This window comes from Melospiza georgiana, chromosome 1 (assembly GCF_028018845.1).
Source record: "Melospiza georgiana isolate bMelGeo1 chromosome 1, bMelGeo1.pri, whole genome shotgun sequence".
Taxonomy (NCBI): domain Eukaryota; kingdom Metazoa; phylum Chordata; class Aves; order Passeriformes; family Passerellidae; genus Melospiza; species Melospiza georgiana.
The window spans coordinates 109,515,014-109,659,192 of record NC_080430.1 but is presented as its reverse complement, the minus strand read 5'-3'; the positions used below and the strand labels follow the sequence as shown (position 1 = coordinate 109,659,192).

At 39.2% G+C, this 144,179-nt stretch overlaps 1 protein-coding gene across 1 annotated transcript; it reads left to right on the top strand.

The window, feature by feature from the left end:
* Positions 1–55,252: 55,252 nt before the first annotated feature.
* On the top strand, positions 55,253–140,790 carry CHST9 (carbohydrate sulfotransferase 9). Its single transcript, XM_058035468.1, has 4 exons — positions 55,253–55,310; positions 61,415–61,627; positions 124,176–124,213; positions 139,534–140,790. Exons 2-4 carry the CDS (start codon positions 61,528–61,530, stop codon positions 140,629–140,631), a joined length of 1,236 nt encoding a protein of 411 aa, XP_057891451.1. The 5' UTR covers positions 55,253–55,310; positions 61,415–61,527; the 3' UTR covers positions 140,632–140,790.
* Positions 140,791–144,179: the final 3,389 nt, after the last annotated feature.

Sequence of the window (144,179 nt, the reverse complement as noted above, 5' to 3'; positions counted from 1 at the left end):
GGTGGCTCACAGATGTATCTTTAAAGCAGACAAACCAAAAGGCTCAGGCACAGTGCTCAGAGAACAAACCATGTAAATGGATGTGTCATGATTTATAGCAGCTAGGGAACTTGGCTCAGGAAGGCAAGCAGTCTGATGGCATTGTAGAGCTGAAAATGCAGACAGTGAAGCCCGCCATGTTTATTATGCACAATCCTGGGATGCAAGAGCTGTTCTCCACGGAGGGAAGCGTCCTGCTCGGGCAGGTGCAAGTGCTGTCTGGAATTCATCAGTATGTGAGTGCTCACAGCCCCCTGCTATGGTGCTGTAAATCAAAGGGATGCACACTAATGTAGAGGAACATCGCGTGCATCAATTCATTAGTCAATGGAGTGGGAAAGATTGGCGTATCAGTCATGAAGATATATGAAGTCTGCCTCTTAATGATGTTAGCTTGTAGGCAGTTTGTGATGGAACCTTTGTGGCCTGATGACTGTGTTTAATATGTGCAATCCATACCCCAATAAATCTGTGACTTGCAAGAGAGCACAGACACGTTGTTAGGTTTATGGAACAAAACACACCAAGTATTGTGGGCAGCATTAACATTTAACAGTGTTAAGCCAGAATACAGAGAAGCTCATTATTGGATCCAGATTAAAAAATAATAATTACATAATGAAAGCAGTTGGTGTGGGCTGTAATACTTTTCGGGGCAGGATAGAGACCCATCAGATTCTGTTGCTGTCGCAGTCACGCCGGTGTCCGTAGGAACTGGATGTTCTGTGGAGTGTGTGCAGCATTAATCAGTCTAGAATTTGTCACTGCTCAAGGTGCAGCAGCTCCAAGTGCAGGCAGGAACTGACTTGCATCAAAAATGTCATACTGACACATTGCTGAACAGAAGAACAAACCAACAAGCAAACAGAGAAAAAAGTACCACATAATACGGATTTTAAAAGCTGTTCCTTCTTGGTGTCTATACTAGTAAAATAATCCTCATCAAAAGGAAAAAATCTCACAGAAAATCTACTTATTTATAAGCAATTATTTTTCAAATCTTTAAAGACCCAGAGCTTCAGGTGAAGTGAATGGACTCTTCCAAAGTAAATTAAGCAGAATAAATGTATACCGACCGAAGAACTGGCCCTACTTAGTGCTCCAGTTTCTTTCTGCTATGATTTGCCATTGTAATAATATGTGAAGTTGTCATCTACCTCTGCTTTTTTCTGCTCCCACATGAAAAATGGGGAGTTTCTCCCAGTTCTTGGAAGGCATTAGTCTTCAGGCCTGGCTTTCTGATAAAGCAGCAGGAGCAGGTAGCAGCAGTGCTCCCACCCACACAAAGTCCCTTCAGTGACTGGAGAGCAAAAGTAATTGCACCACAGCTAGGACAGGAGCAGCATGTACAGGAGTAAGGCTGGATGCAGGGGTGAATTGCAAGTGTTCCTTTAATCACTGTATCATAAATGGTGAACCCTGGTTGTGCTTTGCAAACAAACAGCAGCGAGGTAACCAGAAGAGCTGCACCTCAGAATGGTTTACTGAGATCAATAGATGAGACCATGCACTTTACAGAAGAGGTTTTAATTGCTCGAAGTCCTGGCATTAGGTTCATATTTAGAAAAAGGTTTCTCTCCTAATAATTGTGAGCTGTTTCTTTTTTTTTTTTTTAATACAGCTTAAAGTAATCAGGCCAACAGAAAGACTAATTCAATGCACTACCAAGCACTGGCTTAATCCTGCCCTGGCACACACGTTGATCCTCAAAGATTTTTCTGATTGAACTGCAGAAAATGTTGAAATATTTCTGTGAATATGAGGTAAGCAGTCACTGAACTTTGTAGCATATTAGAACTCCAGATAAAGGTATGGGGACTTAGCTGACAGCACTGAAACAAGCTTATCTTCTTCTTAGCAGTGATTTTAAATACTGCCATTTGAGTGTCAGGTTACATAGAACCATATTTTAAAACCTGGATAAGAAATTCAGTAGGCAAACATGCTTGCAGAAGAGAGCTGTTTAAATTTGTCATGTGTCCTGAATGACTTTCAAATATTGTATTTTTTCATATGCATGTTTATATACCCATGACAAAGAAAAATGAAACCCAGAATTTCTCAAGCATTTAAAAGTACATATGAAAATATAAATCCTATCTGGAAAAAAATACATGGTATTTTTTTGCCTGCTAGTTGTTTGTTTATAACGTTTGTCCTACATTTCCTATTCTAAACAGCAGGACAGGTAATGTAAATCCAGGATTTGGCACGTTTCACCATACAAGTATGTACCTTTATTCACTTGGCATTATTCCTTTAAACCACGTATGGATCAGGGTGAGGAATTAAACTTGCAGCTAATTTTAAGTCTGCTCCTCCTTCATGTTGATCATCCAATCAAGAGGGAAGTGCTGGCAGAAAAAAAGGGTGGCCATGACTGATTTGTGTGTTTCCTTCAGGGTAAGATGGTTGGAAGACAACTGACCACCATTTGGAGGACTTAATTCAGCTACTAGGGATTTGGAGCTGAAGAGGGAGGTTTTCACCCTGACAAAGACTGAGGTGTATCACTCTTTTAACCACCATTTTATGAAGAGAGAGGAAGTTTAAATCAACGAATCCTTTTTCTTTCTCTGCAACAGAGAACACATTTGGTTTCTGTGAAGAAACAAAGGCACTCACTTTCTTAAATGTATTTATAATTTTTTTTGATATTTTAAAATTTGTTACCAGTATTGTTTGAAGCAGAAAAAATGTTTTATATACTTCTCTGCAAAATCCATGCTGGTTTTACCATAAATACACAGATATTTTGAGTCAGAGTGAAAGATGATCTAGCCCAACATCCTGCTTTGACAGATGACAATATTGGCTGCCCAGGAAAAAGTTTTAGAGCACACAGTAACACTTATTTTGCCAATATCCAGGGGTCTGCAACTCAGTGATTTCACTTAATGTCTTCTGCTTGTTTTTAACATGTGTTGGAGGAACTGGCTATTCTTTGGGGTTTGAGGGGACTTTATTGATAGGCATTGCAGTTCTGTTTGGCATCCAGACCACACCATGGCAAGAATTTCCACAGTTTGACTCATTTTGTTTCTTTTGAACCTGATGGGCATTTCTTTCATGTGATGCCTCTGTTATGCTTCCACACTCGCCCCTTCCTGGGCACCCCAAAGAGTCATAAATTTGGGAGGGATGGTGAATGAATTCACAAAAAATCACAATAAAAATACGCAGAAGGTTTGAGGACTGAATCAAGGGAGTGTCATAGGGTAGAGTATTTCCACAAAATAAGGTTTGAGGTTGAAGACCAAGGAGCCTGTGCAGAGTAAAGGGCAGCCAAAACACAAATTCAGAGTCTGCACCAAACATTTAAGTGTAAAGAATGCTGGGGAGGGAGGAGTTTGAAAATGGTGACAGCAATTTGGAAGAGAGACAAAGGAAATGCAAGTTCAGGATTAATACATACTTATATAAGACATACTCCCAGGTCAGGTTTTGGGCAAAACTCTTTTTGCTGCAGGTGCACAGCTAGTGATCAGAAAGTTAATGCAGCAAAGCACCTCTTATTAGTGCTGGCTCTCTTACTCTAACTGGCTGTCATTCAGAGAATAGGAAGCTCAACACTGCGTGGAGAATTGTCCTCTCCACCTGTCAGTGATTAATTTCACACATTCAGCCATCAGGGACTCTCTAGGAGATTCTGGCTATATTTCTTTCTTGTCTCAAAGCAGAATTTACTGTCTGTACTTTGTATTCAGTTGTCAATGAATTTTCATCGTTTGTGGGGGGAAAGGTCTCATAATTCTTTTGATTGCCTTGGAATTAAAAAAATTTGCATTTGTTGCATTTGAACCAAACTATTTATGGACCTAACTTTTCAAATATGTTATTAAGCATATTAACAATTAATTTTCAAGCATGATAAAGAGTTGAGGTTTTTCTCTAAATGAAAAATAACAAATAGATTTTTTTTCCTCCTCTCTCCTCAGTGCTGCAAATGTGGATTCCTTATTATTTTGACTAGTCAAGCAAACAAAGGCCTAAGGCTGAAATTGATGATGTTCCTCTTTTTGCTTACAGTACAAGATGCCCAGAAAAATCTCAGATGGGCAAGGCACCGAGGAGAAAAGCTGCTGACCTTGATGCAACACCTCACACACGCCAGTTCTGAGAAACCATAAGGCCTCCAAACCACTTTGTGTTGCAGGCAAGCAAATCTTTCAGCTACTTCAGCCCCTTCAAAGTTGCTGTTGTTGGCCAGAAGCTTTAGCTAAATTCATTTTCTGAGAGATTGTGCTTCTAACAGGATTAATAAAAGATTAAGTTGTAGGGGAATAACAGAAAGGGGTAACAAGGCAAAAGTGGCTGACATCCAGATGAAAAGGACAATGTTACTGGTGAGAAAGCAGTTGAAGGGGCAGGGCAGGACATAACTCATGCTAAATGAGAGCTTGAGCAGGAGGAGGAAAGAATAGGAATTTGGACGGGGAAATTGATGGGAAAACTGGCATCTAAACAGTGTTTGTGTCCAGCTTGGGGGATGTCCATATTAAGTTTTATCTTGAAACACAAACAGGAATAGATTGTTGGACCAAGTTTTGTGTTAACTTCATAGTAAAGTGATCTGTAACTAGTTAACATTTGTTATGGACAAACAGAATAAAACTCATGCTGCTAATAAACAAAAGCTTTTAGTAAAAGATAAAAGTTAAATTGAAACACACAAAACATTCAGAAAAAACACCCGTGATTATTCTCTGGGAACATTTGAGTTCATTCTACCACTTATAGAAAGCACATGGATCTGTTAACATGGAAGTCAAATATGATGTTTAGAGGGAAGACAAGAAAGTAAAACAATACAACATTGTTTAATTTCTATTTATGCAGTATTATGGACACATCAGAAAATGGGTATTGAGGAAAACAGGTCATGTCCAATGGCAAAATCATAGCAATGGAATGAAGAGGAAATTCCTGTGTAATTCTTCAGAATCTTTGTGACAATGGCATGATTTCTTTACTAGAAGAATTTGATAAAATTTTAACAGTGTGGAAAAGACTAAAAATAATTACATTTTCCCTCATTTGGGAAACCATTCTAATGAAATGCCCATGCAAGAAATTTGATTTGACGCATGAGACTGGTAAATAAATAATTGTCTGGCTGGAGAGTAGTTTTGATTAGCTGGTGGTTTGTCAATGGGACCTCCACTGGTTCCAGTGGTCACTTCCACTGATCACAGAATTTGGAATTCCTTATGAACTAGGAAAAATATCATGCACATCTCAAAGGAGAGCCTAGATTTGTGACAACATGTTAACCCACGCTTTCAAAACTATTCAGGTGAAGAGGAAATTAAGTAAGGAAATAATGTCAAGGGCTTTGTGAATTTCTGCAATTCGAGGGAGAAATTATGTGGAAATTTATTAGAAACCCCATTTTGAAACGTGTTTTTTCGCTTCTGTCCACAGGAAGAGGGCTCTTGGAAAATTTATCTTTCTAATACTTGAAGGCCTTGGGATCCTGGTACTTATATTGAAGTACAAGTGATGCGGATAAAGTGAATGGGAAAAGTTTTGCTATTCGACACAGCACAACCTACAGTAGAAAATTGTATCTGTGTCCAACCAATTGTGCTTTCCACTACTGAAGAATGGTAGAAGGCTCTGAGGGCTATTGAAGTCCTCGAAAACATGACTCACAGCTTAGGGTTCTCAGCTGATTTATTCTAAGGAAAGAGGAACACAGGAAGTGTTCCACTTGAAGGACAGAAGGCTCTTTGCTCTCCAGCAAAAAGAAAAACAAGGTCAAATGGATGAAAGCTGGAAGTAAAACTCTCTCCAAGTTGCAGTGAACCAGTTTACCAGTGTTTGTGGATTCTCTATCAATAGAAAGAATGAAAAAGTAAACTTGGAACTTTTTCTAAAGGATCTGCTCTGAAATAGAAGCATATTTCATTTTTCTCTGATGTAACAGAGGTCACCTTAGGTTTCTGTGGTGGTCCCTTTATTCTTGCAATTGGTGAAATCAATTTCTCAGTAATGGGGGTGCTGTGACTGAAGAAGCAGAAGAGGGAGACATGACCCCTCATTTTCAGGGAATGAATTTTACTCAGCCAAAGGGGTTGGTTGGAAGAATGGAAAAGAGTGGGTTTTGCAGGCTAAGGAATAAGAAACATGCTTTGAAGAAGGCAGACAAGAATAGGAAGTAAGTGCAGGGAGAAGTAACATTAACTTTTGGGGCTCACATGTTTGGTAGCAGTGTGAAGCGTTTAACTGAACACAGAAGAGGAAATCTTGATAAATCAATTTCTGGTTATTGAACCCTAAAACCCAAGTAGTAGATGTGACATTCTGACTGCTCAGAACAGGATGCCAAGCAGTGATCTATGGGCAAGGCAAAGGTTTGGCAGTTTCCATGTTGGGAGGCCAGGGTAGTTTTTAAATGGGTGTGAGTAGAGCTGACTGACCGCCTGAAAGAAGCAGGAGAACTCACTGTCCTGTGAGGGCCAGCAGAGCCAGCAGGGCTGACACTTTTGTGGAGCCCTGGGACCACCTCTAGAGCAGGGAAGCCCCAGAGAATTGGAATTTTGGACACAATGTTGCTCTCTCTGCACTGGATTGAAGGTTCTAAAATGCCAGAGATGAAGGCAAGAGGAAAGATGGATTTATTTACAGCTTGAAAAGTTGTTATTTTTAGAGCAAGTAATGTGAAACGCTGTCTGAGGCTGAGTGGAAACTGCTGGATCACAGAGAGGAGTTGAGAGCAAGTGAAAGTGAGGAAATATGACAAAGAGCAGAGAATCTCAGCTCTCTGAAGGAACATGGGTTGTGGATGTATTTCTCCTAGCTGGAAGTTAATGATGACTTTGAGTTAGAGTTTAAAACTATTACAAGTGACTAAGAAACAACCAAGTTAAGACTTAGAGAGAAATTTGTGTCTCAGGCAGGCAAGTTGCTAGCACATTTTACAAATGACATCTGCTCTGAGCAGGAATGTTCCAGGGAGGGTTACATTTCAGCTCAATCAATTTTTTTATACATAATTTATTTCTATAAAGGGGACAAATTGATCTGATTTAATTAGGCTAATTAGAGGTCTGTGTCAAATACAGGAGTGAAATATATGGAGGTGGGTAGAAGGCGTAGGAGTGGAAAGATAGGGGGAAAAGTCCTTGTAGGGAGAATTAGTTTTCACTTAGAAGAAAGTGACAGGAATCCAGGCAGCATAAAATCTGGAAATCTGGATGCTACAGAAATCCTGCATGGCTGAGTGCTATGGTGCTCCATATTGAAGCCTGAAGTAGACTGAACAATGGAAAAGGATTGGGTTTTTTTTTTTTTTTTTTTTTTGCTGAGCTGCAATAACTGCAGGTATACATGGAAAAGAATGGATTTTCAGACAGCAGGATTTGAATAAAGGAAGTGTAGGAATAAAGACCAAGAAACTGAAAGCCATCTGGAGATGTTAAAGCAGAAATTACTGGTTTATCTGTTGAGTCTAAAGGATCAGACCAGCGCTAGGAACGAGAAGACTGACGGAGGAGAGCTGTCAGGAAGGCAACAAAGCAGAGTTTCTTATTCTCAGTGGCCCCATGCAGGAACACTGTCCTTCATTTCAGAAGGAGCAGGAGACAGTGGAACAAGCTGAGTGTCTCAAGTACATGACAGAAGTGATTTAAGCCAAGTTTCTACCACGACTGAAAATAACAATTGAACTAAATCCAAGATACTGACCTCTGCAAAGGTATTTACTGCATCCTGATGAAGACTGATAATGTAGCCATAAATACAGCAAGTAGCTGGAAATTCACAGTTGTGAAATACCAAGAGCCCTTGAGGCTTTTTTCCCCTTCACAGCAAGTAATGTATTTCAGTGAAATGTGAGAACAAAAAGATGATATCCCAGAAAGATTTATCTCCTTGCTCTGCATTGCATATTGAGCCTGGATTCACTTCAGCCAACATTTTTGTGATCTAGTGTTGCTTTACCAAGGAGCTTCAAATAGAAAGGAGCTGTACCAAGGAGACTCAAATAGAAAATTATGCAATCAATATATATGACTTTAAAAAGCAATAAAATAGTTAACTTGCTTGTAACAAATGTTAATTTGTGGCTGTCCTGGAGCAGGAGGGGGCAGAAAAATCTTTAACATTTGCATTACATAATTTCCAAACTAAAGCAGTGGAGGCTGATAGTCAACATGAGCACTTTACTGTTGTGAGAAAAAAAACATTTTGTCACATTTAATAAATAGGGAAGCTCAGTTACCAAGAAGTCCTGAGAGGCACTGAAAATGGAAAGGGGGTTCAAAGTACAAGACATTTCATGCAGGAAAATACTGTTTGTGCTGCAGGTATCGAAGATTGAAGCTGGGATACAGGATAACTGGGGAAAGGTGTGAGTCCCTGCCTTTTGTTTCTTTGAAGAGTAAACAGTTAAAGAAGATTCTATTGCACCAAAACCTCTTTTTCACTTTTTTGTCAAGTGCCTTTAAGCACTTGGAATTTCCTTGAGAAAACAGTCATCAGAAACAGATTCTTAGCATTAAAAAAAAAAAATTACATCTTAGCAAAAGTATATTTGAATTATATTCTTGCGCTGAAAGGTGTTAATGACCACAGTCAAGTGGGACTTTGATCTGCGGATTATCAACAGATTTGAAGCAGATGGGTGTGTTAATCACACAGGCTGGTGAATCTCACAGATGGGCCTGCTAATAACCCAGGCTTGTAAGGGAGGATGAAAAAAGTTTTGCAGTTTGATAACTGAAAATAAAAAGCTGTGTCTAATAGCTTACGTGGTACGTGGCTAAATCATCTCAGATCCTTATAAATGCCAAGGCTACAAGATTCACTGTGCAGAAGGTGATGGGAAGGACAAAGGAAGCTGCAGCATATTCCAGGGAACCAGCATAGCCCTGAGGTGTGGAAGCAAAGAGGCGCTGCAGGAGTGGGGGCACACGGGGACCGGAGGGTCGGAGCACAGCGGGGAGGAGAAGGCGGCACCCCACCTTTTGCATCCCCACCAGAGCTGCTGCACTCTGCAGATGGTGCTGAGGGATTGATTGTCACAAACACACCACAGATTGCTCTCTGAATTCCTCAGAGCATCCTCAATTGCTGGTATTGCTATTGAATACAGGGTTGGAGCTGTCCAGTGCCAAAAGAGCAAGAATTTATTTGCCTGATAGGTGTGTAGATTAGTTACTTTGTGAATAACACGTTTGGGGTAGGCTTCTCTCCTGAAGAAATCAATGAAAAAGATTGATTACTGAAATTTATTAAAAGAGTAACATCGTCCTCAGTCCACAGAGAGACAGAGATAAAATGATGGCTTTGTTCAAATTAATTGTAGAGTTCCTAGTGATTTCAGTGTCATCAGCATTTCATGGATAATGTTGAAATACATCAAACAAAGGAATGGTTGGTTGTTTTTCAAAATCTGTCATGTTAACTTTCTGAGCAAGTAGATTAAGTTTATATGCAAAATTAAGTGTACCACTGGTCAATCAGCACTTCAGCAGAGATTTAAAAGTTGAAAAATTTGGGAAAAAAAATGAGTATGTGTTTACTGGAGATAATACAATTACAATGATAATAGCTTTTTTATGATTTTGCTATTAGTGAAACTGAACACTTGACAGTTGTTGAAATAAATTTTGAAAAATGTGGAGAGATGGATTAGGAAGGATACTCACACTTTGAAAATTTTTTGCCATTAAGGTTTTAGTGAAAATTTTCTTGATATAGACAGGAGGACATAAATGTTCCTCTGTGTGGCACTGTGCCATGAGGACCAGATATGTTCTTCAAGACAGGTAAACCAGTGGTTTTCTGAAGTATGTGCACATGAACATTATCATCCTTGAAAGCTGAATTAGATTTTCAAATGTGTGACTTTTTACCTATATCAGCATTTGAGAGTCAAAAAAATCATTAATGAGAATCTCCACATTAGGAAGGGGGAACAAAAAGATTGGAAAAATTTTGAATATTTGTGTATTCCCTTTTTTGATCCTAATAACAGGTTAGTTCTGGAAAAAAAACCAAAGCTCAGTTTGCTTTCTAAATGCAACATATTTAAATAAAGATTTATTGAAATTGTAAAAGAAAATTTTATGCTAATCCACTATATAAATTTGTAATGTATTTTAAATATGCATTTTTACTTGGTTGATTTCCACGTAAATAATGCTTTTTGTATGGGACTTTTGCACAATGAAAGGATAAAGGAAGAGTGAACAATTCAGAAATAAAGGTGTATTTGAGATTTCATCCCTCAGTGGCTTTATCTTGAAGAGCATAATTTGTTTTCTACTCATTTTCATTTCATGCCTAGCCAGAATAAGAGAGCTTGGGCTCTGCCTGTTTTGCTTTTACTTCAACATAGAGAGACCTCTATAGGAGTAACCATTGTTTATGTTGGTGCCAGTGGTGGTGGCTCCTTGAAGCACTGTACAAAACCAATTCCTTATCCAGCATTTGAAGTGTGGGAAAGGAAGTGGAGATGAAGGAAACAGGGTGCTTGGGTCTATTTTCATTTTTGGAAGGGAACAATTCCTGAGTTTGTAATGGTTGCAATTCTGCTCCATGTGGCTGATATCTGATGAGACTCTGTATTTGCTCCTTAAGATAAGGGAATGGATGTAATATAAAATTATTTCTTTCCTGCCTTGCATCAGATGCCCCAAATTATTCTGAATGATGAGGACCACTCCAGTGACTGACTTGTGTCAGAATGGAGAGAATCTTCAGGGCCTCTTTCTGGGTAAAAGGAACTTTCAGAGATGGACACAGGGTGTGTCCTGAATAAAAGCTGGGTGTGATCGCCTCTGTATAGGCACAAAGAGCACCTCAGCTCTAACCCTAGAATTTATAATTGTTTTCAGACTTTCTGAGGTCATTAAACAATTTCATTCTTAGCACAGTGTATGATACCTAGCTCACAGTTGGTCAGATGCCTGAGCTCAGATGTTTACATACCAGTTTTTATGCTTTGAAAAACTGGGGACACCCCACCTCTCTGGTCACAAAAGAAAAGGGAGAAAAAGAAAGGAAAAACAAACCCACAAAAAAACTGAACAAAATAGGCAGGGAAAGTCTTCTGCCAGTTCTTAGACACACTTTCATACATGCCAGATCACTTTCAGCTCTCCTTGACTTTTGCACTGAGGGACAGCTGCTGTCCTGCCTGTTGCCAGCCTGCACTTCACTCTGCACATTTCCCAGTGCCTGGCAGCAGGTCCTGAGAAGAGGATGCCTCAGTTCTTTCCAAAGGCCATCATACAAGCTGAAATGTACCTTCCAGTTTGCCACTGGGCACTGCTTTTGTTTACCTTGGCCACGCCAGGGTTCCAGGCTGCTGTGACCAGTCACAGACTCGCTGGAGAGAGAGGACAAGCCTGCACAGAGTTTGAACCTGCATCATGACTCAGGAGTCTGTTGCATAAGCCCTGATACAAAGAAGTTGTTAAAATGTGCCCAAAGGATAGAAAAATAACCAAGATGATTTATTCAAATCTTATTTCATGATCAAGGTAATTTTCTAAAACAAAGCCTCTGGCAATATTTGAATTTGATTACACTGAAGTTAAAGTGTTGTTCTTGTTCATGGCTTTTCCAAAGAAAATCTGCTTTTTTGCGATTCGCAGCATGGGTAAACAGGTATGACCTGATTGCTGTGCTGGACAAACATTCTCCTTCAGAGAAGGGACAGAACCCTGTGGATTAGTTTTTATCCTTAATGGCAGGATAACAGGGTAATAAATTCTTTTCTACCTGGGTAACTTGTACTTTTTTCCTGTACTAACATGTCTGTATGAGACCAATGAGAACACACAAATGCAGCAAAATCCACTGTTCTGAAAACACTTGCACTTGCTGCTTCCCAAGCAAACACATTGTTTGGGCAGTGAGGGCACTGAAAACACCTCCACTCCTGACCTGAGGAAGATTTGGAGGGGTCTCTGCCAGTGAGGTGCAGGCACCCAAAAAGCTTCTGCATTTGGGTGAGGGGCTGAGCAAGCACTGTGCAGTCAATTCCAACAAACTGTGTTAAGAGTATGCCAGTGACATCTAGTGTTTAATATAAAATTCCTATAAAACCCGGTAGGTTTGCTTTGCAAAACCCTTTGCTGCAGCTGGAGTGGTGGGTGCTGTCAGGGTGCCTGATGCAAGGGACAAGGCAGAATGGCCATGACACCTGTGGCAGGGGACAAGGAGACCTGGGCTGTCGTCCTGCAGCCAGGTGATCTCACAGCAAGCAGTGTTTTTGAGAGTTAACACCCTCAGCAGAAAGCAAGTAGCATTGCAGGGATGTTCACAGGATGATGGAAACACTGTGGTCTGCCCTCTGTGTCCTCCACATTTTTCTGTGTAATGTACACCTTCTTATGTAATCAACTGGCAGAATAGTTCATCTTGCTACTGTTTTATAAGTGTTGGAATGAAGTCTGGCCACTGACAAGCTGTCCATGTACATACACATAAAAAAATTGCAGTGGGTGCAGTATGGGAGGTAGTATACTATAGTTTAATTTTAACAAGAGAAGACAATCTCTCAGAACTCAGAGCAGGATTGCAATTAGTTCTGAAATAAAATTCCAGCACAGTAGGGAGCTCAAAACTCTGGGTGACACATCAGCCAGATTCAAGGCAAAAGAGAACAATATTCCAAGGACAATTGATATCACATTCATCACATATAGGTTTGTGAATTCAATGTTTCTACAATTAATACTGACGGTCAAGCAGCTCTTGCAGCTTTTTTTTAATGTTTGGTTTGTTAAAACTCCTGGTTCTAAAAATAAGGATAAAATGGACTGTGTGATCATAAACTGTATAAAAATAGATGTATGCCTAATGTTGTGAAACACAGTTAAAGAAGTTAGCATATGAATGACTAATCATCATTGCAAGTATCTCAAGACATCATTAATGCAAAAATACTATAACATTGACAGTAGAAATAGAATATCAGCTTGAACTATATACAGATTTATGACATTTTTATCCCTTTTGATATTTACTGAATCATAGAATAGTTTTTGTTGAAAGGGACCTTTAAAGGTCATCTAGTCCAGCATCCTCCACAAGGAGCAGGGACATCTTCTATCTCAGCAAGCCCTAATAAAAATCTATCCCCATCTTTCTTATATGCTCCCTTTAAATATTTAAAGGCCACAATAACATCTCCCTGCAGCTTTCTCTCCTCCAGGCTTAAAAACCCCAAGTCTCTCAGCCTTTCCTCACAGGAGAGGTGCTCCATCCCTCTGGTCATCTTTGTGACCACTCCAGCACCCACGTCTTTCCTGAAGTGTGGACCCTGAACTAAGCACAGCACTTCAGGTGGGATCTCACCAGTGCAGAGTAGAGGGGCAGAATCACCTCCCTCTCTCTGCTGGCCACACTGCTTCAGATGCAGCCCGGGACATGGCTGCCTTTCTCTACTGCAAGTGCACATTACTGGCTCATTAAAAAAAAAAAAAAAGTTACTGTAAAAGTAAAAAAATGGACAAGGTCACAGGCTGATTCTCTATGAAGAATCCAGACCAACGTTAAAGACAGTTTTGGCTGCTGCAGACTTGCACACACCCATGCATCCGTACATGATTAGATTACTTCAAGGCTTCAAAGATGCAAAGTACATCTGAATCAGAGGCAAGCTGTAGGTCTGGTGTCTTACATTAGATGAAGCTAATATGTTTAGTGCTTTGAAAGCCATACAAAGTCACTAGAGACGTCTCGAATTACCTTTTGAAATAAATTCAGCATCTGTGTTGTTTGATAAAAAAGTGACACAGATGTCTGAAGCTTCTGAAGGCAGGGAGTCAGTGGAGGTCATTTGGAGAAGATTGTGGGACACAACAGGAAAGGACAAAAGTGATTCAAGAATTATCCTGGGATCAGAGGAGGACTTTGTTGCAGGGCCATAACTTTCACTGTTCTGTTCCTGAAGCAAATTAATGCTGCTGTATAAGTGTGATATTTCAATTTAGACTGCTGCTGAGAGAGTTAAAAAAGAATTCACGTATATGGAGACAGCAGTAAGCCAACATTGTCTGTACTGAATGGGTGAAGGCACTTGGTGGGACTGAGTGCTACACATTGAACTTCAGCCTTAGCATAAGCAAAACTAAAATGCATCTTTAAATATAGGTCATAAACCCAAGTAATAATTAAAATACCCCTTATTTTTAATGACTCTTTTTTCTGTGGATAAGGTTAGGTACTCCCAGGTGAGTGGAACAAGTGAAAGCCTCACACAGACTGTGCTGTGCTTGATAGTTGTAGTGAATTCTTATTCAGTACTCCCTTCTTGGGGTTCAACCAGAGCAGGAGGAAAAAAATGTTGACAGCTGTATACTCATTTTATCTTGGTAGGGTTCATTCATTTTGATTACTGCTGTTGTTACCGTGATGATTTTCTTGGTATCAGAAACAAAACTGCAGTTCTCTACAGTTCAGCTCCCTTTAAGACACCATCAAATTGGTATGACTCTCACAAGCTTTTGTTAAAGTCATGGTGACAGCTATTGAGCTTTAACTAGCACTGTTGTTATGCTTGCTATAAATAATTACTTTCATCAGCCCTTTTTCTTGACCGTAGATCACTGGAGAATGATGAAGCACATTCCAGGTCTCCACACATATTAGCACTGACTTATTGCCTCACCTTCTTCATCTGAATGTAAGAATAGTAGAGGGAGAGAGTTATCCATCCAGGCTTTGATCTCCTTTTATTTTCTGTCTAGTTTTAGAGTTTGACTCTAGTGACTTTGGGGATGGCTTTTGTGTTGTCTTCACGTGACCAACATTTTAGCAAGGGTCTGTTGGGTAGATTCCCTTGTGCAGCGCAGCTTTTTGCACTGCTAAGGCAGCAACAAGAAGCTCTAACAGAGACACAAAGTGCTAGCAGAGTCCCCCAGGACAGGAAAATCTGCACAGCTTGGCTCTACCACTGCATATCTGCCTGCCTCATGAGTAGGGGGCAGAATATTCTTCAATGGCAAGAGAGGATACTCTGGAGATGTGGCAGAGGAGGCTGCTACTCTTGAGGAACTCCACTGGGGCTGATGGAGTGGAACAATTTTCCAGTAAAAGAAATACTATAATTTTTAAGAGTTAGATGGGTGAGAAGGCTTACACTACCTCATGTTGGAGGCCTCCTTGTCCTTGCAGTTATATTGTGTGGATCCACATTCTAAGTTGAGGTTGCAATTCTAGGTAACATACTGTCCTCATTTTCTATACAGTGGGATTGATGGTCATCTGACCAGGCTCAGGGGGAAAAAAATCCAGTAACTATAGTTTATTCACATTACATGAAGATCAAATACATACTTATGCCAGTGCAAGGAAAATGTAGGACAAAGCTGGAGCTGGGGTGGGAAGAGAGAGAAAGACAAGGAAAGCAGAGTACCACCACTGCTGTTAGGTAACTGCCCCACTGAACTTTTTCCTGATTTTTTGTGATAGAGTGTAGAGCCAGTATGGGACAAGGTCCCCTTATATACCAATGTGCCATAATGGCACTACTGTGTCTTTTTGTGTCATATAAAAAGTTGGCATACAGAACTAGGTGGAGTTGCCTGCTCTTGTGGGAGGACTGGAAAACAACCAAAGCAAAGTATAATGAACTAATTTTATTAAATTCATTTGCAAATTCAGTTGTGATTTAATGTATACAGATGGGGTTTTTTGTTTGGTTGTTTTTTGGTTTCTGAATTTATGAAATAGCTTCTGTCTTTCCTTTTTTCACAAAACATGAATGTAAATAGGATTATTGCAATTAAAAATATTTGGGGGATTTATTTTTTTGTGAAGCAGGTAAGAAATTAATTTCTAACATATGCTTTTCTTGACAGTGTCACTTTAATTTTCTCTTAATCAGTTGGTGGAATGGCTGTTTCCATGACAGCACAGCAAATATACAGTCGGGGCACTGATAAACAGTGATGAATAACAGATCATTAGACTTCAGGGAGAATTCTTCACAATTCTGTTGCTGCTTTTTACATTTGTCAGATAGAGACAACACATTTCACCACAGTCCATGACACCAAGATAAAAGTTGTGCAACTTCCAAAGGTCCTGTGTGCTAAAAGACAACAGTTACTGCCTTTGAAGGTAGGTCAAATGCTGGCTTTAAACTATGTTAAAGTACCTCTTCTAAGAGTTAACTTGCTAACTACAATGATGTACAATACTGAATGTCTGATCTAGCCTTGTCAAACTAGTCACAAGCCCCTACCAAGCAACAGAACTTTAAAGACAGAAGCAGCTTCTCCTGACCCACTGTCTCAGTCACGCTCTCCAACAAAAGCAAACTCTTACAGAAAGCAAATTTACCCTCTGGTTCACTGCTCTGGGGTTCACTGTGCAGTGTGTGTGAAAAGGTGTTGGGATAAGTCGTTCTGCTGAAGGCATCAAAGGGGCTGCTCTCAGGGGGAGATGAAAGCGGAGGTGAGGGCTGCCGCACGCAAGGTAACCCCACCGCCACAAACGGTGTTTAACCAAGCCTCACTCTACTTCAGCCTTGAAACATACACACAGCTGTCAGAGGCAAATCTGTAATTGCCTTTGTATGGAGAAATAGCAGCTGAGACATTGCTGCTTGAAGGAGGCTTGGCAGCTCTAGATGCATCCTAGCACAAAATTAAAATAAACTTATGTTTTGCAAGCATGTAGATAAGCACTGGGGGAAAAAACCACATCTCCTTCCTCTTTAAATCAATGATAATTTTGAGAAGAACTTCAGGGGAATCAGAGTTTTATCCTTGTTCTCTTGCTTTTTATGATAATTCCCTGTTCAGATGAAACCAGAAAAGGCACTATTGAATTAAACATTAGAACAATAACAATTATCTGCTTGTTTAGAAAATCTGAAATGCAGAATGAAACAGGAAGGTCATCTGCATGCTCACAAATTTTGTGAAAAGTTTTTCTGAAGTTCCTCATATTCTAACTATATATGATGTATTTAAATTTGCTAAGGAATCAGCTCTCACTGTCAAGACAAATTAGTACCCAACCTGAGGCAGCTGAAGCTTTGCTGTTCTCATAACAGAACAACTGGTCTTAAATGGGTCCTCTGGTTTACCTAGATTGCTATCTATCAGATTTTAAGGGTATAATTTGCCAAACATTTATTTTGGTAACAGTCCAGCATTCACAGCTTTGCACCAGTGACCAACCTCCACTCCTCCTTCTTCTACCTATTCCCCAAAGCACAGATTCTGCTAATTCATAAGACTACGCAGTTAACCAAATCAGAGATTTAAACAGAGTGATTTTTGGCCTCACTTCCATTTAAATACACATAAGTTCTCATCTCATTAATTGCTAGCATGCGCAAATTACGGATATTTCAGAAAATGTCCAGCTAATTTTTTTAATTCTTGCATCCTTCAAAGATAACCAAAGTCGGGCTAAAGGTTACAGAAAGCACTCAAATACTATTCCCTTTTTAGGCTTAGACTACTGCCCAACCCATCAGCTTTAAAGCTCATTGTCAATTCCCCCCCCCCCCAGAAAGAAATATTTTATTAGCAGTAATGATCCATAGGAACTTCTGTTTTGTTTCATATCACTTCAGGGCAATGTGTGACTCTCAGAGAACAAAGATTGTTTCTGTTGTTCTAAGACACTCAGCAGTTGTTATAAATCACAAGGCTTTCCCTCTGCACTTGAAACATAAGTGATAACTTTCATGCTTTGGCATTAGAACTTCTGCATTGGAACACTGTGCAGGCACCCAGGATAATACAGTGTAATAGAAATGTGTGGCATTTTTCAACCATTCCCATTATACCAGACAGAGTGAAGAACCAGCATGGTGAGCCATCTGTGCTAATGCCAATGATGTTATTAAATCATTCATTAAATTTCACCATTTCATATTGGATAATTTAAATTCTTATTTTGGCATAGTGCATAGAATTCTTTCTCTAGAAATATTAAATCAGTATGCAAATGTGTTTTCTCTGCTTTCTAATAAATTTATGTCTGCACTGAACATCCTTACAAGTGCTGTGGCTCATGTAATTATGCCTTCAGATCTTGATAGTAGAAATAGAGTCTTCCTTTATGCCAGATAAATTGATCAGTTTTTAGCACAAGTACATTTGTGTTAAATGATGCATCCATTTCTGCCAACTTCTTCTGCCTACAAAACACATTGCCATCCAGAGGTCTACACTAGCCCAATTCCTGCCTCTCTTTGCCAGCAAGGAAAGGTGTTTTCCTCTCACATTTTATATCATTTAAGAGCAGGAATATTTCCCTAGGATCATATTACAGCAGCAAAGCAACACTGTGGTTTCACTGGTCACCACCCTGGTATGCACCTATCATGCTGGTTGACCTATTTCTTCTAAGTGAGAGCTGAAGATACTGGAAAGTGGACATCCCTCTGGGCACTGTGCACACACACAGCCTGCCCTGGAGACCTCACAGCTCAGGTGAGATGACAGCTCAACAGACAGGGCTGTTAAACAGGTAAGGAAAATCACAAACTCAGAAAATTATTTCACTGAAAATTTTCATTGACTACCTGTTTACACACCTGAGAATTGCCATGGAGACACCAGTGACCTCTGTGTAGCTGTGTTATTATTTTCATTTGAAGAAGAACAAAAAATCCTTTTCCATGTAATTTAGTGATAGTACAGTAAATCACCACAGGATAATCACAATTTTCTTGTTTAGTTTTGAAGATGGAATAACCCTGCAGATGAAGCAGAAAAGCATGCATGTTTCTGTAACTCCCTTATGAATGTATAAAATATTCAACATGAGGTTGTCATGAGCAAGCCAATGCAGAAAATTACCTCACTTCACTGTCACAGGCAATTCACCAGAAGAAATCCTAACTGGAGGTGCTTCACACAACTGCACATTTCATGAAAAAAATGTATATGACCTGCAACTGCACAAGCCCTTATTCCGTTTTGGTGTTGTGCAGTCCCCTTCAGCCTTTTGACTGAAATAAATAACAAACACAGCCATGAAGTAGGAGAGAATCATCACAGGGTAGATTTTGTACTTGCTTTCCAAAACATGCATATGTTTAAGGACAACAGCCTGTAAGATGTCTTAAGTCCTTGGTAATGTTTCACAAATGTTTACCCATGGTCCAGGCTCAGGGAAACAATTGCCTTCCCCAGCAGAGTAGCTTTAAGTCACTTTTTGTGCATCTCTAATGGCACAAAGGAGTTTCTGCAGGGTCCAAGGTCTGTCTATGGCTCCAGCCTAAGTTTGTGAAGTATATATAGTACTGTACTAGAAGAACAGCTCACAAGCACTGTGTTTTTTGTACTTGAAAGGGCTGCAGGATGCAGTGAAATCCTAAGAGAATAATGTTTTCTTCCTCAGTAGGCTGCACTTCAAAACCCGAGTGTACAGCATCTTCTCCCTCTGCAGAGGCTCCCTGGCATGGCAGGGGCTGGTTTGTGAAAGAAGCCTTTCAGAACTGGCTGAGAACATCATGCAGCACAAAAGGCACAATGGGTCATGGTTTAAAGTTGCTGCAGTTATTCCAGAAACTCAAGGTAAGCATGAAAATAAAGCAGAGGATAAAAACATAGTCTTCTTTAAGGTGAGTCTCTGGTGGGTTTCTGATGAATAATAGGTAACAGTCACATTGGAGCAAATATTCAGACATTCTTATATCCAGCCAGAGGACATTTTTTTCCAACCAGTCCATCTTTACACTTTTTATTCTTATTTTATAAATTATCACCTTACGTGTCAGAACCGCAGCCATCTCACAGAGGGTCCAGTTTCAGGCTGAGTGCTTTCTGCTGGGGAAAATGGAAGGAAAGACAGAATGAATGCCAGAATGGAAGGAAAGACAGAATGAATGCCAACAAGACCATCACTGAGATTTGACACAGTGAATTTGTGTGTGATTGTTCTCCAAGCCACGAACCAAACAATGCCGGCTCATGGGGTTTGCCTCTCGCTCCTCAGTGAGAGCAGTAGCACAGCTCTGGCTGACTCCACTTGCTGAGATGAATTCAGCTCTTACATGGTAGCATTTTCTTTGCTAGGAAATCCTCATGAATCTTCTGGGGTCCCCTTTGATTTTAAACACATCCATTCTTAGAGGATCCTGCCGTGCATGCTTGGAGATACAGAAAAGATAGAGAACCATCTGTGAGCATCAGTACAGCTAAGAAAACAATGCTGTATGAAAAGCCTTGTTCTTTTGACCCATTTTCATCCCTATTTTACCAAGCACAGAAAATTCTTCATTCTTACTTTGTCCACTATCATTAACAATGCTTCATGATGTTAATTAATACTGCAAGTTGCCAAACCTCAGGCTGTCTCACGTGTGGGTATTAGTTCTGTGGATTTGCAGAGCAACATCTGCCTGTGAATAGATTTTTTAAAATAATAATTAAATTAAACAAAAGAGAATCTCTAAGCTGAATTTGTGGCTAAATGATTAATATAAATCCACGTTTAAATTTTTTTTCCAGCCTATTTTGTTTAATGATTTTTAAGTATGAATATTACATGTCATTCTGCAGTTAATTATTTATGCTGGTGAAACATGGTATTCTCTGTACCCTTTTTGGATTCTAAATGGAAAGGAACATATTTTCTAGACAGTTCCTTCTGAATAGTGATGCCTCACAAAGGCTTCTTTCATCAGAGACTGAATCATCCTCAAGTCAGTTTAAGAAGGATTGGAGTTCACTGGAGAAACTCTGGTGAGAATAGATTATTCACTGCTGGCCACCAGTGGTGCATGTCAGGCTGCCAGCTCTGGGTGGGCTTCAAAGAGCCTGACCTCAGAAATCCTTTCCTTCCTGGTGGAAAAACCTTTCACATGAAAGATTAATTAATCATCAAGGTCTATATTTCAGAACTTTTGGGGCTTTAGGAACAGTCTTCATCTGCTCAGATGGATTTTGAACTGAGCTTGGAATTCAACGAAGTAGAACTTTGACATTTTGAGCTTTTATTTTAAATCTTCACAAAAGCAGTCATCAAATATTGAAATGCTCCAGGAGTTGGTATTAACTTTTTCCACCGAGGTCCAATGATTGCTGTTTACAGATCACTTTGCAGCCAGATATCCCTCATTCTGTGAGTTCTTCTAGGCAAGAGTTTTGGCTGAAAAAAATCTGCAGATATTACCTCTTTTATTGTTTAATTTCAGTCACATAAAGGTATGGCTCTCCTGCACCATAAATCCCAGTTAATCACCAGATCCCTGGAGTCAGGTCTTGAGAATTAGACTTCATAGTAAAATTATGGCACTTGAAGAGCCTGAACCATAAGAAATTGAATGAGACACAGGTCCCAGAAAAAAATAAGATTGTTTTAACTGGTACGACTACAGGGTCTTGTGGCAACCAGTCCTACTCATAAACTCAATGTACCTCTGCATTCAAGGGAGCAGAGCTAAGTGTTACAAGCTGCTAACTACACATGTATTGCTATTGAGTTAAGGAGGCTTCTTCTCTGGGGACAACAAAGCACTAATACCAGGAGTTAGAGAGCACATCTTTTACTGAAATAAGCAGTGGGATATAAAAACAACAGTTGGTGAGACTTCTCTAATTTAGTATGGCAGGTACATCACCTGAGATTAGTCCTTTCTGGAGATGAATTTGGAGATACTCTTGAGCAGCCACAGACACCAGGTGATGTAAAAACTGTGCTGCTGCTGCTGCTGCTGCTGCTGTTAGGCAAAGACAAAGACAGAAGCAGACTTGGAAGCAGGCTTGGAAGCAGACCTGGATTAGCACCTGGATCTCAAATACTCCCCAGCTCCCCAGATGCAGAGACCCTGGAAAAGGTTCAGTCATAGCAGGGCTCTATCCCAATGGTGCCCCAAGGCTCTTCCACTGATGTCCTGACAAGGACCTCACTGTCATGTCTGTCTCTCTGTCTCCTTGCTTTACTCATCTCACCCACCTCTCATCAAGAGAATCATGACATTGGGCTGATATTTTTTCCAGGAAGTACAGCCTCTCAGTGCTTATGCCCATTGCTGCAAGGTAGAGAATACTCTAGGGGACGGTGAAGGTATTCTCAGCTCTGTTTATGTGGCAACTGGGTTTTCAGGCGCTTGTTCCTCAAACCACTAATTCAGCTCTAAATGGTGTAAGCACAGCCTGTTGGCAAGAGGATCTCAGGTTTCCACATGGGCTGGGCAGAGAACAGCAAGAGACAGGGCCTGGCACTCTACCTGTAGTTCCTTGCATGTATTCATCTTGGACTCCCTGGAAGTCAGCCCAAATTATGCCTTTAAAAGAAACTCCAAAACCTGAGCTGCATGTATGAGCTATTCATAGGGAAGTTTGCTGATGTTTCCAATGATATCCTGAGGAGTTTTTTTATTCCATACAAAAATTTTCATTATTAAATAATTGAAAAGATCGAAACAATAAAAACTCATATAATGGTGTATCCTTTCATCCTCAGATGAAACTTTCAAAGAAAAAAAGAGAGAGAGATTTGAAAGAGTATTTTTGGATACTTTTTAACTCCCCATATTTTAACAGGACTGCTTAGCCTATGTGAAAGTCAGTGCTAACACAAACTGTATCATTGCCTGTACACCAAGCTGGGCCATCCTCAGCTAACTCCAGCAGCTGCTGGTGCCATGTAAACATATTGTCAGCTGTTTTCTCAATTTCCCCGAAGTCCCTTTTGCCTTGAAACCTTCCTCTTCTCAGGATTATCTATGTTTAAATGAAAATATGTTTTCTGACTCCTAACAATGACATCTTAAATAAAATAACTTCCTGTTATTCTGATAGCAGCTACCACCCTTATTTCCATAGCTTTCATCATTCACCTTTAATCCTCTTTCTTTCTTGCTTGTCATTATTTGTCTTTGCCTTTATTCTTTCTGATCACTATTGTTATCCAATTTCCTTTCTTCTTTCATCTTTCCCTAGCTCCCACTGCATTTATGTCCTGTCATTCTATGATTTTGTTTTTACTCCCCACGTAGCTTTCTATGAGATACAGAACTTTGTAACTGACTTTACCTTCATCTTCCTACCTTTTCCCCCTTTTTAAGTCATGCTCTGAGGATTAGACAAAGACCAGCAGTGCAGGCAGTTGCAGACTTTTCTCTCACAAAATCCACAGGGCACAACTGCTCAGTTTCTTTTCCTGACGAATGGAAGAACAGCCTTTGGCTTCGTTTGTTATTCATATTAGGCTGCTATCCCTGGGGGATAACAAATCTCTCTTACACTGGAGCAGGCTCCCTAGGGAAGTGGCCACAGCACCAAGCCTGCCAGAGTTGAAGAAGCTTTTGGGTAATGCTCTTGGGCACACGGTGTGATTCTTGGGGCGTCCTGTGCAGGGCCAGGAGCTGGACTTTGGTGATCCTTGAGGATCCCTTCTAACTGAGATTACTCTATGATTCTATGATTATCTGCAGTGTCCAGTGCCTGGGATGTGGGAGCTCTGATTGTAAATGGAGTAGATGCCATTGTAGTAATAGTATCCAGAATTGGGTTCTGGCCTCATTGTCAGGCTTTGGCTCACTTGAGTGATGTGGGAAGAGCTCGGAGGAGGCATCTGTCCTACATGGGCTTATCAAGCATTTATTTATTCTTTAATTAGACTATTAAAGGCTAGGTGGAACAAGGTAAGAAAATATCCATAACTCTTAAAAATCTTTGCCATGCATTTGAATAGCAGCAAAGCAATGATCAGAAGAGAAAACTTCCACCACCAGTCTAATAAAAACAGAACAAAGGAAACCCAAAATCTCTTAAGAGATTACTCCATTCCAAGAATCATTTAGATCTCTAACATGATGTCCATCACATGACGTTATGATATGTAAGAAAGAAGAGGTCAGAAGCGAATAAGGTTTTTTTCAGTTTCTCCACACAAAATTTCCGTATGTGGGATGTATCTGTCTTACTTCATTGAATTTGGTATTTTAGACCACTTGGCAGTATATGACATACAGCTATTTCTGAAGGGAAGGATTGCTCCCATGCCAGCAATTACACAAAACAGAATAAATCTTCTTCTGAATAAATGAGGGAATTCCCCTTTCTCCTTTTTCTTTCCCTAAGGGGAATGGCCTTCCAAATTCAGAGGTACACTCTGAAACAGATCCGAAATGAATATTTAATACACTTTATTTGGGATTCAAGCTAATGGAAAATGGGTCATCAGCTTTTACTGAAATTCTAAAAATTTCTGTGATACCAAGTTACTTAGCTGAAGTTCTGGGATACAGCTGCTTTTCTCTTAGTTGTCAAACATGGCCATACTGAATGATGTCGTATGCAGTTCCAAGAAAAAGAGATCGTGTCCTTCTCTTGAGAGAAACTTGTCCTGACAGAGGTGTCAGGGACAATCTAGTTCACTCAATTCAGGATTCAGCTCTTTGTCCCTGAAGCCATTTGCTCAGTGGAGACAGACAACTCCAAGATGTTTCTCGAGAAAATTGAGCTCGCAGACTGTGAGACTGGCAACAGACCTGTCCTAAAATACTCACATTTGGCATGAAATCCCACTCGCCTGTACATTAATCATTCCTTGGGCTTAAATAGCTAATGTCAGCAAGGCTCAGACCTAGAAGGTATTGCCCAAACAAAGGGGATGTGCTGGATTGCACCCACTGAGTAAGTTCACTATCCAAACACACAGGACCACAGGCTCCCCAGAACTTGCAATCCTCAGTCTCTCTTCTCTGCCATTTTTGTTCTTGTTCTTGCTACAACTCTCCTCTGTGCCACTGTCTCGAGCAAGGAGTGTTTGATTACAGACAGGTTGGGTTTCAGGGGCTCAGGTTGCAGAATTGTTCACAGACTGAAGAAATTCCCTCTTTGTGCTAGTAAGCACCGACTCTGTAACCCTCGCTGATGTATTTTCAGGAGCTGTAGAAGAACAGAATGACTGTGTGGATCTGCATGTATGGTTGTTTGGGTGTAGAAATCCACCACTCAAATACAGGAACTTATGTACCTCCTGGCTGAGCAGGCAAGCCCTGAAAACTTATGGTTTGATTCTGACCCAATAGCTGTCCTAAAACATTTGTAAGAGTTTTAGGGTGCCAACTTCAAGTACATGAATTAATCAACTGAGTTAGCCAGGTGGTCTCCCTCTGCAGCCAACGAAAATGAGAAGGCACCCCCCTGAGAAACCATCCCAGACCTAAAAGCACTGTCTGCAATAGCCCTGTTGGGGAGAGCTGTGTTTAGAAAGCACTCATGGAGATCAGCTCTGTGGGCTGGTGTTGAAGTAGCACAGTGATTAACCAACCCCTGCAGTGGGGAGAGGCAGCCAGTGCAACACACCCAAGGGCTAAGCACAAGCACACCATGGTCCCCAGAGTCTGTGGGTCAGAGCTGGTGAGCTCTTGCCCTGGAAGAGGGCAGGCTGCAGGTATGGCGAGGATGGGGAGGATGCAAAGTTAAACAGGTGCTCGCCTGTCTTTTGACCTGGAGAGCACAGTTCACTTTAGAGTGCTCATTAGGAGGAACAACAATTTCCTCCTTCAGCTTGGTAAATCTGCTTTCACTCAGACTGCACACTCAATAAAGTTATTTCTCCTGTAATGAGTACCAATTTAAACTTCTCGTGCAAAATTTTGTACTGTAAAGTCGTCCTACTGCATGGGGTGTAAGCATGGAAAGCATCTCTTTGCATTTGTGTTTGTGCAGCACCAAGTGCCAGTGTTTTCAGGCTGGAAGTAGGGTTCTTGGCCCTGCAATAATGAAAACAAAATTGACATTATTTGTTTTGTGGTACTGCCTCTAGGCCTCAATCAAAAATGACACAAGACAACAGATGGAGGCAAGTACACGGGGGAAACACAAGACAAAACATTTATTCATTTAGTAAGCATCGGCCACAGTGCACCAGCTGCTTAGGTATTAAATATTTTGTAGGCATCATTGTAAAGATATAAAAATCATAATAATTGCTGTTATAACCCAGCCTATATGAGAGACAGAAAGGGCTTTTTTAGAGTATTGTATCATGGGAATGGAAAATGTGGCCATTAAAAGCAAACATTTCTGTGAGTGTACGCATTCAGTCATTCTTCAGCTGTAAACATTACATTATCCTAGATTGTGTTGAAGCTGATAGTCGTGTTCTCATTTAAAAGCTGATAAATGTCATATTAGAATTTTCTGACAAGTTTGTCTGCAGTACACAACTGGTTATACGGTCAATGTTGGCCAATTTTACATCTGTTCAGATATTTAAACTGTTTTGAAAAGAAAACTTACCCCTTCCAAAAACATCCCAAAGTGTATTAAAGTGTCACTGGTATATGAAACACATAAGAAGGAAAAGTGGATAACAAATTTCATTGCAGACACTAGAACAATATTTTAAAGATGAACTTATGAAAATGTAGAGCATGTGATTTTAGATTTTATGATTTCAATTAATGTTTTATTGACTGTTTTTGAAGCCTGGCTCAAACAGAAAAATATTAGGTCCCAAACCTATTGCTCATTAACCCCTTGAATGGCTTGGCTGTTTTGCTGAGTCCATGGAACCACAGGGAAATTTCCAATGAATTTTCTTTTTCACTTGAAAAAATCAAAAGTACCATTTTCCAGTGCAGTGTTCCAAGATTGATTAAATTCTGTACAGGGTTATTTTCTCATGCATTTAATTTTATTTCTGCTGCAATCACAGGAGAAGAGTTAGAGGTGTCTGATTTCCACGTTTCTTTTCATGTCAGAGGTCCATGCTCATGCTGTGGGTGGCCCATCAGGTATGACTATTGTGTACTATTCCCATTTCCAAAAGTTAAGCTGAAAGATGCTTCCCTAATATGAGAAGACAAGGATATTTAGTTTAGGCCCAATTCATTTATGTCTATAGCAAATATATTTTCCCAGGTGATTTTGCTGCCCACTTACGTTGTTTGAAGCTTAAAAGCTCCATTTACTTGCTCTCAGATTTTATAACTAACAGTTTCCATCTAAGGTAGTTTTTGTCACCTTCTTTTTCTTTTTAAGGGACAGAAAACATTAATGGAAATTATTCCCCCCAACTTTTCACGGACAACCTAAGGCAATTTTACAGGAAGTACATGAAGCAAGTGAAAACATACGGAGTGAGGAGTTTATGTATATAGTACATGGTATGCTTCACCAACATACATAACATTTATTCATTGTTCCAGCTATTTCTTAATTTTTTTTCTTTTTTTTTTTTTTTTTCCTTAAGAAGGGGAAGAATGACAGCAATACTGAATTCATTGAATTGGTTCCATGTGTGTCAAATAGTCTGGAACATATTTCCAACTAATATAACAAACCACCAACTCCAGAGAAGGCACGCCACATAAGGTAGCAGACTTTTAATCTTTGCAAACACTAGGGAAACATGACATGAAATTTAGAACTGCTTATAGTTACTTTCTCTCATCAGTAAACAGTAACAATCTTTCAAATACTAATTGTGTGTTTTGACAGCTGACAAAATCTGTAAAGTACAATTCCTAGGTATATAGATCATGTGAGATTCAGATGTACTTTTTCTGTATAAAAAATCAAACTGTAAAATTTGCTACTCCCTCCTTAATATTTTCCTTAGTTATGTTTTTCCTCTGAAAGTGATCCTCATTTTAGGACGAATGGAAGTAGCAAGAAACTTGGCTTGTTCCCAAGTGACAGAATGTTTGCATATTGAGTATGCAAGTATAAAGCATTTGCATCTACTTGAAAGTGAACATACATTACAGTAATTTTAATATTTTTTTTCCAAATAGATATTTTTTAAAATTTTTATCTTTCATTGAATTTAATATGTACTTTGGAAAGGCTTAAAGTTGGAATATCTCTAACCACCCCTCTTACAGCTTGTCCTGTCTCTTATTCTGGCTGGCATCTAGACTAAATTACCCAACAGAGGGGCAATTCCCATCTTTGAATAAATTCTCATCTAAGTGCTGAATTTAGGCTTTGGAAAGACATTTATGTAGACAATGGCATTCCCCAGTAGTGCAAAATAAAAGTTGCATACATTTGCCTCTACTTACATGCTGGGATTTTGGTGGATGGAGTTAACTACCTAAATTTCAGTCTCACGTTTACATGGTCAGTACCTGTTCTTTGGAATTGCTGCCTTGTTACACATACCAAGCAGGCCAAAATCTTCCCCCCATGGACTAAGAAAAATTTTTGAATTTTGGCCATCATCTGGGTTCTTGACAACCTAAGAGTTTGTTGCTCTTAAGAGGCCATTGACATGGTCAGAGTCAGCTCCTAAGACTCTTCCTGCCCATGGTAAACGCTTCTACCGTGAGGAAGCCAAAGTCTCCTTCAGCAGGACACGATATGCAGTTTAGGTTGCCACAAGGGGTCAGTAGAAATCAGTGAGAAATATTCCCTCCTTCTCCACCCCAGAAACTATGAAACGCTCACAGGCACTATGTCATTCCCTGTTAATTTCAGGAATCCAGTGAGGGAAAACCAGACGTGATTGTTTTTTCCTTTATAACCAGACAGCCTTTCCCACTAAAATATATGAGTGGTTTTCTAACATTATATAGAAGTTTGCTTTTGATCAAAGCTAGCTGGGGTTCAAAAGCTGGGCTTCAATAATTTTTCCAGGACAATTTTTCTCTGTATTTGTTCATTACATTTGTTAAAATGAGTGCTTCAAACATAGCACAGATTCGTGATCAGGGAGCAAAATTTTTGTTTCTTCCAAACTAGGTTTTGAAGAATTATTCTTTCTTTCTGAGTTAATAAGGTTGAATTTAAAATAAATTTTTAATTTAATTAAATCATATGTTCTAAGCAAGTAGTTGAGACCAGTTGCATACATTTTCTCTCCAGATGTTTATGTAACTCTTTTCTATTTTATTCATGACTGCCCCATGAAAAGTATTCATCAGACTTGCACTCTTCTCTCTATATCACATTCCTTTCATTCCAAAGGATGCTGGGGAAAAGTGGGGGGAAATAAGCTCACCAATTTGAAGTTTGATTCTCTGTCACTTCTGTGACAAAGCTGCATGCCTAGGGAGCATTACAGTCATAAATGACAGCAAATTAAAGACCTGCCTACACCACAGTGGGAACCTGTATCTCATAAACTTTACCAAAGACCATCAGACCATTTTCCTTCAGGCAAGTAGCAGGTCAAGCTGATGTCAGTTAATCTTCTACTGCAGTGGTACACTAGGCAGTGTTCATGGAGTCCTTGAAATTCCTCTCACCTTTTCTTGCTGTAGCCATTCATCCTGAACAAACCAGACATAATGCAGGAAAATAGATTTGGAAATATTCTGATTTTAATTTATTGCAGACATGTACAAAAAGGCTCAAAATACTGTTAAAAAAGAAGTCCAGTGGTTGAAGCTGTCAGGGAATTATGGGATTGTAGAGTCATTTGCTGGAAGTATTATTATATTTCAGTTCATTTATATGATACAGACAGAAAAAGTAATAGAAAATTAAACTAGTTGGGGAATTTTGCCTGCAACAAATCAGAGTTTGGCCAGTCCTGTTGATGCTTCATAAAAAAAAGAATTCCATTGGTATCACTGTGATTTGTGCAGAGCTGGTGGATAATGAATGTTCAGTGTGTTGTGCAAAAAGTGTATGCAGAGTGAAAAAGGCTGATTTTTTATGCATATTGCAAAACCAAAGCAACATTACTCTTTTAACCCAGGCAGTGACATTCCCTAAGCCTCTTGTTGCTAATATGTGCAGCAAGCAGAGGCTCTGAAACACCAATTTTCTTTTGCACCACTTGCAATTCATTATGTCTGTAAAATGCATGCTCATCAAAAACAGTTTAAAAAACCTAATTGGAAGACATAAGAAGCAGTAGATTTCGAGTTGCATTCTGTTTTGTGCATTGAATGTTGTGGGAAATCCTGCTGAAAATGTAGCAGAAACTGGTCCCAATCTATGTTGGAGGGCAAAAAGTGCAAATTCTGCCACTTGCACTGTGAGAGGCTCATTAGTCCATGGCAGATGGAAGTGGGATTGTGCCATTGGGATGTTGGTTCCACACACTGTGTTCAGCAGAAACCTGTAAGAAATTGCTTCCTTCCCTGCACCCAAGAGAACCTGGAGAGTGACCTCTATGGATGGTAGTAAAGGAAAAGTGAAAATAAAATCAGGAGGTCCAGAGCTATTGGTGGGGAAGTGCTGTGTCTGCTCCTTGTCATCAAGAGGGGTGTACAGACAAAGGAAGTTATGTCTTGGATTCAGAAATAATAAAAAGTTGGGTTTTTTTTTTTTTTTTTTTGTTTTTTTTTTTTTTTCAGCATGATAGCCTGGAAAACTCAAACCTAGATTTTTTTGGGCACCAGAACTAACTCTTCCTCCACTGTGCGGAATGTCGTTCTTACTTGTGAAGATCTGTTCAAAGTCATAGGGTTCAAAAAACTTTTTGAGGAACAGTTGTGTCTGGAGGCCCAGAATGAGACTGGACCTTGATGTGCTGCCTGATGTAAGTAAATATTGCAAGTGATAGCTCATCCACTGCAGACTGAGTAACCAGGGTGGAGGTAAACTACAACCATCACCATGCAGACTTGGAATGCCAGGATACAGGTAATGCATACATGACTTGCCTCAAGTCACATCAGAGCTCGAAACTGAACTTCAGCATCCTGAATCTCTTTTCTGCCTCTTAAACATCCTGTCTTTATCTACTGACTCCTGCAGTCATGATCCCGAGTGACACACGTGGCCTGACAGATGCACCTGACTGAGGACAGACATTGTGCCGGTGTCCTCAGGAGGGAATGTGGAAGGGACCTCTGGATTGGAGCTCCAGTGTGCCAAGTGCTCAGAAAAGAGCTCAGGCTGAAAGCTTCAGAGGAGCTGTGAGGTGAGGGAAAAAAAGGAAAAGTTTGTACTCAGTAGGGGGGAAAAAGGAAACTCGCTTGATAAATACAAACTCAAGACATATTTAGAAGCTGGGTATGCAAGCTGAACTTTCCCTGGGGCTAATTGCTGTAATGGCATGTTAAATAAATCCTTTCTAAACTTGGCTCTACCACATGAACTGTTGAAGCTGTTTAAATAATGAAGTGCTTATGGACAAATTATCAAAAGTATTAAGCAGAAACAGGCTTTAATTTAACTGGAATTGAAATACATGGTGGCTTTTGTCCATCTAGTTATTGTGACCATCACAAATCAGTTTGGTTTTTTGTTTGGTTTTTTTTTCTATTAAACTTGAGGCTTCCTCTCCTTTTGCTGTCCTGGTTAACTACAAATACAACACATGCTTTTCTTCTTTGCTGTTTTGTACTGTTCCATGGCAGACACAGGAATGTTCTTTCTCCTTAATGAGCAGTTGGTAACCCATGGGCCTTTCCTTTTCCATTGTGCACACTCAAGACAAGGCCAAGCTGCTGGGAAATGGAAGATATTTATGAAATGGTACCATGGCCAAGCTTCTTGAAGAAGGATACTTTAGCTGATGAGTTAGAACAGCCAATGCCCCAATTAAATCTGAATGATGGCGGTCCATTCTGAGGAAAATATAAAAGAAAAAACTAGAGTAGAGGATATTCCTGCAATCTAAAATTCTTAAATCTGGAAAGTTTCTCTCATTCTGGGTATATGGAAATAACTAGATTTCTAGATAAAAATTTATATGTATAAATTTATAAATAAGCATTAACTCATAATTTTAGATATAATATATATGCAATACATAATTGTATATGATTTTATCTATCACATATGCATGCATATTTATGCATTTTATAGAAATATAGAAATAACTAGATTATCAGTCACAGATTTCCTGTCATGTTTATTATAGTGGACAAATGCCTCTAAAAACCAGCGCAGAGGCTCAAATGGCTGATTGCTTCTGAGAACTAACAGACTGCTAATGTAATTCTATATTAATTTTAAAGGTTTCCCTAGTCAATGAAATTATAGGAATGACCACCCTAGCTGGAGAGCCCTAAGTGTCACTTGCAAAACCACCTAGTAAAACGAGGTGCTTTGTACTGGTTCACCCCTATTTCTTACCTGTTTGGTGGTCAGTTGTGTTGCTATAAAACAGTGGAATCACCATTTAAAACATGCACAGGAGGGGTCCTTGCAAGTGATAAGAAGGAGAATCTCTTCTGCTATTCACCCTTATGATCAGACATCAAGTAATCACAGAATATCTCAAGCTGGAAGGGACCCATAAGGATCAAGTCCAAATCCCTACTCCTCACAGGACTGCCTCACACTAAACCATGAGACTGTGTCCTGCAGACAGCCTTAGTGCTACTTTGCACAGAAGAAATCTTGCAAATTCATGTTTTTAGTGTTCAGAGATGCCTTTTATTTAAGTAAATATAAGGTAAAATTAGGAATGTATACATACACAATGTGAAAATGTAAGTTATATGTTTGGTGGCTTTTTTATCTGGGAACATACACAACATTTCATTTAATTCTTTTGATAAAATATTTTTTCAAGTGTTTTCAGAAGACAGGCGAAATAAAAGTATATGATTCCTCTAAGCCTTAGAATAATGTGTTTACATATCAAGGAACCTCTTTCACAGAAATCAATATCTTTTCATTTCATCTGGGGAAAAATAATATTAGACACTTGTTGGTTCTTGGCATTCCTAACACTCATTTGCAAAGGGAAACAAAAAATTTTACAGCAGCTTCTAAGAAAGCATATTATTAGATCTTAATACTTAACAGCATTTCCTCACAAACATTGATTTACTGTTGTTATTGTTGTGACTGCATCCAGGTGGTCATATAGTTTGAAGGAAATATGCAATTAAATTGATATCACTAAATTGTACTTGGTACATTTGTGCCTGGCTAGGTCTCAGAGTGAAAAGCAAATCATTTGATTTTTCTTCGGAAATGGGAAACTCAATTCCCTCTTATGAACTTCTTGGCAGTTAACAACCATCAGGAGTGATAGAGAGGGAGACTGCTTCTAACTAATTGGCTTCTGGGAGCTACCGTGGGGCCAGCAGAATGGTAGACATCCTCATTTAGATTCCCAGGCACATTCCAGAAAACTGTCATTATCCCAGGCATGGTTTGGGCTGGGCTGGGGGCAAGAAGGCAGTGTGAGGCAGAGGAGCTGGGGCAAGGCAGTGTACAACTTTGAATGTGCCCCTCAAAGTGCTTTCCACTTCCCACTTCCACCAGGAGCCTGGGAACTCTGAACCAGAGGGCCAGGGCCCTGGACAAAATGAGCTATAGAAACAACTTTCTGTTCCTTCTCCCCAGAGGCAGCTGCAGTCAGTGGATAATTGGTTGAACATGTACTTTCACCAGAAATTCTTTCCACGCAGAAACTGTATATAAAGTATTGATGAAAGCTTTCCTTCACAAACCATTTTTTTTCCTGCCTGAAAAATTGCTTCCTCTAAACATGCCCAGCCAACTCCATTGTGTATTTGATAAGATGTGAATGCATATGCATTTTTGTTTTATTATTATTAGACTTTTTTCTCTGTTGACCTTTATTCTGTGTCTGTTCTAATATCAGACTTGCAAAGACCATGTGATGTGAATATTTAAGTACCCTACCTAGAATGCATTAAAAGAGCCTGAATTTCAGAAATCTGGGGCTATGGCTTCCCAACATGAGAGAAGTTTGGCAGTCCATTTGAGCTTTCAGGCAACGAGTTGCTCCATCCATTTTTACAGAGGTTGCAACAAGGACATGAATTTTAATTTTCTCTAAAAATCTCCGTGGATTTTAATTGCAGAGTAATAGGATGTGATATTCTTTCTACTGAAAGGTTTGTTCTTACACATCAACACTGATCACAGTCATCAGAAGTCCTGTCCAAGAAACAATCATTTAAGCCAGGCCTTAGCTCTGTGGTATCTGGATGAAAACCTGCTCAGGTGCGCGCTTATGGCACCTTGTCTTTCATCCGCAGCTGGCAGGGAATCTCTGCCCACACCAAAGGGCAGTGGGAGAGGATCAGCTTTGGCAGAAGAAAGCTCATTGAAAATTCATGTATTTGTTCTTCCTGGGACCATGACCTGCCGATAGAACACGCTCTGCGGTGCCGAGGGCAGGGGTGGGTTACATGGCACAGCTGCCCTGGCGCTACCCTCAGCCATCCACCCTGGCTACAGCTGCACTTTGCCACCTGGGCCATGCACAAACATTCCCTCCTAGGGCAGGGGCAGGTGGCATGGGATGAGGTGTCGCTGGGCAGAAGGGTCAGTCCCTCCTGCCCATGGGTCTGGGCACACAGAGCCCACGTGTGCAGAGAACAGGAGCACGTCGCGCTGCCCGGCGGGGCTGCAGCTCACAGAGTTAACTTTGCTCAAGAGAAAACTGTGCCAGATTCTGGCCTTTGAAGATTTTGGTAAGCTCCTTTTTCAGGGAAAAAGGGTTGCCAAGTGGGATTTTTCGTGAGTTGACTGCTTTTCAAAGATCTTTGTGAAGGGGCTTGGTTAAGGGCATTGCTGGGGGAAACCAATTATAATTTTTAAATATGTTAGACTTAAATAAACATTTAATTAAAATAAGACCAGCTTTTTCAGCCATTGCCTGTCTTCTCCTGTTTGTAGAGTTGGGGATTTCTGGGGAATTCCTGATACTACACATTTTTTGAGAATGTCAGCAAACTTCTCAAACTAACCTTCAATACTTCCCTCCTTTTCTCTTCCCTCCCTCCCAACCCTTTTCCTTAGACACTTCAACCTACTTTTTAGTCTCTCATTTTTCTGTTTTCCCATATTTCTTGCAATAACAAATTTTCTTCTAATCTTTTCCTCCTTGACCATTTCTCCCTGGTCCCTTTTCCGTGCATTTTCTCCTCCAGTTCAACCGAACCTCACCACAACTCAAATTCTCTCCATAATAGCCCCTTCCTAATGATGGAGGAAAATACCCTGGAACATCAGCTTTCAGCAGCTGGGAGCCATGAGGGGATATGTGACATGATTTTTCATTTCCACCTCAACCCATATAATACTTCTTCAAAAGTCTGCCTACATGTGGTGGCACCAAGAGCTGTAGCTGGGCTAGCAAGGGGAAGAATGAAAAAAGAAGATGATTTCATCGCTTGAGCACCTCCAAACCACTGTATTTATTTATGGCATTATCAGCATTGTTACCACAACAGAGAATGCTGCATTAAATGCTGAATGTGAGTCTTTGCACTTATTAAAACCTATAAATATCTTTCATAAAAGCAAAGAGAAAATATTTGCCACACGAGGATTTTCTTTCCAAATCATTCAACTGATATTACTTTGACCCAGGCTGAAAGTTCCCTCACCTGCCAAAATGATTTAATTCCAAATTGTCCTGCCCTTTTTTTTTCCTTTTTTTCCCCCCACTCTTCTTCAGTGACTTCCAGTTCTTGTGTGCCTGCTTGGTAGGACACAATTAAGGAGCACCATACTGCATTGAAATAGACTCTAAACAGTATTTCATCCCTGTTTTGCTGAGAGACAAACATGGTTTTGTGCAGCAGCTTTACACTGGCCGTTACTGGACTGTCCTGGTTTTGTCTAAAATAGAGTTAACTTTCCTCCTAGCGATGTGTTTTGGATTCGGTATGAGAATAACATTGACCAAACACTGATGGTTTAGTTGTTGCTGAGCAGTGCTTGCCCTAAGTCAAGGACTTTTCAGTTCCCCAAACCCTGCCAGTAAGCAGGTGTGCAAGAAGATGGGAGGAGCGTGGGCAGAACAGGTGACCTGAACTGGCCAAGGGGACATTTCACACTACAGGACATTTTGCTCAGTACCTAAACGGGAATAGGGGGTGGCAGAGGGGCTGATTGCTGCTGGGGACAGGCTGGGCATCGGTCAGTGGGTGGGGAGCAGTGTAATGTGTGTCACTTGTTTCTCTCTCCTCACTACAATTGCTGGTTTTGTTCTATTTTACTTTATTTCAATTATTAAACTGTTCTTATCTAAGCCTGTGGGTTTTACCTTTTTCTGAATCTCCTCACCTCACCAGGGTAGGAGTGAATGATTGGCTGCATGATGTTTCACAGTCAAGGGAATTAAACCACAACAAAGACAGACATTAACACAATAAACCATTCTAATTTTTTACACGGCTTCAAAAACACAGTTTAGCAAACATGGGAAGCAAATACATATGATTACCAACTGCAAACAAATAATCAAAGCATAGCTTTAGCCTTTCCCACAATTTATAGTTATGACATTATTTGCAAAATAAAAATTAATGTCTAAACCAGCCCAATGAAAAGCTCCAATTCTGTTGAAAAGAATGAGACTGAATTCTTATACACAACTGCCATGCACATTTCAACTCAAATTTGCCTTTCTTTGCTCCATGCTAAGCATAAAACAAGATTTTTCCCCCTATTTTGAAGTATGCAAAGCATACCAAAAAATCCTGCGTACTTTGCCTGTTGACCTTAACTTCTAGACTTTCCTAACTTTTAAATGTTTGCTCTTATAAATGTAAATTACCACCAATCTCAGCATTCTTATCCTTGTTCTGTAATTAAGGTTTTGGAGACATTTTGTTTTACATCTGTGGGTATTCTGTGAACTATCACTTTTTAACTTGTCAATTCATTTTTAAAAGCAGAAGTTCTTTTTAAATTTTCATAATGTACAAAAGTTACTCCAGGGAGATTCAGCAGGCTGAGGATTCAGTGGCAGTCTAAATTAATCTGGATCAGGTGAGAAAGTGTCACACCATGAATGCCAGCCTGCTTACAAATTCTGTTTCAGCTGTGAGCAGACTGCTCAGACTAGAGGCATTTCAAAAGCGAAGAAAGCATTTAGGTCCTACTAAAGATAAACAATTTCTAGGCATCAAGAAAAAATGTAAAATCACATTCAAAGTGACAGGTTCCTCTGCCAGTTAAAATTCTTGAATAGAGCTGGCAAGATAAGCCTGGGTGGAGATCACATACAATGTTGTTTGTGAAATGGATTTGATAATGGTGCTCTGAATTTTGGAAAGCTTATAGATCCTAGATTGGAGATTTGGCTGCAGGCATTGTTTTCTTCATTTTCACACAAACAGAAAAAATCTGTAAAAAACCCAATACGATGATAATTTTTTAGGAGACCTATATTTAGCTGTAATAAAAAGTCCAAAATATTATACTTACCAATAATCTTCTCCACACCACAAGACAAATATTAACAGTTTCTACATAACTCCTGTCCCTCCGATAAGTATTAAATTGTACCATCTGTTAAAATACAAAATGTAGCATAATTTAAAAACTCATATAGAAAAAGACATGAAGCATAACTCCTGTTTTCCAGTTTCAAAGGTAAATTGATCTGTAATCAATGTGGGAATTTTTAGTCCCATTCAGTCTTTCAATCACTTCAATTTTCTCAGCTTTTCAGACACCATTAAAATACAGATTCATTGTTCTATAAATGGAATGAAATTATTGATTATACCTATTAATACACATATGCATTACCTTGAATTGCACACATTGGTTATTACATAGTTCAGACAAATCACTAAATACTTAGTATATTGTATTACTTTTTTTCACCTATGGAAAATAATCCAATGCATGGCATTTACCAAACTACAGAAATTTGATACACTAAGCATGTCTGAAAGAGTCTGCCCTGTCTGATCAAATCATCAAACTAATGATGCAGCCATGTAAAATGTCTCCTTCTAGTTAAAATTTTCATCATATCTTAATAGGCATTTTATATGTCATGTCCATCATTTAGAGGAGATAATTTCCATACAGGCTATGAAAAAAAAAAAGAAACTCCAAACCATTTCTCTTGTACTTAGTTATACAGGTCTTCATCTCCTATCTACTTCTTGCTACTAAGAATTCATGCATGTGAATAAAGAATAGCATCCTTACACTATTTTTAAGACTCTAAACATTTTCCCCAATGTAAGGAATTAATAGCCAGTGGGATTTGATATATCTTGAAATATTAATAAAGACACAGAGCTTTATCTGAGAAATTAGACCTTGTATGCCATATGTTTTTCAGATTTTTACATCTTTTCATTTTGTTATAAAAGTTTAGAGAATATTATACCCATCTCTGAGGACGTGTTTTATTTAGCTCTTAAGTGTCTGCATTCATATTTCACTTACAACACTTTCCAAAAATACTGCCTTCAGCAACCTGAGAGCCAAAGCAGAGGGGTGGCTTCAAAAATGGGAGCTATGGGAGTTTTCTTTTACTACCAAATAACTGCATTTCAGCTCTCATCAGTCAGGGGATACCCCTCTACCCCACCCCACCCCCAATACTTTTGATGTGTCTTGCAAAGTTGTAAGTGACTGTTTGTGAAACCAGGCTTTTAGATGGTGAACTCGCTGTTGTGAACCACAGAACTGCCCTTATCTATTAAAAGGTCAAGTGGATTGTCAAACCACTAAATTTCTTCTAAATTCTGACTGCTGGCAGAAAGGCACTTCAGTCAATGCTCACATGACTCTAAGATTTTGTCCTTAAAAGAAAAGGTGATGTTGGCTAAGTTTTGTCTTAGGCATATGCAGTAGTGGCAGATGTTCTTGGCAATTTTTAAATGAGCGCCAGATGGTAGCTTAGAAGCTTGACCTTAAACATTTTCTCTCCTTCAACCATAATTTTTAAATGAAGAGATGTGTAGAGCTTGTTAAGTTTTCTCCAGGATTCAGACTGAAGATAAAATGATGAGGCTCATCAAGAAGATGGATGATGATATTATCTTGTCTTGAATGCATCGCAAGTGAAGTTTGACAGAATCATCTGTTCACCATTATCTATAAAAAGATTTTACGGGAAAAGAAATAGTCTGGTAATTTTGTTCTTTTTACACCTCTTAGAAACAAAAGAAAATATATTTTCTGTTTGAATCTTTTATTCATTGTTTGATAAATTTTTATCTATTTATGCAGATTATTTTCTGCTAGGCTGCTCAGGGTAAACCTTAACATGATGTGTTTATCCTAACAGAGAACAAACAGCTCTGCTCTGAGATTTAAAGAACTCATGTAAAACTTCCTTTCTACTTCAAAAGATGATATACATATTTTTAGATCATTTACTACTCTTATCACAGTAATCACCAGATAGTGTGTCAGAGATTGTAAGAAAATTCATCTCCACAGGAAGCTTTATCATTTAGAAAATAACATCTTAAATCATCAAACTCTCCTGCCTGCTGGACTTATTTTCTACATGCAAGGTTAAAGGAGGATAACTCATTGTTCATTTCCTCATTAGAAAAGAAAACAGCATGTCATTGCAGTAAAACTTCTGTTTGCTACTTCTAGAATGGGTACATGTAGTGAAGTGGGTGATATCTGAATGCACAGTGGATGTGTGCTGTAAAATCATCATCTGATTTAATTTTCTCCATTAATTTCTTTTTGCTCTAATGCACCCACAATTCTACCGTTTACACTGAAAATTGTACTCCAGAGTCACATTTCTTTCAGCAGAGAGCAGGCTCAACTCCATCTCAGAAGGGCAGCAGGCTCAGGGCAGGAGTTGAATCCTTTTGGGGCACAGAGACAAGATCAGAACTGTGGGGACACAACTTGGCTGGGCTCTGCATATCCCACTTCCCTCCCATGGGTATGATAGTGGTGCAAGCAGACAGGACCATATCCATGTCTTATCCCAAAGTGAGCTTGAAAACACAGTGGAAATGCATTAATAGTGCATCTAGTAGTTTATATATAAACATAAAAGCATCAGATATGGTCTGAACTTGCAGATTATGGCTAACTTTGTCCCCTTGTAGGACAGTGTGACCCACTTAGTGGACAAGAGAAACACCGCAGATGTTGGCTAGCTACAACTTTGGTGAAGCCTTGACACTATTCTCCACAGTATTCTTCTGGAAAAACTGGTTGTTCATGGCTTGGATGAGGAATGCTTCAGTGAGTAAAAAAGGCACCTGGATGGCCAGGCCAGAGTGGTGATGAGCGGAGTTAAATCCAGTTGGTGACCAGTCACAAGAGATGCTCCTCAGTGCTGTTTAATAACCATCAGTGAGTTCACAGAAAGTACCAACTTGGGTGGGAGTGCTGGTGGGCTGGAGGGCAGGAAGGCTCTACAGAGGGATCTGAACAGGCTGGATTGATGGGCTGAGGCCAATTGTATGAGGCTGAAAGGGCAAAATGTTGGGTGCTGCGCTTGGGTCACAACAACCCCATGCAGAGCTGCAGGCCGGGGGAAGAGTGGCTGGAAAATTATCTGAAGTAAAAAGCCTCAGGGGTGCTGATCGACACCCATCTGAACATGAGCCAGTGCTGTCTTGGCCAAGAAATGCACTGGCTTGTATCAGAAATAATGTGTCCAGGACCAGGGCAGTGATTGTCCCCCTGTAATTAGCACATGTGAGACCACATGTTGAATTTTGTTCAATCCTCCTTACAAGACATAGAGAGGCTGGAGGATATCCAGAGGAGGGTAAGGGAACTGGTGAAGGCTCTGGAGCCCCAGCCTTGCAAGGAGTGGCTGAGGGAGGTGGGTTGTATAGCCTGGAGAAAAAGAGGATGGGGAAGATCTTACTGCTCTCTACAACTACCAGAAAGAAGGTTGTAGTTATGTGGGGGTAGGCTCTTCTCCCAAGTAACAAGAAATAGGACAAGAGGCAATGGCCTCCAGTCACATCAAGAAAGTTTTAGATTGGATATTAGGAAAATTTTTTCAATGCAAGATTTACCAAGGACTGGAACAGATTGTTAAGGGACTGATATCTCTGAAGGTATTTATAAGTCTTATAAATAAGATGCTTAGGATAGGGTTTAATGGTGGACTTGGCAGTGCTGGGTTAACTGTTTGACTTGATGATTTTAAAGGTTTTTTCCAATTTAAATTATTCCATTATTCTATATCTTACTGCTTCAACCATTTTTGGCACCACAACTTCAGGATCCAAATTAACAAACTTTAGAAGAAAGAAAGTGAAGGCTAAATAAAGCTGGCGAGTAGAATCTGAACCTTCAGTTGTAAAACACTTCTAGGCCCTTCTGAATGAATAAATCTCTGGAAATATTGACTTGGAAATATTTAAAGGCTGCCATTGATCATATATTTGATCTATAGATAATTCAAGATCTAATAACACATCCTATTAAAGCTGATTAATGTAATCAGTAGCTTTCAACCTGACTGAATATTGAATATTCCTTTATATAGCAATAACTCAAAAGAGAGGGGAGTCATTGCCCAAGGTAAGTGGAAATAAAATCATGAGGCCAAAAAGGATTCCTTAAACATAATTAGAAAAGTCAGGCTGTAGTATCCATTTATGCAAATGCTCATTCCTGTGTGTGCATTAGCCAGGCAGGGGTACATTTCACTGAGAGAGGGACCCTGGGAGCAGGGAGAGAAGTCTGGGACAATCACAGATGGCTGAAATAGGCACCTTAGTGCCCATCATCCATGCCTCATGATTCCAGGGAGTAAAGGTGGGCCCATAACACCCAAGCAGCACCTGGATGTAACATGCAGGTAGAAGATTTTCTGGTCTTTGATGAAATATATGAAAAGTACAGTTAATCACCATCCACTACAGACATAACCATCATTGGGTTCAGACAAACAAAATTAACTCTTCTCTTCTGCCTTTTCTCCCCAGAGTTGTCATGAGGTACAGGCTAAGCCAGCTGACTGCTACAGTACAAGTGAATATGACACAAGTTTGGCCTGTGCAGAAGGGAGAGAAAGCAGTTTGTTTCTTTTTCAAGTTGCTGGAGAAAGGAAGTTTGTATATCAATAGTCATGACGAATTCATCTTGTGTAATTTGAAACCAACCTGGCCCAAAATTGTCCAGAAGACTGTTAAAATCAATGTAACCATGGAGTGAATAATTAGAATTCAATCAACAGGGAAAGGTGCTGATTCTTAAGATAGAGAAATCAATATATAGTATGGCAGAAATCATAAATTGTAATGGCTACACTCAGAAGGCAACCTGCTCTGTACTTTAAAGATTACCAAATAAATACAACATTTGCTCCCTCTGTGGGTATCTACCCAGTGCACACAAAGCTCTCTCTAGCTGTACTTAATCTTTTTTTCTTTAATACAGAAATTTGGCCTATGATAAGCAATTTTAATGTTCTGGTCAACTTAGGGAAAATGTTAATTTAAAACAAAAAAGCAAATGGACACAAAGACAGCTTTCTTCATGCAAATGAAAAATTCACTCATGCAGATCACTGTAATAATTATATTAGCCATTAAGGTAAATACCAAGATTTAGTCTGAAGGCGTCATATCAGAAAAGTTGTTCTGTTGGTATTTCAGGGATTTAGGGCCCTGCCTAGAGATTCTAACAGATCTATATCTAATGGGCCTAGAGGTGTGGAGATGGTTAACTAAATGGTTACTAAATGGTAACTAAAATGGTCACCATCTCATGGTAGCAACTTGGGTGTTCCAAGTTATTAGAATTTAAGTACAAAGTGTGCAATATCTGAAACTGTTAAAATACCCTTAGATATTTCAGGAAAAAGTATTGAGAAGCAGATGTTGGCATCAAAGCTTCACAGTAAAGCTTTGACACAAGCTTCTATGGTATATTTTTGGGTTTTGATACAAATTCCACTTACAATAAAAGCACAGGAAAACCATTTGAAATTATAAGCAAACACATATTGTGCTGTCTGTCTTAAGCTGTCTCATTAAAGATGAGCAATAGTAAATTTGGGAGGCTTTCTGAGCAAGGCCCACCAACTCCAGTTGCTAAAATTAAGTTCTGGAGTGCAGCAGAAAAGCAAGCAGACAAGTTACTGGAATAAAATAAGCAGAAAAGAGATGAGAGAACAGTGACATGTTGACCTAAAAATTTGCTACAAAATAGATTTTATTTCTGTGATCTGTAGGTGATCCTTAGCTCATCTGCACATGGTTTTGCTCATAAAAGAAAAAATCCATTTCTCAATCCTGCAAGCTAAGCTTAGCAGCTCCTCCATCTGCTGAGCTACAGTAGCAGGCGAGGCTATGCTCAGTCTCTGGGTGTTATTTGTATCCAGGGTACAGCGTAAGGTTGCAATTGCAAGCAGTGACCTCCTTTTTAGCTCTCTGCATGGGAATTTGTACCAGGAACCTCCACACAGAGGCAACATTTTGTAGGTGGGCCCTGCCATAATTCCTTTCTCCCCCTGGGGACAGGGAAAAAAAGATCAGTGGGTTGCAAGTGGGTGCTGAATTTCTGTCCTGGGCTGGTCAAGCGATGCTTTCCTTTAGTCCAGGGTGCAAAACCTTGCTTCTCTGCAACTCATCAGACTCCAATTCAGGTCAGCTGCATGACTATAGGCTGCTCTGAGCAATCATGGGAAGTTATTGCCGATCCCAGGATACCCTGGTTTGGCATTAAGAGTAACCATTTTAGTAATCTAATATAAATCTCAGTTTTGTGCGCGTCTCCAGCTCTGTCCTGCAGAGAAGCATTTAAACTCTTTATGAGTCTCTGCCTATATAGTATAATTTAATATTATACTATATAGGATCAGCTTGCAAAAAGGAAAGTACATTGGCAAGAAGTTTCTTTTTTATCACTGCTAAATATCGCGCTGGCAAGACAGATAATCTTCCCTGATTACTTCCTTCATGTTTTATTAGAACATGCTCCCGCATTCATTCAGATATTTAATTTCACTATTGATGGCTGCTTCCTAAAACATAAACAATTCTGTCTTTGTTTGAAAAAAGGTTTATATGTTATCCAATAATTGCCTAAAGTGGCAGCAACCACTAGCTCAATGCATTCTCCAAGGTTACTGGACTCAAGAGCATTTTCAACTACTAATTGTTTTTCTTCATGCTTCTTCATTTTTCCTTTAGTCTGGTAATTAATTTCATCATTCCTTCCTCAGGTTTTCATGTTCACACACTAATTTTCTTCCTCAAGCTCCTGAAATCTTTTTGTATACCTTAACCTTTAGATAAAGACGCTGTCCTCCTGAGCATGCTCCCCATTTCTTATGTGGGGCTCTGCTAAATGAGGTAATTCTAGGGCTGTCCTGTCAGACTCAGAAGGGATCCTGCAGATTTACACAGGGATGATTAAATGTGGGGTTAGTTAATCACAGTTAAAATACTTTTTCCCTTGCAGTTCCATTAAGCACTTAGCATTTGATAGTTAGGTGTAATAGTAAACTCAAACTTTTTACACCAGCTTCCCGGCTGGCTGCTACCTCATGGGAGAGAGCCTGAGGATCTCTTCCTTCACTGCTTGAGAAAGGGATTGACAACAGCTAAAGGGAAATTCTGAATAGTCACAGCATCAGCTGGGCTTACACTCCCTCTGAGAAACAGATAAAGATCTAGGTGCTCCCAAAGAGGATGTAGCAAGGAATTGCAGTGGCTGCTGTGGAAGTAGTGACTTGGTCTCTGTGAATGTGGAGGAGGGTGCTGGGCTGGGTGATGGCAGTGAGACACAGCCACCTCTGGCCTCAGGACTCTTCTCCCAAAGGTTTTGGCAGCATTAACCTGACAGCTACTCATGCTCATGCAGGAGAGCACAGACATGTCAGAACAAAATGCCTTACCTGTAACCATTAGAAGCTCTTAGCTGGCAACAGGTTCTCATTCTCCCAGCACCATAAACTGCTACTTTTGCCATGACATGTGCTCCCCATAGCTTTTGCAATAGCTGTGTGCAAACACTTAAAAATACTTGTGCTGATTTACAAGATCACTGTACACAGTAAAAAATCAGAAATGTGAAATTCGTTGACATGCTCTGATCAGGGCTTAATAAAACCTCAAATGCAAAACTGTGTATTTTTGGAATACAAGATATTTCATTATCACATTTAGAGGGAAAATGTTTGTTATAAAGCATCAGTCTTTGTGTTGCTGGTGACTAGAAGTGAGCCGTTTGGTCTGAATGTTGAACCTACCCACACACTGTATTCTACCATACATGAGACAGATAGAGAATACACTTTATCTCTGTTCATTTCAGGATACTAAATTGTGTGTACTTGATACAGCAGCTTTTGCTGTCAAATTATCCCATCTTGTGGTGGTGGTGGTGGTGACAAAGGTAATGGTGGCAGGTCTGCCTTTCTAACACTGAGCTAGGGAAAGAAAAGACAGTGAAGCAGAAAGTGTGAACATAACAATGCAGAAATGAAAAAGGATGTGCAGGGGCAAGTGTAATACCTGAAAGGTGTTGTAATTCAGCTATTGAAAATGACCAGGTTTCGTGCTCTCATCATCTTCTTAAAGGATTGAATTCAGTCTTCTTTGATGGCTTAGAAGCCTCTTTTTCTATACAATGTAATCTTTACAGGCAGCTGCTACAGAATGCACCATAATGAAGGCAGGTGCTGAATACAAGAAACACTTATGTTACAAGGTGAGTTTCCTACATTTTATTTGAAGTTGATCTATCAATTGCAAACCATGATCTGATGTAGATAAACGAGATGCCCCATTTTGCCAGTAGGGTGGAAGAATGGAAATTGTAACTTCAGACTGCAGACCCAGAATAGTATTACAGCACTATGCATACACTTACTGGGGATGAGGAGGCCTGAGCAAACTCTGTCAACTCATTTATTCTGACTGCCTATAGAGGATAAATTACCCCTATATTAAAAATATACTCTAAAAGCATGTGTGCAGATACTTAGAAAGAAAATATTATCTGAAGAAAAAAACTATCTCATTTGCCAAATATAATTTATTTCCTCTACTAAAACCTCTCTTCTCCACTCCATCCCAATGTAGCAGTTGGTGATAGTAAGGTTGGTAGTTCAGTGGGAGCCTGAATTTTTCCATCTTCTTAGTTCCTTTTGATGGCTTGGGGGCTGTCCACTCTATAAAATTGGTTATTTCACAGCTGGCTACCAGCAGCTGGCAAGTTAGTCCATCTGGAAGAAGGGATGTGGCAGTAATTTTGTTTAGGTTCTGGACCAGGAGAAGAGGAATCACAGGTGAAAAATATGGCTGCAGACACAAAAGAAGTTTCATGTTGTGGAGCTCTGAAATTCTAGGTTAATAAATCCAAACTTTAGTGAGAGAATGCATTTGCTTCTGTGCCATGTATGGACCTCTGACAGCAGGGAGTCTGTGGGATTTGCTAATAATGGCTTCCCTGTAAGCTACCTAACATATGGATTTTTTTTAACTGCAGATGATCCTGAAAATCCTGACTGCTTCAATCTATTTGCTTTTGAAAACATAACTTGGCAGTCAGTGTTGTTACACAAGCAGCAACTGTGCACCTCACACCAATCTGAGATTAAAGAAAACAAACAAAAATTCCTGCTATTTTAATTCGCTGCTGGAAGTTTCAATTGTTTCTATAAGCTAAGCTCTTTGTAGATGACTTGCAAATCTTGACAATGGAACACACAGATGCAGAAAGACTTGGATATAAGTGCATCATGTATGCATACAGACTTGCACATATGTTGACTTTAATATATACAATCAAAAAATAGTTTGATGACAATCAACTAATGTTTGGTCAAGGATGCTCCCATGTGTGTACAGGGCCCACCTTTCTTGCCCCTGTTGAATATTAAAATAAAAAGACTTCCAGCTCTCTACTGACCAAAACTTCACAGTTTATAAACAATAAAATAAATAGTGGTATCTGTGCTTTAGTTCTACAAGTACTGTCAAATATTTGTCATGATGACTGTAAAGTTTTCCTAAGCAACATATTTTGTACTTAAGCATTTAGGTTAAAAGGAATAATTACAAAGCAGAGCATTTATTTGTAAAGCAAACAAGAGAATAACAGGCTGCTTTGTTTATTCTTTAGCTGTTTTCCTATAGTAATTAGATAATCCCAAAAATTACAAAACAGAAACATTAATGCTTTTCCATTTCCAAAATCAGATTAAATTCCCAAGCACACATTAAAAAAAAAAAAAAATACTTACGACAAGTATAAACAACCCCTCCATTTGTGCAGCCCAGATCAGGTGTGTGCTGGGAAAGGCACCTGAGAATATGTCCCTCAGGGTCACAAGTCCTGCCAGCAAACCTGCTCCAGTGTGGGCTTCTCTCCATGCTTCCACAGGTGCTGCCAGGAGGCTGCTCCAGCACAGGCTTCCCATGGGGTCACCGTCTCCTCCAGGCATCCACCTGCTCTGGTGTGGGGTTCTGCATGGGCTGCAGGTGGATTTCTGCTCCACCATGGATCTCCATGGGAGCAGGGACACAGCTGCCTCACCATGATCTGCACCACAGGCTGCAGGGGAATCTCTCTCTGGTGCCTGGAGCAGCTCCCCCTTCTTCTGCACTGACCTGGAAGTCTGAAGAGTTGTTCCTCTCACATATTGTCCCTTCTCTGTTTTCCAGCTACAACCTACTCCTGTGAAGTAACTTTTTTCCCCTTCTTAACTCTGTTACCCCAGAAGTGCTGTCACTGTCACTGATGGTCTCAGCCTTGGGCAGTGGTGGGTCTGTCCTGGAGCCAGCTGACACCAGCCCTGTCAGACATGGGGGAAGCTTCTAGCAGCTTCTCACAGAAGCCATCCCTGTAGCCTGCCTCCCCCTGCCCCCAGATATTGTCATGCAAGCCCCTCACATTCCCCTCTCCAGATGTGGAGTAGCAGTCTCTAGCAATGAAAGCACTGCATGAATGTATTTGTGGAAGTTCATGATCTGCCCCAAGTTACTTATTAAGTGCTCTTACATTTCATTCCGAAGATGGGAGGGTAGGAAATTATGATACCATCTGGAAAAGATGACTTTAGTAAAGCTTAAAAAAAGTCCCGGAGAATGGGTAATTTAAAGCATCTTTGAGAAAGTCACCTTTGTTCAGCAGGTTACAATGAGACAGAGACAGAAAGAAGGTTGCTGGTACTGGATTAATGAGTGAGATAAATTCATTGCAGAATTCAAACATAGGATGAAGGATGATTGTTTCCTATTAAAGGAAAAATGTGCTGTGAGCAGTGGTTTCCTTGGTAGGCATTTACCATGTAACATTCTCACAAAAAAGGTAGTGAACTATCCTGTGTCCTTTGGGAAAAGAGCAAGAAGAAAGCACATGAAATAAACTATATTGGTTATGAGGAAAAGTTTCCCAAAAATAAAGAAAAACCTCCCTGTGAAACCTCATTACTGAGAGAAAGTAAGCCAAATCCTGGAGAGCATGGTTGATATACAGTTGAGTTGAGCCAAGGGAAATTATCAGGAATCCTGTGAGATGTGTTAGGATTTTATGATCCTGAGGCTCCATCATGGCATTCACTTGCTTTTTCTTTTTTTTTTTTTTTTTTGCAGCAGTGGGGCCTGAGGGCAGGAGAAATGTCTGTGGGTATGTGACAGGAGGGAAATGCCGCTGGCTAGAGAATTTTCTGCCATTACTCACATTTCCAGAATTGCTCCAGGCCTAGTTCCCAGCCTGAACTGACACAGCTTTTCCAGATCTCTTTCTCTTTGAACAGTCCAGCTTTAGAGGCATGTTAGTTTTCCCAGGCTACTCTTCCATTTAGTGTGTGAAGTTATACCCTTTAGTGTTTGGAAAGCTTGATCATGCTGTAATGAAGATGCAGAATTTTATTGCCCATGCATGCTGCTGATTCCCAAATCCATCTCATATCCCAGTCTTAATGAAGAGTTTTAAATTCATGAGGATATTCCCAGAATGAGGAGCACAATTCTAAACAATGACATGGCTAGCAAAAGGCTTAAGAGAACGAGATGTGCAGCCTTATCTACCCTGCTAGATCTTATGTTAAAGAGCACCACTTAATGGTCAACTCCACCAAATACTGCCAGCAGATTTACCTACATTAGCACAGTTTTAGTTAGACTAAAATTTTGTATCTGAAAGAAGATGACCCACCAGAGCAATCACTACTTTCTCAGTGAAAAATCTTCATCTAAAAACCCAGCTGTGAGAATATTTTTTTGTATAAAGTAGGCAATAATAGGTTAAGCATTTCAGTTGTGCCCCCAAAAACTGTCTTTTGTTTTATATGTACCTCAGCTTCTAGGTAAAGGGAGGTCTCTGATAAGCAGTGAAATTTCTTGCAAATCTTAGGCTGGCCAGCATGTGTCCTATATCCAGTATAGAATATTTGACCTCATTTTCCTTGGACTGACACTGTAATAAAACCTTGTGGAGGTGCAAAAGCATGGGACACTACTTGGCCATATGTGAACAATTAAACAACAACCAAACACTTGGAACTAATGTTCACATGAGATTTTGGATAATGTTTTAATCTCTAGTTCTTTTGCTGTCTCTTAAATACTATGTTTGTGTCAGTCTGCCTAGTATTTATTCTACTTTCCACCTTCATTGGTCCCAGAATTTCTCAGGAACTTTTTTATTCCTGGCATATATGAGTACCATAATGTCGTAATTTGCTCAGTGTTTGATTCCAAGCTGTCAGAATGGGTTCAGGATATGTCCATTGGTCTTAATAAGCAATGCAAACATTCAACACAATGCTGATACTGGTGAAGGAAAAAAACATCCTGTTTTATTTCATTCAGTCCTCCTTTAGCTTCAGGACAACTGCCAGACTGTCATGTCACTGTATTTCTGCTTTTTATTTCTGGTATTTTAGGGTGCAAGAGGAACCAGAGCATTGGAATTACATATTTACTGGTACGGTGTCTTGTTTCAACAGATTGTGAATTACTTTGGAGGTACCCCCAGTTTCATTAATCAGTTTGTTTCTCTGTCGATTTATATAATACAGCTTGTCAACAGATGTTGAATTAGTGCAGAACTCTGTACTGTCAAGCATGGTGTTGGGAATAAGGGAATTTTGTTTGTCTCACATTCAGGGGATGTGTAGAGACCAAAGGACAACATATAGAATTTACTTCTCTGACATTTAGTAGTCATGTGAAAGATAGTAAAATTGGTCTAAAAGAGGTTTTTGTAAGGTTTTTTTTTTCAGTGTTTGTAATATCTAAGAGCAGTCAGTTGTAGCTGAGAAATCCAGACACCACAGTGAGGATGGAGATGATCAGCAGTACCCCTTAGTGAAAATTGGAAGACAAGAACATCACCTTCAAGATCTTTATGGATGCTTTTAAAGCATTTAAATCACACAGTTAAGGGTTTTTTTTCAACTCATTTTGTGTGGCCACTTTGATACCAAAAACTGATAGACCAAAGAAACTGTCTCCCAGCTTAGCGCTCTGGTACAATAGGCTATTCTCTTCCAGGAGGCACCATAATCAAGTATTATTTGGTAGAACAAAGATGAATCTTTCCTCTTCTCTAGAATAAGACAAACTAGAAATTACAATGTTACACAGCTTTTACAAACATATTGCAAAAGCCTGGAAGAACAGGCTTTTTTTTTTCAGAGGAACTTCCTCCTTTACAAACCACATTTCAACAGAATTAAGGACCTCATTAATGCATTTGTGCTCTGTAATTCTGTAAAAGGCATTCAAAACTTGTTTCTGTAGTGAGATGAGACCACTTTGGGCAAAGTGTGACCTCCTGATTTTAGATGGGCTATCCAGGAAGGCAGCACAGGACAACTCACACAGGAGGGGATCACAGGAAATCTGCAGTCCCACCTGCAGCACATGAGTGGGTCAGCCATGGGGTCAGGCCAGGATGCTCAGGGGTCTGTCCAGTCTTGTCTTGGAAAGGCTCGATGCATGGAGCCTGTAAAACTGGATATACCTCCTCTAAGATACAAATGCATCATATAACAGCGTGAATACTCACATAAACCTGTTCACCCAGAGCTAGGGCAGAGGGAGTAAGAGAAGGAGAGCTAATCTCCACCTTTCCATTCACACCTGTTAGTGGAATTCCTCACCAGTCACTCAAACACAGAATTAATTCACTTTTTTTTTCAGAAATAAATTTTTCAGGATATCCTAAGGCATTCTGTAGCCCTGCAGCACTTGACAGACTAGTATCTGCTATTTGAAGAACATTTTGGAATTGGAGTAAGATAATGTACCAACCTTTAGAAAAAAAAAAATTGCCACTACTGTTTACTTTTGGCTGTCTTCTGAGAACAGGAGCCCATTAGGATAAAATAGCTTCACAGTCAACTCATTGAAGTGTTTAAGTCAAGTTTTTGGAGACTGCTTAAAAACAAAACTTTGTAATAGCTGTAGAACCACAGACATTTTGAATTGCCTAATATTTTTGAATGAGCACACAGCTTGGTTAGAAAGGCTTTGATAATTACCCCGGCATACCAGTTACTGAGCAAGTAAATTTTATACCAAGTTGCTAGTAGTTTTTTTAAAGAACAAAGCAAATGCCCTATAGCAATGCTTGGTAAAGGCAAATTTTAGCCTCCTGACTGAGGAAAGGGGAATATTTTAGGTGGTGTATTTCTAGCTAATTAGCTCAAAATGAAAAAAGCTCAAGGAAATAAAATGAAACTTCTTGCTGAATAGTTTGTACCCTGGAGCAAAAGACACCTTCATAATTATAAAACGTTTTTAATCACCAAAGGCTTGTTTAATGGGCTCTATATTTATATATAACACGCTGAAACTATGCCAGTGTGGCCCGTCCTAGAAGTCAGTGCAGCAAATGATAACAGCACTTGGAATGAATTTGGCTAATCTAAAAATGTCTCTGAAGGTCTATTCCTTCCCCTTTGGAAAAAGATCAAGCCAAACAGGCCCTGCTACATGAGCCAGGGCCTTTATATTAAATTTTTTTTCAAACATAAGAATCTCAAATTCTGACTCCTTGAAATGTGTGTATCTGTGTAGATGGCTGTGCTAGCTTTGCAGAAATTTTTGAAAAATGAAAAGTGGAAACCTAGGCTGGGTGGAAATTTCAGCAAGTGAGGGAGGTTTCTTAACACATTACAGCAATGATATATATGGTTTCTGCCCCATGGTTTGAGCACCCACAAATTTAGGGGCCATAAACAGTGCACAGTCCATGGAGAAGCAGCTCTGAGTGTGGGTTACTGCGATCTAACCTACCTACCTACCTACCTACCTACCTACCTACCTACCTACCTACCTACCATCCACACCATACTTTCCTCAATGGCTGTCCCTGAAAATCTGCACAGGAAGTGTGTAAAGAGCATAAGCTGGTCTTATTGCAGAATAAAGGTGGTTTTATTTCAGCAAATTGGCATCTAATTTTTGGCAGGTTGCAGTCTTGATTCACAGCCGGTTACCTTTCTCCTCTAAGTGCACCGACCGCTCCTGTTCCTGTGAGAAGGCGTCACCACCTGGCTTCTGTCTCACTGCTTTCAGAGGATGCTGCTGCTTCTTTAACTCTTGAGCTACTTGTCTACCAGAATTCATGGGAAACATGCAGAAACCTGCCAAGAACAGAGTTTCTGATGTAGGCGCCGGCTCCACACCAGCCCTGCTGCCACAGACAGACTGCCGCCACCCTTTTGTAATTTGCTTCTTTTTTACTACATGTCAGCCTTCAGAAGGTGCTGATTACAATTACGTAGTTGATGAGCTTCCTAATCCAGTGTCTAATTTCACCTGCATGTTGAATTTTTAATCTTTAATCTGGTAAAGATTCTTATATCAATAGCTGGACTATACCCTCTGCGCCAGGACAATCTGTGTGGAGCAAGTATTATCAAAACTAAGTGCACTAGTCTGGAGTTCTTTGTGGTTTGGGGGTTTTCTTGTTTGGTTGGTTTTTTTTTTAACTAAGTTGTAAAACAAGACTTGGCTTTATCCCAAAGCAATTAATTTATTCCATTAACTGAGGAAAAATAAAAATAAAGACATCTGATCTATTCAATGTTATATATAAGTTTATTTAGTTGATGGATACAGACTGAGTAGATCAATCTGAAGAAATATGCTTGCTGCATGTACTTACTGAGTGAAATTAAATCTACAACACCCAGAAGGTTAATCTGTATATCCTTACTAGAAGCTTCAGTGACCTTCATTACTATCTTCTGAGTGTACTACATCAGGAAACTAAAATTCAGTTGGCATGATGTTTTTCTCTAAAATCTCACTGGCCATCAAGGACTAATAGATCCATAATTTAAATATGACGTTGCATTTTTTGTTGTTAAGGCATATGTTTAACATGGGATCACATCCCTACCAGGTTGTCTAAAAGGAGAAATATGCTCAACTCTCCTGAAATAGCAAAAAAATGCCATATTTTACTTCACACTCTCCTTCTTCCCCTTTTACTTCTACTAGGCAGCCAGACAAGCTAAGGGTGTGAGGGATGGTCATTACTCACTAGAACTTTAAAATGGATCCATGATTGGGTTTAAGGGAAAAATCTTCTCTCCCTAGGCTTTCTCTGAGCTGCTAGCTCCTATACTGAACTGTGACTAGGGAGACCCTGAAGTGAGGTAAACCAGAGAAAATGTACAGCACCGCGGTGAGGTTATATGTAGTCACTCAACCCAAACTAAGCAGGGGCAGGACAGTTTAGCGGCTGGATTGAAAACCCAAGGGAATACTCCTGCACACTTCAGGTCTTGGCTGCCTACGGCTGTTGCAGATCCCGGAGCACTTTTCAACGAACATCTAAGCTTTGGACAGGGTAATTACACTCTCTGCCTAGTTAACCCTCCTTGGAAATCTGAGCGGCACCCAGCTCTCCATCCTCTGCTCTGAAACACTGGATTTCGGCTGGTGGGCTTTGCTCAGCTTCCTGCCGAAGGCGGTGCTGCTCTGCTTGGGAAGAGACCCCTGAGCGTGTCTCAACAGCGCGTGAGATGATTTGAAACCTGTTGGAGTAAAAGATGTTGCAAAAACATGAATGGTTACAATACTGTTACTCCAGGAGAGGCCTCGATGCCGTAAGTGAGTAATGGGGCAGTGAATTAGGAAGCATTTTAGAAGTATCTGTCTGCTGGGGTAGTTCTAGGAACACAACCCTGCCGAGAAATGCCCAAAGGAGACAAATACAGAAGTTGTTTGAGCGCGGTTTTGGAAAGTCAGAACTCCTCTGTTCTTGTCTCACCTTGGCAAGGGCTAAGAGCTATTTCTTCAAGGACTCTCCTGAAGAAATGTAAGCAAAGCGATATTCCCGTTAAAGAGAGATAATGCCACTTATCTACACGGTTGGTCTATTGTCACAATAAGCAGATAAGGTTTGCAAGGCACACGTGAAGCTCCAATAAGCACTAATTAAGCATTTTTCTCTGTCATCCTGTTTCCCATAGACGGCAATAAAGTTTCTACGCTACCTGTTTTAGCAGCTAATTAAAGCTATGAGTTGCCTCTACCTGGCAGCTTAGACATATTTATTCGCTAGCACGGGGAGAGCTACCCCTGGATATGCAGCAGCAAACAAATCCTTTGAGCAAAGCTCTTCTCTGCGGGCGGCGGGCGGGGAGCGCGATGCCGCGGGCGGACACGGGGGTGGCCGGGGGGACTCACCTGCCCGCGGGGACCGGCCCGCTGTGCCCGGGGGTGTCCCTGCCCGCCGGGGCCCCTCCCCAGCCCGCCCGGCCCCAAAGTTTGGCCGGCAAAGTTTGTGTGTGTGGGCGCCGCGGCGGCAGCGCCTCCCGGGAGCGGCGGGAGCGGCGGGCAGGTGAGCAGAGGTGAGGAGAGGGGAGGGGAGGAGAGGAGAGGGGCGGCCGCCGGGCACCCACCCGGGGCGGGGGGAGGTGGGAGAGCTTGCGGCCGGGTCTCTCCCCGCGGCCCCGGCACCGCCCAGCCCCGGGCGCCGGGACGCGGAGCGGCGGGGCCGGAGGCGGCGGCGGGGCCGAACCGGAGCCTTCAGCGCGGAGCGGCCCTGCGGGATGAGGGTCAGCCCCGGCGTGTCCCTGGCGAGGGTTCCAGCGCCGGGAGCGGCCCCCAGGCGCTGCGGGGTCCCCAGAAGTTGAGGGGATCGCAGAGCCCCCGCTGCGGCGCCGCGCACCGAGCAACTTTTCTGCTGACTCCCGACAGCCGCACACACCCCGCTCCTTCGTCACGCAGCGGGAATCGGGAATTCGTGGCACGTCTCCAAAATAAAAAAATGGACTGGTGTTTTGCCTGTGCGTTTTCTAGCGGTAGAGTGAATGACTGGGGTAGGCTGCGAGTCTTGTTGGCACGCTGATAGTCCCTTGGTTCGCTGCAGTCCGTAAACAAGACCATGTCATTTCAACAGTTCAAAAAAGGAAAGATCTGGCTTTGACACAGTGCTTTTGCTGATGTTCCTTACCCTGACAGTGGGAAGAAATCCCACCTATAATCCTGTTAGAAGACTGAGAGCCATCAAGTTGCTGTCTTGTGAGCAGTGTTTTTGTTTAACTTCCCAAAATCCAGGGTGACTTCCATGGGACTGCTCGCTGACTCCCAGGAGTGCTACAGACAGGTAAGAGCTAAGCATGCCGAACTTGCCTTTTTCTGCTGAGGTCCCTCAGTCCTGACTGGCAAATGTTACTGACAATAATAATGATTTTTCCTTTTTGAAGCAAGATGTCCAGCAGCTGTAGGATGAAACCCTTGAAACTGAATATCCTGGTGAACTGGTGAAGTTCCAGACCTGATGCTTTCCATGTCTTCTCTGCTGTCTGTAAGTAACCAAAGCTTTCCATGATGCTGATGTGTCAACCTGCATACACATAGCTAGGTCAGCTTGGCATTTATCTGTTCTTAACACAAGCATAACTTTTGTTTGTCTAAAGCTGCAGCTTTAAATTAATCTGCAGGTGTCTGAGGCAAGTTGCTATGTGCACTAAACTTACATGCTCTGAAGTTTAGCAGGATTTATGGTGGAGCAGCAGGACCAGGTAAATGGTGTGCGTGTCCTCAGAAGCAGACTGTAACTTATGCCCCTTGTTTCATTAAAATGGATTTTTTTTTCCTTTGGAAATATATCAAAAGGATAATGAGAAACTAGTGAAGTTAATAGATTAAAATGGCGAAATCAAATGCAAACCATATTTTCTTTGCCATGTTATTAATTTTGTATAGTATGCTGTATACTATGAAGTACATTTAAAACAAAATGTAATTGCTATAACAACATTGTGGTCCGCTATATAACAAGGGAGAATGAGGTTGAAAAATGTTAAATATGTACAAGTTGACTGGGTGGGAAGTTACTTTGGTGATGTTGATGTTTGGAATTTCCTGACTGCTATTAAAATTTCAAAATTTTAAGCTCTATTTTTTAAAGGGGCTTTATTGTTTTATAATTGGCAGTGGGTGAGTAAGAATACTCACTTTGATGAAAACAGGTCTCTCCTTTGAAGAGAAATCCCTCTATATTTCATAAAAAAATATTTCATTATTTGTGTCTTATGGAGCTCTTACAGAATTCTCTTAACTTGATTTGCAGTGTTGGTAGGTAGTAATCTTCTGTTATTGCCAGTAATAAAAGTTGTGCAGGCCAGATGGTGTCTTCAATTATACTTTTACACAGCCTTCTTATAAGCAACTCTTCAGATGAAGAAGTTGCTGAGATGTCAGCAGGACTTATGTAACAGTGGGCCCATATGCTGTCTCTATACCCCTATTAAATTCCTATGGACAGGAAAAACTCCCTTATGGGAATTTTGGTTTGGTTTGGGCTTTGTTGTCTGCTTTTGTTTTGTTTATCTGGGGGGTGTTTGGTGAGGGGTTGGTTGGTTCAGTGTTAAGTTAAACTCCGAGCTTAACTTGCTTGGAGATAGGAAATGGCAAATACTGTATGTTTATTTCTAGCAACCTCTGTAATAAACCAGAACAAAAAGTAGTACTGCCTGATATGAGGAACTGTGCAAGCATTGTTCAGAGCCCGAGCTCTGCCATGCGCCAGTCATTGTGAAGCCAGAAAGTTGAGATGTGGGCAGTGGAAAGGTGATCCTGGAGGATCATCTGCGTGTGAAGTAGGACATGAGCTAACAGATGAGAAGTGAGGGAGGAGGGGGAGCGTTGAAGTGAGAAGATATCCTTGCTTCCTTCTACTGACTGAGCTGATAGTCTGGGCCAGTGTCCAGCAGAACATTCCTCACTGCAAAATTTTCTTGCCATGATAACTCCAGTGGAGGTACCTGAAAATGTAGTGCTTCTTGAGGTAAGGATGGAGGGAAGAAAATAAAAAACACCAAAAAATACCCAAAACTGTGCAGTTGCAGTAGCTTTCTGTATTCTTTTTCTCATTTTGTTTTCATTAATTCAGTTGTGTCTAAGGAGATACTGAGTGGGTGGGAATTTGTAGTGTCCCACAGTAATATGAATGTTTTGACCATTATGAAGATTGTCTGGGTTTTTTCATCTGAATTTTGCTGGTTAGCCCTGCATTTTGATATTCTTTATTTCCAAGTGAAGGAAAAAAATCTGAAATTAAAAGGAAAGGTTTCTAAATAGGCAGCAACCTAATGTTTTGCATTGATTTTGGAACTAGATGATGGTGAGGGTTACGGTGGCAAGGAAATCTAAAGTTAGCCAAACATACTGACCAGATGCCATTGGTTTTGTGTGGTCTAGAATAGGAAGGAGCCAGGAATGGTACTTGAATGCTGAGGTGCCTCTCCTCAGCTGCAGGTATATTTGATTGAAAGGAAGAAAAATTGGATGATGTGCTGAAAGGAGGAATTATGGCAAAAGCAGGAGGCACACTCTTCCCCATTTTTGGGTGACTGTGTTATTTCAATTGTTCTTGTTGGCTCTGTACAGGAATGAACCTATTTGATCCCAAAACACAATGGGGAAAATGCAAGGCTTTTATATCAGTAGAATGAGGATTTTTGAAATTCTTAATATTTGACAAAAGTTAAACAATTTGGACTCAGAAGTGAATGATTATAGACTTGTAAAATTTCTACATTTTTGCTACGCTTGTCATTTAAGGCACATAGTCCTATTGTCTGCCAGACTTACTGCTTCTCCATGATGGATAAGGATATGCAGTAGTCTCTTTCCAGTACTCAAAAGAACTTGCAATTTTGGGGTGCATAGCTTGAGCTCAAACAGTGGGGACATTGGGGTCCATACATCCCAAAGAAATGGGGGTAATGTTGGGCAAAAGCAAGAATCTAGTTCAGCACAGGTGGAAGGCACAGAGCAGTCTCTCAAGCTACGTTAGTTCCCTCATAGCAAAAACCATCCAGCGAGGATGGTCAAGGTATCACCCAGGGGAGCCATGTCCCCCAGAACTAGAAGCAAAAAAAAGGATTCACAGCTTAAGCAGGGATGCTGAACCTGTGTCTGGATATGGCTGATCTCTTGTGAAAATACTTGGGTTGAAAGTAACTGCTTCTTGGCTTTTCACAGCCACGAGAAAGCATTTATCTTGATTAAGGAATATTTACAAGTATTTCCTCTTGCCCAGGTTGCCTGAGAGTGTAATCCATGACCATTGCTTTTTAATACAAAAGAGGAATATTTGTCAGTGTTGTGCAGCCATTTTTCAAGTTCTTCTAGAAGACTCACAGATGCAGACTTTTTTAAATGTCACTGTAATTTTTTCATATGGGGGTTACAAATCACTGTGTTAAATAAAATAACTACTCATTCAAGCTGAAAAGCCTTTAAAATCTTATAAGGTAGCCAAATAGTTGGGTTTCATGTATTTAAGAGTCTAACATGAGCTAAAATCAGTAGTCTTAATTTAATGTTACTCTTGTTTAAAACTAATCTTAAAACTTAGTCAACATGTAAATGAAGAACACAGTTTCATATAAATTAAATTAAAATAAATTAAACTAATTGCAAGCAGTGTGTAAACTCTTGATACAAAGATAATTACAGTAACTGTGATGGTGGAGTGAATCTGCCTTAGGGTGTGTTTGGTAGTTCAAAACGAAAAAAAAGAAAAACACCTTGAACTGCTGTTTCCTTTTACAGACTTCTTTCCGCTCAAAACCAAAACTAACCTAGCAGAAAAACATCTGTTTTCTTATTAACAGATTAAATAGCTTTAAAAAAGGAGCTTAAAAGTGCTCCTTATTTTACTGTGCATTTTCATCATCACGTTTCAGGACTTGTAGGTGGTGCTGCATGCAACCACGATGGTGTTTGGGCTAGGTCAGCTCTATATCCTATGCTGTCATGGGTCATGGATGTATGTGATACCAGCTACTGCTAAAGGAAAAACCATTGGCACCATTGCTTGGGTAAATTTTTTTGTGGGGTGTAATTTGGTTAAACCTGGTCAGAAAGTGCTCATGATGGTGGCAAGAGCTGGGCAAACAGGGAGAATGAGAGCAAGTGGCTGGAGAGAGCAGCAGTGGCAGCCTACAAGTGTCAGAAATCTTCATGGAGATGTGGTGTGAGATACTTTCCTTTCAGCATCGTCCATGTGGTCTGAGAAAGCTTTCCTTGCCCACTCAAGAATGCTGTTTTTCAGAAAGAAGGGCTGAATATATGGGAGCTTTGTGTAGTCAGAGATAGAAGAAAGCAACATCACAGAAGTGGGCTTATTTGGAAGCATGCACTGTCATTGTGTGTGTCTGGATTCCTCACCTTTTTATTATGAGAGAAACTTGCAAATCCCAAACAGCAAGAAATTGATTCCTGCTTTCTAGTACCTATAATTTAAGTAATCTATTTCAAAGATATATTCAAACCCTCATATCTTTTTATTTGCTGCTTTTTTTCCCTCCTAATCCAGATGCTGTCAATGTCCTGTTACATGAACAACACAGCTTTTGTTTGTGGGAAACAGAAGAGGTTTGTATTCGTCAGTTCTATAACTGATGGTTCTTGAAGCATTGCTTGTGCTGGGAAGCTTCTGTCTCATCAGCAGAGTGACTTCTAAAAACATGCAAGCAGTGCATTTGCTGCAGCACTGAAGTTAGGTGCAAAGCCCTAAGTAGTTTTGTAGCATAGATAAAGAGCACTGCAAGTCCGAGAGTGCTGAGGGCACTGTAAGGAAAAAGAGGTGCAAGTGATAACAGCTAATGAAGACCTGGGTGAAAGGAGGCTCCACTACCCACACCTATACAAAAAGTATTTCACAGCATTCCCCAAGCATTTTCTTGGTTTTTGCCCAATTTTCACTGCTTCCTTCCAATCCTGTGCATCATCACAATAGCTGCAAACAGGTACTTGTATATAGATGTAAGGTATTCCCTCTCTGTAGAATCAAAGTAGAAAGAGCAAGATTAAGAATAAAGCCTCTGTCACCTTCCTTTCATGTGCATGGTTTGAACCAGTTGCTTCATGACCCTTATAAAAAAACTTCAGACAGAGCATTTACATTCTGTTAATGTCTAGCTATCTGTCTTCTACAGAACAATTACACATAAAACGATTAATATTTAAACTGTGGCTTACATTTTCTGCAGGCAAGTTTGTGCTTAAGGGATGTGCATAGTTTAATAGCATGGGATTGGAAAAAGCATATGAAAAGTCCTGAACGGTTTTGTTGTTGTTGAAATCTTTTGCATCTTTCTAACATAGTTCCTTTGTTCATTCAACAGTTGTTTTTAATGGGAGTTCCTGCTAAGCTTTATGTGTACTGTATTTTTAGAAACTCAGCAATTATAGATGTAACAGTGCTGAGTTATTAAAAAATACAAACTTGTGGAACATAGAGTACTTGTATGATTTAGAATAACTGTTAAGTGGCTGCATTTTCTTTTCTGTGTATTTAACAGATTTATCTTTCAAATATCTTTCAGTTGGCTGTATTCCTTTAAAAGCTCGAGTTTTTCCTAGAATTCTATGTGTTAGTTCATCAGACACTTCTGTCATATGTATTGCCAACAGTGTCCATTATGTTGAATTTTAAGGCATTTTCTTTTGCTGTGCAGACCAGTTTCAACAACAGCTCTTCTGCTTCTAATAATGCACTTTCAGTTGAGCACATTCTTATTCAGGTTAAGGAGCTGTCCTCTAGTGATCCATGTTCTGATTTTATAAAATGAATTTTATGACCCCTTTGTGGCACATGCAGGGTATCAGGTAAATCATTTTCTCTGGGCCCACTGCTGTTCTATAAAGAAATCTTTGTGATAAGTTTTTACAGTTGAGCTCATTTCCATTAAACTTTGTGGCAAGAATTGAGTTCCTGACAAGTCCCTCTCCATATTGCAAAACAGAGCTGAATAAGAAGATGAGCCATTAATTAATTTTTTGCTCTTTTACTGATACCATCTTATGCTGACATTTCCTAATCCTGCAAAACTCAAAACTTGGGCTCATATTTGAGGGTGGATATCATTGTATGACTCCTCGATGCACAGGCTGAACCAATGCTGGGGTCTGCGAGCCAAGTGGTAGTGTTATGGGGTCACCAATCCTTAAGGACACATGATGGATTACACAGTCCAGAAGCAGAGATGCTGGGTTGCCCATCACAGGGGGCTGGCAGCCTCCTGGAGTGTGACCCAGCCACCTGGAAGGCTCCAGCTGCTTGCTGCAGCTTCCCAGCTGTGGTGGTTGGTGGGCAGAGTGGGGCATTGGTGTGACGCCCAGTGACCTCATTTGGGTCATCACCTCCCTCTGCTATGACAGCAGGTGATGTTTGCTCTGCTGGAGGTGGAAGGGTCTTTTCAGCCACTTTGAGAAACACATCTGCTTGGAACTCATCTGGGGCTAGAAAGAACATTGAGACTGTGAGCAGAATTATCAGCATTGAAAGCAATAGCTTGTAAGGGTTTCAGCTTGTTTATAGTACGCTGTTAACACGGTCTCTGGTGAAGAATAAAAGTGTAACACGAGAACAACCTCCCTCTCTTGTTATTCCAGGTTGGTGTCTCTGGGGAAGGTGTCTCTGCAAGAAGATGCAGGCGTGCTGAAGACTTCAGAAAAGTGAGCAATGAGTCCTTCTGAACGCTGAAGAGAAGTCCCCTTGTAGGGTCATGAACCTAAGACAAGTCTTCGTGTCTGTACTGCTGTTTGGAGTAGCTGGTCTACTCCTCTTCATGTATCTGCAGGCTTGGATTGAAGAACACCATACAGGTACACTAGGCTTTCTCTCTTGGCTTTTTTTAAACATAGTTGCATCTGTTATTTTAAGATTACCATAAAACCTATTGAGGGCAGTTGGGGGTGGAGTTCCCATTCCCCCACCCCTACTTTGGAAGTAAAATAGCATTGAAAATAAACTTGTTTCAATTGCTACACTTCATTAAGAAATTTCTTCAGTCACATGAAAAGATGCCCCCAGCTACCTAATTGTATTGTATCAGCTTCATTTGCAAAAGCAAGTGTTGCAAAAGCATTCTGCATGTCCAATTTAGAAATTATTCTCAATGATGATTTGTTGTGGGATTTGTACATTACATTTTTTGTAGTAAAGTAACTTTTGGAGAAAAACAGTTGTGTTTTGCAGACAAAAGTGGTCTTCTAAGCAGCAGTGCTCACAGAATCATTCTTTCCCTTTCTTTTTTGTTGTTGTTTGTTTGAGACTGGGCTTAGAAATCTTTTTATATATAGCATCAGAGTCATCTAGCAACTTCAGGTAAATCTGTGTTAGCACTGGCTCAGGATTACACTACTGAATTGTATTTCTGTTGTTTCCCATTTGTGATGTTTTGGGTTGAACCCCAGCTTAATCTAGATTCTCTTATGGACTAAACTAAACCAGGTCATTTACCTCGACCCCTACTGGAAGCTCAGTAACCTTCCACAAAATGTCAGTAAGATCCTCCATGGTTTTGCTCTGCAGGTCCACTTCTTATTGAGGGCATATCTTTGCTTTTACTTTTATACTTGTATTGGAGGGGGTTACGGTTTTGTTTTCAAGGTTTGGGTTTGGTGGGGTTTGTTTTTGATTATTTGGTATATATGCTTTGGGTTTTTTTGACAGGGGTTTTTTGTTTGTTTCTAACTTGTTGAGTCTTGACTTTCAGATCCTCTCATCTCTCTCACTCAGCTTCCATTTCCTCTGTAAAATTCCTATTTTATAGTATGTTGATATCATTGTGAAGAAATATATCTGTAAAAGCACATTAGTCTCTGGCTTTATTGATTTGTACTATTATTCCATGAGCTGCTAGTCTCCAGTATATTTTAGAGAGCAGTGTTGAGGGGGAAATACAGTGCATCATTTCTGCAGATGTTTGACAATGACCTTGAGGTTTTTTTCAAATAAGTGCAATGATCACAGCATTAATTCCGGCTTGTTAATTTTTTGGGGCTGTCCCAAAGTATTCAAGAGCTTGTATTAATAAAACTGTTGTGAGAGGTAATACAGGCTCCCTTTGGAAAGGTTCCCTTGTAATCAGTTGTTGACAGAAAGGTGTTGGCAGAAACTGAGCATGAAGCAGAGGGGGGTCTTCCTTGAAAATCTCTACTGTTGTCAGGAATGTTAAGGGTAGATATCCTTGCTTTCAAGGTAGTTCAGGAATGTAGATGATGACTGTAGATTATTGATTTATTTACTTGCTGACATTCTTCACATTCCTTGCATCTTTTCTTGTGCTGTAATTAGCCTTTCTTTCCTTGCAGTGCTCCTTGTTGCGGTTTCTCACTGCAGTTTTTTTTACTCCTTTCTTTTGTATGTATCTCTCTACTATTAAAAAGAAACAGAAAAATAAAATAAAGGTTGAACTAGGACAGACTCTGTTGTTTTGGCCAACTAGTTGCTTTCTTTGGGGTTTTTCTTTGATATATTGCTATAATCATCTTCAGGAGAGAGGTTTCTCCATGCACATATAAGTCATTTCAATGTGCAAACCTTTCTCTAATAAAATGGAAGCTATCAGAGAATAACAGAATGGTTAGTGAGCTTAAAGTGTGACTGCAGTTTTGAGTGCCCTTCTATCTCACTGGACTGCTGTTGTGACAGCACTTCATCAAGATCCAAAAAAAAGAATTCTGGCATTCTCTACAGCAGCAGTAGAGAATGTGTATGGTCATGCACATTGGCAAGAGCATGGAAAAAACTAATTCTTTGGTGTCTGCTCTTGCTTCTTCTTCCAATTTAGCATTTAGAGAGCCATTCTTTTTTATTTCAAACACCTGTATCTCTCCTAAACCTTCTGCAGCACAATTCTCTAATGCTCCTCTCCTGTATGCTGCTTTAGAGTTAACATGAAATAGAACATATTTGCATATTCACAATATACATTACTTTAGTTATGGGCATTTTGCAAATTTTTTTCCCTCTTCCACTCTGTTTTCATATTGCCACATGTTGTTCACTGTGGCTTTTTTAGGGATGAGCTGTATCTGGAGAATCCTAAACTGACAAGCATCTTTGCAAGGATTTTATGCGTTCCTTTAATCCTCTCACTAGCTGCACAGCTGTAAGACAGCTAGTTTTAATCTGCAATTGGCTGAGCATGTGAGGTGAAGTTCTGTTAGGAAATGGAAAGTGCGCCTCGTGCTCCTCAATTGCCATGCTCAGAGCCTGTAGAGACAAGTGTTTGTTGTAGGCAAAACTATTTTTATCTTCCACAGTGCCCTGCTCAAGACCTACAGCATTCATGTTTGCATTTGGTTGCTGAAGGGGAGGAAAGTTGGATGTGTTTGAGTTAAGGGAAGTATCTGTTTTGCACCTGTGAAATGCTGCTCCTTTACCACCCGGTTCTTCTGAATACCCGGAGCCTTTATAAATCACAATCTCTGGAAAAGACAGTGCATTTTACTCTTTTGTGGTTTGTAGTGTTCATGCTTATTTCTCAGGCTCTCCTAACTGTAGTGTGAATTATTCCCAGATGTAGATTTTTTAGGGGGGAACTGGAAAATTATATGGTAGTTTTCAATTCCTTTATTAACCTTTGGCCTGCTGATTTCAAGTTGGACTCTTTTCTTTCACACTTGCCATTCTTATTGCCACTTTTTCTAGCTATTCATAATTTTTCACTCTAGATCCAATGCCAGTTTTTATTCATAGTTTGCTTTCTTTCTTTTTGGGTCTCTTATTTCTACTTCCTATTCACATCACTGAGATCTCAACTGTGATTTCATTCCCGTTTGTCTTATTTTGCTCTAGACTGATCTTATCCAAGCATGTTTTTCTCTGATTTATTTTTACTAACTTCCCTCATTACTCAAATGTATACAGCCCAGGAACACCTCTAATTTTTCATCCTGTCCATCTACTCCATATGCACCTGCAGGCTCAGCAGCTGGATGCACTTCTCAGCACAGCCATGTCTTCTGATCCCTCCCACTGTGCTTGGACTCTTCAGGATATTTCTAGTCATGTTTATCATCCCTATACCTTAAAAAAGGGAAAATCTTTCATTTAAAGATGTCTAAGAAACAGCTGCTAGCTAGGTGGTGGTCCTCTCTGATGGCTTCTCAGAGACATTAGCAGACTGAGAGAACAGGGGAGTTTCTTGGTTTGGCTCTGGCCGTGGAGTGTATAAAGACAGGATGATACATCTTTACTTCTGTTGGGTAGCTTCAGTTCAGCTCAGTGGAGTAATTGGGAACAGACTTGTCAGTATTCCAGTGTGAGCATAAATATGTACAGACTACATCTGGATGAAAATTTAATTGACAACATTGATAATGTGGTATATATGTAGCACTTCATGTTCTCCATATATAAATATATTCATTGTATATAAATTCACATACATGAATGAAGCTTAATGTGAATTCAGCTGGATCCTACAGTTTTACTTGACAGTTCTCCACACGGTCTTGCATTAAGCAGTGAAAGCGTCAAAGATTGTGGCATTGATTAAGAAGCAAGCACTATTTGTTACATGCTTAGGAATTTCCAGCACTGTTGATCTTATTCAGATGAAGCAAACTGCTGGGTGTCATGGCTGATGTTGAGTTCTGTACCATGAATTACCTGAATTAGGGGGTTGTGGGGTATAAAGGACACTTGCAATTTAATCCTGAAATATTAGAGACATGAATTGGAGTTTTAAAATAGGGGTTCTAATTTCTTACTTTAAAACTCTTCCTTTTTATGTGGATTGATGTGATTTAGTGTGACTGATTACTTCAAAATAATCTGAGAATATCTTTAAGGTTAGAACTCTGTGCTGGTTTTGTTGTTTGGGGTTTTGCCATGTCTTGTTTTTTTTCCCTTCTCTCAAAATTTGTGTAATTATTTTTTTTGTGTAGTAAATCCATGATTATGAAGGACTACTTTAGAATAGTGTAGTCTTACCACTAATTAAAAGGCTGCACCATCCTCCCATAGATTTCTGGCTCCCAAGGGTGAAAAAGTCTGCATCTCCTCCTTCCCAGCAGTTCTGTATCTCACCTTAAGGATAACAAGATTTTTCCGTGTGCTTTCCCTTCCCTTTGCAGAGTATCCGTTCTGTAGCATCAGTGATTGCCCAGGCATCCTTCTGCAGGCAGTGTGCTTTCCTGCAATTTGTGCATCTACCTCCTGAAAAGCTTCACTACACAGACCTTATACCCATTCCTCAGGCCACAGGTGCTCCTTTTGTAAAGAAAAAAAAATCAGATGAAAATCACATTTTAAAAAAAGTTTGAGCTTTCATGCAATTCTTTGCATGAGCTTTCACAATTTAATCTGCTATTGTTGTAGCCATCTGGGTTGTACCCTTTATACATATTTCCTGGCATACACAGGTGGGCTTTTTTTTCCCCACCCTGCCAGATTTTGTTATCCAAGGGGGTCTTTTGTGTCCTTTGGTAATCTGGTGAGATATTTTGAGTGCCTTTCTTCCTTATCTTGATACTCAAAGTAGCAATTGAATATGTGTGTACACATGATAATATTTACTCATAGGTTTTTTGTGGGTTGATTTTTATTTAAACTTTGTCTAAACAAAGAAACATTGATGTGGCTTAAAGAACCATTCATATGCGATGAATTGCAAAGGCACCTGTTTCATGGAGGTCAAAGTTTTTCTAGACAATCATCATAAAATACAATAAAGTAATATATTTGTGGAAAAGAGGTTTGTAGATAAAGATGAAAAGAACACTGCTCAGCAATGGTTATTAATTCTGAATAATTTAATTCTTCTAGTAGGATTGAAATATTTCTGCTGTCAAGATCTTGAGCAGTTTACGGGAGTCTTCCCAAGTCTGATGGAACATCACTGGTATGGAAAACAAATCTTCCGGTTTACAATGCCCAGTCACTAATGAGGCTGCTCTAATGAGTCTGGGTGTACTTAGGTTTTACCCTTCTGGCTGTAATATGCTGTGTTTTGTGTGTGAAATGTTTCTGTTTCTTTGTTTTATTTTTTTAATCTGCCACGTTATTGGGCTAAAGCACAAAAGAAGGAAGATTCAATAGAATCATGCTGCTTGGTGAAATATTACACAGGTATTGAAATCCTAGAAATGCTACAAAGTTTTATTAGGGTAATTTCTCTATTCTAACATAGAATGGTTTTCCTTTCTTCACCCCCAGCTTTCAGTAGAGGGAAGCTGTAGGGAGAGAACAGTTGCCTTTGCAGGAAAAAAGCTACTAAGAAACAGGTCGAAATGGATACTTTCTTATACCATAATTGCCTGAAAACACAAGTAAAATTTGAAGACAAGATGTTTCCTGAGCTTCTGACTGTAGAGTCACACCCTGTCTTCTGCAGTTAAAAACCCCAGAAGCTTTAAGAAAAAAAAAATTAAATTTCATATTTTTTAACACTTAAGGCTGTATTTATCTATTTCTGAGGATATTCTTCCCAAGTCTGCTGTTCAGCAGCCATTTCACTCATTTTTTCATTCAGCCATTTTCATCTTGCATTTCATTCATTTTACTTTTAGCATTCCTATAGCTAAATCCCATTTAATTTTATAAATGCTTCTGCTTTAGAAGGAATTCCAGCTTCCACTTTCTGGTGGTGTAAAGCAAACTAAATGGAATGAGGTTTTGGGGCTCCTCACAGCTATATATCCAATTTCATGTTTGAGTGGTAACTGATGACATTTCATGTATTACTGTGTATAAGCTTTGAACAGCCCACACAACCTTGTTCATACCTAGACCACAGAGATCTAGTTCTAGAAAGGTGCAGCACATACCTTAATTATACCAAGGTCATCTGAATATACTCTTTCTTGCCTGTTTTCAAACGGAACTTTTAGAGGATTCTGTAACTTTCTTGTATCTATGGGTATGTAGCCAAATTCACTTCAAAATCTGAATTGCTGTTACCCCTGGAGGGCTATTTGCCTTGATTAGTGAAACACTTATGAATTGGGGTATCCTCCTTCCTGGGAAGGCTGAGTAACAGTAATGCTGTTTTCAAAATTACTCTTTTGAATTGGATAGAAAATATGTAACAGGTACTCTTCATGCTATTTTCCAGTTAGTCAGACCCTCAGAGTGAAATATCTGGCTGATGTTTGGAAATGTGATTTTACAGAGTCCTTAGCAGTCAATCTTTCGGTTAAGTAGCTATGCTTTTTCTTTTTTTTAGCATGATATATGAGTTTGGGTTTGTTTTCCAACATTTTTTTAATTTTCTGACAGATGTGCTGTTGTTCAGTAAAGTGGTCAGTTTTCAGTTATTGCCCACCATTGTTACTGCTTTTAATAACATTTAGTTCAGGGCGCTTCTTCAGTTCTAAAGTGTCTTTTCCTTAAAAGCTTTTCATTCGGGCAGTACAGCCCTGCAATCTTGTCTCTTCTGGGCATGGACTGTATGATGCAGTACCATTTAAGACAAACATACAGTCTTACAGAGCGAGAAGGGCGGAGAGAGGTATTTTTCACCTTGCAAATCATCATTTAGATGTAACTGTAGAAAAAAATTGAGATCACAGAATCATCAAGTTTGGGAAAGACCTATAAGATCATCAAGTTTGACCTTTGACTAATAACCACATTATCAGCTAAACCACTGCATTTAGTGCCATGTCCATGTTTAGTGCTCTTTCTTGAGCACCTCCAAGATGACTTCGCCACCTCTCTGGGTGGTCAGTTCCAATTCTAAAATACCCTTTCCATGAATAAATTCTTCCTGATGTCCAGCCTGAAAGCCCCTGGTGCAGCTTGTGGCCATGTTCTCTAATTCTGTCACTGGTTGCCTGGGTGAAGAAATGTGCTACACTCTCCTTTCAGGGAGTTGTAGAGAGTGATAAGGTCTCTTCTGAGCCTCCTTTTCTCCAGGATTAACAAACCCAACTCCCTCAGCTGCTTCTCATATGACTATCTAGGAACTATGATGAAAAGATGAATGTTTTTCTTTTCCTGGCTTGTTCCATTTTCCTTTCGTGCAGTGCACATTTTCAGAGGAGCAAGTGGTTGCTGCTGGAGTATATTTAAGGCTGCTTACCTCTGTGTCTGATGCTGAACTGCTTTGATATGTCACTTGATTGAAAACAGACCTGTTAAAACATGTGATGTGGTCTCTGTAAAATTCCAAGGAAAAGCTTTAGTTTCTTACTGGAATTAAATTAGAAATTCTAATGTTTGTTTTAAGGGTGAGTATATATATATATAGGTATGCATGGATATATATTTATTTAAAGTATTTTCTTCTTTTTTTTTTTTTTTGTGGGTATAGAGACTCCTGCTAGGAGAAATGTTTTAGATGGAAACCTATCTCCTAACCACAGTCAGCTGCTGGGGTACATGGAGATGAGTTTATGTGGAAGAATTTTTTTTTGTATTCACACTCTAGAGCCTTCATTTCCATCTCTTTCATTTTACTCATTTGGTCTTACTGTAAACAGGTTATTGCCATTAATTTGGGATACTTCTGGATCATCTTGCAATGTGTGAAACAAGCATTTAAGGATCAGAAGGCTGAGAGGTTTCAAGTAAAGGGAGCCATTTTATTGTACAAGGAGTTAATGTCTGACAGATGATGTGTATGATTTAGCTAGAAAAAAACATTATTTGTGTCAAGGAGCAAAAGGTTCAACGAAGAAGAAAAGTGCCTTTAACGTCTTCTTTTTTTGTTGTTTTTAATGTGGAAGAAACTGGTTTTATTTTTGGTTCTTTTTTATTTCTAAAGGTAATCATTATTTCACATCAGCATGAATATTGGCTGGGCTTTTAAGCTTGGATCCCTGTCTTACTTCTTGTATTTTTTTAAACTTTATTTTAATAGCATATTCAAAGAAAAAGAGTGTTTCTACATTCTACAGTATTCCCGTGCAAGACATTTCCTATCTGTCAGTTTGAAACTGGGAAGATGCATGACACATCAGCATACAGTGTTTTTCTTCTCAGCTCCTTCAACCTTGAGCCTTGTGGCTATATGTGTGGGAGGGAATGTTGCTGTCTGCAGCCACAAAGAAGGGAGGGCTAGCTGGGTGCTATCAAATGTTTAAAAACCAACAAAATCCAAAATAAACAAACAGGCAAGCCCTTTTCAAAACTACCACATTTGCTCATTTCTGTTGAAAGTCAGGGTCAATAATCAAATCAGCTTGAAGATTCTGCCTTTTGTAAAACAGTAAATATTCATTACTCAGGAAAACTGAAAAATATGCTGTATTTTAAGCACTGCCCTGTATATAGATGAAACCGTTCCCAGGCAAGTGTGAGCCTCACTTGATGTAAAGTGATAGGGGATGGAATATCAGACACATCCATTGGCTTTGGATTTTGTTTGGTTTAATCTTGGTTTAGTGAAGAGGTGCAGCAGCATCATCCTATACTGGAAAGTCTGGAAAGCCATACTTGGCAGCAAGTGCAACCTAGAAAATACTACTGCCCACAGTAGCTCTTTAGGAACTCTCACTCCCCCCCAGTTCCACTCAAATCACCAAAAAACGATTGTTTCCTTATCACTTCAGAGCCTCCCCATGGTAACAACATCCAAGACTATCGCTGACCTCTATTAAACCTGTGTGAAACCTGTGTGCTAGAAGTGGAATTTGTCCCTCAGAGCTTTGTTGTTTCAAGTGGTTTTGTTTATATTGACCACTCAGCTTTCTATCACACAATCCTGCCAGGAATTCACAGCACATAGCTCTAACAAAATCAGGCTGAATAGGCACAGATTTTGGCACCATCTATAAGGGAAAATGACATGAGTTATCAAAATATTTGGAGAATGATAGACTTTTTTTTTCTGGACAATGGTGATAATAATTTTCATGTTTACAGTTCAATAATATTCTAATTAAAAACAAGCAAATAAGACTGGTCAACGCCAGGATTTTCTAAATGAGCAATGATTCCTTTTTGTTTGGTTGAGTTTTTTGATTGGTTTGTTGGTTGGCTGGAGTATTTTTGTTGTTGTTCAGGGATGCTGAAGCACAGAAAGTCCTGGAATGGCAGGGATGGGTCAATGGTTGCAAGGACTTCATTTCCCATGGACAGAATCTCCTATGAGCCAAACAGACAATGAAGGGGGAAGGAGGGGAGGAGCTCTTAAGAAAGTCATTGGTTTTGGAAAATTGACTTTCTTAAGTAACAGTGATAGTGAGACAAAACTTGTCTCTTAGTGAAGAGATTCATTGCCTTAGAACATAATTGATGATGGCCTAAAATCCACAAATTTTGACAGTCACATCAGGGGATGTCTTCTGCATGTCACAGACACTGGGTAACATCCAGAAAATAACTGAAGATCAGCAGCCAAAGGTTAGGAATAATCAGAGCCAATATTAAATTTCACTGTGGGTGTATGCCAGTGTTAGCAAGGTGTTAACTGATTTTATATTTAATGTGATTGGAATGGAGCAGGTCATTTCAGTACTAATTACAGTCCAACAATAGAAGAACTTGCACAGCTTTGTGTACATGTGTGAGGGCATAGATGGAGGAAGAAGCTGTTAAAGGTTTGCAATACTTTCTGTGACAGATGTGTTACAATCTAGGCTTAATACAAGCATGCACTTAGGATCAGCTCAAGGGAACTTGTGGTTGTTTAGAATTGTGTTGTTGGGCCCTGGGTGTGGGCATATTGTCTCTCAGTAAATTATATGCAAGAGAAATGAGGGTTTGGAGGTGTTTGGGTTTGATTATGGTCAGCTAGGGAGATGTGGTGCGTGAGTTCTGCTAGCTGTAGCTGGAAACATTCTGTTGTGTTGAACTGGAAAATATCAGTGCCTGTTGCTTTGCCATTCACCCACAAAACAGCTCTGCTAAGAAAAGAAAATACGTCCGACAGGAAATTATAATTATAGCAAATGTTGTTTGCCGAGACAGTTTTGATTATACTTTATATTCTTGCTTAATTTTTTTTAAAGACCTGGCTCTTCCTGGGAAGAGTAGAAAACAGTTGTTCCAGAATTGTTGCCATACCCACATAATGTTTCTGTTTTTCAGAAGTGCATGTCATGACAGGTTACTTTGACTTTGGCCTTACAGCAATGGCAGAGGAGAAGGATCTTTAGTTAGTAAAAGCTTAATAGAACTGGGTAAATAGAATTTCACTTTCTGGTCCACTTGTCTGTGCAAAATCATTTTTTTATTCCAGGAAGAACACTTAGTGGCCAAATAATGCAGTGGAATCTGTTGCAATAGTGTTATTTCATTAAAAAAAAAGAAAAGAAACCTACTATATATTTCACACTACAGTTTTTGAATGAATTCTGGCAATACAAATTAGGAAAATATATAGATGCATTAATTTATTTTTCTTTTTCTTTGTTTCTGTCTCCTTTTTGCTCTCATTAAATAGCCATTAATGCACAGTATGGCTTCTCCACTACTGAGAACTAACAGGAAACTATCTTTTAACACAGGTCATGGTATTTGAATTGTGTGCAAAATGCAGCCTGTTACTTTAAATATTATGCATATATTTCATTAAATGTCATTGCTTTAAGATGATCCTGTACTTGCAGTCAAGAATTATGGAGCACTTTCCAGGAAGCACTTTTGTTCTTGATGTTGGGCCAATGAATCAAGACTTTTCATGAACTTCAGCTTGATTTGTAAACTATTTGGAAATGCTCAAGCCAAGTAGCTCTATGGGACAGTTGTTAGTAGAGGTGACAGATATTTGTTTTCCTTAGAAACTGAAATTTCTGTGGGAATATAAGATTCTCAAGTTCTCTAACCTTTTCTACCTACCAGCAGTCCTCAAAGAGGTCATCAAATATGTAAAATTCTGGCCCTGGTGAAGAACCAAATCTGTCATGTTCTGTGATGGGAAGGAAAGAAGAAGCTCAGGCAGGCTGGTAGAGGGATGGGAATTTATTTGGATGTGTTTTTATCTTTTTTACTCTCTTGTTGTGGGAGCTGCTGAATTATTAATGCAATAATAGAGTCCATTGGATATGAATAGAGTCCTAATCACTAAAGAAGTTACTTGTAGGATCAGAATCATTAGAGTGAGAGTTGGCTGACTGGCTTCCAATTAAATTATATCAAATGAAGCAACAAACTGTAGAAAAAAACCACTATTTTTTTCCCAGTGAGTATTTGATGAGTTTTCTTCTTCCTCTGTGCAATTTTATGTTAAGGATTTGCTATTGCAGTCTGATGGCAGGTAGAAGATAATGAAAAACATCTCAGAAAACCTCCTGGCATGGCTCCTGGATTTCAAATTACTTTCATGGGATGGAGACCAGCACAAAGTATATGTGAAATGCAACAAATAATGTGGACTTTGGGGATTTTTTTAAATTTGCTTTATCCTCTTACAGATGGCGAAATTAATTTCACCCTGCCTCTTTTCTGTTTCAATCTTTTCCCTTCAGTGTGCCCATTTTGAAGATGAACAGGCGGGTGAGACTGGGCTTGCGTAGGCTGAGGTAGTTGCAGTGAGGTATAAATACTTGATGATTTATTTAACCTTTAAGCAGAAATTTCTTTCTGGTGGAATTAATCTGCAAATAGCTGAGGTGTGCTACCACTTGAGTTATGATTGATCATGCACTATAACAAAACTCTATTGGCATCAGGTTTAGGACTGATGTACATATAAATATAATGCAGATAAAGCTGCCAGGTGCTGTGACTGACAGGTGGGTTCAAGGTATTCTTGGAAAGAAGACTCAGCCTTGTCTCTCCAGTTAATAAAATGTGCATATTGGGCAGCTTGTATTAATATTCTGTAAATAAAATACAGTTGAATGACAGTTGGGAAGCAGTTTAAGCAAAGTCGTCTGTGGTGATCAATGCACACATAAATTAATAAATGATTTTCTGGAAAGTTACAAGTTAATCTTGGTATTTTAAATGATCTAATCCATGTGGACCAGTATCCAATTAAGGCAATCATATTAATTATTTGAGGGAGGTCAGATGTTTATTTGCAAAACTTTGCTGTCCTTTCAGTTTTCATTTGGGCCTGAGGACCAGGTATTTTGCCTGGGTCAGAAGGGTGCCACAATGTCTAGCTCTAGAGCTGGTAGAAGAACATCTTTTTGGTTTTGTCTTTCCACAAGGGCCAAAGACCACATAAATGAACAAAACCATTTGTTCATTCTGTTCAATGTGTTTCTTGAAGCTGACACATTCACTAACAAATGTGCTTTGTTACTGTGTATCCCCTGAGGTAAGCCATAGAAAAACAAGAGCAACTGATCAAAAATGGCAGAGTAAAGCAAATGGTTTTTGGAACCTTGATGATAGGAAAGGAGAGCATGCCATAGATGTTTAGTTCTAACTTCTGTTATGACTTCTGTTACAAGAAATGTGCTAAAGTTACTTTTTATTATTGCATATTTGTTGTACATGTTTATATTTTTCATTATTATGTTTTACTTTTCTCAGACTACTGCTTGGCAGTTCCTATTACTGAAATATTTTTATCCTTTAAGTATGTTGTTTCTCACATATCAATCATTAGTTAAACTCTCTATCATAAAATCATTCTCTGATGACACCATCTAAAGAAGGCTGGCATCACACCACACAGTCAGCCATTCATTATGAGTAACCTGGCCACAAATGTGGTTTTGCCTTGAAAAAACTTCTGACATTCCAGGTTTTTCCAGAACTCTGGTTCTCACCGACATTTCTTTTCTTGCCCTCCAAATATCTGGAAGCAGCTAACGTGGCTGCAGTCTGTAGAAGTTTTAAATGGGTGTATTTGTAGGAATAGTATCTCCTTGTATAGTGCAATTTAAAACTATCTTCCTCATGTTAAAATAACCCTTAGCCAAAAAGATCTGTGCTTCAGAGATTAAGTAGAATTATTGAAGATTTTTTTATGTGTGTGAGGAATACTGAAGTTTGACCAATTGAAAGTACCCAAGTCTGTTCCTGCTTTTTTTTTTCCTAAATACTCTTTGTCTTTTGATGTTCTCCTCTGATGTGATATTGCACTTGCACAACAGTGTTTGTGGCATAGAGGTAATGTTTCAGGGAGTTCCATTGCTACAGAGAGTCACATTTTGTTTTTCAATAAATATCCATAAAACTGAGCAAATAATTATGTTTGCATTTGATGCAATGTCAAATACTATATTATCAAATATGTTCACTTGAAACTGTACCTATCTAGGAGTATTTTCCAGTTACTAATAAAACAAAATATTTGTTGTGGGGGAGTGAGATCTGATCTTATGTCTAAACATCCAAAGTGACAGTAAACATTTGTATGTGGAAGCCTTGTGATGGTGCGATGCTGTGAGCTGGGGAACAGGGGGTTGTGAAGAGGAGGGAAGGCAGAGCCTGAAGAGGAGCTAAAATAGTTTTGGTGGTATGACATTCAACAAGCTGAGTCCAACAAAAAAGCCCAACCCACACCGCTTTGTTTTCTTTTCTGAATAGGAAGACAGTGTAATCAGGTGGATCATAAATACTCTTTTAAAATGAGGAATGTTTATAGGATATAATGACTTAGCCTTAGACTGCCATGAATACCAATGAGGGGAGGCATTCAGACTGATAGACCTGAAAGTTGTGAGTTTCCAAGAGAAATGCTGCTTGAGCCAAGCAAGTATGGTAGCAAGATGATCACCTTCTGTCACGTAGGACATATCAGGTCACCTCTACCTTCAGGTAGCTCAAGCAGAGGCTTAGGAATCCAATTTTCTGTGGCAGACAAAAAGAAGCAATAAATCAGGTCAGGTTCAAAGGTCTCTCCAGTGTCTCTGCAAACAGTGTTTGGAGTAGACTATAAACTAGAGAAGTTTATAATAGTAATTCAGAGAATTTTCTTTGCCTTTTGTGTTTTATAATTTAGAGGCCTTCTAGATTTGAGGTGTGTTAGTAGCCCTGAATTATTCCTTCTTCCATCAGTTTGTACAGTGTTGTCTTAACTGATGCCTTTCCTCTGAGATTCCTCTGATGAGAAATCCAGCTAGAATACTGGATACTACTGGAAGCATTTTTCCCATGATGGTCTTCAATTCTATGGAAATATTTTCCAGAGTGTGTTATAATTGAATCACTAAAAAAAAGTTTTCCACTTTCTGTCCCTGTGAGAATGTTATTTACTGATCATAAAATTAAAATGTGACTAATGGACGAATGGCTCAGCAGAACATCCTGGCTACTTTTTTATGGTTTTGGCACTTTTCTGTGCTTCTCTTTATCAAAAACTAATCAGGAATGATTGATTGTATCACTTCAGCTTTATACCTATCAAAGTGTTGATAGTAAATTGAAGAATGTTGTTTTCCAATAATCTTTTTTGTAAGAGGGAAAGAGATATCTATTTAACTGTAATCATGAATGTTCTGGGATTGACTTGACACATGTGTAAATAAACTGTCTTTCAAGAAGAGAAATTTGGATTAGAGCAGATCAGAGCTCTGATAGATGTTTGAGGGGAGAGAGGCTTAGGTATTAAGGACTTTCTTCAAAAGACAAATTTTGACATGTTGCTTTTTTTTTTTAAATGAGTAACAAGCAAACTCCTCTGGCAGTCAGGTCAGTAACATGACTGAAATTATTACTTTTTTATTAGATGTATATTTTCTCCATACATTTGGCAAAACATGCATCTCTTAGTGCCTAAGATTGAGAGGAAGTGAAGAATAAGTGAAGATTTCTGCTTTTTTTGTACAAAGCATCAAGTGTTCCAAATGCCACATTTACTTAATGTTACTTTTACAGTGATTAGAAATGGACCTGACAGTCTGAGCTGGGCAAAACGTTTGCTGGGTAAGGATAGCAAATAGAATTGTGTGATAGCTTGGGGTTTTTCTCGCTATCTGGAATGAAATTTGAGCGTATCAATCAGCTGCAACACCTTTGGGAGCAGAATAACAATTAGGCAGTGTTTGTGAAGCCATGGCCATTGCCCTGTGGATTGCTTGGAGGAGCTAACCTGCTGCCATTCCGTCTCAGAAGAGCTGTCTGTCACCAGCAGGTGTAGGTATGCCAGTGCACTTCTGCAGCTTAGAGAAACTGAGCAGCTGACAGCAGCTGAGGCTGTTCTACCCATGAAACCACTGCCTAAACTTCAGCAGACAAAAATTCAATTTTCTTGTCTTAGTCGACAATTAATGGGGAAAGTGGCTGCACTGTCAAGTGCTCACTGTTGAATGATTTTCTCAGCTGAGACAGGTGCATGAATGGGAAAAATAACTTCACTAATTTCAGGCAATTTAGCTCTAATGACTTTTTAAAAGCCCCACAAGCTAGGTGGTCCAAAGAAAGGCTCTAGGAGAAATTACGTAAACACTAAATAGATGCAATCATCTACATTTGCTTTCTTGAAAAAAATCACTTATTTTCCTGGCAAGAGTTTATGGTTGAAAAAAAAAGAAAAATGAAATAGTGAAGACATTTTAAATAATTCTGTAAGGATATGTTTGAGGTTTTTACCCCAGAAGAATAATGATGAAATAACTTAAAGTTGAATTAATTTGAAAACCTTCAGAATGATTTTTAGTGGAAAGTATAATTTTATCAAGGTAGAAATTAAATGCAAATAAAAAAATAAGGGTATTTCTTGTTTATTTCAGATGAAAAAAGTAATAAAATAAAAATTTTTTTGTTTAATATCTGACTTTGCTTTTGAAGAAAATTTTGATTCAAAGAACTATATGATATATAGCTTAAGTATAGAGTCTTGTTAAGAATGGATAAAAGATAGAATGTCAGATTTTTCTTTAGAAGTGTAATTGAGGGTTTTACTAGCTGGAACAAAGGCCCCTTTAACTCATGCTGATATATTGGAGATGCATTATAGATTACTGAGAAAGCAAATGATAATGTATCACTTAATTTATTTGACAAATGTACTTTCTTTAATTAGCTACAGTACTTCATAGACTATTAGCAAATATTTTGCAGTCTGTCCTTTAAAGAATGATTTCTCATAAAGAGACCTTGCAACATCAATTGATTAAGTCCTGATTTGAGATGAAACGTCCTCAGAATTTTGTGAGCAAAGTCTGCCTGTGCAGTTTCTTGAAGCATGAGTTGGAGAGTTTGATGCAGAAATCAAGTTTTTTCCATCCTTTACTAAACCTGTGAGGCTTTTATTTTAATTCTAATAATTTATATTTTCTGATAGAAATTGTGCTGTCTTTTGTTGGAACTGTTAGATAGAGGTCACATTCCACTATAATTCAATTCCTGAAAGTTAGAAAAAGACAGCATTCTGTCAGAGATTAAATAATCTCCAAAGCAGTTCTAATCAAACATTTTAAAGCTTTCCAAAAGCAATATAAGCCATCTCATTCTGTTATTGCTTTCTTTTATGCATTTGTTGTTTGGAGGAACCTCATGTTTGTAGCAAAATATATCCTCCTACAATAGGAAACTTTCTAGGAGGAAGAATTCATCAAGAAGTCTATTTTTGGTCACCATCCGGTTAGGAGGTGCAATGATGCATATTTCAAGCTGCTGAATATCTCTGCCAAAAAAGTTCAGATATTTTGTTTGTTTAATAATGCAAGTGTAGCTGCTGCCTGAACACATGGCAGCTGTTTTGAGGGAGATTTCTAGCCTGATGGTTTCCATCAAACAGCCTGTCCTAGTGGGCACTGTTCTGAAACAGTAAAGGCTCACTCTTGAACATAAAACATGATTTGAGAAGATACAGAGCATCATGCCTTCTCTATGTGCAATGCAAAGGGATAGGAGGAGAAAGTGACATTATGCACTTGCTTCTCAGGGGGACGGTGACAAGCCTAGACAGGACTGCAGGTTTATGCACGCTTCACACTTTTTTGCCTGACAGTAGAAATGCCAGTATGAATTTGACTCCTCTCTTGCTTAACTTGCAAAATGTCAGTCAGTAGCTGCAGTGGTTTATGGAAATGAGGGTAATGTCAACTTCCTTCAGTGTTATGCTTTTCATGCTTTAAGCAAATAAGACCACTTCCATAGCTCACTTTTAGTCTGAAAAGTTTGAGGTATTTTGGATTTGAGCAATAACTCATTGTAACATGTTCCCACATGATACTGGACATGATATAGCTGTTGCCAGCAAGATCTTTTGATGAATGCTTTTAGCCCTGGATTACAGAATTACAAAGTAAGTGACTCTGGATGATCAAATAAATAGTTCTGTAGTGGGTGGTGCTCCTCTTCCTTCTCAGGTACGTGGTGTTAGTCTTACAGGTCCTACAGAATTATTTTTTTTCTTTTTAGTGGACCATTGCTGTATCATTTTAGCCTCAAACATTAGTAGATTATGGTTGTGGAGTTCTTTAACCCTGAATTTAATTGCAGAAGATCAAGATCTTCCATGCCCTAATAAATCATGGTGGTGATACATGAATAAGGGAGAAGATTTGTGTTGGTGTAAGAGAATTTATGTAAGGCTTTGTAAATTATGTATGGAGATTCATCAAAGAATATGTAAAAATATTTCCATTCACACTTTGCATCTTAAGCCTTGGGATGTGAATCATAAAATACAGGAGAAGAAAGAAGACAAGATGTGTAGGAGGGAGTTGAAAGAGAAATGTTGGTGTTGGTAGGCTGATCTTCCTGACCAGAGTGGTTTGTGGAGAGTGGTTATCTTCCTTTTTGTCCTGCAAGATAACATCAGTTGTCAGTCTTTATTGTGGTGTAGTGTCAGTGGGGCTGGACTCACACACTGGTTCAGATTAAGGCTGGGGAAGAGAGCTCATAATATTTGTTGTTTGGGGTCTGGGCAGACTGGGAGGAACAGGAACACTTGTCTGGATGAAGCTAAAAATGAGTGGTGAGCAGGCAGGTACAGGTGCAGGTGTGTGACTGGTTTCAACAGGGCTTTTGTTCTTTCCTTTTTTTTTTTTTTCATGTTTATAATTACAAATCCACTTTAAATATCCATTTCTGACCATCTTCTATGGAGTCACAATCTTTCTACAGGCTTAAGAGAAAGTCTAGAAAGAGGCTGGTTTCCACTGCCTAAAATTAGCCTTGAGAACACCCCTTAGAGGTACTATAGTTTGTGTTCTCTCTCTATAAACTTTTGTAAGAGGGTGTGTGAAGGAAATCTAGCCAAGAATAGAAAGAGGTTTCATATTGCTAGTCTATATAAAACTGCAAAGGTTTGCCAGGTTCTTCTGTAGTTCTGGGGCTTAGTTAACCCTCTAAGTATGTTGTGTAGTTCTGTCCTGGTATAACCCCAGGCAGAAACCAAACACCATGCAGCCCACTCCACCCCAGAGCAGGATGAGGGAGATAATCAGAGAAGCAGAGGTGGGAAAACTCAAAGGTTGAGATAAAGACAGCTTAATGGGCCAGAAAAGGAAGAAAATAATAATATTGATGAAAGAAACAGAATATGCAGAAGAAGTGATGCACAATGTGATTGCTCACCCTCTGCTGACCGATGCCCAGACAGGTCCCACACAGTGGTCCCCAGCCACCTTTCCCCATGGTTCGTGTACTGAGCAGGACACCATGTGGTGTGGAATGTCCCTTTGGCCCAGTGTCCTGGCTGGCTCTTCTATGAACTTCTGCCCCTGCAGCCCTCTTGCTGTCACAGCACGAGAAGCTGAAAAGTCCTTGCCTTAGTATAAACACTCCTTAGCAACAACTGAAAACACCAGTGCTTTTACAACATCATTCTCATACTGAATCCAAAACACAGCACTGTACCAGTCTCCAGGAAGAAAGTTAACTCAATCCCACCAAAAACCAAGGCCAGTTCTAGTTAACATTTTAAGATCCTTTTGAAAGACCAGTTCAGGTGCTGATCAAAAAAGTGCAGATACTGTTCTGTAAATATAAAAGAAAAATAATGGAAAAACGACCTGCTGCATAAAATGCTGCAAGTAGAAGTGTTATAAGGTGTGTTGCACCCTCTTGCAGCCATAAGACATTGAGGAAATTTCTTTCTGTTTCATGGAGGTGGATAGCTTTTCCTTTACATGTAATATGCTTACCTGGTAAACAGGAAAATCAGAGGTTCATGGCATCAAACTCTTTTGCCTCCCTTTCCTGGGGGAGAAGGAGCAATCTCTTATTCAAGGTCCTAGATATGATGGAAGATAACATGTTCTGTCTGAGTTTGCCAATGATTTCTTAAGAAAATAATAAAGAAAACTTATGCCCTAGTTCCCTGTCTTCAAAGCAGAGGTGGTGCTAGGTCCTACTTTGAAGGCTTCTTCTGGTATTAGAATCCTGTGCTGACAGAGACACAGTACTTCAGGTTCAATGAAACCTTGTGCCATGTTTGTTGTGCTTTGAGACCCTTCCTTACAAAGGCAAGAGAACATTCCTTACAGAAGGATGAAGTTCTCTTTATTCCACTCCTTCTTAGTAACTCTAAAAATCCTTGTAATTAAGAATTTAGTCCTTAGATAGAACTTTGCCCCTCCTCAAGATTTATGCTCTTGTTTCATTGCTTACAAAATTCTTTTAACCAATTCATTTGTATTATCAAAAGGCATTGTCAAGTCAGATAAAATGATTTCTTGTAAATGACAGTGGTCACTGCATTCAGGTTCAGAAGCTCTGGTTGCAAAGCAGACAGGTGTTGTATAAAACCAAAACTATAAGAATACTTCCAGATTTATCTTTGTTTAAGGTTTATAACTTATCAGTCTGTCAGTATGAGTATTTAGTTTACTGCATTTAGAAGCCAAGTCCCTTCACTGTCTCAAATTTTCTGGGTCTCTATGTTCTTTTATATTTGGCTTAATAAAGCAAAATTTAAAAAAATTTAAAAAAACACCCTCAATAAATATTGATTTAAAATATTAAGTAATATTGAATATGTAATTAAAATAATAAATTAAACATTGAACTAAAAATCTTACATCTAATAAATTCACAATTTCTAAATTTGCAATAAGTATTATGTCAATATCTGCAAGGCAGTTGTATATAGCTTGAGTATTTACATATTTAAGAGCCAATTGAAGTGGGAAAATACAATTTATAGTTCACTAACCATTTAAGCTAGGAATGTATGCAAAGGTTACAGTCTTGTATTTCAGCATCCATTCCCACAAAGATGTAGTTGGAGATGTTTCAGTGTTGTTTATATTAAAGGTACTAATGCTGATCACAGTGGTCTAACCAGAAGCTGTGTTATAACCTTGGTATCTTTTTCTTTACATATCACAGATCTGTATTTTATGTTTACTTCTCAGGTTTAATGTTAATATTTAAACATTTTGCATCTGGTATATTAAAAGTCCTCATAGAGTCTGAATCTTTCTGCATATAAGTTTTTGCCGTGTTCTATTTCCCTTTTTGTTGCCTTTTATTATCTAAATCAAAGTAGATGCATTTTTGATGGGAGTTTTTTGAGTCTCATATAAAGATTTATGGATTTGTTCATGTTTTCTATGTACTTGAGCTATAAAGAGCTCAATTGTAAGAAAGATTGTTCTAAAGACTGGAGTAAAGACAGTGGAAAAGGCAGTGAGAGAGACGATAATTTGTGTTAACACATCAATTTGACATGACTACAGATACTTCTTATTATCAAGGAAATACCATAAAAAAAAAATTGTTACATTTTCTGTGAAACATCCAACTACCACCCATAATTCTTTGAGTATTCTTTTTATCTGAGCTTGACAGATTCATTGTTTCTTTTTGTTCTCACATTTCTCTTGCAATCCCTCAGGCAGAATGCTCTTTTCTTATAATTTGAATTCCAGAAGCTATATATAATAAGGAGAAGGAAAATATTGAGAACCAATAGGCATGAATAAATAAAGGAGAGCAAGTTAGCTTAAATGCATTAACTTCCTTTGCTTTTCTTATCTGCACCCAAGAGCCTCAAATTACCTCCTTTTTGGAGGTAATGTTGTTTTGATTTATTGCTAAGATGTTCTTTTGTACCAAAAAAGACTTAAAAAACAAATGTTTACAATATAAGCTACAGTAAGGAAGGAGTCCATTTATATCAATAATCAGAGTGGGAATAAAAGTTATGCTCTTATTAGTGGTCAAAGATACAAAGCATGTCTCTTGTATGTATCCTCTTGTACGTAAAGTCACCATAAAGCCCTGGTTTGTTGCACAGGACAATTAATTCTGATAGTAAATCTAAGATAATACACACAAATGCACATATACACACTATACACACTATGCACACTGTTGTCTTTAACACTCTTTCTTGTCCCTTTGACGTGGATATCCAGTGGGATCTCGGGGTGCTGTGAAGAGAGTTTCTTTTTGGTTGTAAGTGAGAGATGGAAAACTTTTTGGATTTCTTTTCCAGATCATCTTGGGTTTAGCACAAATTGTTCATGGTTTATTTTCTCTACTCTGGTGCATCCATAACTTAAAACTGCTCAGTGATTTGGGTTTTTTTACTATTTTTGTGTACAAGTCGTTATAGTTCATTATCTTGTCATGCTTACTGAAGGAAAGTGTTTATACCTTATAAAGCATTAGATAGCTTCAGCCACATTTTTTAACTTTTTATATACAAAAAAAAAATAGCATTAGTGATGTATAATAGCATTGCAAGTGATGCAAGAGTTAGAGGCTGGCAGACAGAAGTATGCTTTGTTCCTTTTGGCTAATAATTGTAGGTTTGTTCTCCCACATCCTTGCTTTATGTATGGAGCCTGCAGAACTGTAAGATATTAAAAGGTTTAACTTCTGGTAGTTTAATGGTTGGTTGGCTGACATAAAAAAACAGAGTACACTTTGCTCATAGGTGCTATAGAAATAATGAAGTGTAAAGTATTTTTGTGACTCCTTATAAAACCAAAGAGCAGAAAACTGAGATGGAGTTATCTGCAGATGCTTTGTTATATTGTACTGCCTTCTCTGTGTGTTACTGAGCTTCTCTGCTGCTTCATTGGAGCATAAATGTGAGGGTATATAGAAACAAATCAATTGCTCTTTATTCTTGCTCTTTTTGTGTCTCCAAACATAAATAATTTCTCCATTCATTACTATGGCATCTTAAAAATACATAATTTGGGTAAAACTTCTTTGTAGTGAGTCAGGCTTTCCAAGAGACTTGAGATGTAAATCATCTAAAAAATCACACCCATGTTTAAAAGAGACCTGAGAAGCAAAAGACAACAAAGTTCATGCTTGTCTATATATGGACATAAAGTTTTTTAGGTTGCTAAATTCCTAACTGGATGTTGAAACCTCAGAACACAAGTCTTCTCCTTTCTTTCCTTCATAAGATGGCAGCACAGCCCTTCCCCTCTTTGGAGAACAGTTAAGCTGTGGTATAAAAAGTGGATTCCTAATGTTCTGTTAGCTGTTTTTCTTATTTTATTGTTCTTTTCCTACATGCTTGTTAGAATGTCTTTAACAGTCTATAGGGGATTAACTGTGTTGGAAAGTTTGCTTCTGACTTGTATATACTGCTTTTAGAGTTGTATTTTTGCAGTACATTATTTTTCAGAGTTGTTTTTTTCTAAATGTCTGTGGGTTTTGCTGTAGCAGCAGTGGAAACTCAGCTTGGAAAATTCTGTAGAACACCATAGAAGTTTGTTGAGAACACTGATTTACATATTTGATTTTCAGCAGAGTTTCAAACATTACCTGAAGGCAGGTATCAGCAACATAGATGTTGGTTCTTAAAATTTGCTTTAAAAAGTACTTTTATTCAGACTGAGTTCTACTTTCACTTGTTTGGTACACAGATTCATGGATGCTATTATGGAAAATTCCTAGAAAAGTTGAAAATCTTTGTTCTTTATGCATTTTTATTGTTATTAATGAATATAGAAATAATACAGAGGAATACTGGGAAAAATGGGAAACATGGCTGTGAATCTGAAAATGTGTGGAGAGAAGGAAATATACAGGAGAAAAATAGCTGCAGCTATGACTAATTAAGTTAGTAATCAACATTACTTTAATAAACATTTTGAAGATATATATAGTCCATGACATGACCTTCATATTTTGCAATTAACAATAATTTAAACTAAAGTGTGTTTCAAAGCATGTCTTAAAACTTGTATATTTCTAGAGTCCTGCAGAGATAAAAATCTTTTTTTCAATTATTTTACCATGTGGAAGAGTTCTGTTACAGCCCTCTACCTGTTAATAGCAAATGTTTATGGGTTGGAATATAATCATCAGCTCAGACTGCAATTATTCTGCTATGAACAGTTGTACATGGCCATCAGAGCTCAAATGCTGTATCTCAAGGCCAGATCTCTTGAGCCAGTGGAACGGAGGTTTTTTGGATGGGAAATACACAGGGATGCTGTCAGGTGGAACCAGAGTGGAATTCAAGTGGAAGGGGTTTTCCACTTGAGAAAACATGTTTCATGAGGGATGAAGATAACATAGGTTAAGAAGGACAAACTGTATTTTAGATAACTCATTTTCAATTAGAAGTAGAAGAAAAGAAACACTTCTGAAACTTGGAGCATGCCAAGATATCTGGGTATTGCTGTAAGATGGGCATGGACTGTAGCTCTGGAAAATACACTGGTAGTATTAGCTAAAAATCTTACTTCTGTTATAGAAAAGTGGGACTTTTTGAGGTGCTGAGCTGCATGCACAAAGCTAGCAAGACAGGAGGTGTTGAGGCTCCTGTATATCCAAGGAAAGAGCAAAAGGAATAGATCTGAAATGTGCTATAGGAGAAAGGAGAATGCGTTAAACAAAGCCTACCCACAAGGAAAGGGCTTGTGTGTGAAGACTGAATGCATTGTCACAAGAAGCAGAATTATGTTTGATTGGTTAAAGGAGGAGTCAAAAGAGCATCAAAGGTGGAAAGATGTCTCTATGATGCCTGTGAAACAAAAGCTGTTCTTAGCACTTAGGAAAAAGGAAGATGTAATTTTTAGCTGAACAGCAAAAAGTTGAATGTCAATTGTAAGGTGAAAAGGGTGTCATGAAAATAAGGCATCCTTACTTGTGTGGAGAACCTCAATGCAGTAGGTGTTAGCACAGACCTGAGTCCTTGCAGGTAGGATGTCAAATTGTAGAAATGATCACTAAAACTGCATGCTCAGCATAGTGTTGTAAGCAGCTGAGTGTGGGAGTTAAAAGGTCTGGTTGTTAAAAATATGAGCAGTAGGAAGATTACTCATTAATCCCTTAATAATTCATCTCATTAGGTGAAACAGCAGGTGTGGTGTGTTCAGGTTCTCAAAGAACTACCTGCTCATTAGGAAATTAATTTCAGTTAGCTTTAAATCACTCTCACATACACTTGATTGAGGGATACTTTTTGGAGAAGCCCCTGGCCATAAATTGAGCAGTTCTGGAGGGATACAGAAGTTACCATAATGTTCATGGGCTACAGAAGACTCCATGTGACACTGCCTACACAGCACTTCACTGGCATGGTCCCCATGGAGGGCATTGAAGGATGAGAAGTTACCTTCTGGTGGGGAGGAAACTCTCCACTGCTTTCTCCCTGTTGTATTTGGGGATGCTGAGCTTCAGCAAAAGTACCCTCAACTACATCTGCCCTGCATGCTTTAATTAGGGTGCCTAACATCAGGATGCTACCCTGTTGACATTGCTGCTTCTTGACTAACTGATGGTTCTTGGTTTCACAGCACCTGCTCGTTGAAGTGCTCGTGTCATCTCAGTCTCTGCCACCCTAACATCTTACTGATGAAACAGCTCCCACAGCTGTAAGATGGCATGGTAGCAAAACCCCCTAAATTTAGGGAACAAGATAAAAAAATCTGCATACAAAATCCTAGGGTTCCATTCTCCAAACTACTAAATCCTTTCCAATAAATGCTATGTTTAGCTTTTCCCACACAGGAAGCAGAGTTGTGATATTTTCTTGGTCCCCTGTGGCCGAGAATGAATCTGACTCCATGTCCTTAGAAGGCTAATTTATTATTTTATGATATTATATTAAAGAATACTATGCTAAAACTATGCTAAAGAGGAGAGAAAGGATACAGACAGAAGGCTACAAAGAATGATGATAAATCTCGTGACTCTCTCTCCAGAGTCCAACATAGCCTGACCATGATTGGTCATTAAGTTAAAACAATTGACATGAAACCAATCAAAGAACCACCTGTTGGATAAACAATCTCCAAACCCCATTCCAAAGCAGGAAAATACAGGAGAAGCAAATGAGATAATATTGTTTTTCTCTGAGGCCTCTCAGCTTCCCAGGAGAAGAATCCTGGGCAAAGAGGATTTTTCAGAAAATATGATGGTGGCACAGGGTGCGACTGAAGTTTGGGCGGAGCAGCCTCTAACTTAACATTGTAAAACTTTGAAAAGTTTTACCCTGGATCCAGGCTGGTTGCCCTCTACATCAGCAAGAATTATTCATTGGCTTTGAAACACCAGCTGACCTGTCCTGTATATCTGGTGGGAAAAACAAAGGTGTCAATTCAGAAAAAGAAGGCCAAGCCAAAAAATAAGGATAACATATCAAGTAGTTTTCTCAAAGTGTGAGTGGAAACTCAGGAAAAGAGTATGAAATTAAATGTTAGGTCTGTTATCTATGCTGTAAGGGTCTCCCTCAGCAGTACAGAAGTGCAGAATTTGTTCCTATTACATGAGTTGAGGAATCAGGACATGTGGACAGATATGTTTCACACCATAAGTGTGGCAGTAGTGGTAATCAGAACACCAGGCACAGCACAATTTTAAAATTATTTATTTCTTTAATTTTTTTTTCCTTCTGGTGAGATGTAATTGCCATATTATGTTTGTTGCCAACTTCAAAACATTCACAGCTATCCTTTTTAACTCCTTCAAGTGGGATAATTTGTTACACTTGTTCTTTATAAAGTAGTAAGCTAAAAATGATGCTTTTTTGTAATTGTAGCTCATTTCAAGAAAGGATGTTTTGATTCCCCTACCCAGCTAAAATCTGAATTAAAAGGGAAAAAATAACTTGGGTAGCAATCTGGAGTTAGTACTGCTACAAAGCATTATTAAAGCAAAACTACCAAACCAAAACACATAGTTTTGTAAAATTAGAGTGGTACCACATTTGTCATGGGTGTTTTGCTCTCTCTGAAGAAGAGCTTGGTCTTTTAAATGAAGCTGAACCTTATCTTCCTAGAATAAATTTTTTTAAATTGCCACAGTGTCGGAACAATTTATTTGTAAGATTTTAAGCAAAATAGATTTTCATTGCAGAAATCGCTGTTTGGTACAACATTTACCATAAAAAACAGTGACAGAGGTACAGGTCCTGGATCTTATGGTGATAGCAGCAGCACTAGCTTTTTCCTCAGCATAGCCTGTTTGACTTCATCTCAGCCTTCTAACAGGAAAACATGACTGCATTTAGGAATCTTAGACCAGAATTGGTGTTGGAAATGTACCTGCTGGCCTTTAGGTTTGTTTTGGGCAGCATTTTATTGTCTTTGTCCATAAAGAATAAATTGAATATTGATTAAAACAAATTCTTTTTAAACAAACCAGTACATACTTCAAACCCCAATGCCACAGATGCCACTTTGAAAAAAAATCTCTTCCTATGAACTTTAAAATCCCATGCTTAGTACTTCTGAAAATGCTGAATGCAAACTTTTCTATGCCTATAATGTTAGTGCAGAAATGAAAGTTAATTGGAAATAATGTCCCTAATAAAGGAAATTAAAAAATCACTTACTCTTCTACAGAGCAGAAGACATTTTTGTAGTCTTTTTTGCTGACATATCAATGCCCTGCAATAATGCCTTCCAGAGGTATTTTGCATCTATTTTTCACATGAAAAATCAGGAAGAGCATTATTTGCAGTTGTTACTTGGAAAGCACCAATGTAGCAGGAGTTAGAAAAGGAATCCAGCGAATTTCACTGCTGGTCTGTGAAAGTAATTTTTTGTTTTCCTAACTCTGTAAAGGGTGAAGACTACTTTCATTATTGCACCCATGTGTGTTTCTGGTGATAACCAGAATCCAAGCCAGGAATCTGTATTGAATACTCTGTAGCACTGCTTACTGTCATTTTGTCAAAGTGCTATGTTGGCTTGCAGGTCCAACTTCAGAAAAAGGTTTACTTTCCCCAGAAACAGAGAGGATTTGCCAGTCTATTATGGTATTCAGAATTTTTGCATTTCAACAGAATGGATGGATTAAGAAGTTATGGGGCCACCATCCTGAGTAGGTGCTGCTGCTTATATGTTTTTAAGGGCTACAACCCAAATTTCCAAATGAGTGTGTGCACCAGATATTGATACTCTCAAAGTGGATGCTTTCTGTCTTCAGTAATGGAAAGGGATCCTACAGAGAATTGAAATGAGTATCAGTATTCCAAAATACTTGGAAAGTCATTCAAGTACGTCCAGGTTTTTTTTAGACAAGCTGGAGCAGAGTGAAAGGGAAACAATTTGGACTGTTTTGCTTTAGTTCCCTAACATGATTAAAGCTGTAACATAGGCAAGGGCTTTTGCAGATTTTTAAATGAGACAGCTGGTTGTATAGGGACATTGAGAGAGTCAGAGAAGGTCATCCTGCCGTCTTGGAGTAAAATTTTACATGGCCTTGTCTTTGCGAGGATTTTCCTTCATGTTTTCCAATTCCACTGAGCGACTGCTGTTCACTGGGTTAAAAGAGCCATTTAAGTCACATCTCACTCTTAGGCTGCTCTGTCTCTTGTTACACAGAACTTTGTAACATGTAACTTAAGCCCCTGTCAAGTGCTTGGTAACTCTTCCTAGATGTGGCAGATATGAATGGATATGAATCTTTATGCAGAAGTGTGAATCTTCATATAAGCTAGAACAAAAAACCTTATAAATAATATGCTAATTTATATGGGCATATATAGTATTTTTCTTTACTTTGTGTGTAATTCATACATTTCTGTTTATTTCATTGAGTATTAGATAATGCTCTCATTGCAAAATTATTTCTATTTAAGACATTTTATGTCTTCAAAGCTCTTCCAACAGCTATGCAGCTGAACACTAAACCTCAGTTTTAATTCTTATTGTGCATCAGTTACCTAAAAGGTTCATGTGCATCAGTTATCTCAAAGTTTCATGTTAAAATGAAGCTCTCCTATGCAAACTGTAGACTATACTGGGGTTTTTTAAATTATTTTTCTTATTAATGCGTATTCTGTTATGAGAGCCTTGGTTTTATTTTATTTTTTAGGCAGCCTCTGAAAGGTAGTTTTCTTGTCTCACATCTGTGTGTTCTTCATGGCACTTTATAACAAAGAGAAACATTAAGCTTAAATGAACATCTCCAGGTAGCCTAGCAACAGGATATGATTAATAATACCTTTCACCTAACTGTATGCAGATAAATGTCTGAAAGTGAAAGCAAATTCAGAATTGGCTGGCCAGAGCCTGGCAGTGCAGTGAGAGAGAAAAGGCAATATGATAATATCTTGTGATCTCTGTTGAAAAAAGGAGAGAAAGTAAAAGATATATTTAGTGGGTTATATCTGCCTTATGTAGTAAAATACAGAGCATAATGGATTTTGTTAATAATAATTGAATGGTGTACAAAGAAAAAGTATAAATGCCCTTTCTTCTCATTATTGGTTATCATCACTAATTCACCAGCCATGCTTTTTTATATGTGAGAGATCAGAAACAATCAGGAGTAATTACTGGGCCATCACAGCTAAAATGAAATGTAGTATAAATGAAATGTAGTATAATTTAATATAGCGTTAATGGCTTTATAGAACCATACCAAGATTTTTGGGCCTGAAATGCACTTCTGTATTGAGTGCTGTACTTAAAAATATCCAAAACACTGGATATGGCATTAAGCTTATAATTACAGTTTTCTAGTAGAGAAAAGAAGGAGAAGCTGCAACGGATGTTTTGTCTTAAATGGCACTGCATTTTTAGCTTTTCCTTAAAATTTCATGTATGCATATAGACAAAAATAAGAACTGAATTTTCTCTATGCATATTTGAATGTTATGTATTTATAAAATGTTGGAGACATTTACTTTTCAAGCACTCAAAAGGTGTTAGAGTATGACTTGGCCACACAAGCTTAATTCTTTCACATTTTGTATTCATTCAGTATAAAGAAGAGGCACTGTGGGAGTAGAGCGAATATGAGATTCATTGTATGCTCATTTTATAATAGTGGGAAATTGCTGTTTGTATAGGAATAAAATGGAGTAATGTATTTGTGTGCTGAATGTAGAAGAACTAGTTATCTTGAGACAATCCCATGGACTGGCATAATGTCATAAACATTTTCCTTTGGAGATGAAACAGCCTATTACAATGCAGAAGCACAGATTTCTGTCCTGTGCTTTAAAACCTGCTGAACCTGCCTTTTCTCAGTTTTCAAATTACCTAATTATACCGGTCATGCCCTGTCTCCTATGTGAAATCCATCGAGATCTTTATTCCCAGTCATCAGAAGGTAAGTATTTATATTTGCTGCTCAGTGACAATGAGAACCTTTCAGAGTGTTGCAGAAGTTGTAGAGGAGGGGCTGTGAAAGGTTAGCTGCTGATTGTGCTCCTTGTAGCTGTCCTGATGCATTTCCATGGGCTAACATCCATCAGCAAACATTTTGGTTTTCACTTATTTTTTCCTTTACACAGTCTAATGCTTTAGTGTCTGGTAGTATTCCAGGTTTTGTTGCCAAAACAGAGAGGCCAGATTTTTGCATTTAATAGGCGATTCCCCGGTTTGTTCCCAGTTGGTAGCCTACTGTTAAAGTGTGGTGGGTGTTTTGATTTAGCAAGGATGTCTGTTTAAGTCCAGACTCCTTTCAAAAGAAAATTTGCTTTTGTTTTGCTGAACACTGCTTTTTTCTCTAACCACTGCCACCTGAACTTACTACACAAAGATCTTGGTGTAGGTGTGTTATGGCATTTTATGGCGTAGCAGGGGTTCTCTGACTCATCCTTCTGAGGCTTGTCCCTCATTACCTGCTGCAACATATCCCTCCTGTAACATATCAGGCCTCAGTATTTGGCTTTGGCTAGAGCTGAGATTATTCTCCGTTGGAAAACTGCTTCTGTAAGAGTCCCCCTGCCTCCTTTCTCCTCAGTCATCACCTGGATTGGTACCACCTGCTACATCTCCTCTTAACCCTTGTGAATAGATCACTTAGTGGGATGACACAGGCATAAAAACATGCCTTTAGTTTTCTTTTTTTGTTTAGATAAGCACCAAACCCATCATTTTTGAGAGATGCCTCTAACATGTCTCTCTAGTATTAGTAGAAAGAGTTTCTGTTTAGGAAACAAATGCCATCCTTATGCTTGAGATCCAAGATTCCTCATTTTGAAATCACCGTAAGTTGTGCCACTGATTTACCTGAGATTTACCCGTGGGTGGTCTTTAATTCTAGTTTTGCTGAATGAAATCTCTGAACCGTCTGCTTACAACCTATCCTAACTAACTGGTTATGCAAACAGCTTTTGGTGCCATTACTTCTTTAAAAGTGCATTCAGCAAAGAAGGTTCACAGAACTAGTTTGACTGGTATCTGGGATAATTATTTATTTTCTGAAATTACAGTTTCTAATCAGTATAAGATATTCATGCAGCTGTTTCTCAGCTTTACTGACCCTCTAGCTTGAGTCAGCTGTGCTTGCTTTAGGTCTTTTGCCCTTAAATACATTTTTTATGTTTTTGGTTGAAAATGACCCAGTATGAAAAGAGTGAAAATAAAATGCCCCTTTCATCCTGCGCTGCAGTTTTAGCCTATCATTTATTTATGTTATATCACATTTTTAGCTCAAATAAGAGGGACTTTCATAGGAGTTCTGTAAATTTAAATGAGTTCAGAAGTGATTGTTTTCAGGCAAACTTCATTTTCCAACCAGTCAATTTTAAAATGGAGTATAAGTAACAAAACAGCTGTGCACTGCAATTTTGCAAATGCATAAGATTTTTTTGTATAATGCAGCTCTGAAACATAGTACATCTAAGCAAGCAAAACAGTTCTGCAATTAAAAATTACTATTGTTTAAAAAAAGATATATAGCTGCACATTGACTAAAGCCAGATTTGAAATTTTTTATGCATGGTTCCTCTCCAGAAGCAGTTGTATTTGTAAAGCTGGGTACAATAACAATAAATGAAAGAGTGTAATTAAATTCTATGCCCTCTGAATAATTAGTAATTAAATAGTGCTCACATGTTCATTACACATTACCTAGTTGAAATCTTCAGAAGTCATGACCTGGAATGTCTGTGTATCTTTTGTAACTCACCTGAGAAAGTGCTGTAAACCTTACTTGCATTTTGAGGCACAGTGATGTGTGTGAAGCTGCATCCTTTACCTCTTTTTGTATGAATCATTTGTATGAATCTTTTTCTCTTACAGAACTGAAAAGAGTAAGGAGACCTATTTGGCTGAGAAGTGCTGAGGGAATTATGAGTGGGATTTCTTGCATTATCAGTGCGTGTATGTGTGTTTGGCCCTCTCTGCCCTCTACCTCAGCTGCCAAAACACATTACAGTGTGTATCTCTGACTAAGCACTGAAGTGCTCTGTACTTCCATGAGTGAAAGAGGTATCTCTGCGTTTCAATTAGCAGCTGCTGTGTTGCAAAATGCCCTCAAGATCCCCAGGCTGTGGAAGGAATTGCACCAGCACTTCCTAAATTGCTTGTTACCTGTTAGCATGACTCCACAGGCCATGTGTCTTAAATAGCAGGAAACAGAATTAGAGCGGCTTCTCTCTTTAAAATCTGTTCAAGGGTCTCTTGATCTATTTGGTGCTGTAACACTCATGATGCAATCATTAATCTCACTATTTTCATTCTTATGGAGGTCAATGACATTCACAGAAGTCTGAGCAAATCCATTTTGTTCACTGAACCCTATTCTACATATCCACAGTGTTCCTGGATGGCCTCACAGAATCTTGTTTCACAGATGTCTGAAAGGTTGAATGTTTTTTTCTTTTCCCTTGGAATAGGCAGAAGTGGCTTATTTAATAAAACAAAAGGGAAGGGAAAAAAGGAGAGTAAACACAGTGATTCAAATTGCTTCTGCATCCAATTCAGGCTGAACATTCCTGTTCCTCTTTTGTCACTGCTGGTCCATCAGCATTTGCTTTAATATTCCTGATTTCAACTGTGCCCACACTGTATTCCCTTTTATTTGGGTGCATTTTCTTCTGGAGTAATCTCTATCATGATTATTTTTAACATGAATTTTTTAATGTCTTATTATTAAGAATCACATCTCTTTCGACTTTTCCTGTTCACTTTTCTTTCTCCTTTTACCGTCCCTACTGTGTTCATGCTTTTCTTTTGCTGAACACTTTCAGATATTTCCTGTTGTTTCTGAAAATCCAGCTTTAGGTCAGGGACTCTAACTGACCTATGACAGTATCTATCATCTTCCCACTACTTAGAGGAGAAGCTACTTTTCCATGTGAAACTGAATTGGCAGATGTTGTTACCCTTTCAGCTGCTAACTATTTATTTATTTTATTTATTTTTCCTTTCTCTCTTGTGAAGCAGCATCATGGCATTATAGCGCAGTAATGGTGGGTTGGTTTTGTCTTGGACTATTGGAATGGGTTTGGGAATTTGAGCAAGGTTGGTTTTGTGGGTGTTTTTTCTGAGGTAGCTTGTGTTTTGCTGGCTTGAGGAAAATATACCTAAGGAAAAATGTTGTAGGGACACTCAGTAAGTCTCAGTGTGTAATGGGACTTGAAAAAGGAACATATAAAAAAATACTTATTAAACAAAAGCATATAAAAATGCAGTTCCTAGCTATCACACCCAAAGTTTCTGTGGACAAAATTAACTTGACTATTTAAAACAGAGTTTGCAGTTCCTTTACTTTTGATTTTTTTGGTGAGTAAAGAACCTCTACTTGATCGGCAGTGTACTGACTAACATCTGAAACCATTTTTACAATTTGCTGGCGCAGAGGACAAGTCTGTGCATGTCAGCTTAGTAGTAGCAAGGGGAGAGTATAACCTCTTACAAAAGATCCTCCAGGGAATGGGAAAAAACGAAGCTCAGGAACCAAATAGCAAATAATAAAGAGAATGAAGAATACAAATGAATGCTTATCAAGCAGCATAACAAAAAAAAGCACAAACCTTGTGCGAAGCCAGGTTTGGAACTCAGAGCCCCTCAGTGGCACCAATATCTTATATTCTTGCTTCCTCCATCTGCAGGATGTAGGCTCTCAGAGCTGAAAAATGAGGCATGTGATTTACTGTGGCTGATTGTTTTTTTCCTTCTGTGAAACTTTTGCTTAGCTTGTGAACCTTGAGTAGACCCTGAAGTCAAGAGGGACTTTTCATGTGGTTAAAGCTAAGGGAGTGCTGAAGTGCTCTGGCTGGCTGATTTGTAGTGCTGGCTGCAGAACTGAATTTTAGCACACACACTTCATTGTGGTCAGAAGAGGCAGATTTAGGATCAAAATTTGCTATACCTTGTGTTCTATTTCTGTTCCTAATTCATTTGTGTTTCTACTTCTTTCCACAAACCTTATCCTTACTGTGCACATGTTTCTTTTTCCGTGTCAGGGTCCATTTTTGAGAGTGTTTTGTGATTATAACTGGAAGAGCCAGTGAAATTAGAACCATAAAAAGTGGGCAAATGATAAGTGCATTGCAGGGTTGAGTAAAGAAGATTATTTTCCTCAGCTTTAATAATGGAACCATAAGCAATAAGACAAATAGGCTTAGAGAGGATAAATCTAGCCAGATTGCTTTTTTTACCTTTCTGATAAGATTACAAAATAAGCAGATGAAAGGCAAGTGGTACAATACATGCATTTTAGTAAACCTTTTGATACCATCTTGCCAAAGCATACACAAATAACTAATACATGTTGGCGTGGATAGAAACATGATCATACAGACTGTAGATGAGTTGAAGGACTATAAATAATGAGCAGTGATGACTGGTGATGAATTGAGGCAGGGTGAATTGTACTAATGAGGCTCTGCAGAGGTCAGGAGTTATGCTCAAGTTTTTATTCTTTAACATCTTTATTACAGCATCTTTTCAGCCTGCTGTTGATTTCCCCCCTTGCCAAAAATGACAGTGAGGCAGATAAGTAAAATATTGATACCTAGTAGGATGACCTCAGACAGAAGACAAAAAATTAATATTTATTAGAAATGCTTAGACCTTAAAAGTAGTGAAGCTAAAGAGCCCTTTCTTTCAAAATTATTATTTCAAGAGAAAAGACTTAATTTGCCCTAGTGCTGACAACCACAGAAAGGTGAAATGAAACTGGGTGACTGAGGAGTAGCAGCAGTGTTCAGCTGGATTTCAGGAATCCTTAACTTAAAGGGAGTTTATTTTTCTGTCAAAGATGTATTTCAAGCTGTGGAATGATTTCCTAAAGAGAGCTCCTTAAAGCTCTGCTGCTTGAAGCATCACATTGTGTACTGGGGGAAAGAAGCAACATAATGTGCCATTTAAAGAAAGATAGTGTGAGAAATTTCTGTCCCTGTAGTCTTTTTCTATGGGTTTGAACCCCAGATAGTTGCCCAACAGTCTTATATGTAGCAAGTGGTACCCCCACCCCAAGTGGTCCTGCCCTTCCAATGGACTCTGAGGCCTCTGGGTGTGACACCCTATAGCAGAGCCAGGCATTTGGGGGTCATTCCCTGGTGTTTACACCTTCTTTCTTGTAGACATGGGATGAAACAGAAAATGGCAGCACGCACTCAGTCTTTCATACATGCTGTCTGCAGCATGGCAGAAGTGCTCAGCTTTGATGACCAGGGAGTAGTGCAGCCTGAGTAACCAGGTTTGGAGTGTTGTTGCTCAAAGATGTTGACAACAAAAATGCAGCAGAATGTCTAAGAAGTGAGCCTGTACTAAAGGCCATCAAAGCAGCCAGAAATGGATTAGGCCTGCTACAAATTCTTTTGTCAAGTTATTTTCAGTGAAATATGCATTTCTTGTAGAAGCCAGAATTGCTGGAAAAACTTTTGGGGTTCTTTTGACAGATTGCCACCAAGTGTTGAAATAACGGTTTCAGCTTTTCTGAACTTGTTTGTATCTCCAAACTATTGTAATGCATGACTTAAGATGAACACAAAATGGTGTGTTACAAGTTGTCTACATAAAAGTCTGTGTGAATCATTCAATGGTACAATAATCACTGTTAGCATTTTTCACCTACATCTATGCAATGAAAGGTCACCATTTGTATCTAAATAACTGTATGAAACTGCAGCTGAAATAACGGAATAATGAAATAACGGAAATTAAAATTTACAATAAAAATGTTCATAAAGTTGTTGTATGGGATGCTGTGGAAATACACTTTTTAAAATTTCTTCTTATTTTCTGTGCCCAGAAACCAATGTGTTTTAAGTTGCCTCTGTGGATGAAATAGTGCATTTCAACTAGTTCTGATATTACTGTTTTACTTACATGGGCCTATAGACTATCTTCTCTATGGATTGGGAATTAAATAAAGATATCAAAGGACATAACAATAGCAATATTTTATCCTGAATTTACAAGAAGAAAAAAAGGCAAGCCAGTTGCTGCAGAAAACAGAACTCATAAAGGCAGGCTTTCAATTCCCTAAGCTTCTTGTGGAAGTGCTATGTTTATTATTACGAAATTCATCAAACTAATTCAGTTATCCATTTCTTGTGGCAGTTGTGATATGTATATCAGCCTGAATAACAAATGCGAATTCTGTGTGCTGGCAGTAAGCAATTAATAGCACTTCTGTACTAAAAGTTTGGGAAACATGGCTGATAACTTTTCTCTAATGATGAAATGTTGCAGGTTCTTTCTGCCACTTCTCGTAATTAAGCCTGTGTGAGATGTAATTAAGCCCCATTATATGTGTCTCGTGCTGCTGCTGCTGCTTGTCTTCTTAAATCTAAATCCAAGCTAAAAGAAAAACAAAACTGTTTTCCTCCACATTTTTTAGGTTCAGTTGGAGCAGACTTAGCATAAATGATAATGAAATTAATCAGATGTGAAAATATATATCTTTAGTCTTGTGTGTAGCTTGAATTTAGAAAAAGGGAAAAATACCATTAGTAAATGATGGGAATTGCATACAGATTGTGCATCACTGTGATGCCACAAGGAAACAAAATTATTAGTTTGAAAGACTGGCAGGCGGTGGCAACTGGGTTGTATTTGAAGTGTATCTGGTAGTACCATGCACTTCTACAATTTTGGCTGTGAAATAAATGATTTGTTTTGTGATAATTTACATTGGCATCATCAGAAGCAGTTGTTCCTTGACTTTGTAATGCAAACGACTTGATGCCTAATCCAGTAAATTAGCATGAACATTTTACTTTATTTTTGATGGATATTAAACCCATTGTCATCCACTGTCATACCAATGGCAGACAGTAACTGATGCAGTCCTGTTGTAGATTTTACCCTTGCATCCTTCGGAGTTAAGGAGAAAATTACTACCATCACTACCATCACCATTACTACTATCAGCAACAAACAAATTTGTTTCTCATGATGCTGTTCAGCAAAGGTAGTCCTGTATTTATAGTTTCTGAAGAAACTGAAGTATACAATAATGCACAGACTGGTTCTTTACCTCTTTTAGGCTAGAGGGGCTTGTGAATGAGGTGCCATTTGGGAGCAGCTGGAGTTGTGGAGTTGTACAATGGCTAGTGGGCAGTGTGCCTGTTTCCTTGAGCAAACTTTGGAAAAAGTCTTCCCAGTTTGGTGTTACGTAAAAGGAACTGCCTGTGTTCATTTTGGTCTTGGCTACAAAAGCAGGAAAATCATATTTCTTAAACTTCTTTCTCATATTTCTATGAGAACAAATGGAATATCTTTTTATGTTAGTGGAGAGCCAAGTCTAGCTTTGGGTCATAGCCCTAAGGAATGTCACAGTTCCAGTATGCACCTTTCATCAGGAAGGTGCCTTATTTCCTGGAAATCTTTGAAGTATCCTTCTTTGCAGAACACACTGCAGAGCCCTGGCCAGATGGGGCATGTCTCATTCAGCACCACAAGCTGTGCTTTCCCAGCTAAATCTGAATGTCTCATGACCTGGATCGTGTGGTGGTCATCAGCCCATTCGCCTGTACTACATCATCTTCCCTAATATTGAACTGGGTTTGGAAGTGACAAGTTTATGAGGCAAGAAGTAGGCTTTGCTAAAGCAAAAAAGAGTCTATTCAGAAAAGAGGAAACATGTTATCTATAAACAAGCTATGTGAATGCTTAGTTGAGTAGGTCACCTGTCTTCTGCAGCCGGAGAATTAACAAATGCATAGTAAATAATACATGTCCTTGTTGAAGACCACTGTGGGCATGACATGGAACCTGGCTTTTCAGTATCCCCAACCCACTCTGATCACTTGTTCCTGTGATCAGGAACTCACCTCCTGGTCACTTAGGCTATAATACAATCACTAACAAGCCCATGTGGTATGTATAACACTTCGTCTAAAATTAAAATAGTAATATTCAAATGCTCAGTGATTCCACAGCATCTGTCACGTAGTGCCCCTAGCCACACTGTCTGGTAAGTGCTTAAAAATAGTGTTGGAAATGTGTTTTATCAGGAAGCCACTAGATGCACAGATTTACCATGATTCATTCCTAGCTATGAGATGAGGCTATAGGATAAACAATGCAGTAAAATGGGAATAATCAGGTCAGTTTAGATCACTGACAGATAGAAGCATGCAGCTCAAAAATATTCTACAGAAAGATTATTTGAGGATTATACTAAATACTGTTTTATTCATTCATGTGTTGTGAATATCTACTTTAGCAATAGGAACTGAGTTAAAATTGCACAGACTAATATTTGAGATGATAATTGAACTTCCACTGCAGTCACTTTAGTTGTCTGTTTGGTGCTTTTTCTTTTTGAATACTCATTTGTTCCAGAAATTAGGGAACAGAAAGGAACAGGTAAGATGCTGTATTTTTCTTCCATTCTCCTAAGTAGTTTATACTTTCCTCATGTTGGTGTTTTTCTCTTGAATCCTGCAGCAGCAGCCATCCTCAGCTCAATAACTGCATCTCTGCCTGCACCTCTCCCATCCTTTTCTTGTGCGGCTCTAGCCCACTTTCTCACATCCTTGCCTCACAAATTTCCAGTTTTCCCAGAAATCTGAGCCAAGGTAGCACAGCTGTGCTGTACCAGCCCTTGGCTTGAGATCACATGCAGCTGGAGCCCAAGGAGGAAGGGTACAGTACTTACTGCAGAAAAACATCTTTTCAGGCCTTGATTGTCCCGTTACTAAAATCCAAGTAAGCACGGAGCCCTGGAGCAAGTCAGGGATCTTTGTGACAAAACATTGTCTTCAGAAGGAAGTGCTGATCCAGTGCAACTGCAGAACAGTGTGTGGGAAAGAAAATTTCAAATGAATTTTCTATTTAAATTCATTTCTTTGGAGAGCTCTGCTGACATTATTGTTTTGACATCTTCTGAATAAAAGAATCTTTTCTTAGTTATTCTGAATTTGTCAGAGTTTGCAGCCTAAGTAAAAGGACAACATGTTTTGAAATTATTTTGAAGATTCAGCTAGTCAAAAGAGTAAAAAGTACTCTTTGGTTATAAAGTCATCCTAATCTTACACGCTTATTCCTGATTTCAAGTAGAGAAGTTTTTGAAAAACCTCAAATATTTTCCAAAGGTAGGAGAAGTGTTTCATAGTTCTCAAAGTAACTGATAATTAGCAACATTCTTGATAATAATGCTATTTTTCAAAAATAAACAAAGACATTGAATCTGTATTTTTGTCTAGCAGATGACAAGGGTATTAGAGATAAAAACGTCTGCTACTTTAAAAAGAAAGGAAGAGGATAAGGTGCATATATGCAAACCAGGAGCTCAGAAAAAGAATCTTTCTTAGGATGATCCTGAAAAGACGAACGGCCATTTTCATATTATAGCTTCATCCCAGAGCATTTCTCTCCAGCATCCTGTTTTTCTTTATGGTCTTGAGTATTTTTTCTCTTTTTGCAAATTAAGTTATCCTTTCAGACTTCATTACATAAGGAAGAGGACAACTAACACAGGGAAAACTGGGTTACCTGTGCCTGTTTGTGATACAGACTGAAAACCGGGAAGATGGAAATGGCCAGAAGAAAGATGAGCAGATTTTTGTCCAGTCATGCCTGGTGTTCCTGCCAAAGGGTAGCAGGGGCTTGTCTAGGCTGGACTAACCCAGCTATAACTTAACACAAAATGTAAAGCTGCCATCCTTTGTCCAAAGCAAAGCAAACCTTTTGTGGTCACATGAATATTATGTGATCTGTGTTAGATTATGAAGCAAGTCTATATAGAATGCATATGAGATCCTAGACAGGGCTGTGGTGTATATCGTGCCTGCCTAGAGAACTTTGTGTTTACACATGCTTGTTTCTTGAAAATATATCCTGTTTCTCGTACCTTTTCCAAATCAACAAAAATGGCTTATTTTTCCAGATGTCTTCAAAATCACTAAAATATATTTTTAGTCACTAAAAGCTGCAAAGGCGTACACCTTCAGTGGAAAAATATATTCTTTTTATGACTTTTAGGAGAGTTACCAATCCAGCTGCATTCTAGGGAAGTTTAGAGGCTGATTGTTAAAGCCATCGTCCTGTTTTTGCAGTCTATGTACATTGAAAGCTACCTATCAAAAAATCTGCCTCTTAAGATGGAGATGTGTTTATGCTAATGCAATTTACTTGTATTTAAAAGAAACCCAAAGGAATTTTTATTGTGATTTGATAAGAGTATTTCCTTGGGAAGGTGTGCCTTAAAGGTCAAGTGCAAGAGCATGTTTTGAAAGAAACTAGAATCATTTGCATTAGCATCAAGAAAATCTCTTACCATAGCCTCTGTGCCCTCTGTACCCTTTTTGAACTTGGTTACCTGAAAAGCACTTATTCCTGATATTATCTCATGTTCTTTCTACTTCTGGTCCAAAAACTCCGTCCCAAGGAGTGATATCCTCAGGATTGTGTCAGAGAGCACAGGTTAGGCTGCTCAGATTGATGCAGGGGGCCATGCATGGTGAAAGGCACTTCATGCTCTGATTTCCTTCTCCTCTGTGTCACAAAATTCCTGAGGTTGGACTCCTGCTTAATGTTTCTGTGCTGGCTTTCTGCCAGGTAAAGGGATTAGATGTAATTGTTTTGGGTTGGTGCTGATGAAGGGAAGGGTACAAAAGGAGGGCAAAATCAACATTTGAGTGCTGGGGCAGGAGGTTTGAGGCTCTCCTTCACAGCTGGTGCTCTGTTAGCAAAGTTCAGGGGAGCACAGGCTGACCTGATGGGTTGGGCAGACCTTCAGAATCCACTGTCCACACATCCTTCATCTCTGTCTGTGTTTGAAAGGCTCTGTGTAGATCACGTAGCCTTACCCATGTCAGTAGCAGTGCGTCCAGGACAGATGTCACCCTGCATCCCGTATCTTGTCCCTTGGAAGAAAAGAAGAAATTGTCCAAACCAGGTCTGGATTTGTCCCCATCCGCATCCACTTACAAACTCAAAATTAGGAAATCTGCTGAGCCCATTGTCCAGAAATGTCATTAAATTATTAGGAAATTAATGAGACCATCCTGGATTTTTAAATTTAATATTTCCATTCCTTCTTGTCAGAAAGAGGAAAGCTTTTATATTATTTTTATTTTGACATGTGTACTCTGGGATTGTAACATAGAGGTCTCTATCTGCCTCCAATGGCTGAAATTGCAGTTAATAAATGTGCTTTAAGGTAACAGAGGTGGATTTCTTTTGTTGAAAATCTGTCTCTGGAACACCATTTTTTCTATTACATGTTCCTTTGATGATGACTTGTCCCCATGGCATCACATTGGAGAAGCAACATCCTAAAATTCTTATACTGGGTGAAGGATTTCTCTCTCAGACGAGTAAAAATGACAGCATTTTTTCCCCTTCATCAAATTGACCTCTTTCTCCTGTATCCAAATATAACTCCTCTTGCCTTTTTGAGTTAAATTATGCACAATTACAGCAAAACACTATTCTGAATTTTGTCATGCATAGTAATTTCATGATTAGTACTTAGGTTGCCTTCACACTTGGGCATTTACAAGTTGATTAAATACCTTGGTTACCTACTTGGGTAGCAGTTGTTTAAAACTTGCAGCTTTTTGAAGGGAAAGGGATTATTGTTTCTTTCTAAAAAACTCACAGTGCTGTAGAAAAGGTATGAATGCAGGAACCTTGGCTGTAGCAAAGAACCTGGGGCGGGCAGCAGTTTTTCTTCTCACTTTTGCATCTTTTTTTACAGCATTTCCCTGTCTGAGACATGGTATTCTGTTCTGTGGTTGGGCTGTAGTTGTGTTGGGCAGTGCCACTGTTCAGAGGTACCTTTGGTGGGACAGGATTGAAAAGGAAGAGTGGGAATGATGCAGGAAGAGGCACTGTCAGTGCTCCCTCTTTTTCTCACTCTGTGGTGGGAGCTGTGGTGGGATGTCCAGCTCTGCCTTTAGTACCACCATGGGCAAGTCTGTGTCAGTGCTGCAGGCACAAGCATTTAAAAGGTCAGCCTGCCAGCAGTTATAAAATGTACTCCTCTATGAAAGTGCTGGCTCAGTTATCTGTCCCTAAGAAATCCAGGTATAAAAGCCTGCTTTGAGGAATTCCACATTCTACCTTCCTTATCAAGGGCTGCAACCGAGGCTTGAGAATGCTTCATCTCTCCTACCTACCACCCCAGCAGTGCCATCTGTTTATTTTCTTAGGATGCCTGAAAGTGTCTCTCCTTCCCATAGAAATAAATATGTAGTCATTACTGTTTCAAAGGAGAAAACACAGAAAACAACTTACGTATATGTATATGTATATGTATATGTATATATATATGTATATGTATATGTATATGTATATGTAAGTGTATATATATATATATATATATATATATATATATATATATATATATATACATGAAATGGAAATAACAGCCTCAGATTTGAGAGGGCTTTATTTTACCTTGCTGCCTTGGGTTGTTTGGTGAGTGGTATATGGGGCTGATCTGAGAATCCTTTATGTGTGCTTCCACCTTCTAGCACTGCAAGCGTCTGTGTGGGGTTTGGGTTGCTTTTTTTTAATTTCTCAGCCTTTCAGTAGAATTAATATCCCTTCCACTGTCTATACAGCCTGACATCAATATTCTATACCTTACTGCATTTATGTGCAGTTGGCTGTCACTGGAGACAGAAGTTCTCAAAGTGTTACTACTCCCCTTGCTGGTGTGTTGTAGCCATGGCACTCAAGACACTTTGCTTTCTAGTGGCAAGCTGCTTCTTCCTATTTGAATTCATGAGGATGATTTTATGAAGAGACAGAGACAAATTTAAGAGTATAGGCTTTTTTCTCCTTTCTTATACCGTGTGACTAATAAATTAATAGAATGGTTTTCACATGTCTCAGATTTTTGCAGACATGGACCTCAGACGTGTAGACTCATCAGCATAGTTTTATTTGTGGTGGAAGCTATTTAAACAGCGCCATGATAACTATTTTAGCTGGTTTGTTTTTCAGAACAGTTTATTCTCTTGAATGAAAAATTCTTAAAAAGGCTTACAGACATCTGAGTAAAGATTTACTGATATTGCTGCATTAAGGAATAATAATAATAATTAATTTTCCAAAAGTTCAAAGCAGGATCTGTTCAGCACGGTAAAAGTGTGTTCTTTTCTGGCCCCATATAACTGATGAGGTCAAGTGTTACCACTTTCAGGTAAAATCAATTTTTCAATATGCAAATACAAAAGTCTGTATGGCCCTTTTTTCTCACTGTACAACTCGTTAAAACATTAATTTGCAGAAAAGAGATTATAAATAAGGTAGACCAGGCTTTTAGGAAAAATTGGATCTTCAGAAGGAACTTGCTGGGGTTTTGCTTCCTTTTTTTAATACATTGACAAAAAAGTTGCAGAAGCAACACAGATCTGTATTTCAGGAATTCACCAGCTGCAACCCAGAATGATGATTTCCTCCTGCATCTGGTGTTGCACTGAAACAGCTTTCATATGAAAAGCCATTTTTTATGTTTTCTGTTTTTATATAAGGAGGTTTCTTTTCTGCCCAGTTCTAATGGGCCATGCGGTGCCAGACCAAAGTTCTGCTGACTACAGTTATCTATCTGGTCTGCAGCAGGTAACCAAAAGCAGATTGCAAGTGAAGAATGCAAGAAAAAAGCAGTAATTCATGGTCCCTTCCCCCAGGGCTCCGCCAGTTCCACTTAGGTAATGCTCTAATGATGTTACAGAGTAAATTTTCAGGGAAAAAATTATCCTTCTCCCAAAGTGGAGAAAAGCTGGTGATGTTTGTTGGAATGGCCCTAAAATGTAACAAGGCTTTAAGGAAAGGTTCAGGCAGCTGATTTTCTTTTATTTTTAAATTGAGAGGGTGGGTCTTTGTCTGAGGATAGCAGCATGGAGACCTAGTGAACCATTAAAACAGAACTAGAGTAGGAAAATGCACTTTTTGCTCATCTCTGGGAACAAGAAAAAGCCAAATGCTGAGTAACAGTGGATTGGGCTCAGAGCTTCACATCACACCTCTGGTTTATGAACATTGAATCTGAGATGCAGAATTCAATTCTTAGTCATTCATTTTCATTGTAGGAAGCCAATACATTTCATTCAAGGTGCCTTTCCTCCTTTTGTATAGGCAGTCCAGATGAGGTGTCCTAACCACGTAGGTGCTTGGCAGGGAGCTTTTATGGTTAAAACAGGGAAAAACAGGGGGATACCGTCACCCCCATCCTATCATCTGTCACCTCAGTACTATATCCTGCAGGATACACCGCTCTTACTCTGCTTTTTGCAGCCCATCTGTGCCTTTTGCTGGTTTAAGAGCATTCATATTTAAGGAATGACATTTTCATTTTATCATTAAAATATAGGTTGGCACTTTTCATTGTTTTCCTGTCTGGCTTTGTATGGCATACTGGAAAAAATATTGAAGAGATCTGTGTTTGTAAAGATTTCTGTTTGAGTGGGCTGCATTACTTCTTTATATATATTTTTTTTTTAAATAAGCAGCCACAGAGCCGCTCAAACATTTTAAAATTAACCACCCTAAGCCTTAATGTGGCTAGTTGAAGGCACTGTGGGATTGTAATCCTGAAACACAGAACTAATTTTCTTGTTTTACTTTTAAATTAGAGGATTTTTTTTTTCGTTAACTAGAATTGAAATGTTTCAATTATGAATAATGCCAGGAAGAAGCAGCACACTTGAGTGGGTTTAATGAATTGCATGTGTTTTTGCTGCTCTGTGAACGTGTATGTGGTTGTGGAGTTTCTGAGACCTGTCACTTAATATATACAGAAATGCATGTTTTATTTATAATGTATTAATTTTAACTATCCTAGCTTTTTTGTTTTATGAGCAGAGTTTCTGCAGAGCCCTAAGATCATTTTAATATGTTCAGAAGAAATTTCCACAGACACTGAACTGCAGAGCTTTATGTCTCATGAAAGTGTAAGAGTAACATGTTTCTTGTCTACATTTATTAGCCTTAAGAAGGCGCTGGAAGTTTCTGTCATGACTGAGAAAATACTTAAGGGTAGTTTATTCCTTCCATTGGGTAGATAGGTCATTTGCATTTACAATCCTTGATATTTTATGTCGATTCTAACCAATATTAGGCAGTGTTGAATATGGACAAAGAGGCAGAAATGTAACTACTGTGATAAAACTTGAGAACAGGTGCTAACAATAAAACTGTACCCTTTTTGAGAGTAATTTGAAAGGTCAAATTGCAGCTCAGAGCATCTTAGCATTGGTGTTCGTTGTTTTTAGGGAAGCAACGTTTCCTTAGGAGATTTGAATTTACTTCAGTGCGTTTTATGCTGTGTACGTTAGAAAAATTTGTCTCTTTTGCCACATTCTTTTTTTGGTTTATGAGCTGTTTTTTATCTTCTCTAAGGAACTGCTTACTGAAAGGCTGTATTTTAAGCCTTCAATTTAATGTTCCAGAGGAAAATAGGAGTACTTCTGTCTAAATCTCCAGTTTTACAGTAACTTGAGAGCAAACTGGCAAACTGCTTTTCTAGCTAACATCATTGATTATCTTACTGCAAAGACAGTGAGTACAGCAAAGAAAATAAATGTGGTAAGGTTATGACTTCATTAGAAAAAACAGAAAATATAATTCATGCTCATTAAGTGTAAAGACAAAAAAAGCATGTTTTCATTGAAGTGTTTTCATTTAAAAAAAATTGCATAGCAGAGAACAGTATTACTTACATTATTCATTGTTGGTCTTTTAAAAAATGACCAAGAGCAGTTTTACAGACTGAAGTGTAATCATCAGTGTGAGATTCTCCATATCAGAAAGCAAAAATTAATTTTTTTTTTAAATAGGAGAAATGCTTTTTACAGAAGAGTAGTGAATAATTTTGAAGTGATATCCAAAAATCTGATATCTGATCATGGAAATGCTGTGTGTGTGTATATATATATATATATATATATATATATATATATATATATATATATGTGTGTGTGTGGGTGTGTGCACGTGCTACATTATTGATAGTATGTAATGTATTAATTTATATATTATAACATAGTATAGAAAAGATATATTTTGTATTTTATATATATTATAATAGTAGTAATACAGTTTTCTTTGTTAAGAAGAGATAGATTGTAAATCTTCAGCTTTCACCTAAAGGAGTGGCAGTACATAGTAAAGACATTTATATCTTTTCTATGATTTCTCTAATTTAACAAATTTTAAAAGATTGAGGGATTGAAAAAATAGTATTTTTAAATTTTGGTTGGTTTCTTTGCTTTCTAAGAGCTCATTTATAAGCCAGGCTTCCCTACTTACAAGCTTGGAGAAGATAGCGGAGCAGGTGAAGCTCCATGCCTGCCTTTTAGACACGTTTGCTCCAGTATGTGGGTGGGCTGTTCTGGGGAAGGAATGACTGATTTGGGGGGGGTTTCAGGGTGGGGTGAGGGATTTGTAACAAAGGGTAAGGGTTGTAGGGCTGGCCCAGAGTTAATTCTCTCTTCTACTTTGCAGCATCCCCACTCAGTGGCAGACAGCTCTCAGAAGCAACAGCAGTTCAAGGACTGTTGAGTAATTTAAACAACCTGCCATAAAGCTAACTATGTGTCTCCCTTGAGTTATAGAAATTAAAGCATTGACTTTGATGCAGGAAAATACTCATCATGTTTCAGTAAATAAAGTGTATTTTAGACTAACACAGTGATTGGTGGTGGTTTTTATCATTATTATTGTTGTTGTTTTTGTTGTTACTGTTTTATTATTATTACTATCATTACTAATAGATTTTGCCTGTCACTTTTGCTTTATTTTCTTTAAATAAAACAAAACAAAAAAACCAAAACAAACAAAAAACTCCAGGATGTTTCAAATACTGAGACCCAAAACTGTGTAACTCATGAAAGTGACTATGAAAGTTTTTTGGAGTAGGGCTTTGTCACTAGAGGGCACTTAGTCACATAAAATTAGCCATCTTTGGGTTGCATTGGTTTTGGGTTTGGGGTTTTTTTTGTAACAGCTTCTCTCTCTAAAATATCTTCTAAAATATTTGTTGATTTTTCTGGATTTTATTATTGATTTAGGAGTATGCAAGTGTAGCCATAAATATCTGTAAACCCAAGAGTGTCAAGGCAGTGATCTGCAGTGAAACATTTCCTCTGGGACAGGGAATAAACAGAAGCATAATATTTCCTCTGGGACAGGGAAGCTAAAGGGAAGCTTTTTGTACAGGATTTAGCACAAAAAACAGGCTAAAATTATACCAAAAGGTCGCTCAATTAGTATTAATTTAATTAATAAAACCTGAAGTGGAACAAATTATCATACTTAGCAGCAGGGGTGTGTAATCACAAACACAGACACAGTTCTCAAGTATCAAAATCTCTGCTGTAAATTGACAAATGAAAAATCTCCTGTTACTGAAAACAAACAAAGCCAGAGCCCTCATTTACACACACCACTCATGAAGTACTTTAGGTAGTAGAGTGCACTTTTATAAGTGGGTTTAGCATACTTGGCACTTCACTGTAGGCCATCTAGCTTATTATGGTGGTTCACTTTCCTGGACACCGAGCCTCAGCCATTTCTGATGGGGTGATTAAGGCTCACTGGCAGCCTGGCTACACAAGGACACACTGGCAGCTCATGGCACACCTTGAAAGCTGCCTTTGTGCTGGGAAGTTGTGCCCTTTACCTTCTGGCTCCATGGCTGTGGTAGTTTGCCATGGGACCTTTTTTCTCTGATGGATAAGCAATTCCAGTGGGCTGGAGAGCTGATGCCCCAGGGGGTGTCCCAAGAGGGTGGGGTTTGCTTTGTTTTTTTGCTGGCTGTCACTGCCAATCACAGAGAGAAAGAAGGTACTCAGGGACTGCATCTACCAGGCCAGCTTAGTGCTGAGGTATGCAGAATGCCCAGTATTAATTTACACATGCTTTCAGCAAGCATGGCATGCAGTCATGGCATGTCTGTTTGTCAGCTCTGTCCTCGGCTTCTGACCAAAGCCTCCCATAGAAGGCCTTGGTCCAGTGTTACTTGGAGTTTTTTAGCTGTCTGGGCAGTCTGACAGGTTAATTATCAAAATAATCAGCTGTTGTGAGTGGGTGGAACCAGGGGTGAGTATTCCAGGTGTGAATGAGTCTGTGAATGGGAAGGGATGGTAACTGCCAGACCATTGTTGATAGAGCTTGTGAGAAGCAGAAGCAGTGACAAGGACCAAATACACGGGAAGCACATGGTTTGTTTTATTTCTAAGCCAAACTTCATCAGATTTAGCCTTTGCTGGAAATTTAAACTTGGAAATTTAAAGAGTTTTGAAAACACATGTTCAAGTACCTACATATATAAATTGCCTTTTATGTTTTCCTATATCCCTTGCCCTAGATGGAGGGAATGCTGCTGTGTTGCATTTTGGAAGACATGCAGGTGGAATAATAGAATTGTAACAGCTTGCCAGGATTTCCTGTGTCCCTTCTGTTCAGAATTCTAGCTCATGATTAATGGACATGTATACCCGGGGCTGCAGCACTGCCTTTTCACTTATGGACTTGGGGGCAGGTCTGACTCTCTGAATGCCATTTGCATGGCTTCTGTCCCTCCACAAATGGACATGGAAATATTTTCTATTCTCCAAGTCAGAGAAAAAGTTTAAAAGTCCAGAGGTTAGTGTGCCCTCTAGCAAAACCCAAGGGAATAGATTTCCTGTTGATTTTCTATATCTAAGGAATTTCAAGCAATGCTCTTTGGGCAGAACTGAGAATTTAAAGTTCAAGTCAGAGTCAATAACTGTGGATTATCGCTTAAGCTGAATACAAGGTCAAAACCATTGAGACAGACTTTTTCTGGGTCCCCATTCATGGTGCTGGCTGTCTGCTTAAAGGAACTTTGTCCTTGATGGTGCAGTCTTGTCTGTGTAGGCACCAAGGTCTGCCCCTCTGTAGTGTGTGCCAGGTGCTCAGATGGCCTGTATAAGTGTTTCACTACATGGATCATATTGCAGGGCAAGGATTTACAACCCGGACTTCTTTTTTCTCTGTCTGTCATGATGAACTTCACTGCAGTACACCTCCCACCACATTTCCTGGAAAGATATGGTGAACCTCTGAATTCATGATCCCACTGAATGCTAAGAGAAATTTAAAATTGCGTTTCATGAAAACAGGATAAAATTATGCATGAAGTATATATCTACACATTTTGTAATGGCAATCCCTATCTGGACTGTAAGAGAGAATAACACTTCCTACTCTTGTAATCAAAAGAAACCAGTTCCCATCAGAGTGGTAAGAGCAAGTACTTAAAAAATTGGAAAGGGAAGTTTTCTCTAGTTTTGCTGCCTAAGCTTTTTACGTGGAGCAGGCAGAGGGCAGTAGGTGCTAACATTCAGGATCTCTTCTCCGTAGCCCAACACTATGGAGGCAGACCACGAGGCTGCTCCTCATCCCACCTGATTTTCCATGGAAATAGACTGGGAGCACTCACACAATCTGTTAATATAACTCAGCAACTGCAGGCGTAGCAGCTTAGAATGCTAAAAGTGAGCCTCTTGGTAGGACTTAAAAAACAGCAATGAAAAGAGAGCAGGCATTGACTGGGCTTCTCCATGCAGGTGAACTTTGAAGCAGACAGCTGATTTGGTCTAACGCAGCCTAGACAATTCATGTCTTGCACAGATTTTGTTTTCTCTTTTTTAAATAAATGAAGTGATAAGCATTATTTGCGATGAAAATGAATCTCTAGAAAAAGAGATTAATTTCTCCTCTAGACAGAGAAAAAACATAGGAGGATGATGGTATGAACAAAGCTTAATTAAAATATAATTGTATTTAATCAATGCAGTATAATTAGAAATAGTGCTTAAGAGTTCATTTTAATGGCTGTTGGGCTATTTGTATTCTTTAAATTAATATCTGGCTTATGAACAAAACTCAGCTCACTTCTCAAAAAAGCTCATTTGTTTTTCTCTAGTGATTTTTGTGTAGTTCCAAGGAAGCAGAACCAGTAAACCAGAAAATTGATAGGTGGTAAAAATGTCCTGTAATGCCTTCTAAACCCTTTGTGTTTCCAGCCTGTGGCACAACAGAATGGTCTGGTGTTAGCATCTACCTTAGGATACTGCAGGTCAGTCTCTTGCTCACAGTAAACTTTCCAGGTGACATTGGAAGTCACTGAAATCATTGTGTTTGTTTCTTTTTCATTGCACACAGAGTCTAGTGCTTTTAATATTCAGGAAATCTGTTCCTCCTATTTCTTGGAAATTTATTTAAGTGCTGGTCAGTCTCCTGTGGTTGAAGACTCAATGGGAATGGTCAACAGTACGTGCAGGTGGTGCATGTTGTTATTGAGGGTGTCCAGACTCTGAAGTATTTTAAATCAGTGCTTTTCTTTTTTAACTTTCTTGTGTTGTTAGACATGCACACAGCAGCAACACTGCCTGAGACCAGAGCTCTGTCTTGCTCAATCCTAGCAGCAAAGTGAAACCTTCTCACGTTACTTTCTCAAACTCCAGCAGTTTGTGTTTCAGAAACTTCCTGTGCCAGAGGTGGTTTTTGTTTGCTTATCAGCCCCAGAAGGATTTCCCGTCTCTCAGCTTGTTCAGTTGTCCCCTGAATCCATGTAAAATTTTAGCATCTGTAACATCCCCTGGCAAAGAGTTCCTGAGTTTCCTTTCTCAGTTGCATGGAGAGCTGCTTCCTCATGTTTGTTTTCCACCTGCCATCTGCCTGCTTCATCTGATGCCCCCAGCCTTGTGTTACAATGGGCAGCAAACAGTCAGCTGTGATTCACCCCTTCCATGTCACTCATGATTTTACAGATCCCTATCATATCTCCTGGATCGTTTATTTTCCAGGTTTCATAGTTGTTGCTCCTTGTAAGCCAGTTTATACTTTCATTCCACCCTCTTTACTTCTTCTTCAGCTCTGTTACATGAGTGGAAGGATCAGAACTGCAGATAATATTTAAGATGCAAGTGTGTGAATATGCAGAAACACAATAGTTGCCTTTTAGGTTTTCTCTGGTGTTCAATTTGCTTTCTCTACTGGTGAGCAGGAAGATGACATTTACAAAGAAGTGTAAATGTCAAGTTTTACCACCCCAACATCTCATTCCTGGGTCGCAGTGTGCTTGTAACTCAGTTCAGAGTCCACTACTTTTGAGTCTAAATTAAGATTTCCCCTAAAAGATTTCTAGCATCATTTTGTATAAATTTCACTTCAAATGTCATTTTATTATGAACCTGCTCTCATAGAAAGTTCTTTAGCCTGCATCATTTCTATCCCAAATAACTTAATGTAATCCACAAACATTGTGTCTTTCCTGTTTGTTCCCTTTCTCAGGTGACTTCAGAATGGGCTGATCAATATCATCATGAGGATATCCTACATCGATATCCTCAACATGAGGCAGCAGGACTCCACTGGAGATTTTCTTCCACAGTGAAACTGACTGTCCTCTGTCATATTCCTATGCCCTGTTTCCTTTCTTTTCAACAGTTGCTTTTCCAAAACTGTGCAAAGGTGTTCACTCTAGTTCTGTGCCTGCTAGGTTTCCTTAAGAAATCTTGTGAGAGATATTCTCAAATACCTTTTGGGAAGCCAAATAGATGATGTATCTGAATATTAAAAAAATGAAAAAAAAAATTAAAAAAAGAGTGCCATACAATGCATGCCCTAAAAGAAAATAGCTGGTTGTCAAGTGAGTTGTTATTATTGTGCATCTGAACTATTCAGTCATTTGTTACAAACCTGGGTGTTCTGATGCTGAGGGATCTGAAGCAGCTGGGCAGATAAGGACTCTGAGGATATGGAACTATAGGTTTATGCTGATCTACACATGAGCTTCCCAGATGAGGACTTCTCATTGCCCCCACAGTTGTTTACAGCTGGGTGTCTTGATCTGCACAGGTGATGTGGCTGCTCTGAGCTCATATGGTTGAGGCAATAAGAGAATTTTTAACTGAGTCAGGACTGTGATATGTCTTGGCCCTGCAGTGCAGTTGCACTGGTGACCAGCACATGGGAGGAGGAAAGCCCACCCCTTCAGCTGCAGCAAGGGCTGGGCATTGGGAAGCTCAAACCAATCATAAAAGCAAACCCTAAGAAACATTGCTTGTCTGTAACTTCTATAAAGCAGCATTTTTAAGATTATTTGGGTCCTGAGTGTGTGTAGGTGGCTGCATGATGGCATAAGTTTTCCAGCAAAAAAATAGTGGTCCACACTGGATTTGTAGAATTGGTCTAGTCTCTTCTCAGAAGTGAGAATTAAATATGAAGGGATTTCTTTATAACTTTTTTTTTTTCTGTCTTGCTTTCTCCTATGATTGATGAGCCTAACTTCCATTACTACAATAATTTGTTACTATGTTTACCCTAAGCTTGGTTCTATACAGTTGCAACCAGTGGTGTTTCTGTTTTAATGTGATTCTGAGAGCTAGTTATCTGTAATCCATGGGACAAAAAGTACTGAAAGTAGGAACATACTGATATGCTTGTATGAAGAGAAGAAATATGAAGCTCCAAGCCATTTGCATCTCTGTTCTTCCAGAGTCTCTGACTGTACCTCTAATTAACCAGCAATTTAAAAATATTAAGCATTTCTTTCACCCCCCGCTAGCAACATCAATACGTAAAAGTAATTTTGCTGAAGATTTGCATCTCACATGCTTGCAACATTTGGACCTAGCCTTTAAATTATAAACAAACCACAGTATACAAATTACTTTAATTATAGCAATACGTCAAAAGTTATGTGGATGCTCAATTATTACATTTTCTTTTTAGATCCCTTAGAAGGCAGGAAATTCAGTGCTCTCAAACTGCGTTTTACCCTTCACTAAGTATTTAAGCAATCACAATTGGTGTGGCTTTAGTCCAAAATAACTTCTAATTTGAAGATAATTTTTCCACATTTCATTTGTGTTTCTTTTCACATTCTTTAATTAGATTTCATATAAAGTTTTATGTCTATTAGAATTAAATATTAATAATAAGCTAAACAGAAATATGCCCTTTTCCCTTAGTCTATGGACATATGTGAAGACCTTGTCCCTGCAGTTAGCAAGAAGACATTGCCAAATTGGTAATCACATACAAAATTGACTGTGTTCTCCTGTCAGAAGGAAAGAGAAATGTTTCATCCTGAGTGCTCACTTCATTAGAAATCAGTAATGTACATGTGAATAAAGTTACCATACTATGGGACTGTGTCTCTTAGTACTTGCTGAAGCTTACTTAGTCAGTAATTCTCATGCTGATTCATGTCAGGCTTGCAGAATTAATTTTAATGCCTGGAAAAGAAGGCAGTTCACTAGGGAAGAATAAACAAGGTGGGTTCTTTCAGTCATAGAAAACCATGTTGAATCACTTGATGCAAAGGACTCTCTCAGAAATTTTTCCACCTTTGTAGCTGACACATTAATCTTGCCCTCAGTCTGGGGTATCATCAGAGCTACCAGTATTAGCACACACCCATGGTTTGCAACCAGGACTGGGTAGGCTTGTCTCTTAAATCAGTCTGCCAGTCATGAACACAGCTGCAATTTCAGCTGTGAATTCTGCCTCTCCTTGCTGTGCCTGGCATGGCACATCCTATGGAAAGATTGTTGTTTGAAGGCTGCTGTGTAAGTAGCAGTTGTTGGCTGTGTGGTCACGTTCTTCTCATAGGTCTCTGCAGAACTGCACCTGTGAGTTTATGGATGCAAATTGTACCTCAGCAGCAGCTTTTGGTATGTACCTGTGGTCCTTTGCAAGCAGCAGCAGCATGTTTTGTGGGCAGAAATCGCTGGCATGTACAAAACCTGCAGGTGAGGTTTTAAAGCCTATTTTACCCTCTGTGCAAGAAAAGGATGCGCTGCACCTGAGAGCATCTACTTAGACCCTGCTCGAGTGATCAAACTGATGCAGTGCAGCATTCATGCTTTTGGTATTGGGGTACTTTGCATTTTTTGGGTGCAGAAAACCTTACCATACACTGCCTTACTGCTGTTATTTTTTCAGTCTCCGCTTCATTAAAAAGAATAACTTAACTATGTTTTCAGTGACATATGTTGAGTTCAATTCTCACAAAGACTTCTCCGCTGAACTTGCTTCATCACCCCTGCTGCTTTCCACTTCTGAGCACTGCCAGTATCCTCACTGGTGTAGCAAGGATGGCGCACAAAGGGAGGCACAACAGGCATTCCTAAAGTGAGCAAAAGGCTCCTTCCAAGCAGAGCATGGTGCTGTTTGTGAGGCTTGGGGCATCAGGGTGTTTCACCTGTGGGCAAGGAGGCAGCTGCAATTATCCATAGTGGGTGCAATATATACCCAGTGCTACACAGCTGCCCAAAGCTAGTGGCAGGGCAGATTGCAAGCCTGAGCTACAGGTTTGGCTTTAAAGACAACAAGCATAAAAGAGTATTTTTTTGGCATACTTTTAAATGTACTCTCATATAATGGTGGTGAATCCTTTACAGACTGGCCTTCTGAATTGATTTTAGGTTTCTGGGGAAGTGTTGTCATGAGATCTTGGTTAAATAATTGCTGACAGTTCTCTCTAACAGGAATTTTCTTTTACTTCTATGCATAAAGTATTGTATAATTTTTCTTTTCCCTTATCAACTACCCTGAATCATACTTTGAATTTTCTGATGTTCAGAGAACAACCTTACGTGTTTTTATATATCACAGCACTTTTCTTGTTGAGGATTGATTGTGCACCATTATCAGCTATTCTTATAAGGAGCTCCTTAAAATATCATACTTTTTGTGAAAAAAACAACCAAAAAAGTAAAAAAAAAAAAAAAAAAACCACAAAAAAATAAACAAAAAAATTATCTTTGCCTAAGAACCTTATTTCTTTATAACAATAAGAATTGAGGGTCCATAGTCTTTTCTTGTAGTGGAGAATCTGTGGGAAGAAGAGGTTTTACCACGCTCTAGACAACAAAAATTGATTCAAGTTATTACTAAATAAGTAGCCTTGTTTGATAATATAATCTCCTTTGGTAATATTTAAGTAATGTAGTCATAAATTACAAGCATAAAAATTTTGTATCCTCTTGTAATTTGCATTCACATATTGGAAATTGATTATTTAGGTTAATTGCTATTACCAAAATATAAATCCATTTGACAACTGAATCTGTAGCAGTGGATGAGCTTCCTGCCCTCTTTCTCCTTCCCCAAATTCTTTTGAGTAGCACAAACCTGAATCCTTGTGCATCTTGGATTCATATTATGTTCTCAGTCATGGATGACCTTTTACAAATGACTTCCAATAGCTGCAGCTGAAGTCAACCACAAGATTTGGTCGTAAAAGGTCATATTCCAGTTATACAAAATGTAGATAAATTTGCACTCCCTGCAGCAACCGATTGCTGTAGGTTTTTGGTTTGTATCTGACCAATTTTAATTCAAAGCCATGCATTAGAAAAGGTTATGTTCTAGCTTTTGTTTCTCTTTGCCTTTCTTCACCTAATTTTCTTTCACTATAAAATTATTTGGTTCACAGATTTTTTTTACTTTTCCAGTTGTTTAAGTTCTGTTTCGTAAGGTTTCTATTTCTCCTTTTCCTTTTTCCTTTCTCTTCTTTACTAGTGGATTAATTACAGATTATTCCCATAAATGTGAGCAGTGTCTTTCTGTTACTCTCAGGTTCTCACTGGGCAATATTCTACTTCTAACTGGAATGATTTCAGAGAAGTTGTTTGAGGCCATTCTGCTAAGAGCATGCCTTAGAGTGTCACATTTAGACCTTAAACAAAGAAACAGGGAAGATTTAAACAACTACAGTTTGTTTATGTAGGCATAATTCAGAATGAGTAGTAAATAAAAAGAATATTTGCTCTCATCACCACTGGTCACTTCCTGGCCTTATGTTGTACAGACAATTCATCTTCTTTTTATTTCTGAAATGCAGAAACTGTAGACTAAGGCTTCCCATGGTGACTTTGCTGTGGGACTCTACTTTGTAATTAGTGCCAAGAAGCTGGATTTCTCCATCCCTGTTTGGGCTTGCTGTGTACTTAACTTGCTTACACTATTGATTCACACTAGAGAATCTTTGTGGCTCAGCTGTTTGTGGTGCAGTTATCCTGGCAGGTGAGTCAAAATAAGTTTTTCTGGGCTTGTGTGCTGCTTCCCATTGGTACTGGTACCTTCATATGCCAATCCCAGGGTGTTCTAATTAAGATTATATCAGAATAGAGGTGGAGATCAACTTTTCTTGGCTACCAGTGAAAAACCAACAGCTGACCATAATGACAACCAGGATGATGATGACTCCATGAGGCTTTGCCTTGAGGTGGTTAATTGGACTGCAAATTTCAACTATACTCATATTCCTCATCTGGACAGGGCCAACCCTATGTCCTTAATATGAACAGAACCCAAGCAGGAGCCAAAACCAAAGCCAGACTACTGCAATATTTCAGTCCACTGTGAGCCCAGTCCAAAGGTTCAGCTGCCTAAGAGCATAGCAGGGTGTATTAGAGAGAGTTGTATGCCCACAGCTTTATTTCTGTGTGGGGTCTGAGCATGTGGATTCAAGCTCCAGTTGCTCTCCATGCTCTTTTCTATCATGACAGCTCTTACTGTGATGTTCTTAGAGTAAAAAACCCAGACAGTTTTCCTTCATTGGAAAAAAATCAGTCAACTATCCAAGGCCACGTTGGCTGGAGCTCTGAGCAACCTGGTCAAGTGAAAGGTGTCCCTGCCCATGGCAGCAGGGTTAGAACTAGAATATCTTTAGGATCTTTAAGGTCACTTCCAACCCAAGCCATTGTTTGATTTTATGATCCTTCACAGAATGATGTACTAAGAACCTTGATACAGGAAACTGCAACAGATGTGCAGAAACAACTTCCTTTGTGTCAAAGCCTGAAAACCTTTTCTTTTTTTTGGAACTGCATAAGCAATTTAGCTTTACATGGGAGCACAGTCAAAAAGGTATTTTAACAGATTATGTCACCTACCCTCCAGATTATCATAACATAAAGCAGTGTAAAACTTCATACATAACTAGCAACATGAAAGGGGAGACTTGTGGTTTGTAGGAGTTCAGATGAAAAAGCAATGGCCCTTGCAGTGTGGGAACTGAGAATTTTTACCATTGGATTTGGATCACGTTGTGATAGGATTTCAAAAAATGCACCTACTAAGACATAATTAACTGGTCTTTGCTTGCCTATTACAGATGAATAGGAATGTGTGATTCGCTCCATTCCGTTCCTTTAAGAGTGCAGGAATGTGAAAAAAGTAGTGAAGCAGTTGGATAAAAAGAAAAAAACTTTTCAAAGCAAGTGCATAGTGAGCTGTAAAGCAAATTTGAAACAAACTGCTCTTGTTGTTAGACACAGGAGGAATGCCAAATAGGCATTGAAAATATGCACCATGTTCAGCTGGAAACCATCCAAATCGTGATATCAATATTGTGTGGATATTACAACCAAATACACTTTCTGGCACGTTTCCACTATCTCAAATCTTCCATCCTTAAAGGAAACATAGGACAAATTTTTGCTTTCCCTTTTCCCAGCTACAGAAAGCACAGCCTTCTAGAAGAAAACTGGCAAACAAGGCTGCTTACTAATTCCATTAGTCGGCATCTTGGCAATTCTGTCTCATTTGAAAATTTTTATCACTGCTGATGAGGCAGAGAGCAGGTAAAACTTCAAATTTTTAATTAATTTATGTTGTAACATCTCGTCACCCTAAGTACAGTTACACAATGTTAGTCAATGCAGGATTTGGTCCAGGAATGGATTTGAGTTTTACCCCCACCTCCTTTTTACACTCAACAGAATTAATGAATGAGAGTCCGCAGTCTTATTAAGACTAATGTTCCTTTGTCAGTCCAATTTTTTTTTCCTTTGGGGTTCCTTCTTGTTATGACTTAGTTAGGTGGAAACTGAATGGTCTATGTTAATCAGCACAAGACATTTGGCTACTCAAGCTTTGGTAAATGTTTAGTTTCCCAGGGTCCTTTGAACCTCCCAGGGAACAGTTCTGCATCCTTATTAGAGAGTGACAATTAAAGGTCTGTTTTCATATCAAAAGTAATCACGAAAAATTAGCCAGGGAGACCTTGGAATGCTGTGAGAGTTTCAGTATTTTGAGATGGCCAACTTTCCTTCATTTGCTTCAATCAGTATCAACTCGGGTTTCTTTTTATGTTTCCTTCTGCCAGGGCAACTTATGAGTTGGCATTGTGACAACTGAGAAGGATTATGCAATACCATGAAGATGTGATTAATATATTTTAGGCTACTGTAATCATATTCAGTTGCATAATTATCATAGAGGTGCAACAGTAAGCTAAACTAGGTTTTGAAGGCAATGGTATAAATGAGCACTTTCGGTTTATTAAATTCCTTGTTAGAAGAAGGAGGAAATGATGTGCAGGTCTGCAAGAGCTGTGTTGCAGACTCCAGGGATTCTGCTGATAAAACATAGGAAATGTATGGTTCTGCCCTAAATATTTTAATCTTTGTGTGCCTAGTTACAGGCTTTCACAGAAGATAATCTGTTAGTGTCACACCTTGTCTGTTATAAGCCTGAAAAACAAATCCGAGTGTTTCTTCCCCAGGCTCTGGTGCCATGGGAATTTGCTGCAAAAGTTTATCAAAAATGAGTGCTTTGATTTATTTACATGTCTCAGAATCTGTGCTGGTAGGTCAGGACTGCAGTAATCAAGGGTGGGGGGGTGACAATTTAATAGATTGCATATGTGTTTAAGTCTAAAAACATAAATTAAAAGATGAAGTTGGTAGGGTTTATTTCACAAACTGGAAAAATAAAACTAAATTGGTATTAGAGCATCAAATTCCCTCTTCACAAATGATTATTTAGAAGTACCATTCCCACTTGAACTTAAGTGAATATGGCTGTTCCAGACTATGCATATGGCAGTTTCAGAGCAAGGATGAGGGTCCCCTCTGCCCCCTGAGATCTCCACACTATTCTCAGTCTTTCTGAAAACCCTCAGATACCTGGGAACAGAGAAACAGACTCAGCATTTCTGTTCATCCCCTTCCTTTCTGCCATGCCACAAATATTAGTAGAATTATCTGAAGGCTTAAGGAAGCAAACTTTTTATTCCAAAGCTTTTATTTTGACATTGATTATGGTTGCTCTGAGTATATATAAATTTGGATTTGATTTTGAAAGGAAAAAAAAAATCCTTTGTTGCTGGATCTTATAGCAGTCATGTCACATAAATTGGCAGATCTGTATACTTAAGGGATTTTTCTCTCTACATAAATGCAGTAGTAATGTCTTGCCTTTTGAAATGAAACCTTTGGTTTTTTTCATCTGCATACTTACAGAACAAACATGCTGTCAAAATCCTTAACGTATCCAACTATTTGAACGTAAAGAACAGCATCAAGCTGTTTTTTGTTCTGTTGAAGTGTACTCATATTTCCAATCTGAATCTTTTGTACCTGGTGATCTTAATTATATTTGAGCTGGAAGTAGTTTAACATTAAAGGGAATTACAGCAGATTAATCTGCAAACCTGCACAAATATGCCATTCCTTTGTATGGAGGTAAGCAGGGCATAGAGTGCATAATTACGTGTTGTTCTCTGTGTAGGCTGTGTGCATGAGGCTGAGGGGTTGGTGCTGCCATTCCTCGTGACAGCAGCAGGTATGGCACACTCTCATGTCTTGCAGCTGTCAGTTAAATTAGAAAACATACATTATTCCTCCCAGTAAGGTAATCTTTTAATCATGGAAAACCAACCAAAACAACAAAAAAAAAATTAAAAAACCAACTTGCCCTGGAAACAAAAATTAGTATACTAATTAGTGTATGAACATACAGAGAATTCTTTTAAACAATGTTGTTGTAATTTTTTTTTCTTAAGTGATATAGCTTGAGGTCAACCCAAGAAGGGCATTTATCTCAACCAGTCACCTGCCATTACACTTTTTGCAACTAGAGAGAAAAGAAAATCTGTAAATATTAATTGGGAGTGGTATGTTTCTCCAGTCCTGATGCAAAAAACCATCACTGGGGTCCAGTTGCAGCATTTTGGCCTCAATTAGCATGGTAGGAAAGCACAGTGTCAGCAAACAAGAATCATGGTTCATACTGGTAAATACAACTTTCGAATCACAAAGTATCAGTAGTTTGCCTATGATTAAAACCTTTGGATTTGCTTGTGATTTTTAGCTCAGGTGGTGCCGTTGAGCCCATTTAGGAACAGTTTGCAAGATGACAGGTAGAAAATTGAAGTTCCAGAAAAATATAGGAGAAGAGCAAGCTGCTCACAAGCAGTCTGAGGTGCAGAAGGAATGCTCTGGGACTGCGCTGGCTTCCTACGGGGCAGCTTCCATGAGAGTTTTCAGATGGCAGAAAATTTCCCAGTTAGTTTGACATTGTTGAATAAGCTGCTGCCTCATTGCAGTGGCTTGGGAAAACCTGTCAAAAATTTTAAATTTAGCATGTATATGTCTACCAGAAATGAAACTTCTTGTAAGTGTCAAGTATTGCCTGCATTTCATGAGACTGATGCAGTTGCTGCCTGTAGGACTGGTGTTCTGACAGTTCTGGCTTTGTCAGTGTCCCATTGCTTCATGTCCTTTGAGTAAGGAGCACCCTCTCCAGTGGTGTTTTATGACTCCTGCTGGTGAATGTTGATGGGTTGATGGTCACCACAAATGACCTTCCTCAAAAGTGAGAGTGCCAAAAGTAAAACAAAGGTTTGCAACTTGTCATTATAAGATAATTCTGGGGATTTGAGGGAAAAAAAATAAAAGGCAAACAAAAAACCCCTGAAACAGGACAAAGAAAATTCTGCCCACTTTCAGTGGCCTTGTCCTGCCCTACAATCAGCCTCTGGCTGCTGGAAACCAAACCCTATTTCAACGCAGTAGGTGTCATGTTTTTTCACTGCTTTTTGTGATGTTTCTTCCAAAGCAATAGTACAATGCACACCAGGACTTTGCAGGTTTCCCCATGTAATGGTGCCAATATATTTCCACCCTGATTCGTAGTCTGTCTTTTATTACAGACCTTGGTCCCTTCTGAGCACAAGTGCTGACTCTGCCAAATGCACATAGTTGTTCTGTGATGAGGACAAGGATCATCTAGCGAATAAATGGAGAACTCAGTATTCAATTTAGTGGTGACCTTGAATTTGATCTCTCTTCTATCCTTAACAGCCCAACAGTCAATCTCTGTCCCGTTTAACCCATGTCATCATTGCTGTTCTATCATACAGCAACTGCCTTTTCCTTGGTACCGTACATTTAAATCACCAAAAGAAAGAAGAGAGAACAAGGAAAGAATTATCATAAATTCTTCTTAACCTTTTTCTTAGTAGTGTCAAGAATGGCTGCACAGGTCTTTCCCAGTCTTTCTGTTCTTTTTTTCTATATTTGTCTGAGGTAGAAACCACAAGTTTGATTGATAATGCAATTTGCATCTTGAGGCATCACTGGAAATACAATGGCATGAAAGGCTACTCTGGCAGAGCACACTTTTCCCTCAGGGCTGACTTTAGAAACTCATTGATGTCACTTCCTTCCTCAGTCAGCAAGTGAATTTTCACTAATTCTCAAGACCAGCTGTCCATGCTGTCAACAGAAAGTTATTAAAATTCCTTTAAAGTGAATCAAAATAGCCTAAAAACAAATGTACTGGGAAACAGGAAAGCATCAGTATTCAAAGTCCACAAACCTTTGAGCAAAATAGTGTTGATCTAACCAGAGATTTCAAACACTCTGCTTTCCTAGCAACTTGTATATCATTAGAGAATGCTAAAAACACACACCCCTTTAATCTTCTATTACCAACAATCTATTTGCCTAAAATATTTGTTACAAGAATAAATCTTATTTCTCCCAAAGATGAACTCAGTGAGCAAGGGAATACATTTTAAGAAGTCTCCCCTAAATGATAGTTCTGTGAAGTTTTTTAAAAGCATAGTTTTTATATTTAGCAAATAAAAACACAACACAAGCAGGCAGGAAGTAATTATCATAAGAGACAATCTTATAATATAGCCTAAAGTAATCATCTTCATCTGAATAATCTATAATGCTTTCATTGAACAGAGGAGTAGTCTCAGGGACGGGAAGGATCATTTTCCTTTAAGTAGAGTCTTTATACTGTATTTTAACACTTTAAATATTTTCACCTCATTTTAAAAATTCTGTTTGTGCCACACTTATCAATATGGAAAAGTTTTGTTGAAATGGAGTATCCTTTCCAGGGCTGGAGGTGGCAGCCACCCGAGCTGGGCAGGCTCCCCTGACAGTTAATAGTGATACTGACAGCTTGGAAGTCCTGTCCTATCATTATTATTTTTAAAAACCCTCAGGGAGCACGTAGCCTAGCTGGATAGGCAAGTGCGAAATTCCTGACTTTCCCCAATATGTGTGGACAGTCTCCAGTAGCAAACTGATACCAGCTGCCCTTTTGACAACTAGTGCATGGGAGCAGTAAATGGAACAAATTACTGCCCCTTTTGGTCAAAAAGCAAAGAACAGATTTGAGGTGTCCTTGCTGCTAGAGTCCCAAACACTGTAGAAAAGCAGTGTTCTGTCTAGGTTTTTATTTTATCTCCAGGAGCACACTGAAGGACACTGAAGGAGAAGGCCAGAATAAGGAAACAAGACTATAATTTAACTTGCCACTTTGTGGATAATATCAGGATAGAATTTCTCTCTGGGCCAGCTGGTGCTGAGCCTCAGTTTTGACACAGGCATTCAATTTTATTTTAAGGTAATGGCAGAAGTTGCTTTTCTCCTCCAGTGGTCACATCATGAGCTGGATGCTACCAGTCTCTTGGTCACGTAGTACATCTTGCAACATTAAGAGTCTTCATACTACATGTTAGAAATTTTTTTCTTCCTTTTGAATATTTAAGTATTTTGTGGGGTTCCAGGTTAGCAAGATTGGCTACCTATCTCAATCTTCTTTCTATCACATCTCTTTTATAAGATTTATCTCTTTTATATTGTTTATTTTAGGTGCATTTCCATTTCAAACTGTCAAGTAATTTCTACATGTTAAATTCTGTTTCTTAGTTATAGGTTTTGATTATTTTTTTACTAATTTACTGTTTGTTGCTCTGCCTGTCCCCTATCATATTGATTAGAATATATGCAAACTATTTTTTTTCTTTCCCTTTCAGAGTCTGGAAAAAAACTGCAACAAGAGACAAATAATCAGGTATTTGGACTTTTTGTTAACTTAATTTTTCAGACAGTAGAGTTGTGGCAAGTAGAAAGGAGAATTTCATGAGATACACTAAAATTAGTAATACAGGTGTGCTAAGGAGCACATGTCAGACAACTTGCTGTCTCTGCAGATGTGTTGAATTCACAAGAGTTGCCACCATTTTCATCTAAGATTTACCATTTAAGCAATTCAGCTCATCCTCTTCCTGTGTTGGTGCTGAGGACAAAGCCCAGAGGTAATTTGTTCATTGGTATCAAATTTTGCAGCACAACATTATGCCTTTTTTTCCTTTCTGTTTGCTAGTATTCCTTTTAAAAGGCAGAAAGCTACTGATATAAATACCTGAACTACACATGTAAGCAGTGTATCTTAGTGTTTCTTAGATTATTTCTGCCATGAATTTTCATTGAGGCTGCACTAAACTGTGGCATTGCTTGCAGAGGCATTTTCCGTCCTGGCCTTATTATTGTATCAAGAGTTATTTATGAAAAAAACTTTATATATTGTAATTTGTCATTTCAACATCAGGAAAAACATATAGGAACTAAACTGAAAAAAAAAATTCTAACCAGAAAGAGAGGAGGAAACCCAGAGTTTGCTTTCCTCAGTGACATGCCCTTGCGGATTGAGAACTCCACAGAAGCAGTGTGCTTCCTTGCCATTCTCTGGCCTCTTGTCCTCTTGCTGAATGCTGTTGTCCAGATGGCATATAAATGGGCATCTGGATTGTTTGTGAGATTTATTTTGAAATGCCACTTAAAAGGCAGTCATTAAAATATTTGCAGTCCAGCAATTACCCTCCCTTAAGCCATCTTCCTTCTAAGCTATATATGGAGGCATTGCAGTAATTACATCACAGTTATCTGTGAACTGATCACCAAGGTGAAGGACTAACTTGACAGGGGACTGACCACCTAAAGCAGCCTGGTTTGGGTCTTACAGCAAGTCCCCTGCCATGGCTGAGCACGGCACAGATGCCAGTGTGTCACATTCAGTGGCCTGAGCTGGCACCACTCAGCACCAAGTAAACCCTTGCATGGCTGGACACTTATGGGAAGCCTGGTCCTGTGGCACAATGCAATATTCAGAGTTTTTACAACATTCTTGTTATTGAGAAACTGATGGATAGATATCTAGTCCAGAACATGGCATTGCATAAGCAACGGAAATCTTTCACTTTTTAAAATAACTGTAGAAATATTTTGGAATTTAATGGGAGTTATGTGCTTTGACTGAGATTTTATATCCTAGAACAAGCCTAATTAGTTTTTATAACCGAAACTGCATTTTAAAATTAGCCTGAAATCTCTTGCAAAGCCACTTTTGGGAGTCTCTGTTGGCCAGAAGGGGGGGCACTTGTATTTTTAAACCACAACTTGAGGCAACATTGGCAGTGTGTGAACGGTTGATTGGAGACCTAATTCTGCACATTTTCTGTGTGACAAAATCTGCTCCGTGCATGCCATTGCCCTTTTCTGAGGAAGAATGTATTGTGATTAAAAAAAAAAAAAAAAAAAACCAAAAAACAAAAAACTTGCCACGTTTTCAAAGGGTGGATAATGTGCTGTACTTTGTGTGGCCGGTCTTGGTATTTTCCTGCATGCCACTGTCTTGCCTTCATTGAATGGTTCACCTGCTCTGTCTCTCTGCAGTTAACCTAAGAGTATCTAATTTTGGAAGAATATTATGTTGTCTTGGTATGCTGAATGTATCTAAATAAAGCTATAAAAAGTTGATTTGTGGACATGCCCATTTAAATGGCTACTACTTCAGCTGGTGATGTCCCATTCCAGTTGAAAATTCTTTGGATTTCCAAGAAGAGTATTTCAGAACAGAAATCAATTTAATTTTCAAGTTTGTCATTTAGGGCACAATTACATAAGAACTTAATATTTGGTTGGTACTTGTATTGCTTCCACAAAAATATTTAAAGTGTTGATCATGATGGAACATTTGTAATTGGAGGATTCTTTTTATTTTCAATACTGAAGTTAAAATTTTATATGCAGGGTAAGATCCTTAAGTCCCCTTTAAGTTCAGTTCAGCAACAGTGAGTTAAACTGGCTGCCAGTAATTTAAGTGAGGGAGAAGCTCTCTGCAGAAGATGGATGATGTTACGACTTGACAGGAGCAGGAGTGCAAAGGGGCAAATAGCAGGAAATATCTTGTTGAGAGGTGAGTGAAACAGAGAGGGGATGGAGAAATTATAAAGCTGCTGTCCCAGTGATCTGCTGGGTAAACCCTGACTGTCTGTGTTCATCTGGGACCTCTCTAATCTTGAAGACCACTGTGGTTTCTGTGTGGTTCTTAGCTCTTCTAAAGCCTAAGAAAAGTTTAGTGAAACATGACATAGACAAAACACTAAGGGACTATCTGCTTCCAGAAACCTTTCACTACAGTTGGCATCTTCACTAGCTTTTGTTCCCTTTTACCATAAGTCATTTGCTGGTTTTCCTCAAACACCATTTTTGTCATTTATGTATATAAATATGTATATTCATTTGACAGCTATGGTCATCTACCACCACCAGTCAACCAGATGTAGCACACACACTGCCTTTCAATACCTGTTTTTAACTACCTTTGCAACTGCAAAGGTAAGTCCTGGCACCAATGTACAACTGTTTACTGTAGCATGTTAATGACAGCTGAGGAAAATGAAAGGAAGCAAGAAAAAAAATTGTGTTTCTATGTAACAGTATTGGCAAAACAACACATTACATACCACCAATCAAAATGTGTCTGGGGAAATCCTTTATGTTTCATCCTTAACGCTCATATTTGCATGTGTTGTCTTCTTAATATACACTCCTACATACAGTTGTGTCCAGTGCCTCAATCTCTGAAGGAGTGACAAGAATATGTGTTATTGCATTTAGAAGTTGAAGTTGCATACAGAGTCAGACTTTTGGGTTAAAATCCCAGCTGTGTTTTTGCTCAGCCTTGAGCCTGTCCCTTCTGCAGTGATGCTGCATGTCAAGTAGGGAGACCCCACAATATCTGTCCTCCTGTTTTGTCACTGAGAAGTTTTTTGTCAAGGCAGACTCTCTTGAAGTGGCACATCCCTCCCTCAGTCAGTGCTCTGTCAGGGAGTATTCCCCTTTCTACACGTGGGGCTGTGAAGCAGGAACACAGAAAGGATAATGATGAGGCAATGTACTTGCTAGAGCTGGGGTTGGACCATGGATTACTGCAGCTCCGACATACTGTCAGTATATGCACACCTTGTACCAAAGAAAAGAAGTCAAAGATAACTCAAACCTCTGTTAAATGACAATATAAGTTTGTTGCACAGATCATGATGAGGAATATGAATATGACCTGAAGGTTGCTTCAGGCACATGGTGTAATAAATCTATATTAACATGATTGAAAACTTCACAGTTCAGACCAAACTCCTTAGCTGCCCTTGTGCACTGCTGTAGTTTACTCCAGTTTTCTCCTCTATCCCCTTCATCGACTCAAATGACCCATCTAAAAAAAACTTCAGTCCATTTATGCCAACTTCCAAGTCCTGCCACTTTGAGGTTATCTGATAGGTATGATCCTTCCTTCTGTTTTCCCAGTTTGGGATCATATTCTTCAGTGTTACATACTTTATTCTCCCAAAATTAAGAGTTTGAAAATCTATGAGAGAGCTAATGCATTTAGACCACTAAACAAACTGAACTATTGTTTCACCCTCATAGGCTTTATAGAATCACCTAATGGTTGAGGTTGGAAGGCATCTCTGGAGATCATCTTGTCTAACTCCCTTACTCATAGAGCAGTTGCCCAGGATCACATCTGGCTGGATTCTGAGTACCTTCAAGAATAGTGGTTCCTCTGCTCCTGGATATTCCTGGATGCCTGTGCTTGATATTCACACAGTAGAAATGTATTTTGTTGTATTTGTATGGAATTCCTTGTATCTCACTCAGTGCCCACTTCCTCCTGTCCTGTCCCTGGACACCTCTGAGAGGAGTCTGGCACCATCATTTTTACTCCCCCCCTTCTTCCCTCCCAGGTTAGATACATTGATAAGACCTCTCCAAGCCTCCTCTTCTGCAAGCTAAAGAGCACCAGCTCTCTTGGCCACTGCTTGTTTGCCACATGCTTCTAACCTTTAAATACCTTGTTGCCCCTTCACTGAACTCACTCCAGCATGTCTACATCCATGTCCATTTATACACTGGATGCATTCTAGTATGGCCACATCTCCCGCACTGGGAAGCCCAGAAGTGGACACAGCACTCCCAGTGTGTCTGTGTCTCACCAGGGCTGAGCAAATGTGAAGGATCACCTCTCCTTATCTGCTGGAATTGCTCTGCCTAATGCAGCCCAGGAGGCTGTTGGCCATTTTTGCTTTGAGAGCACATTGCTGGCCCACAGGCAGCTTGTTCTCCAGCACCCTCAGGTCCATTCCTGCAAAGCTGCTTTCCCACTCTGCAGCCCCCAGCCTGTACTGGTTCCTGGGGTTGCTCTTCCCCAGCTGCGGGACTTCGCATTCCATTTTGTCAGATCTCATGAAATTCCTGTTTAGCCATTTCTCAAGTCTGTTGAGGTTCTTGTGATTGGCAGCACAGCCCTCTGGTGTATCAGTCACTCCTCCCAATTTTGTACTGCCTGCAGACTTGCTTAGGGTATGTTCTGTCTCATCATCCAGGTCAGTAATAAAGATGTGGGACACTTTTGGACCCACCGTCCACCTTAGGGCAGTAGTGAATGGCCTCCAGCTGCATTTTGTGCACAACTGTTTGAGCTTAATTTTTCAGTCCAATTCACTGAGCACCTACCTAACCTGTACTTCATGAAGGTGTTATGGGAATGCCAAAAGCCTTAGTAAATTTGAGATGAACAAGATCCAGTACTCCCCTCACCACTGATTCAGTCATCTCCTTGTACAGGACAATTAGATTGGTCAGGCTCAATTTCCCCTTCATAAATCCATACAACATGAGATTTAGCTGGAGGACTGTCACCAGTGGAGCACCCCAGAGGTCAAAGCTGAATAAATACCATTTAACTTCTTCATTATGTACTAGGATGATGGGATGGAGTGTACCCTCAGGAAGTTGTCACAGGATGTAAAACTGTGCTGAGGAATTGCTGATACAACAGAGGGTTGTGCTGCTGTTCAGAGGGGCTTCAACAGGGTGGAGAAATGGACGAACAGTAATGTCATGAAGTTCATCAAGGTGAAATGCACTAGGGGAGGAATAGTCCCTTGCTCTGTCATGCTCCTGGGTAATGAGGCAAAGCTGATCAGCCTGTCATTTCCTTGCTATCCAACCTTAAAGATAGGAATGATGTTTGCTTTCTTCCAGTTCAGGAAACCTTCCCCAGTCACCATGATCTTCCAAGGATAATAAAGAATAGGCTCACAGTGACATCCTCCAGCTCCTTCAACACTCATGAGCGCATTCCATAAGCTCCTTGTTCCTGTTCCATAAGGACTTGTTTCTGTTTAGTTTGTTTAAATATTCCCTAAACTGATCCTTCTCCACCAAGGGAAACCTTCCTTGCTCCAGGCTTGAAGTGTGGCCTTACCAGTGCTGACTACAAAGGGACAAACCCTTTCCTAGTCCTGTTTGGCCATATTTTTGATACAAACCAAGATTCCTTGATTTTTATCAAAAATGCAAATGATTTTGATACAAACCAAGCCCTTGGCCACCTGGGCACACACAGTGGCTCGGATCCAGCTGCTGTTAACCAGCACCCCCAGGCCCTTTTCCACTGGACAAATTTCTAACCACTCCTCTTTTCCCTGGTCCACTAGGTGGGTCACCTGATAATCTCCTATAGGTTCTCACTTGTACACTTGTTTGAGGTAGACAGCTCTGAGCCCTGTCTGGTTGAATATGAGATCCTTCCTGCTCCCGCTGCACATTTTGTATCAGTAAACAGATGGGGCATATTTTAAATTAATTTTTAATTTTTTATCTGATATATTATCAGATAAAATCAGTTGGGGGAAAATGTTCCATTTTTCCCTACACATAACATTTTCTTTCTTCCATGCTGATAAAGGTTGCTTCTGATATCATTCTCTGCCCCCTTTGAGTTCAGATAATGTAACAGTCCTTCACTGATTAGTTCATAATATATAGTCACCAAGATGATGACTCTCAGAAAAAAATGCAGGAGGAAAAATTATTTAAATAAGCACAGAAGACACTTTTATGTGAGAACCTTCTCAGTCCCTTGTGGAGGAAACTGTTTCTCAGGCTGTACAGACAGGAACATAAGTGCACTGTCTGATGATAAAAATATCTTAAATTTTATGACAAATTATTCTTTTTGTGAAAAAAATCAACCAAACAAACATAATAATATGCAACAGATTGAATGCTCAACAAAAGTATTAAAGGATATGGTGAGAGTTTTCAGCTATGAAGGGCAGCATGGACTGGGAAGTTGTGTGGCAATCCCAGTTATCAGATTTCTGTCTCTTCTTTACTCTGTAAAATGGCAAGGTTTTTCTACCAGTGTTAATCACAAAGTAGGAATCACAATATTCACACAGGCTAGGCAATTATTATCTTTCCATGGTTTACAGACATGGAAAAACGAAGTGTGAAGGTCAAGGGACTTGCATAAAACCAGACACTGTGGCTCTGATGGGTGCAGCTACCCTCAAACACAGTGCTGCTCTTATGATTCCTGTGCTTCAGGGAGGGATGGTGCTTGAACTAGTTAGTGTTTGGGTGGCACACTGATCAGCCATGGCTCTGCTTGCACATTAATGCATATTGGGGGGATAGCCACACAAAAATCTGCTACAGAATAGGCCAGTGTATTTTCTTTTACCCGTGATAGATATGACAGCCCCATTCAGTGAAACAGGATCAGTCAGTGTGAGGATGGAGTGTACAGTGAATAATGCCCTTTGTCAATTCACAGTCTGTTTTTTCCCACTGTAATTTATGAATGCAATAATTTCTCAAATATTATTTTTTTCTGTCTAGAAATTAACACACAAATTTGTTAAAAGTGTACAAATGTCGGCAAACACATATTTGAGATATTTGCCTACCTAGAGCACATTTACATTTCTATTTCTTTTTTATTTACCAATAAAGTCATCTAATTTGAATTAAATGCTAATTTTGATTGAAGGGAAAATGCTCTGAGACCTCTAGAGATCTCAGCATCTCTTCCAAAGCAATTCGGGAGAAATTGAATTCTTCATGCCTGAATATACATTAATATTCTTCATTGAACTTAGTTTCATTTGAAACTTTTCTTATTATTTCTAAAACAGCAAGATGTCTTGTTCATGCTGGAAGATAAGTGTGTTTACCTGCAAACAAGAAAGAGATGGATTCTGTTTACCAGAAACAAAAAAAACCCTGTGAATCTTGGCGCAGCCGCTAATGTGAGGAACTCTTCTTTGTGTGCAGAAGCACAGCATTAGATTTCAGGCCTCTATTCTCAAAGTACTTGCTGGGAAATGGGAGCCAGGGTTTCAATCCAAATGTGCAGGATTAACCTCCAGGATTAACACCCAGCAGTTTGGTCAGCTTCCTGCAAAATGTGTTTACTTATGCAGACAAGGAAATGGGTACAGGGTCTCTCCTGTGCAGGCTGGGTGTTGATCAGCAAGGGCTGGGACATGGCCCCTCCTTGGACAAAAAAATGTTGGTGTCCCTTTTCTTAAGAGGGGGAAATAGATGTTGTCTGAAATATGAAATGTGCTCAACAATTCCTACCTGGCTTGAGTTGTGAACATGCAAGAGACACTATTTGTTTTCAAAGATGTGTTTCAAATACACTTGAAAATAGCAATTTTGGGAATTGTATTTGTCAACAGCAGGAATTGTTTAGGTCATTTGATTTGCTTCTGTGCTTAAAGTGATGAAAAAGTAGGCACATTAGCATTACTTAATGAGTTAAATAAGAGAACAATATGTAATATACAGAGATTGCCTGAAAGTGTCACCTTCAGACTTAAGCTCTTTCTATGCATAAGGTAAACCTACTTGTTAAGAAGCACTATGCTTCATAAAATGAATACTGCATGCTTAGTTTAGTGAATTTTGAATTTCAGGTTGTTTAAAGTGTTTTGCTGCTCTGTACAGAAATGTGAATGAGTGTTGGTGAAGATTTCTGGCCACTGGCCACAATGTTTGACTTAGGTTTTACTGATACAGAGGAGAACTGAGCTCAGAATTAAACAATTTGAACACACTGGTTTACCTTTACCCAAAACAAGTGTTGCTAGGTAGGGCTAAATATGGTCAAGTGTTAAGAGGTCCATGACCTGAAAATTGCTTTTTATTAGCAGTGCATCTTAGCTGAACATCTAGGCTAACATGCATTCCATGCAAATTGGCTGCAGACTCTGCCCAGACACTAGCTGTCTGGGCTGCAGTGGCTCTGTGCTTATTTTCAAGTCTGTAAGTTATAGTGCAAAGAACCAGCACCATAAAACTGTTATCAGAAGGCAAGACAAGCAGCATCAGCATTGCACTATCCTGAAACCAATTTATTATTGCTATCAACTGACCTTCCCTATTATGTATTTATTAGCAATAAGGGAGTGGAGTGCTTTTTTTATTTGCTATACTTGGTTGCAGTTGTATTGGTGAATCTTTAATCTGTCACACAAAACTCAGTTTCTGATAATAATAGCATCTTTATTGCTACTCTTTCTATTATTTATGCCTTGATCTTTCTTATTCCTCCCATTCAAAGCATGCCTTGGAGAATCCAAATGCTTTGACTGTGAAGGTGGAAACAGGAGGGAGTTAATTCCAGATTTGATCATGAATTGGCAAGTAAATGAGAGCTTAATTTCCTTCATTCAAGTTGCTGACCATGTGAATCAGCTTGTGGAAGTGGCTCGTGCAGACTGTCTTGCCTCATTAGCATGACTTTGTGCTTTCTGTAGATCAGGACAGGGCAGGGAGAGGAGGGGAGGCTGGTGCAAAGCCAGGAGTTGGGTATCTATGGGGTGTCAGCCAAAGACAAATGGATTTCTCCTGTCTCCTTATTCAGTACGCTACCATACTTGTGATGATGTTACTATTTATCTTATCCCATTGGGCCTCTCCACTTTCCCCGCTGCCTGTGGGCCTGGGTTGTTCTCCTCCAAAACCATCTCTGGGCTGGGGGGGGCTCTCCCTTCAAATTTTTCCACACCAATCACTGACACTTGGCCACACCATATAAAAAGAAAAAAACCTCTCTTTCCCTCTGCCCTTTCCTTCTTCACTATCTTGGTCTGTATCCTTGCCATAGCTCCAAGTCACCGTGCAATGAGATGCTGGAGTTTCTGCTAACAGATTCTAGGGGCAATGGTTAGATTTACAAAGCTGTGTTTTGAAAAGCAGTATTGAAAATTACTGGCATCTGTTAATTAAAATTTACCTGCAGTATTTTTTTCTTACTAGGATCAGTTATTCTATTTTGTGTCTGGCTCAGAGTTCACAAGGATCTCCTTTGAACCTAATTGTAATTCAGCTACAAACTATGAGGTTTGCCTCTTAGTCTCTGAAGGAAGTTCTGAGTATCTTGTATTCTCTTTTTTCTTATTTTTTCCCCCCTCAATCTCATTAGTAATCTTAGAGATGCTTGGTACAAGTACATGTGTTTTAGGGATACATATCTCATAGGAAAATGTGGTGTCTGTGTCAGTAAGGTCTTGCCTCTGGCTTTTGAGGAATGTACCATCAGTGATATGCCCTGAATAAATTAGATAAGCCAAAAATTCACAACTCCTCTGGGAGGTGAGGGGTTAGTGCTGCCTATTATCTTTGGAGTAGCTGATACAAGCACAAGTGATGAATCAAGAGGTTTATCTCCACTGCACAGAAGGTGAAGCACCTCATCAGCAAATATTTTCTGTCACTTGTGGGCAGCATAAATAGCTTCTCCATTGGGAGATCCTGTGGATCTCTGTTTAGCTCACCAACATTACACTAAACAATTGCTATGATATGGGAGAGTTCTGAGCATATTTACATGTTAGCTCGGGTAGCATAGTAGTAGTAGAGGAATCTGATCACTCTATTACGTTTTCCAAATAGTCTTCTAGCACAAAAGAAGTTAGGATAATCTCTCCTTTTGGCAGGCTTAAGAAAATTCACACATGCAAGTACAGCTCTTCATGCTTGTACAGCTGAAGTGAGGTAGTAACAGATCCAGGATTCACTGGCTTGCTGAAAATAGGAATCATGCAAACTTTTCCTCATATTTAAACTGCACACACATAGACTGACTATCTGCCACAACCCTGGTCCTCTGATTAAGAGATTCTTCTAAGTGTGCCCAAAAATTATCACAGAATCACAGAACAGTTTGAGTTGGAAGGGACCTTTCAAAGATCACTTAGTCCAATCCTCCTGCAATGAGCAGGGACAACTTGAACTAAATCAGTTTGCTCAGAGCCCCCCTCCAACCATTATGTTAAATACTTGAGGTTTTAGGCTGAAACTACTGGTTCCAAAGTTTTCAAAGACTCATAGATACCTATCATCCAAGTAGGAGGATGTTTGTTTTATAGGCCTCCAGTATTCCACTAAAAACCTAAATTAAGAGACTCATCTCAGTGTGCTCTTTGATCATTTTAGAGTCTGAATGTGAACTGGAAAATGAACCTTGTCTTAAATTACTCTGTTGATTTTCTGTAGAGAGATCCTAGGTAAACAGGTAAGTTGGCATCAGAGAAAAGCGCAAGAAAACAGAATATTTCTTTCCTTTGCTATTCTTCATGCTATGTTATCTGTTGGGCTTATTTAATTTTATTATTCTTGTTAGTAAAGCTGAATATCCAACACTAAGGCATTTAGGAAACAGCACTGTTTGCACTGCAGGCCATTAAATCTTTGTAAATCAGCCCTGGAATATCAGCCTTTCCAATGCTTCATTATCTTTTTGCATGGTGAGTTGCTCTAATTGCAAACTGCCTAGATGAGATCCCACCCGTGCATTGTAAAATCACCACAAAGCATAATTGGATGAGTCTTAACCATTCTTGGCAGTAGTCAATCTCTTCTACCTCAGTGGCTTGTGAAGGTATTAAAGGAAAAGACAGCTTCAATGTGTGTAAAAGAAAGTATTGGCTACTTCTTTTTACAGTGAGGAGAAATCCTTTTATGAATAGGGAGGAGCAGGGAATCTACAGCAATAAAAATGTGACAAAAAAAATCCATGAACTCATTAATGACTCTAAAATGCCTTTTGTTTCAACAGCTTTACTGAGTTGCCTGCCAGTAGCCTAGCCACACATCACAGAAATATTCTATTAATTCCACTTTTTCCCCAAATTTAAACTCATTTTTAAATCTGTCTTCCGTTCCAGCCTAGCTAAAGTGAGACAGTGCCTTCTACTCTTATAAATGGCCACTTCTAGAGGCTCATGGCCACTTCTTAACTTTCTTTCAAATGTGTTTATGTGAACAGAGGACAGTTTGCACAATTACTGGCAAAGGTTCAACACTTCCCTGGTTTTAATTCTCAGACTAAATGTATGCAGCCTGCTGCACAGGTTGTCAGCATGTCTCAAGGACAACCTTGCATCTTTCCAAGGTAACCACAGAGTTCACCTTCCATGCCAGGCAGCTGGTTCCCAACCTTAACAGCTCTTTGGAAAGCCATAAATGGACATTCCTGTCCTGGACACTTGGCTCAAAGAGTTTGGTAGGGGCTGTCTGCATGGGAAGATCTGGGTCCAGAGTCAGGGTCTGACACTGCCTGCATGCTGCCTGTTGTTGGTGTATGTTCAGGTGGTTTTCAGAACAACAATCCTCAGCAGCTTGTGGGTTGGACTTTTAGGAATGCAGATATATGGACATGGATGTTTTTCAAAAGGGTTTATTGGTTTTGCAAATTTTTGTTTACCTGTTATTGCTGTGGAAAAGAAAAAGATATAACATAGAGCTGTTCAGATCTTTGACGTGTCATAAAATGCACAACAAAGCATCACTGACACCAAGAGCAAGCCAAAGAAGGCAGAAGGCAGCTCTCTTTATGTAAGACTGGTGTCATAAAATATTTAAATCCTTTCAGAGTGTGTGGCTTTCAGCTCTTTCATGCAGATAAGTGTCAGACTGTCAGGCAGCTTTGCTTAAGGAACATGGCACTATCTATTAAACAATTTCTCTTAGTTTCCCAAGAAAACTGTCTAGTTAAATATTTCTCATGAAAAATAAAGCTTGATTCATCTTTTCATTCATCTCACCTTTATTATGTACTTATCTAGTTACTCAGGCAAGTGTACAGAAAGATTTTATCTCTTTTTTTCTTCTTTTTTTAAATTTTTTTTTGAGTTAGAAAACTTCCATGGCAATGTACCAACCATTTATGCCTTTGGAAAATATCACTATCCATTTCTATTCTTAGAGCAAGTTGCAGCCAGCAAGGATACTGTCCCTCATGGAGACCATAAAAACATATTTTAGCCAACATAAGTGGGATAAGTAAAGTCTCAGAGAGAAGGGGAAGAGGAAAGCAAATAATAATATTTTACAGATTCAGATAAGTTCTTTGTCCTCAGATCTTCTTACATCATTGCTTTGGCCCTAGAGTTTTGGGGTTTTGTGTGAGGGGTTTTTTTATGGCTTAGAGAGGGAGGGACAGGCCTGTGGGGGTCTTGGTTGGGTTTTGGTTTTCTTTTGGGGATTATTTTTTTATTTTGCTTTCTGTTTTAGCATTTTTTGCTAAGTGATTCTTTCTCCTTTTGCCTCATCTCACTAGGAATGAGCCCCTTCCAATTGCCTCCAACTATGCATTTGTTCCTTTACATTGGTACTGAGATTTCTCTGAATAGTTTTGTCCATCCTTCTCTGAAGCTTTTTATCCCATAAAAATGTTTTAGTAATGATTCCTACAGCTGCATTCACAGTTTCTACAACTAAAATACAATCCCCTCCTCTGGTACCATCTTGGGTTACCATCAAGGCTTGTCCTGGATCCCAGGCAGACTCTGAAATGGAACAAAATCAGGACCACACATCCCTTTCAGTCTGTCCTTTTCCCTCCTGTTCTAGTGGAACTAGGACATCTTCCACTAGTTCAGGGTGACAGGATGGCTTGAGAAGGCTGAACTTTCCTCTGAAGTACAGGATTCATTTTAGTGGCTTTGATTTGAACTTCAGATGGTTTAAGTTTCTTTGCACAGAAATGAGCTGCTAAACTCAGGCGACATACCATAGGAAGTCATGAGGTACTGCCCACTTTTTCTCTGCATTGGGGAACACCAGTACAGCCATGTATCATTGGAGACTGTCTTCTAAATTTTCAAACTCACCAGATTCCACTGATGAACTTACAAGCTTTAGTTACTTCAGCACTGACACACTTTTATTCCTACTTCGGTTGAGCCTTGTATTGTGCAGTTGGTTTCTGAGTGTCCCGTATTTTTCATCTCACCTTTTTAAGTTCCAGGTTTCCCTTTTAAGGTAAAAACATTTAAATTATTTGTAAGTCTGTGGTTCTGCAGTTGCAAGAATGGCACTTTGCCATTCACTGTGATGCTGAAACTCCCATTGGGCTCAGTCATACCCTGATTTACTACTAGCACTGCTTTCTGTTGTTACACACTGACTTAGCTCCTGAATTATTTCTGTCCTAGGGCAGAAGGGATAAATCTCTAGACATATGCATTTTATTTGTTTTAAAGAATAAAGTATTAGACAGAATACATTTAAAAAATATATATTAGAAAAGTGGACCACATCAAATCCAATGAATTAAGTATCCTTTTGCATCTCTAAAAACACCAGCATGCCTTCCCTCTCACAGACATACAAGTCCTGCACAAGTCACTTCTTTTGTTTTCACCAATACAAAAATCAGTGGCATAAAGACCTGCTTGTCAGTGGCTTGCAACAGTACAGAAAAGCCTGATCCCCTGGGTTTGTTTTTGTTATGGGAAATTATTACACTGCAACATATGCTAACTTTTCTTGGAACTGCTTGTTTTTTCATAGGCTTTTTTTCAAACTAGAATTCAAATTGTGTTCCCTTCATTACAATTTCTTACATTATTCCTCTGAATTTTTAACAGCTTTATTTGAATTGGCCTATGAACTTTATCATCCCCCCAAATCCACATGTGTGATCTGCCAGTCCACAAATCAACTTTCCAGTAAATGTTTAATTAGTTTATTCCAGAAAAGCCTTTTTATGTAGCTTTCCAAAAATGTTAGGCTCATGGAAGCAGTCAGGTAGTCTCTGTCTGTCCATCTAACCATTTTTCTGTTACTTGCAACAAGATGTTTAAAAACCTGTTGACCAGCATCCTCCCTCTCCAGATGTGTAATGAAAATAAGCAGCTGTAGAGGTGTCCCAATGCAGCAGGCTTGCCTACTAACAGGAGGAAAAAAATCTACAAGGCTTAGCAGACACATGAGAATCCACTCAGGAAAAAGCAAACAGAAATACCCATATTGCAAGAAATTCTTCAGTCAACTTGCATGATACAAGATCCTGAAGAATCTGACATCAAAACACAGATGCAAGCTTTGCTGTTCCTGCAGTCTGTGGATTGCACAGTGGCTGGGGACATACAGAGAGATGTTTAGGAGGAAAGTCTCATCTTTAACATTCTTTGCAGGGTCACTAGTTAATGTTTAGTTAGTTGGTGTCATTAATGTTGATGTTTAAATAAGTCAGATGGGATAGGCTCCAAAGGCATCTATTTTTCCTTATCAGCTGTGAAAGCAGCTCCGGTGCAGGCACCTGTGTCACAGACACCTGTATGTACATTCAATCCAGTGAATTAATTTCCATCATGTCTCTGTGTGCAGGTAGGAGTAGGACCATTTTGGAGGGAGGATTTTTTCTGTCACTACACCCTGCTCAAACCAACTGATGTCAACTGTTTAGGGGCCCTGGTTTTGTCCCCTGCCACCACTGGGGGACAAGGGCTGCTCCAAGTCTCAGTGGTGGGAGTAGATCCATCACCTGTTACTGTGATTGCGCCAGTGCACTCCAGAGAATGACCGTGCAACTCCACCAGTGCCAGTGCTGGCACAGGGGAAAATGTGCTCAGTAGAGAAAAGTGCCTGGCCACCCCTAGCAGGACTATCAGCCCCCCTGTGTGAGCCACTTTTGATTTCTTAAGAGGTGTGACTTGAGCTATTTATTTTTGTAGGAAGACCTACTGTGTGCTAACAGGTAATCTTCAGAAGCATGTATCTCAGTAATTAGCCCAGCTTGTTCCTAAATTAGGTGTATTGATCAAGCAATTCAAAAGGGACTTTTTAGTACCAGATGTGGCTTGGTTACAAGCACACCCCACCATCCTTGCTGCTGCTGCAACATGAGCGGGCTGGGCTGGGCTGTCACTGTGCTCTAAGCTCTGATCCTTTCCACGTTTGCAGGACTTCACGCTCCAGCCTCTGGGGATGCCAAGGAAAGCAGTGTGGAGGAGAAGTGCTCCTGTGGGCCTCAGTAACCATGGGATGGCAGTCTCAAGCAGCAGGCCCTGGCGGGGCAGGGCTGACCCTTTTGCTGTGGTGGCTGCCTCCTCGGGGAGCTGGCTCCCTGAGCAGCAGAAGACAAGTGAGTCCCCTCTGAGCTGGTTCAGAGGGGTGTATTTACCTCCTGCTCTGCACCCATTAAACAAGACATTTGTCAAGGGTGGTGAGTGGCAGGACACAGACAGCACCCAGGAAAAGCGCAGGGCCTTCCTGCAGGACTTTTGTAGGAAATACAACAGCAGAAAGAAGCTGCAAACCCACCTGGTGCACCTGGTGTCAAGGATTTACGTAGAGGACAGGCACAAGGTTCTGTACTGTGAAGTGCCAAAAGCAGGCTGCTCCAACTGGAAAAGGGTCCTCATGGTGCTCAGCGGACTCACTGCTTCAGCAAACAACATCTCCCATGATGATGTGCACTACGGAAAGCACCTGAGGAAATTGGACAGTTATGACCTAAAAGGGATCTACACACGCTTGAACATGTACACCAAGTTCATATTTGTACGTGATCCTATGGAAAGACTGGTATCTGCCTTCAGGGATAAGTTTGAGCATCCAAACAGCTATTACCATCCGGTATTTGGGAAGGCAATAATTAAAAAGTATAGACAGAATGCAGATGAAGAAGCACTGAAAACAGGATCAGGAGTTAAGTTCAAGGAGTTTATCCAATATTTGTTGGACTCCCACCGACCAATAGGAATGGACATTCACTGGGAGCAAGTCAGCAAGCTCTGCTATCCCTGCCTCATCAACTATGACTTTATAGGAAAGTTTGAAACCCTGGAAGAAGATGCCAATTACTTTCTGCAGCTGGTAGGTGCTCCAGCCAATCTGAAGTTCCCTAAATTCAAAGACAGACATTCCTCTGATGAGAGAACAAGTACAGAAGTAGTGAGGCAATATTTAAAGGAGTTGTCTAAGGAGGAGAGACAGCTGACCTATGACTTCTATTACTTGGATTACTTAATGTTCAATTATACATCACTACTTGTATAGCACTAGAATAGCTTCAGGCTTCTACTAGATACTTATCATGTTGGGATTCAAAACAACTACTTTGATATTAGTCCTGAAAGGAAATGAAGTTACTGCTAAGTAGAGTTGTCTTGAATTAGTCGAGATTTTATAAGCTAGAGCGATATCATTTGATACTAAATTATGGAGAATTCAAAGGAAAAAAGACCTGTAAACAGCATAAATTGCACTAAAATGCCTGAAAAAGCTGTTTTTACCGTTATGGATTATTCTATGGAAGCAGTAGCTCAGACAGCTGTTGCATTAGCTTACCTAATGTTCTTTTAATGGTTTAAGAAAAAAAATTCAGAGTGGCATGATTCTTTTTTTGGTATGTTTGCTTTAGAAATGGGTTTTGAAAAAACTTTTGATTGTATTTTTACTTTCTGTCAGTTATTAATAAAGAATCATTGGCTAATTTTCTAAAATGTTTACAGTGTTCTCAGTTTCAAGTCTTGTTTTTATTTTTTTTTTATTACTATTAGACTGTAGCCAATTTTAAACCTTTTTTATTGAAGGCCGCTCTTGAATACAAATGCATCAAACTAAAAATAGCACAGCAGTTCAGTTGATGAGCAGGGTAGATATGGGTAAATCTGTGAAGGACCAGTCCACTGCCTCATTTTGGTTGATGCACTGTAGTTGACAAATATGACCCTCCTTTCAGAGAGCTGCTGCATTCAACAAAATTAAGGTTTTAACGCACCGTGGATTCATCATTACATGTGACACTGGCATACTGTGATCCCAGTATTCATGGTGGTCTTCAGTTTTGGTGAAATGGACTAAGTTTCAGCCTGGCAGCTCTGGGATATTCTGAGATCTGTACAGAGAAGCAACTTCAATGCAACTACTGTGACCATTCTCAGTCTGCTGGGGTCTGGTTATCAGCCCAGCTCCCAGAAATCTCTTACAGAGAAGGTTTTGTGTGTCCATTGCATCCCAAATCTATAAACTGGCTCTGCCCCCAGAGCTCCCTGGAGTCACCAGTGTTTTGCTGTCCTGCCTGCCTTGCAAGTGGTCACCAAGCCCAAGGAATGGGGTGCATGGTGCAGTTTTATGTGGTGTAATGTGTATTGGTGATTTGTCCTAGAGGAAGATGTGTCCAGAATCCCACAGTCCTGGTTTGAATAGATACCTTCTACCCTTCTCTTCCCTCTCCTCCCAGAAGTGCTGCCTGACAGGTTGTTCCTGCAACCTCTCTTGCACAGTGGATGGGCCAAGGTGTCACAGGAGGAGGAGAAACCTCTGGAAAATCATAGGATCATGGAACCATTGAAAAAGGCCTCTAGGATCATCGAGTCCAACAATTAACCTAACACTACCAAGTAGACCAAATCTCTAAAATGGATAGGGAAAAATTTCTATGCCCTTCCAAAATAAAGTTGTCCCCTATGCCTTTCTTTCTGAAATGGTTTGGTGCGTCTTGCTCCAGTGCCTTGATATAGCAAGTTGTAGGGTGAGGAAACAGCCTGATGGGAAAGTACTAAAAATAAAATATCCTTTTTCTCTGTTCCCAACCACTGGTCACAGCTACTGCTGTTATTGTTGTCTTTTCCTTCATCTCAGGCAAAGTATGATGTACAGATTCAGTCCTTCCACAGGAGTAATTGTGGGTCCTAACTGAAAGGCCAGATCATTTCCTAGGTACCCTCACTGCTTGATTCTCCCTCAGTTTTCTCCTCAGAAGAGAGAAAAAAGCCTCCTCTAGTCTCCATGGTGCCAGAGTGTAATCAAACAAGCTCTGCACATCTCTCCTTGTGGCAGGACAGGCCATTCCAAGGGGAAAAGGTAAAAGCACACTGGGCAGCCCAAGCCAGGGCTTGTGATGTCTGTGGCTAGCAGCACCCATAGCTTAAACCATCCTGTTCCAAGGGAACATGAAGCAAAGAGGAGAAGCAAAAAGCCATCCATCAACATGAGGTGTGGGGAGATGCATTTGCTGGGCACCAGGGAGAAGTTACAAGGATGCCTTGGACAGGTGAACACACACACTGTTGCTTGTGTGAGCTGTGCATGGGTGGACCCACAGGTGTTAAAACCCAGAAGTGTTTGGGAGAGGATATCTGGCAACTGAACTTCCCCCTCACATGCTTCTCCTCAGGTGAACAAAAATCTCCCCCTTTTAACACAGGATGGTGCTCAACTCCCACCTTCCCTGTCAGAAATCCCTCCTGGTTTCCTCTGAGCTCCACCCCATCCAAGACAATTAAAGACGACCTCCTGAAAGTTTTGATTTTGTTAAACCTTCTAAGTCATGTGAAAACTGCCTTGAATTTGACCTTGGTTTGACCTCTAGATTCTCTGCTGTTGTAAGTATTGGATTCAACCTCAAATCCTGAGTGAATCTCTCTTGCCTTACAGGAAGACCAATGAATATAGTAAATTTAAATAAAAAATTAATGTCCACCAACCTTTGGATGTGTATATATTTGCTTTGTCTTCTCTGTTGTGGATATGTGTTAATTAACTGATAATTTACACACAAAAAAAATGTCACACTAATGGTACTAGTATTTTCAAAAAAGCACACGAGGAAAAAAGTGCAACATGCTAATAAAAAATGGAGGCCAATTTATAGATGAATTTGGTATGAATGCTTTAATTCAGAGAAATAAATTAATGTTAGTAAATGACAAAGTCTCTGAAGAACTTGAGTTTCACACTGAGTTCATTTTAGTGGCAAACTTTCTACCTATCAGATCAGAGAATGACAGAGATTTGGGGGGGCAGCTTAATTGCATTGAAAAGCTACACATTCTCATAAGATTTCTTCTACTAGCGGGTCTTAGATAAAGCTATTGTTTGAGTCAAGGAGGGGATTGAAAGAAATTATCAGCAAATATTTGGTTTCTGCAAATGATAGGGAAAATGACATTGATTTGCATACATCCATGGACATGGACATCAGGTCCCCAGACTATCATCTTGAAAATCTGATATGATTTGCATTTGTGATTTAACAGGGGAGGACACCAGTTAAGGTCTTTAAAGCATGTATGTGCACAGAAGTGTAATTGTTTTAGCTGCACTGTTGTTCTATGGCTCTAGTGAAAGTAATTTAACTTCTTTGTACGCTCAACTTCAAATTTCATAGCCCCTAACTGCACTTAAAAATTCATTTTTTGAAAATCTAACTGAGACTTTTGTAAAGAAGAGCCTCTCCACAGTCATGTTCAGCGACCTAAGGGATTCAGATGATCTCAGTAGCAGAATCTAGATTGTACTTTGCTTCATTAACCACATTTTGAAAATCACCAGCCTGCTTTGCCAGGAATTAAGTTACATGATTTAAAATTAACATAAGAGTTTAGCATAATTGAAGTGGGACTGTGATATCTGACTTATGGGATTATAAGAGATAAAGGCATAATTTGCAGCATAAAAGATAACCTCTATTTTTAAAAGTAAAATTTAAAAGGTCAAAGTGGGAGCTGCATTGTAACTTTGTTTATATTTTGAATGAATCCTGGGCAAAAACAAAAACTGAAGGTCATTCACCATAACTAGCATAAAATCTCATCTCCACA

Excerpts from the sequence above, each read along its gene's own strand:
- CHST9 (XM_058035468.1), top strand. The coding sequence starts at position 61,528 with ATGAACCTAAGACAAGTCTTCGTGTCTGTACTGCTGTTTGGAGTAGCT. Across the intron at positions 61,628-124,175 it reads GATTGAAGAACACCATACAG|AGTCTGGAAAAAAACTGCAA; the intron begins GTACACTAGGCT and ends TTTCCCTTTCAG. Across the intron at positions 124,214-139,533 it reads AACAAGAGACAAATAATCAG|GACTTCACGCTCCAGCCTCT; the intron begins GTATTTGGACTT and ends CCACGTTTGCAG.